Here is a 144,179-nt window from a genome sequence, read left to right as displayed (position 1 = left end):
ATCAGAGTACTTCGGAGTGCAGTATTACTGTGGTATCCTGACTTTTACTAAGGACCTGAATACTTCTTCCATCAGTGAACTGTAAGGATAGTGAGTCCAGCAACTACGCACTGTCAGATACTGACAGACAAATAAGAACGAATGCTGCACTAATTGTCCGAGTCACACTGGAACGTTGTTTTTAAGGTTTTCGGTGTTTAGAAAAGGCTTTGATTTATCATATGATGGATGAATCAGCCAATAGAGGGAGACTAGTGACTGTGAGTTCAGACACTGACACACTTCTGCTGTGATTCATATTTTAATCCTGTAAGGAGGCAGAAAATGCATTGCAAAAACTGCAAATAAATAAATAAATTATAGCTATAATAAACACGGCAGGCAGACAGCAACAGCATGTGTATTATATTCTTGCCATTAGTTGCTTTTGGAGAGCAGCTAGAAGCTATACAAACCCATTCAATAATCTGCCATTACAGCTCTACCTTGATGTTGAGATCAAAGAGAATACATCTTCGGCAAAATTAATGCATCAACTTCAAGAGACTACTGACAATTTCTTTAACCATGCGTTCCAAAGACAAAACACTCCAGCAGAATGCAGAAAGTGAAGCCATTTCCATGACAATGAACGAATGACTTACTGGACACAAGCGTCGGTGGTCTTATGGCCTTAATGTTCCAGTTTCTGGACACAGAGAAGCAGCGATGATCATTCGTAAACCAAGCCAGCCTTGTAAATGTATAAATCTAGTGTGGTACCTGTTTACATAAAGCACGCAGCTTCACGGCGGCAAGGACAGCTACTGAGATTCCTCCTTTTTGATTTGATTTCAAGTAGCCGCTACCATGAGCATTATCTGTCCGACAAATGCGTTGTGTTTTTTTTTATCTGCACAGGAAACATCATGTGCAGCAGGCAGCAACAATCAGTTTCCACGCATCCGCAAGGTCATCATTCAGAAGCAGATCTTTTAATATTATTTGAAGGACAGTTCAGTGACATCACCTCTAGATACATACACACTCCATTCCCTAGTAAGTAACTACACACCAGACTCTGCCTACATTTTGTTCTGCCTCAAGTTGTAGGAGAGCACAAACCACACTAATGCATCTGACCTCCCGACCTTAAACCTACATACAGTACATGTTGTTCCACGTGTCACCCTGGTGCCTTGTCATTTCCATTTAGTTCACTTTAAAGATGGTTGGGGCTCCTGCAAAGTCATGAGTGAAGCCTGAATCCATAATGCTGGTGGTTTGTAGATCTGGGAGATTGTGATGAAGTCGGAGGCAGATGTGTGCAATAAGAAAAAGTGTCTTGTCTCTTGAGGGTGTAATCTTAGCTAAAGCATAGTTTCATTTCATTGCTTGATAATCTAATCTGTTTTGCGATTTGTGGCTTTACAAACAGTGACATTAAATGCAGTGCCACAAGAAATAATGTGTACATTTTAACTAGTGGTCAAATGTGCTTTCTTTTAGGAAGTATACAGTCTTCCTCTTATCCACCTGTTTGATGCCCATCCAGACCACATATATACATAATCCCATATACAGTATTTAAACAGAGCCTATATACGAAGGGTCTTCAGAATAATGTCAGTTTTCTTATCCCAGATCTGACTTTTGTTCCTTTCATGTCAACTAGAAGGCTGTCACCTCTGTCAAGGCTGCTTCTTCCGAACTAAATACTACTCAGATATTTCCCTCTGTCGGAACATGAAGTGATCCCGTGAGACGCTGTGAGACAAGGATTGCTGTCTTCTCTGAGAATTTAAGATGTGAATGAAAAGAAACCAGGAGGAGGTATAGATATATAGGTCATGTATTATTGCCATACAGCCTCCAAACCATGTGACACCATGTCTGGCTGATCTCCTCAGGCAGTGATCGAGACTTATCTCCATTTAGTGGAAGGATTGTAAAATCAGTCCTTTGTTCTGTGTTAGTGGATGTCATCGATTTGATGAATAAAGCTAAAACTGTATATATCAAGTCTTCTCAGCTGCTGCTGCTGGGGAGGTGGTGGTGGATCATTTTTAATTTCTATGTTAAACAAGGACACGCAATCATCCAAATGAATAGCTGCAACACCAGGACTCTCACCAGCAGGTCTGGATCGTCTGTTCTAGTCCAACCTGGGCCTCTACCTACCTATACCTATAGGTACCGAAAGTAATGTGAGATGTAGTTTTCCTTTTTTCTAGCTGCTGTTTGTCTGTCTGTCACATTTCATATCTTAAACCACCAAATAAGTTTAACTGGTTCACATGTTCTGCTCAATGATGGGAAGAAAACAATTTATTCTGTTTGTGTGCCCTCTGTTGTTTTTGCCTTTGGCACTATTCGTATAAACTTGTGTTTGTGTCGTTAATGAAATATACATGCATCTGTTGTTTGTTGTTGGAATAACTTAACTTATAACTATTGATCCAGAGAGAAAATCTTAGTGTTAAGCCTTGTTCTTAGGGAAATAAATGATACATTACTTTACAAAATCTTGATAAAATCAGTAAATTGTAGTTGCTACACCAACTGTCTGCAGGTGGCATGAGGCAAAAAAAAATGCAACTCTTAATTTCTTTGCCTGAACATGGCAATACTGACATCTCTATCTCTGCAGGTATTAATCTGCTGCTTTTACTTTCTTTTTCTCTAGTATGTGGCAGGATGCCAATTGGTCTGATTGAACAGCACCCTCTAGAAAGAAGTGAGTGAGTTACCACACGGTTCCACGAGTCGCTCTGCATTTAAAATATTGTGTTTTAGATGAACTAGACACCACCAACTGTTACATATACAAATGTGATTATAATTATTGTAATATAATGTTTTTAACTGATCTGTCAGGCTGATAAACACTTGATAAAGTAGAAACTGACTTGTGACTAATTTGCTGTCCAGTAGAATCCGGCTGTTATGTTTAACTTGTGAGTCTGGGCTTTTACTAACCAGAAGACTTTGTGTTGCTCAGCCTAGGGGGGCGTAAGTCTTGCCCCCCCCCCCAACCTTCATAAAGTCTGTTGAGTTCTTTACTCTGCAGCCTTATTAGCAAGATTTCCGGCACTGGGGATAGGCCTCCGTCACGTATCCTTGCAGCTCTGCAGCGCCTGACTCAGTCCACGGCCCTAGAGCCCATACATTTGTGTTCAGGATTTCACCAAGTTTCTTTAATCCTTGGCTGAGCAGCGGAGTTGGATCCACACAGTTTGTAATTAGCCAATTAAAGAGCACGGTGGGGCCACTGTTTGCAATCTTAAAGCAGCCCACTGGCCTCCGTTTGACACTCGGAGAAGAAAACCCTCTTCTTCCTGAAGGTGTGTCATTCTGAGCTCAACCTGCATCCACTGGATTTGAAGTGGGGAAAAAGTCAAGATGAATGAAACGAGTATTGCTGTGAAAGCTCTGCATTTGATTTCAAAGTGTGAGGACAAATTCAATTTTTGAATGTTTGAATTTTGAAGTTCATGCAACATAAATGCAATCCTTGCTGGAAACAATCTCATGTGCAACATAGTCGCCCCTCCCCTTCCATTTGGGAAACCCGGCACAAAGTAATCGGACAAATCATAACACAAATAATGGTTGTGGTGTCTCAGCAAACACAGACGTTCTTCATGCTGGGCTGAAACCCACAACAGATTCGCTGATTGATCTGATCATCAAGGAACACTAATTCATTAAGAGGCAGTGGGAAATTTTTCTGTGGTTCTCCATGTCAGCCTCCAGATAGAGCTGTTAGTCCTGCTGGCAGGACTGCAATTGATTTTATTGATGCATTCTGCATAGCGAACTAACTGTCAAAGGCATCCATTCAGTAGCAGGTGACGTCACATCTGCGTAAGCTAACTTGGAGAAACAGACATCACATGACAGCACTCAACTCCTCGCCTTTTCTTGTTGTGTGTTAAAGGCTGTCTTTCAGAGCAGCTAGGGCAGAGACGGACACGTCAGGACGGAGGCATCAAAGGGGAGTTATTGACACATACAGAAGTTGCATGAATACGCTTGATCTTTGAGGTGGTCTGCTCCTTATCCCTTACCACTGAGTATTTGATCCCCCACATGATCCGCAACATATTTGCAGGCAATGGACGGATGGACACAGACATCAAGGGATGTCATGATGTCTGAGCTTCGTGCCGTTTGTTGTGGTCTAACGGACCTGATTGGTTGATGGCGTAATCGAATGAGTTTTCTGCAATTACCCGAAAAACAGTGATTGAATCAGAGCCCAATTTAATTAATGGCAAGAAGGATTATGGCATCACGGCACTGCTGGCACCTCAGTCACAAGAGCGTGCCACGGGGTTAAGTTGAAGGAGAGAACTTCTCAGACCAGCCATAACTCACCCAAGTGGCTCTGCTTTAAAGACAGAATCAAGAGCTAATTGCATGTCACCCATTTTTAGCTGGAATATTTATCTGCGCTATATATATTTATAGTGCTTTCAAGGTGCTCGACAAGAAGAGCAGGATGTGTGTGTGTGTGTGTGTGTGTGTGCGTGCGTGTGTGTGTGTCTGAACTAGGCCACTTATGGGAACAAATTTTACATTTAAACCAGTTAATGGGGGTTGTTTGTCTAACTAAGGACAAATTGGTGTTTCCAAATTGGTTTCGGCACAGTTGCATTTATTACAATGTAACCTGGTTTAGAGCTATGGTTAAGGCTGGGGGAATGGTTAAAGTTAGACATGTATTCAATATGGTTAAGATTAGCCTCCAGCGAACTGGTGTTCTGAAAGTTGGTACAGATCAAACTAATTCGATATATAATGTGTTAATTAGGGAGCTTTAATATGACGAAAGAAAGCAAATAAGTGTACTTCCAAAAAAGTGAAATTATTCCTTTAAAAGTAACTGGATACTAACCTTAATAAGCAGATCGGGTACCAGCCAGATCTGATCTACATTAAATACGGTTTCTTCATCAGTGTCATTGGAACATACTATGTTTCTGCTATTCACTTCAGGTCACCGACACAATTGTTAGTGCCACAGCAATCCCTGATACATAATATTGCCTTCTATATGCAACTATATGCAAAGTGTCATAATTTATATCAGGAACAAAAAGTCAGATCGATGCATCCCTAAAAGTACAATAATCCAATGTGTGTGTGAGGTACTGTATGTAGATGACCTGCATATGATCTTAGAGCTGGAGGAAGTTGTATACACCTGGTGAACAAACACATACTGTATCTCCTTCATTCAGACCTCTTACTGTGGGTCTCTGTGAGGCCTAAACACACAAATTAAGATGTTCCCTCTGAGCGCCTAAAAGTCTTATATCTCTTCAGAAATACTTAAGAATTAAAGTGCAGAAGCAAAGCTTTTTAAAGGCCTTGAATTGTGTTAATTAACAAGTTAATGGCCGTCTTTCGATAATATTAATCATGTCAAACTCCACCATGAAGGGATCAACTAATGGCACCCTGAAAATGTTAGCTAAAAGTGAAGTGCAATAAGTGTTCCTTACACACTTCATGTACCAGAGAGTTTAAGCTTTATTTAGCATGAAATATGGAATCCTATCTGCACAGCCGTATGCTCATAATCACATCATTCCCCTTTATCATCAAGGCAAGCTTACATAACATATGCCGCTGCCAACAAGTCCTACTTAATCATATTAGTGAGAAACAGGTTCTTCAATACCTCCGACTTCTTCCTCACCCTCTTTAGTGCTGCAGATTTGTTTATCTCCCACCTTAATATATGTTACTACAAGGCAATTTAATCACACTTCCTTTGAGTTTAGTTTAAATGACGTCACAGGCTGGTAACTACTGTAGCTGAGGGCTACATGAACTGAGTCACTTTGTTTTGTGTGGGGCAGACGCCCAAATACTGTGGCATCCTAGTTGAAAGTGACCATTGTAGTTGTCAGGAAAGGTAGAGGGGGATGAAGAAGCACATGAAGCTCTGCAAAAAAGACATTCACATGAACACGTACTCTGCTACTCATCCAGGCAACAGTCCTGCTCCTGACTTTGTACGTTACTGAAGAAAATCCACCTAAATTCACCTCACTTACTTGTTAAATTGTAGCACAATTAAAGTCTCATTTGAGAAAACAATGTCACCACAGGGTCCATTTAGTGGTTGTTCTGGAGCTTTCAGCCATAGTACTTAATCTTCACCAGCAGAATTAGCACGGCCAAGATGGACGGGAAGTTCTTAAATTGCTCAGGAATAAAATGGACATTTGAACATATTATATTTCCATGGCAACTGAGCAAATCTACTGATTAAGTCGTGATATGGTCGAAAGCTCTAGAACAGCTACTAAATGGAGTCGTATAATGTTTTTCTCAACTGCTGTTTCCAATGTCAAGATTATCCATCATGATACATTTTACAATTTTACATACTAAAGAATTTTCACAGCCCGCCTACACACCAGGCCAAAATACAAATAATACAGTACTTATTTAACATATATTTATCATTTTTTAATCTTTGAATTTATTTATATCCTTTATATTTATTCCTCTAATTTCTATTTTTTGTATCCTAATAATTATCTTTAATTGAACCTTTTCGTATCCCTGAACCTTTTACATATCTCTGCTGTCCTGTGTGAACTTTATAACAATATCATAAGTTTTGGCAGAGAAACCTCTGACTGCCTTAAAATCCAATCGATAACATCACAAATGCACCAGCCGGGCTAGAAACAAGACAATTTAATAATAATTCTCTGAAAAAGTTGACATTTCAGAGGTATAAAGTTCAACCGTGCATTCCTCTCAGTCACAAAAACTTCACAGGAGTGATGCACCTGCTGAACCCACACACAGACTCTCCGAGGCTGTTTGAATGATGTGTGGTTAACAATCTGTATACTAAGCGATGTACTGTGCTCCTACATGAGCACACCAGCCTTGGCCTTGTCATTACTGCGGGCCGTATTTATTCTTTAAACTTCAGAGCAGATTTGTGCGTCTGCACCTATTAAACTGGTCTACTGGTCTTTGCTGCCAGAACTCTCGTCTTCTGGCCTTTTATTGCCTCCTGATCTCTGAGCCAACAGCTTAAACCATATTTCCCCCCCATGACGCTAACAGTACACTTCAACCACGACTACTTGGGGATCCTTATGTCTTAAGTGAAATGAAAAATGCTAATGCTGGGACTGCTGCGGACAGACAGAAGTTGACCTTTTCATTGTTGCACTCTGAAAGACCTCTTGCTTTAAATCTATGTATGACTTTGTGTGGTGGTCAGACAATATAGAGTTTATTAGAAAATAGCATGAAAAACAACAGCAAGAAACTTTTACAAACATGTATTTATTGGCAGTACGGGCCTGGGCTTCCAGCCCACACTGTGTAAGGCCTCAGCAGGAGTCCCTCTCAGCAAGACAAACACCCCACCGTCTGGCTGTGCGTATGAAAGCGGAAAAGTGTTTTTCAGTGCTGAAATTGAATGTCGAAATCGATGTCCAGATTTAGTTTTGATATGGCTGAGGGTTGTCATATCACATTAAGATGGATGCCCTGTGGGAGGTGTTGCAAGGAAGTGTGATGAGGAGGATCCTTTCCTCCAGGAGCAGCTAATCAATATGCCTCTCAGACACTCTCTTTTTCAGCCTGAGCACCACTTTTTTTTTAACACTGCTGACACAGTTCAATTAAACTTGTGCTGCAAAAAAAAAAATCAGTGGATGGAACTGAGGCTAAATCATTTCAATTTCAGTGCACTCAAGCAGTTCCCCCGCTATTTAATCTACATCTCACACCTTCTTTAGAGTAGATGATCAAAACAATTAAGTTATGATGCATCTGAATCAGCACTTGAATGTAACCTAATCTCACTCTCATAACTGGTTTCTGTGTGTGTGTGTGTGTGTGTGTGTGTGTGTGTGTGTGTGTGTGTGTGTGTGTGTGTGTGTGTGTGTGTGTGTGTGTGCGTGCGTGTGCATTGAATTATGACAAATCACACCTCGCGCAGCGTGGTTGCATCCTCTGTCATCACTCCATCAGACGCGCTCAGAAGGAGACAGAACAAAGTGTGGAAGTGATTATATTGAGGTGCCTCGAGGCTGTACACAGGCACCTGATCAATATTCAATCTCAGTTATTTCACCCCACATTACCATCCCACACAGGGCTGCTTGATGACTGGAAGGCCCGCCGCGCTCATTGAGACTGGGAATCACTTAATCAGAGAAAGTAACTGGATTCAGTGGCGTCAATAAGTGCATGTTAGCTAATGTGTTTAAGACAGGTGCAGATATTCTGGTGAGCCTTTGATGCAGGATGACAAATTGAGGAGGATTCTTCCAACACCTTCAGGGTGATGAGACAAATCATTTTCAGAAGTTGTGCCAGAGTGTGTTTATGGGGGTAGATGTGTGATATATCAGTTACCTATTAGCTGTTGGATGGATGGATAACAGACACAGAAACATTTGCATGGAAAGTTGTTGCCATTCTTTTCTTTTTCATATTTATAGACACAAACAGTTTTGAGTTGAAGTTTCCTGGTTCTTGACCTTGGAAAAAAGGAGATTGACAAAACAATTCAAAGTCTACTTACTACATTCTTTCCGGACGCTCAAAAGACAGATTAAGGGCAGAGAATCACTTTAAATTGATATAAAAATCAGATGAGGAGACTTCTAATAAAGTTAGAAATTAAAATTCATTGTTAGTATTAGAGTTAGTATTTTTAACACATTATTCCTGAATAACTGTTTACATTTAGAAACTTCAGCTCTGTTCATCTTCACTCCACGACATTACATGTTCTCTGTTGTTTACTGGAAGTGCAGCATCAGGCCAGGGCTATGTAAGGGATGATATATATATCATATATATAGATATATATACATATATCTCAAAACTAAGTAAATGCTTAAAGATTAAAGATCTGTTACACTAAATCACCAAGCACAGGAAGCACTCTGGGTCACAGAGAAAATTCCTAAGACTTTATAAAGTGATGAATGTAGTTCACATACACGATACCACCATGTTGCATTTACTCTTTGTTTATGTTGTTGGGCCGTGATGTATCTGACAACCTTGTTTACTTGACCTTTCCTGGAAACACTGCTGAGCAGCTTGCTGTTGATTTTTGGCTGACTCCTCGCTGTGTGTGCTCTGTAAGAAGCAGACCGACACCACTGAGTAGGATTTTTCTAAAAGCTTCCTTGAGACCACAGTACACTTCATCGATCCTCGATCGTCATGCAGGAGTTGAACAAAACATTCTTTCAACACTGAGTGCATGAAGACTGGATATGCAGGCTTTGTCCCGTAACTGCAGATTCATTTGGGGCAAGGTCTGCACTACAAGGCCGGTCATTATGTCTAAATGAACGGAGGGTATGACTTACGCTTTCAAGTTTATGAGCCAAGTTCAACGCACATTCAACTTCCAGTGAGGATCAGTGATGCGCACAATTGACGACATACCAGCAGCTTTGTCGGTTTACTCTTCTGATCCCAGAATAATGTTTTCTGTCAACTACGCAGAGACGATCACACATTTTCTCTGAGGGTGTTTTTAATTCAGGACACAATGAAAGAGGGTATTATCACTTTAATGGTCACGCTTTGCTTTTATTTGTCATTCCAACTTTAAAATGAAATAATTACTGTAACTGAAAATCATGTTCTCATAATCTGCTGGGCTGTTTTGTTTGAGTGTTACTGTTAGTACTGTAGTATCACTAGGTCCTTCATGTGTCTTTTGTCATTCATCACTGTGCACGGACGACTAGTGTCACCCCTGAGGCTTAATAAGGTTATCTAATTGAATATAATGGATAGATGCAAATAGAAGAATTGAATAACTGAAGGTAAGAGAGTCAGGGAAAGCATGGGAGAAGATTGGAGATTGTGAGATCCATGCCTTGGTGAACCACTGCTATCTGTAAATTGAAAAGTGAACTTAGAAGAGCAGAGCACAAATAGAGAAAACATAAACTGACTGCCCACCATGACATACACAAAGAACTTACTACTAAACACAATAAAGCAGAGTGAGACGAGAGATGAACCCATTTTTCCAACATTATCACAGCCGACTCAAACAATCCCAGGGTGCTATTTTCAACAGTAAATAGCTTTTTAAATCTACTTTCAACCTAGACCTCCTCCACTAAATGCAAATCATTTGCCTCTTTCTTTAAAGAAAAAAAATGATAGGCACAATCATCCCAGGAATCAAACTATCCCTCCCCCACTAAGTATCATGACTAGCTTTGACACAATCACAGAGGATGAACTTAAGTATGAAACCCTCTACCTGCTGCCTCGACCCTATTCACTTATGATAAACTGTCCTTAAATACACTGCTCATTATACAATCCTCCCTAGAATCATTTACCCAAACCTTGAAGATTGCAGCTGTAAAACCTTTACTCAAAAACCTAACTTAGAGCCTTCCTCTCTTAGTAATTACTGCCCCATTTCAAATCTACCTCTCATAAGCAGTTTTAGAGAAGGAAGTCTTTAAACAATTAAACAAACACTTTTCTGAGAAAATTTGAAAAAAAAGTGGCTTCAGAGCGAACAGAGACAGCTCTTGTCAAAGTTTTAAATGATCTCAGATTGAATGCTGAGAGTGGAAATACATCTGTCCTCATTCTCCTTGACCTTAGCGCTCCCTTCGACACTATTGACCTCGATCTTTTACTTTGTCGTCTTGAGAAATGGGTTGGTCTGTGTGGAACAGTTCTTAGCTGGTTCCAGTCAGATATTACTGGAAGGAAATTCCTTGTCATAATCGGGGAACACATATTGGAAACAGCAAATACTGACTATGGTGTGGCCCAAGGCAGTGTCCTCGTACCTCTGCTGTTCTCTACATCCTGCCACTGGGATCCATAATCCTTCAGCGTGGCGTGAATTTTCCACAGCTGACGACACACCGGACCCGGACAAGCTAAATGAAGATAAGACTGAGATCCTCCGAGTTGGCCCACAAGTAAGAAACCTCTAAGTCATTTTAGATTCTGACCTCAATTTTACAGCCCATTTTAATTTGCTGACCAAAACTGCCTTTTATCATTTGTGCAATATAGTCATTGCAAAACTACAGGCCATTCAGGATGCTGCTGTAGGGTTTTAGCAAAAACTAAAACGACTGTTTTACGCAATCTACACTGGCTCCCTGTATTTTTTAGAACTGATCTAAAGTCTTTCTCTAAAAGGCCTCGCCCCCTTTTATATCACAGACTCCCTATCGTTTTATGATCCTCCACGAACCCTAAGCTCCTCCACAGCTGCTCTTTTATCTATTCCCAAGGTCGCCACAAAAACCTTTGGGGATGTTATACTTTTAGCCATCACGCCCTAAAAAAATGGAACACTTTAAGCCTTTGAATATTAGCCTTGCTGTGTCAGTGGACTTAAAATGACAACTCGAAATATATCTTTTTAATATAGCAGCTGTCTATTTTAATCTTTCCAAAGAAACTGTGTTATAGTATAGTCATTTTCTCCCTCCTTCCCTGTTTTTCCTGCTTTATTGTGAAGCGCTTTGAGCTGCATTTTGTATATGAAAGGTGCTAATAAAGTTCATTCATTGCATGTTGTGTTTTGATCACAAAAAACTCTAACGTGTTGGTTTTATTCGTTATCGACACATTGATCCTTGTTATTGTTGCTGCCGATAGTATTTTAATTTGATTTCCATTGAAAATATACTGTTGTTTGTAACATTTTCATTGGAGCCAAGTTGTTCTCCCGACTGCCAAAAAATCATCTCAGTGCCACATTCAGAATTTTTAAGGGGGCTTTACATGACACACCAGGATTTTTTTATTTTTTTATTTTTTTGTTTTTTTTACAAGCGTTCATGAGCTGGAACAGCATCGGCATCCAAGATACAAAGTGACTCAAAGCCAGCTGACTGAAGAATACCCTGTCCCTTTTAGTGCGGTCAAAAGATGACAGGATTTAATGGACGACCAGCATTTTCCAAAAAACAAAACAAAAACAAAAAACAAAACAAACTTAACTGCTTTAAAGAAGAACAAAGTTTGAACCTTATCGGCTAATGCAACATCACTGGGAGAAGGATGTTTAGCATATTCAGAGTCGGTGACATGCAAAGAATCATCTCCACACCGACCAAAGAGAAGTGCCGCTTTGTAGTAGTAAGTAGCAGTAAAATTACTCCTGACTGAAAATAGTGTTGCATTTGTTCTCCAGCAAGACAAAAGTCTAAACATGCATCAGAGCTCTCTGACGGGCCTATTTAAAGTCCAAGGAATACCAGTAAGTGTACAATCGCATGGTTTTCTGTCAGCAGTCACAAGACTCTCAACCCCAATGAATGTCTTTGGGAACATTTGAGAAGGAAAAGAATCCAAACAACATCACAAGACAGTCTCTGCAATGCCCCAAAAGAGAGCTGGAATGTGGGTTTTCAAATTCTGAAGAACTGGTAGAACAAATGTCTGAGTGTGCTCTCTGATTAGAAGAAAAAGACAATATAGATTTCTGAGAGGTTTGTTTAAGGACCCAGAACAGAGGACAAATCTGATTAATGACCAATTGTATGTAATCTAGGTTTTCAGGCCGTGGTGGAGATGAAAAAACATCTTTTTCTGTCCTTGTCCTCTGTCCTCACCACACCAAACTGCAGTTTTTAAGAACAGAGCTTTTTGAAGACAGATGTATGGCTGTTCAGTGTGCACTTTTGTGTAGCAGCAACGTGAAGAAGCCTCCAGCTCTGTCTGTGGTTACTCATTTTTTCTTCTTCACAATAGAGGTGTTGACATACTGTGTCTTTATGGTGGCAGATGACTCCATGAGTATGAAGCAGTGATTTGACTGAGGATCAATGCAACTGTTGTCCTTGGTGAGATAGCACTATAACATTATAACAGGTTCACTATTTTACAGCACTGCAGTCGTCTAACAACAAAACCATAAAGATCTGTCAAAAGGAAAAAACCTGTATTGTGTTTGGCTCTACTGAACACCAAAACATAAGTGATCGCAGAGCGTCGGAGGTGACAGAACACACATTTAACCTGCTGAGAACAAGCACAAAGTGTCCCGACAAAATGTTTTTCAAAATTGTCTTTTGATTTGATTCCACTCCTCACCAGATGATGCCTGCAATGCACAATTTTGTTGTTGCCAACTGAAAGAGGAGAAGGCAGGAGACATTTAATCATTATCCCTGTTTTTTTTTTTTTTTTAATATGCAAAGTAGCAAAGTGACATTTGGATTAGTATTTACATAATAAGTAAGAGAGTAATAAGACTTTTGGAGTTAATGTAAAAGCATATTCCAAGTTTTTAAACCTCATTTCATGCAGTAATCAGTCTTAAGAAGCACCTCAGTCACAGATTGCATCCGTGTGCTGTTAGTCTGTTGGTTCATTACATTTTTGCAGTGTGTGGTGCTTAAGGGTATTAAGTCCATGCTCTTACAGCCACTGAGTGCCCTCATGTTTGATTTGTACTTGAGAGGAAACAGTTTGAAGATCGGCATCAAGTCACACCAGGGCAGTCTCCCCCTTGCACCTCCAGAATATTTAAAATTTGTACCTGCGCCCACAGACACAACAGGTCTGGTTTATATTCACAAACTGTACCAGACAGGATGCGATGCCTGTGAGCTGGTCCAGCCAGCTCAAGTCTGCTGCAATACTGTAATACTGGCATGGCAGCTGGAAGTAAGTATTGCTGCTCGTGGGGAGACGGCAAACATCAACACTGTACTTATTCTATATTCACCTAGTAATCTACTCTAATTAGGCATTTGCTGACAATAAGAAAAATGTAGAACACAACCAGTGCTATCCTTTACCTTTGTTATCAAAACTCATCCCATAATGCTTGTTATAACCTGTGAGTCTTCTTTGGCGACACAGTTGGACAGCATAGAAATAGCAGCGCTGCGGGTGAGAGTGTGTGATGTTTGGGTGTGGCCGGTTGATGAGCAGCTCTCTCCGAAATGAAGTAGAGGCCACCCTACTTCCTCTTCCACAGGGCAATATTTTCAAGCGTAATATCAATGTTATTGCGACAGCACTGTGCTAGCGCAGCATTTCAGCATTGACAAGTGAGGTTTTTATAGCCAGCGTGGCTTCACCAGCCATAACTCTCCACCTGAGCACCTGAGAAGTGCTGTAAAAACCAGCCCACTTACTCATACATGCAGGGAACCTCTTTAATGTTTCAGCAGCAGAGCGGGGAATTTGGCAGATGTGCATCTTTTATGATCTCATGATGATAGCTCTTCCTGTAATGCTGAAAGTGTGGCTTCTTTTCTCCAGGCCTGAGACATGAGTGTAAAGAATCCATAATTTGATTTATGTTGTCCCCAGTGGGACTCGGAGGGATCTGCTTCACTAAGATAAGAAGGAGAAGTCAGTGAAAAGTTGAGGAGAAAATCATGTGATTTATGTGTTTGTCCAGATCATAAAAGGACTGCTGTCAAACCCTTTATTGAATCAGAGCTGCAATGTGTTTTTGGTGCAGAACAGGTGCTAAGATGATGTGTTTTACTCTTTTACCTTTAATAATGTACTGTCAACACACAACTCCACACAAGACCTTTATTTTGGAATGAAAGTTTCCATTCAAAATGAAAATTTACATTTTCCTCAGGAATGTACACATTTAACTATATACAGTGAATGGACTTTCTACTCCCTGCCTTCTTTCTCAGCTGCTGTTGTACTGTATGTGTGTATGTAGATGTGCACCTTTAAATCTCACCCTAAATTAACATGTTATATCGTGCTTGTTTAAACACAAACTTAGTGCTGTTTCTGGCTGAATTTGTAGCAACGAGCCCATCAGGCTCTGCAACTTCCTGGAGTCTCTGCTTGTTGCCTGGCAACCTCAAGGTGATGCCAAGACTATGGATTAAATAAACAACATACAAATTGTTAATTAGTGAGCATTAGAGGTGTTGGAAGGCATATTTTTAAAGAGTTCATGCCTGTTGCCAGGGCCATTAAACCACAATAGCAACAGCTCTCTTGCTGTAACTCAAGAATGTTCTGTATTTATATCTGCATGTGTTTTGTTTTCCTCAAAGGGAAGGTTACACATTAACATATATTTGCTGTGTCAGTCTCATCCAGTCTGAAAAGCGAGGATTGTCAAAGGTTTTCTCTAAGGCAATCTCCTTAAATGGGAAAAAATTGAAAAGCTACAGTTTGGGCTACCATGATAACTTTGTTCAACTGTGTCCATAACTTTCAAATCAAATTTCACGGACGATCCATAATTCCCAAAAGCACTTTGGCCTTATGACGGGAAGAAAGAAAAAAAAATCATAAATCTGCTGTGACGACACATTGATGCTTCAGAGGGAATTTAATGCAGCTTATAAAATCCTCTGCAGTTGCTAAAATGAGAATAAAACAAGGACCGACGTCGAGGTTGAGGTCTCATCAAGGGTCACTTAAGTGGATGATTATGACTCTGAAACTCTATCTGCTGTCAAACCTCTGACTTCCAAAAGGTCACACAGACCCACAGTATGTCCCACAACGTCGGACAAACCTTGGGCGAATAGACTTCCACAACACCGTGAATGACAGTACTTCTTATTTCTCATGCAGGCCTTTCTACTGCTTCACTTGGCATCACCTAGCAGCCCGCTACAGTCGTAAATAACAGCTCATGAAAAACACTATAAATAGCAACGTCAAGTGTTTTTGTTTGGGTGAGGACAATCAAACATAAATCTCGAATATTGCCACGGCATCAATCAATGATTAAAAGCCTGAATCTCCTCCGGCTGTTAAAATAAGAAATAAGAGCACTGGTGAATTAGATGAAAATGAAACAGTTTGTGTGACACTGCTAAAATTGGTGACTATCAAAGTACAGTACAGGCTGCAGTTTCTTCACTGACAACACTTTGGGAGACAATTCAAAGTATAGAAGTATTCTACACAAAATCTGTCTGAGTCTTTACAAACCATGTTTACATTCAGTTATAACTCACATACTAAGTTGTGTAAGTTTAGACTACAACAACCACATAAGCTGTAAAGTGTTTCATTGTCCGGTGGATACAGAAACCTTCACTTCAACATCAAAAAAGAGTGACAACTACTCAACAATACCAAACACTGAGAAGGACAATATCGAAGTCAGGGTCGGATTAAACCACTGTGAGGCAAAAACAACTGTCCCCACGTTAGCTTGTGATCATCTGATTACACTCACATATTACATTTATTAATATGCAGCTGTTTAATGTGTTCCGCGGCTCTGGGGGAGCTTTGTCAAGTCCCATGTCAGGATATCTTGACCTCCTCATTCATTTGTCTCTTGTGAGTCTTTATGGAAGTGTAACACTGAATTCACTGGAGAGCCCCTTTATTAAAATAGAGGTATTACACCTCTATTTTGACACAGGGCCATAATTCCAAAACAAGGCCTCAAGATGAGGTAAAAATTGCGGGAGCCATTTTAAGGCCTGTAACAGTTCAGGTAAATATTGTGCGTTAGTGGTGACTATTACCAAACAATTTTAAATATTATGAAATGACCATAAATTAATTTCCACAGAGTGAACCTTCAGCCCAGCTGGTAATCCAGCCTTGATCAAAGTAAAACGATACCAACGATATAACAATATTTGCACACAGCACAGAGAGGAACCATATATGACAGTGTGATGCACCTCTGCTTGAACATACAGATGAGTGATTTGTGTACAGGACACACAGTATATCACATTTACTGCTCCAGTGCCATTGTGAACACACTTAATAACTCTGATGACAAAAGATAATGCAAATATAATTTTCCTGTACATTGCCTCTCGCCTTTCATTATGCAAATGCACAACCACGCAAATGACATGATGCCGATGCGAGAGCGTTACCTTTCCTTCACACTGTCTTTGTCCTCTGAGTCCATTGTGAAAACAACGCTCCGTGTCACAAAAATACCTTTGGAAAGCCCAGAGTTCAAAGCTGCTCCTGAGCAGTTTGAGTGAATACAGATTGGTCTGGCATTGAAAATAAAAATGGCAAACAACAGCAGTCACAATCTGAAGGACATTGTACGCCACAGTATTCTACAAATTAAAACAACCAACAGCATGTAAAGCAATGCATAGTATCAATATATAGTATCAGCTTCACCCGTTTCACCAAATCTCCTCCCAAACAAGTATTGAGTTGTCCATAGCTGTGTATTCATGCCTGTCTTTTAGTTGACCCCCACCTGACAACAGGACGGTGGTGGTAACTGTAGCTCAGGCAGCAGTCCATACACATTGTAATACATCCACGGCCCCACCGTAGGCCTCTCCTGACAATCTGAAAGACACTTGTTTGTCTTCATTTTGGCGAGACATTGGGTGAGAAACAGTCACTGGTGTTTTATGTTGCATTTGTCCGGCGATTACAATCTAAAACAAACAGAAATGGGCTGTTCTGCTGAGCCTAGAATAACGAAATAACAGACTTTGAATCTGTGCTCATGATGAGCGACCAGTTAAATACTGTATTTATAACAAACAGGTCTCATCCCTCTGTGTGCTAACCGTACAGCATGTGTCATCCATTCTGTAGAGAATACTCATGAGATGCAGTGCTTACACCGGCAGCAGTCAGCAACATGTAATTATGTTAGTAACAGACTTTAACGTGCTGCCTGAGCTGTCATGAGACTCACAAACCAAAATGAATCTGACACGTTTGCTTTTGTTTGGATCAGCTGTCAAGTGTTTTTCTAATGTTTGACTTAAATTGCCTCATGTTTTTCCATAAGTGCTTTCGGTTTTTTCACCTACCACACAATTACCCATTTAATAATATAACTGGGATAAAACGTTTTTTTTTAAAGTTGTAACTAATGGCTTTATTATTGGTTAATAAATAAATCACTATTGTTTTTACAGATCAGTTAAAGCACAATCTGGACCAAAATCAATTTATTAACATTTACCTGATTATTAAAACCCTTTAATAACAACTTATTATCATTAATAAATGCAGACTTGTTGGCTTATTAGAAAGTGAGAAACACTTTATTACTACCTCATTATTTATTTACTACCTCATTTTTTATTCTATATTTATATTTATACTTGAACTGTGCACTACTGACCGTTACTGACTTAAAATTACAATTATCTGTGCAATAATTCACCAGTGCAATACATATATATACATACATACACATTGTTATTGTATATATTTTTACTTTTCACTTAAATACTGCAAATTTATATATTTTTTATATTTTTCTAAAATATTTTTTGTTTTTTTATTTCTTATATTTTTCATACTTCTCATTTCTAGCTCTATGCTACTTCTTCTATTCTTGAATGGGAGCACCTGTAACATGTCTAATTCCCCCCGGGGATCAATAAAGTATTTCTGATTCTGATTCTGATTCTGATTAATGGATTACCAATGTTTATAACTGCATTATTACAAAATACAAATTTTAAACTAGCCAATGAGATTATTTTATAACCTGAAATTACAAAACATGTTCATATCAAAGGCTAATAACGGATCTATAAACGATTCATCAGCCATCAATAAAGCCATTGGTTACAACTTGCCCTTTATAAAGGGTTCCTTATTAGAAAGTATTCCGGCTGAAGACGCCACAATGTGTGGAGCTAAACATCCAGCTGGCTGATAATAAGACAGTGAGTATAAAACATGAGTCTCTAAACATTTCACACTTGAACATGTTAATGTTTGCCAGGGACAGATCTCACAAGCTGCACGTCAGTGTTGTCACACACCAGCATGACACTGGACGTAGCCCGTGGGTGATAAACGTTAATGAAAGGCCCAAAATAAAAAAAAGAGCCACACCCGAGTCGCTCCTCATCTGTGCACCTCTGACAGTCGGTGCTGATGTTCCCTCCAGGTTTTGGCTCAGAGACTGTTGCTTTCCTTTTTAAGCTGCTCGCCTTCCTCTGAGCAGCAGATCTGTCTCTTTTTCCTCGGATTTTCTGTTTTGTTGGGGTGTTTTGTGGTGCAAAGGGACCGTACATGAACACAGACAGGGGTAGAGACATAAAATACAGATGGAGGAAAAAGGTTTACAAGCAGCACACACCATAATGTGTACATTCAAACAAAACAACCCCTTCCCCAAAACAAAAAGTATGAATAAAATCAAATCACCTGGAATCAAATAAGAAAATAAATAATGGAAGCCAGTTACCGTGTGTGTGTGTGTGTGTGTGTGTGTGTGTGTGTGTGTGTGTGTGTGTGTGTGTACGTGTGTGAGAGAGAGAGTGTGTGTGAGTGTGCGTATCTATAACTGAAAGAGAAAAGATGGAAAACAGAAAAGAGAAGGAAGATTGAGCAAATACACTAAAAACAGATGTAGAAAAAAATAAAAAAAAGAATTTAAACTAAACTAAACTTTGATAGCCATAACTGGCAGGGGGAAGGAGAATGAGTCAGAATAAGAATAATAAACAAACAATTTTGTCAATAAATGAGGACGGGAGAAATTGGGATGGATAAATAAATAAACAAATAAATAGAGATGAAAACAAATGAAAGAGTGAGCAAGTGGGTTGATCTTAAGCGCTTGTGTGATATCTAAGGTGTGTGCATGTATATGTATGTGTTTGGCTGTGCCCAAGTTGTGAGAGGAGAAAAAAAAGTAGTAATAAATAATAATAATAATAATAATAATAATAATAATAATAATAGTAATTGTCATCTCATTACAATAATACAATAATAACAATAACAAAAGGGGGAAAGTGCTGGGTAGATGAATACGTCATATAATAATAACAACAGTGACAATATTACCATGAATAACATGGAATGATACGTAATTATCATTATCATAATGAGCGCAGGTCACCAGGGTGGATGTGTGAAACATGTGGTTCATCCTACAGCAAAGGGAGGTGGTTGCTATTTTTGTACATGATTATATGTGACTGTGAGTGAGTACTGTGCTGTATAGCTATGTGGAAAACCTTTGACATTACCTGTAATTTACTTTTTTCAGTCATATTGCTGCTCAAGCTTCATACCCAGATTTTTGTACGCCATGAATTTCCGACTTACTTCACAGGAAAAACCTTTTCCTCAAGCGACCGCCTTTCGAGGCGAGCAGCAAAACATGTATATACAAGAGGACATCTTTGTGATTAGATGACAGTACAGCGGTAGTTGGGATCGTTCATCGTACTGGATCCATCTGTTTTGACCACCGTGATCTTGGATGAGTGCTGGGAGCTGTGCAGCGCATTTCTGTGGCAAAGGCGCTCGCGGTAATTCTGGGCGAAGATGAGCAACATGAGCGGGTTGATGCAGCTGTGGGAGTAGCTGAGGCAGATGCTGATGTTGTAGGCATAGATGAAGGCAATAGTCGGGGTGTTGTTGCTCAGGTTGATCACCTGGATGACGTGGTAGGGCGACCAGCAGATCAGGAACAGGGCGATGACCATCAGGACCATCTTGGTGGCCCTTTTGGCCCAAACAGACTGCTTGCGTTTGACGCGACGGATTGAGCTGAAAACGTGGTAGAGGGTGAGTGAGTAGAAGGTGCTGATGATGATGAGAGGGATGATGAAGCCCAGGATAGACTGGTAGAGAGTGTACCAGTACATGTCCTCGGGCCCGTCCAGGTCCATCATGCACACCTCCAAATGCTGTCTGCGCACGACCTTGGCGTACATCATGACGGGGACGGTGAGGAGCAAGCTGCCCAGCCACACCAGCAGGTTGATGATGATGGTCCACTGGATGGTCCTCTTCTCTGAGGTGGGGTGGACAATAGCTATGTACCTAGGAGGAAGAAGACACTTTCTTAGAGCGGCACAGCGCTCGAAAAATGCAAATGATGTGTACAAATTTGCTGAAGTGCATGCAAAGAACATTAGTTTTGCTCTAAGAGGTCATTTTCATCCCTGACAAGCTCAGAGAATCAAAGCAGGCGGTGGGGAATGATGAAACCAAGTGTCAGAGATACACTCTCAATATATTACATGCTCAGCAAAGTGATGAATTCTGTGACAAATTAGTGTATTTTAGACAGGGTGACTTACCGCAAGAAAATGAACACATTTCCATTTGGATTTTGCTTTTGATTGTGTTTCAATTTGAGGAGAGCTGCTCGGCTACTTTAGTCAAAATTGACCTCAGTCTTTAGGACATCTGCTGGAAATTAATGACCACTTTGTCATTACTTACACCAAGTGTCATTTCAGTGGAGCACATTCAACATTTCCAGGCGCTGTCTACATGTTAGATGTCACTCTGTGGGCGTGCTCGACCTGTCTGGTGAGATTATCTCCAGGACATCCTGCTAAATTGCTATTATCTTACACCATAAATCCATAGTGTAGCATTCTGATCCTCAACAGAAGCTGGCGTCCTTTGTTAAAGTTAAGTAAATATACTTTTAGTGTGATGGTTGAATCAATACTGGCCTACTGATGTGCTGCCCCAGATCGGTCAAGTTAGATATTGGTATGATCAAAAACTCACACTTCGGACTGCCAGAACTCCAGCACTGAATGTTTAATGCTCTGTAGTTGTAGACATACCTTTAGGTTTACAGAGAGGAAGAATCAGTTGCAATAAAGGGAATAAATTGTACCAACCATGTGTTTTAGATTGTTGATCTCACTGTTGTGTAAGGAAAAACAGCGTTAGAGCAAAAAAGGTTTCTTTTGACGGTATCCTCACCGTAGGCATCTCTCTGTAATGTTTATATTTCTTGTGACCCTGAACTAACCCTGTGTAGACTTTATTTTAACACACCTAACATGTAAAGTTGGTCTTCAACTAATGTTTTATACCTGTATTTAACTCTGCTGTGATTTAGAAAACAGCATCATGGTGACATCCACAAAACTGCCATAAAATGAAATGCCACGGCGCCCTGACATAAAGTGGGACAAGCAAGAAATAACTTTTTCCCTGCGTCGACTGAAACAACCCCGTCTTTGTTGGAATTACCAGGGGAACGCAAACATTTACAACGTCAGTTTGGGATGTGCTAAACTCAGATAAGCAACTACAAATGCAATCAGACATTTAATCAACCCTGTGAAAGGTCGTAAACACTAAAATAATGTTTTCTAACCTACTGAGGTGGCACACAAGCTAGCTTTTTCTGTTTCTTTGTTTATTAAAGGTTATCATTCGTTTTATCTATTTTCAAGAGATTACAGCCTATAATTACTTGTTTTGAACGTATTGGCGTTTAGTTATTCAAAGGGATGTTTGATCTTTGTTCTCAGTATTTACTGCAGCGAAACTTTGGAACCTTTTTTAAAAAATATATCTAAGTAATTTGAAAGGATAGAGTTGAATTATAGTGAAGTGGAGGCTGGATACTCAGAGCAGGTGGTGCTGCTCTTCGAACACAATTACTGGTCTAGTGGCCCTACAGAAAGGCATTATGTATATTACACTGAGGCTGTGTGACATTATGGCTCTGAGAGCACCTCCTGCACAGGTGATTGCTCTCAAATGAAGATGTTTATCAGCCTTAACACTTGGCATAAAGACTCATTTAAATGTCCTCAGTGTGTCCAGATCATAAACATGACACATGCATCATTTATGCAGGGAACATTGTGTCTTCACGGGCTGTTGCACAGGTGATTACACCACGGCATTGGTGTATTTTATGTTGAGTGATTACCTCTTTTTAAAAGATGGCACCTGTAAAAACACTGGGTGACAGGAAAACTATACTTTCTTTATTCTCAGAGGAATTATTATTATTATTATTATTTAATTATATATAGATAAATATTGGACTTTTGTTGTCAAAGTGCGGTTCTGTGGCGCTTTAAAGAATAGATCTTACTTTCTAAAAGGATAATAATAAAACATGGACAAGAATTGGCATCAGCCCTGTGATGTGGATGCGTGTAACGCTTACCGATCAATGCACAGCACAGTAACAATCCCCACTGTGGTAAACTGGTTGCTGACATCCACCACCACAACCGCTTTGCACATAAAGTTTCCGAAGACCCACTGTCTGTCTCGGACCAGCTGGTGAATGTTGAAGGGCATCACGAGCAGGAACAGCATGTCGGCTATTGCCAAGTTCAGCACGTAGATGTCTGATACCATTTTCTTCTTGCACGCTTTCACGGCGTAGATGACCAGTCCATTGGCTATAACTCCAACTGAACACAGGATGCCGTAAATGGACGGGAATATGTGCATGAAAGTGGTGATGTTGATGTGGCTGTAAGGCGAGGGCGCTGAGTTCAGACATGACGGGTCAGTCAAGTTGTCTGTTTGGTTTTTTTTGCAAAATATCCCCGTGTCGTTCATCTTCAGATCCTCTTGATAGTCGCCTCGGTGTGGTTGTAATGAAAGCAGCCGGGCGGCTGGTCTCCAAACTTGGGCAGCAAACTCGCGCACTCTCCAAGAGCGCGTATCCTCTCCCTGAGTTCTTCTCGGCGTGGATTCCCTTGACAAAGATGATATTATCAAGACAGGAGAGCGTGGAATCTAATCACGTCTGACTACATGAGCAATGGTGCTCGTTGGAACATGTTTATCTCTGGAAGAAAACTATGATCTGACCATTTACCGTGCGCTTCCGCTGTGCGCTATACCAAACCCAGTGCGCGCCTCAGGGGACACTAGTTCCCTCCCTCCAAAGACCATTCGCTGTGTCAAGTAATAATATAGCAAATGAAAAGTAGTCACTTTAAACTGAGCCTGAATGCTGTAAATCTTGGTCTCCTTTACGCCTCGATCACAAGTTTAAGTCAAGGAGGAGAGTAAGCGAACATGCAGCTTGCGATGTAAAGCAAAGCCATGTCCATTCTGTAGTGGTATGAATACAGAGATGACAAAGGCTTTCATGTTTAAACTTTAAGATAGCAGAATGGAAGAATCAATAATACTAAAGATAACAATTACCTCTTTAAGGTTACTTTAAAAGGTTGAAGGCACTGCCAGGGTGAAACAAGGAGGAACCTAACTACTGAACATGTCTGAACCATTAAGCCACATGGCTCAGTTACTTTTACACAAATGAGATTTGTGTTCCTTTGCATTTCAATTAAACACTAATTCCTGGAGGGCTTTTAAACATCCATCTTTTTGTTTTCTCCAAATTATGATTAGTTTCAGCTTCACAAAATGGAAGTGATTCGGGCTATCACTGGCAATTATGTTTTTTAATGATGAATGTGCCCTAAAGGCTGCTGTGTAGCCCTCATACCAAAGATGTGATGTGAATTCGTTGGGAAGCTTTAAGGGAGAGAAGTTGATCCAGGGGTTGAAGCAGCTCAGCAGAGAGGGCTCTGCTGGGATCTGACCACAGGTCAGCGGGAATGTATGTGAGCTTTCCTCCGTGCTGGCTTCAGGTACCATTTGTTCATCCCCTATGATGTTCCAACTACTGGTCTAAGCACACAATGATATAATTATTTTCACACCGGCCTTCATATAAAAAACACTTTCGGGACTTTTGGTCATTCTCACTGGTCCAGAGCTCAGAGCAGATCTGCTTGAATGAGCTCGTTAAACTCAGCGCTGATAGCACAAGAAAAATCCACACAGAATAAAATTCCCATTATTAATTCACATCTTATCATTTTGATCTCTTCAATTTAAGATGTGTGAGTATGAACCCTTCTTTACCAGAGACAGAAACAAGAGGCATGAAGTGAGGCTATGAAGACTGTATAAGTCAAAAACATGTTGAGTGCAAGTCCAGTTGGTATTGACTGAGTGCTCTCAGATACAGTGAAATCAAGCACAAGAGAGGGATAAAGTGACCATCTTTCAAATTGAGGGCCTGCCTTCAGTCCCCCATGACGGATGTCGTCTGCTTTGCTGAAGTGTTCTTGAGCGAAACCTTGAGGCCCAGGACTAATCCTTCTTTTGCATGTATTTATTAAGTGGTGGATGAAATTCTGAGCAACTATTAAATGGATTGTCATGAAACTTTGTCCAGACATTCATGTTCCCCTCAAGACAAATCCAAATGTTCCTCCAGTGCCACTAGCAGGTCAGAGTTTTCAGATATTCTGTGAAATATCTCAACATCTACTGGCTGGATGTTCACAAAGTTTTGTTTTCATGGTTCCCAGACAGCATATTCCAATGACTCTTTTTTGTTTTTTTTTGCTATAGTGCTACCATGAGGTGAACATTTGTGGTTTTGAGTGAAATGTCTCAACAGCTTTTGGATGGATTGCCATCATATTTGGCACAAGCATTCATGTTCTACTCAGGATGAATTTCAGACACTTTGTTGATTCCTTAACTTTTCGCCTATAACACCACCATCAGGTCAACATTTTATTTGTCCAATACTTTGGTTTATGACCAAATATCTGCAAAACTAATGACATTCCCATCAGCCTCAGCTGTACTTTGTGTTCAGCGCTAATTTACCAATGTTAGCATGCTAACACGCTTAACTAAAATCGTGAACATCGTACACATTATACCTGCTAAACATCACTGTGTCATCAGCATTGTCATTGTGAGAATGTTAGCATGCTGATATTAGCATTTAGCTCAAAGCACTGCTGTGCCTCAGTATAGCCTCACAGAGCATTAGTCTTGTTACTGTGATTTGTAATATGACACATAATTTGTGTTAATATTTCTCGAACACAAGAAAATATATTATTTGTCAGCTGCTGCTTGAAGCTTGTACCATCATCAAACTATTGTGAATCTGGTTTAGATGATGTGTGGGAAAAAAAGGAACAGATTTCAATGAACATATTAAGGAGGAAGAAATACTTTTCCAAAGCATCCGTGTCTTATCAGTATGAAAGTCAGAACCAATGACAGCCCAGCGAGTGATGTGTTCACGCAGTCATGTCTGGGAAAGGTTCACGCTGTTTCCTCTGTGAAAGTATAGCAATGAGGGTGAAGGAATAATTATCAAAACTGGAAAGGGACTTAGAGGGTTGCCAAAGTCATGAAATGTTGAATTCTATTGACAGCAAATTGAACCTTCTCTGGAGCACATTACATTCAGACAGATTCACATATATCAAAAGCTTACATCCTCAACAGCCAGTTGTCTGGAAAATGTGGCATAATTGCAGAAGGACGCTAAAGTCAAGATTTAGCTCATACAGACTTTTGAAACATTTTCTACATAATGGAGATGTCTTTCTATCTGCTTTCAATAATTAGCTTTAAAAATCCCCCTTTTGCCCCCATATTTCCTACTGACGTCATCATTTGTAATATATAAATATAAATCTTAGTTGTTTCTTAGAAGGCGCTCAGATATAAAGCTACGGTGGGTAGACAAAGCAAGTTTATGGGGAATTACTGCCCATAAATGTCATTGTCTGCTACTGCAAAGACAAAGTTGAACTTTCTTGTTGTCATCAGTACGAGCTGTCACCCAAAGCTTTAAGAATTGGCTGCTACAAATCTCCACACCTCAGCAGTGCATCTTTTCTTTGCTTCAACAACTGCCACTGTGATACAGTGCAAGACGGGGTTAGCAGGGTCGTACCTCCCATCTGCTCAGTGGCCGACAGAGGAGGACAGTGCTTGCCCTGGTCAGCTCCCGGTGTGCACCTGTGTGAATGTGAAGCAGGGCATTGCTGAAAAAGAGCATGTTGCACTCAATAAAACTCCAACCTGGATCAAGAACAAACATGGCACAGTAAATGACAGCTTGTTAAAGCTTTTATGGTCAGTTTCAGGGTTTGATTAAACTGAAAGTAGGTCTTAGTCGCAAATCCTAGCTTAAAAGTTAGCTTTTTAAAAGACACCTTACATATGGATTAGTTAGTTCTTGACAATGAAGTCCTGGACTACTTAATTGTAACAACCTACAACATGGTTAGTCCTCATTAATGAGATAATGTGCACGTAGCATTTGCCTGAGGTGGCTGATGAAAGCTGGAACAGAGCACATAAAGCCCACAATGAGGTGGCATCAGAGGACTAGAAACAGACGCAAACAACAGGAGCACAAAAAAATCAACACAGTCACAAACACAAAACCCTTAAACTGATCGGCACGTGGAGAGGAAATATTGGCTCGAGCGGTGAATTCATGTTCACGTGCATGTGGAAATAATTTCAGCAAATTGATTGTTTGGGTCATTCCTGTCAATAACAACTTGTGTGGCGTGTTCACTGAAATATAAAAGAGTCATTCACATGTGACAAACAGCATTATTCTGGAGTTAAACCTGCCTCTTTGGAGGTTTAATTTAAGTCTTTCATTTTTGATTTTGGATCCCCACCACAGGGTCAAAATGCTCGTCTTATTCTGCTGTAACTGCGGCAGCTGAACACCCTGTTCTGCTCACATTTCTCCCTTCAGCCCTGATGAGCACTAATTATTGTGAAGAGTATGATTGCCTGTGCCATTAAGCTATTTGACAGGAGCATTAAGGAGTTTGCACTGATTTCTTGTGGGATGAACCTGCTGCTGCTCAGCTCAGGTAGAGATGGAGAAGGTAGCTGAGAGCTGTTTCATGCATTATACGTGCGCTTGTTCTATCTGCGGATGTAGCATCTACTTAAAGGTGTGTGTGTATGTGTGTTTTTCATTGACTTGAAAGCTCTTGGTCTACAGGGTGTTTTTCACTTGATTGACTGCTAGAATCACATGCTGTGTGCTGTGTGTAAATGCACACCACTGCCAACTACACCTCACCGCAAAATAGCATTCATTTGTATATATAGAGAACCATACACACTAATATTCACATACACATGTAAATATAGTACATATATGCACACATACATTGTGTTTTAATGTCCCACACCACATTTCATTTGGATGATTTAACTCAACATCTAATCAGACGCCTTTAACAGACAGACACTAATACTGATCGGTGACTTGCCACAGCAAATCCTTTTCTATCACATCAAGGAGCACTGACCTGAGAATGTCCCGTGCTCCGTGTCCATAAATACGCTCTACAGACATGGGATTGAAAACAGCGAGTGATAAGTGCTGCCTGCAAATGAGTAGTAGAATGAGGACATAACGGAGCGCTTAACTAACTTTTCTAAGACCATCTTTAATTGAATAGATGCTGGTATGCCTGAGGCCTGTAATTAAATTATGAAAATGTGAACTGAAATGCCACAGTTGCCACTGTGTCCAGATGCATTATAGAAATGAAAATGAGTACATAGTTATTATTTGTCTGGTTTCCCACAGATGTCAGAGCAGACATGTTGTAATTTACTGGGCCGATATGGTCACTTGTGGGTAGCAGATATACATTTGCTGGATGCTCCCCTTTCAACTGAGCCAGTCTAAAAGAATCTGTTGTTGCCACAGCCGAGCACAAATCCAGAGAGAAAACACGAAGCAACAAAAAAGACGAAACAGTAGCCTGCCCTGTCTGGTTCACAGTTAATAATATCACATGCCTTAGATGTCATATGATTTTTTACCAATATAAGATACACATCTCAATAAATCCCCCGGGCTTTTGCTAATGTTAATTGCATGCTCTGGTCAGTGTTTAGTTTATATTTAATGCAAGGAAAGACAATGTAAAAGATTGTGTTCAGATGTTTAAGACATGTGATGAATGCAATGGGAAAGGTCAAGATGAGCTGAGTAGGGTTCAGTGTCATGATACACTGTCTGTGAGGGATTCAAATTGGTGTGCAGCCTAATTTACATTCTCCCCTGGCTACAAGTGTCAGTATGGAGTTGTGTTTTTTTCTTTTGGTCCGTTTCATTTGTAAATAAGTCTGTTTAGCCCTTCACATGTACAGTACATGCTCTGTGTGAGCTGTGCGACACTACCGGCTGTGAGGAAGATTTCAGATTCTTCTCAAATTGAACCTAATGAAATATTCATGAACATTTCACAAACAAGAAGAAAAGATGTGAATAGAAATAAAATGTAATCCTGCAGCTCTGAAGGAACATTAGTTCTAAACAGCAGCATGGCTTTGAGGTTGTTTTTATTCTGTCATAACATATAGAAACAACATCCCCTTGTATGTGCCTTCCCACGCAAGCTGTCGTTACAGTGCACAGTTTATTCTGATTAAATCGTTGATCAGTTTAAGTCTCACTCGCAGCTGGACAGTTCTGTCAATATGAACTGGCAGTAGGTGAACAAATGTCAGAGAAACTCTTCATCCAATCATGGCTATCATCAGGTTGTAGAGCTCAAGTTAGATTACTGTATGTTTGTTTGAGTCAAAAAGCCTAACGAGATTTGACAGGCGCTCCCGTGAAGTGAGTCTGACCTTAGCGTTTGCCCCAATGAGCTTGTTTTGTCACAGATCTTGTGGAGGATCTTTGGACAATCATATGATCTCCTTCTGCATGTCCTCGGGGGGATCGAGCGAGACGAATTCACATAATGTGGTGAGGCCGTTCCTTTATGAAGTAACCACACATCTACTCTGATGTTACGAATACTTCACTTTACTAGAGACTCATTTTCTAAGAATTAACAGTCACAACATTTTATTCTCTTAGAGGTGGTTGCTGCTGTTGGATCTGCTGACATTTTATTTAGTACTCCCATTTCTTTAATGTAATTAGCCTGTTCATTCAGACTAGAATTGTTTGTATGAAATATGTCCTTTATGGTACACACACAAAGAACATAGAGCAAAACATAACAAAAAAACATTAATTTTGATGGCAAGAGGGGGATGAATTTAAAATTCTGGGTAAATGGTGAATAGGGGTGGGTATTGAATATTGTTATCAAACTACTGTCAGAAAACTGTATAGCGTCTCTGTTTCATTACACGCAGGAGAGAAAATGAGAGACTGGATGGCATGCAACAAAGTTGTGCAAAAAAAACAAAAGATTGCAGCTAACTGTTGTCTGCCTTAACCTGCTTTGACTCACAAAATGTATGGTTTTTGAAGTTGAAGCCTGGTTCTGCTGGAAATGGTCAAGAATATAGATATTTAGTGAGTCTCTGCTTTCCCTTAAAGTGCACAGATTTGACAGCGAACTGATGCTGATCTTGTTTGATATGTAATGCCTTTTAAAGCAGTGCTTTAGGAAGATGAAAGCACAGAGTTCTCTCTGTGAGGATTATTTAGAGATTTGATATAAAACAAGAATCAATTATATTTGCCCTATTAAAATTTGTGAGAAATCAGTGTCTCTTAACAATCCTCAGAATGCCTTCTAATCTTTTATAGAAATCAGGAACATACTTCAGATTATTAAATGTATTTCTGACACAATACAAGCACTGGTGACATGCAGGATGTGATGGTGGTATGGGATGAAGATATTGCAAAGAAAAAGCCTTTCAGCCTCTTATTCTTCATGACACGACCAGTAAAACATAACTTGTATGAGCCTAAAAACTGTTTTGTGACAATGAGAATCAATAGTGGTGTTTTCATTGCCACAAGGGCACTTTGAGACAAGCTGAGGGGAAAGTGATGCATTTTATTGTACAAGATATAAAAAGAAAAACAGAAATATTGTCGGACTTTTCATTTGTATTCCTCCTCGTGTCAACAGTCATTTTAAGCAGTTTAACCTGACTTGATGATAAAGTGTCTATAAGACAGAAGAAACCTGTGTGGAGTTTGATCTTCTTTTATTTTGCAATACTCCCACATGATTTAACACATGGGGTTTAATAATGTTGCATTTTATGAACAGGCTCAGATTACAGTGATTGAGCTACATTACATAACAGAAACAACATACACTTGAAAATGAGTCTGTAATGAAACCAACAAGCCTCCTCTGTCTGAGCTGTTTTTGACTCTTATCAGTGACACATGAGATGATTTATATTTTTTCTTGATTTGTTTTAAGAATCTTATCAGATGTTTTCCTTGACCAAGGTTTTAAGTACTTATAGGAAAACAATGTTCTTCAACCTTGTGCCCCATGCTGCTATTTCTGTACCGACCATGGACCTCACTCTAAAAGCATGAGAAATAGATTTCATTTAGATGTGCTTTGTGCAGCATTTTCAAAAATCAGTGTGTCATTATTGAATTATTTGTGATGCTTTTTGTACCATTACTGTAAACAAATTAGACTGTTGTTAGGATGATTGCTAACCTCCAAATGGTGTATAGAAAAAGGGACTATGAAAGACTACAAAACAGTACTAGCAGGCATCAGCACTGAAATACTGGTTTTAGTTTGATTGTTTGTTTGTTTTTGATATATCCATCCATTAACTGTATTCACATATCCTTGAGGGTCGTAGCAGGGGACTGGATTCAATCCCAGCTGACACTGAGGTACATCCTGGACAGGTCGCCAGTCAATCACAGGGCTGACACATAGAGACGGACAACGATTCACGCTCACATTCACACCTACGGGCAATTTAGAGTCACCAGTTCACCTAACCCCCATGTCTTTGGACTCTGGGAGGAAGCTATTTAGTCTGATGTGAAAAACTGTTCAGAGCAGGAAATCGTTGGGTTGTCTGAGCTAACATGCCTTTTCAGTTTCACATGGTGATCATAGACTGTTCCTGTGGACTTGCAGACTCCCATTTTTGTTGTCCCATTTTGTCTGAAGAGCTCAGAGTAGGACCTCTGCCTCTTTTGTGCCAGTCGAGGTGTGGTTGGGTTGCCTCCTGGTTACCCTTCAGTAGACATATTTTGGACGTACCTAACTAGGAGACCCTTTGGTAGTCTTAGAACACTCTGGGGGGATTATCAATCAGAAACAAGAACACCTCAGGAAGCCTCGAGAGGAGCTGGAGGATGTTGCTGGAGATTGGGAAAGAAACACAGTCTGTTTAAGCCTTTACACATTAGCATGGACTGACTCATCTCCATAATGCTGCTCTTTATTATTCACAAAATTATTTTAATCCAGCAAACCCACTTTTTTTTTCTTCTTATCTGAAGTGTTTTTATTTTATTTCTTTGATAAATACAGTATGTGAAGTTCAATTGTGAAAACCATGACGAACTGTTTCATTGTTTAATTTAATTATTACTAATTATTGTTATATTTGTATGTGTGAAATAGATGCAAAATTCCAAAAAAAATATTGTCATAAAAAAGAATACTGAGTCATAACCAACCAGTTTTATGTGCAGATGAGCATAAGGCATTGTGCTCAAGATTTAGTCAAGGAGCCACAGTGGATCTGACATGTATAATCATGCTTTGATAATGTGTGTCACACAAATCCAAACACATACCCTCCATCCTCATATGACTGTATAGAGAGCTAATCAACTGAAAAGTAAAGCCTTCATCATTATTTTTGTTGTGCATTTACGGATGTTCCCTAAACGCCTCCAAGCAGGCTATTGGTGGGTGCTAATGCTATTTCCATGGTATGGGTGGGCTGGAGATCTTACTGCTCTTATGTAGCTTATGATGGAAGAAGTTCTGAGATCCTTTAGTTAAGCAAAAGTACTAATACCCCACTGTGAAAATACTCCACTACAAGTAAAGGTCCTGCTTTCCAAACTTTACGTAAGTAAAAGTATGTAAGTATTATCAGCAAAATGTACTTAAAGTATTAAATGTAAATGTCATCGCGCAGTAAAAAAAAATTATTATGTATTATGTATTTTGCATTTTACTGCTGTCGATGTTTAAATTTTAACTACTTTATATACTGTTGGGTAGTTTAATGTACAGCAATGCATCATATTTTATAAGATCATCATATGTTTGTAGAATTGCTGTCCTGTGAGGACCTTGTATCTCTAAAAAGTCAACTTTTCAGAAAAACAGCCCTTTTTCAGCTTTGTGACGATGCACTTTCAAGCTAATCCAAGAGGGGGGTTTAAATAATTCATTTAGTTTAACAAGTAGGAGAAATTTCTCAACCCATAAAAGAACACTTCACCCAAATTTGGAGATACATGCTTTTCACTGGACAGGAAGGGTAGTAGTAACTAAAGCTGTCAGATAAATGTGGTAAATGAACAATATTTGCCTCTGAGATGTTGTGGAGTAGAAGCATAAAGTTGCATAAAATGGAAATTTGTACTTAAGTACAGAACTTAGTGCCACATTCCATTAGCGAGTGCCAATCTCTTTACAGAATCAAGGAAATTTAGTGAGCCTAGAGAACCAAGTGAGCCCGCAACCAAACCAAACTGTATGTTAAGATCTTGGGTTTAAGAACTTTTGGAGAACCCAATTGATCCCTTAGATATTAAAGCCAGGATCAGCAGCAGAGATTCACCGCCCAGGGAAAGGTCACATGTCAGACACGTTACAACATCACTTCTCTGTGCCTTTCAAAACCATTACAAATCATTGTTGGAAAAACAACAGTTTTATGATGTTTTGGGTTTAGGCACAAAAACAAGTCAGTTAGGTTAAGGAAAACACTGTGGTTTGGGTTAAAATTATTACTTCCTTAAGGTTAGGGGAGCTTCGCTGTCATGGTTAAATTAATAACAAATTGGCTGGAATTTTTTATTCTACTGAGCACAACATCAGAAATACTCAGCATTTACAACCCGTCACTGCACAGTAAAGGCCACAGTAAACTTTGTTATCCATAATTAGATTCAACTAAGCATATTCATTTACAGAATATGTGTTGTGTGTGGGATGACAATTATATCAGCTGCCTCTATAGGTGGATTCATTCCAGTAAAAGAAAAGGGCAAAATAAAGTGAAGTGAAAAGAGCAGCCAGTGGTAATCAGCCAAACTGATTACTGAAACAAATGATTTAACTCCTGTCTGACTCTTTTTGTGGCACTACTCTGAAATGACATTTGTGTCAAAAAGGCCACCGATGGAGAACTTTGATCTCTTTAATCACAGCTTCTGAACAAATCCCTTTCATCCCTTTATTTTTATTCTTCCTGTCAGAACTCCTGTTAATGTCCTGGCTCCTGAGGACCCATTGATGCACCAGGCAGTGACTAATTGCCTTCCCATATTTTCAAAAAGTATATCTATTAAAATGCTTTGCCAAATCAGTTATTCTGCAGAGTTGGGGGTGCAACAGTTGCTTACAGATTTTTAAGATAGATTTTTCTTGCAACTACAATCAAAGTGCAAAATCACAATTTGTCTTCCTGCCATGCCCATAGCCGTTTCACCACGTGGAGTGCCAAACGCAGCATTGTTGAATTGACACATTTCTAGTGCTGTTATTTTTGTCTCATAATTACTCTATTATTCAGGCTTTGTGGAGGGCACCAATGTTTTTGCCTGACAGTCATCAAAGTGTTTTATTCGAAAGTATAAAATGCCTCCATGCAGTTTATCCTTAGCAGGTCTTTTGATGGTTGTGGAAAGAGTTTAAGTGCACATCAGTCAGCTCTCCAGAAATAAAGGAAACTCAAACAGCTTATTTTCACCTCGAAGATGTAAAATAAATCTGTATGCTGTATTGATCCTGCTGGGCCTTTATGAATTAGTGCTCACCATCGCCGCAGCGAGAGCTCCCACCTCTCCGTAGCATCTGAGGATTCACGCAGTGTCTGTGGGGTTTCAGCATTATCAGTATGCAGCACACATGCCTGCAGGTCTGCAAATAACCCCCCCCCCCCCCGCCCATTTGTTGATCTATACTTTATTGCTGTGTTTATGAGTAATACACAGGCTCCAACACAGTCGTTCCAATCAACCAGGGGTTGAGCACATTTTTTCCCCACTAGCCATAAAATGTAATGAATAATTTGAATAGGTGCTGATGCAGACGGAGCTGGTGGTCAAGTGGGTTTATTTGATTAGTTTGTGAATATACTGTGCTAAAGTTGCATGCTAACAGAGGATCAAACTTTCTTTATCTGCAACTACCCCAGTCACCTCTTAAGATCAAAAATGAACATGTCAAACAAAGTTGGATTCAAGATAACATCTCTTTCTTTACAGAAGTACATGCTGCAACAGTGCAACTGGTCACAAGCAAATCGGCCTGCAGCCAACCTTGAACATAATCCTCTGTGGACTTCGGTGATTTCACCGTGGAGATACATCCAAGCACTAAGCCTGTAGAACAGTGGGGATCAATAATAGATTTTTTCTTTTCACGCCAGAGGGGAACGGTTCATATCTGACCATCTTTGTTCTATTAGACAGTCTTCCACCTCAAAATGTGACTCAGGCCAAATTTTAGTCATTTGAGGCATAGCAGACAGGAACAAAGGATCTCTTCTCTGCCACCAAGTCCACTGGATATAACATGATTAGAACATGGTCCTGTGGATCAAAAATCCATCAGATGTGGTTGTGTCTTTATCAGTCTGTGTGAAAGTCACCTGTTCATGGTTGCCATTCAAGTGTTCTTGTGTTGTTCTCTGTGGAGCAAAGTGCAACGCTGTCCATCTTTGAAGTTTCCACATCATATTTATCCCAAAAGTGCATATTTTATGTTTGGGTTCGATTTAGAGCACAAGCTTTTACAGGTGCTTACATCATGGAAGGTTTTAACATTTACATTGAACAAACTCAACCTACTGGTGAGGAGGATCATGTGACCTTGAGATGAGATTGTTTTGTCAGTTGTTAAGATTTATTTCTTACTACTTACAAAATAATGATACAATTACCCAAAAACTTACAGCAAGATCCCAGAGTGTCTAACAGAAACAGCACTGCAGTGTTTTCAGTGGCGTAGTGGATATATTTTGTGTATTAATAGCACATAAATATTATACCATTTTAAAGTCAATACCTGTTTTCCATAATAAATATCTATTTTCCTCACAGTTTTAAGGGTTCTTCTTCCTGCTCCTGGCACTGCAGTAAAACCTCTCTGGCACTGACTCAGCCACTTAATATGCATGTATTTCCACCTACTGGTCAAATGATAACACTGCACATCTATCTTGTCCCTTCTATTTTGCAGTTTATGATACAAATCTAAATTACTGCTGCAAAATAGAGATTTGGGGCGGATAGCAGACATGCATGTAAAGTTTTTAGCATATTTATACAATAGATTGCAGTCAGTGCAGAGCATATCACTGGCAGCCTCTGTGGTTTATAGCCGTTATCAAAACAGGCCCAGCTTGATTTGTGCCTCTGTTCTCAGGTGTTCCTGCATGTAATTTGTCCAGCACATCCCTTTTTGATCCATGCTGCAAATTTCCTCTCCAACAGGACGACACAGCATGCAAGCCATTATTGTACTGCCTTTTGCATTAAGCCTGTCATCTAAACCTACTCTGATGTTCAGCTATTGGGAATAAAATAGGTGGTGCCTCCCCCTCTTGTGGTTTGATGCAATATTACATTGGTTTGCAGCTGTAGCTCTTAACTGTGCACCAGTTATTAAAGCTCTTGATAACCATATTGAGGCCCGAAACTGAGCTCGAGCCTGTGCTTCAGAATCTGCAATTCATGAGAAAAAATGTAAGTGCACAGATAGCACGGCATGGTTCATCTGAGCAAGATATCATAGACACTCATTTCCGTGAGCATAATGTGGAGTTATGTGACTGTCTGTGATCATGAAGACAATGTTTGAGAGGACAGAGAAAGAAATCAATGTCAGGATTGAAGTGGTTGCCTTATTTCCTTTGGAGCGCGGTGTATTGCTGATTGAGCGTTCAGACCCATTCTGAACCAAGATTGCCTCTCCTCTTTATAGGCAGCTCCAGCTTGGATTGACTCTCAGTCTCATGATGCTGGTAAAAATAGCTTTATTCTCAACAGGCTGGATTTAATTTAGCAGGCCCGTGTCTCCACAGTGAACGCTGATGGGAAGAAGTGCATTCATAACAGAGGAGAGGACGGATCAGAGTTTTTATAGGAAAAAAGTTTTAGATGATTTTTCACAAAAAAACAGCAGTTTGCAACCTCTGTAGCAGAAAACAACACACAACAGCTAGCGTGTGACTTTGCAATAGTTGCATTTGTGCGCATGTGAACGATTTCCTCCATCTCCATGTGTTATTGTGCATGCGCTTTCCTTTGACAGCGAAGACGAGTGTTCAGAGTAGCGAATGTCTCTCCATGCGTTCAGAATTTCCTTCTTTAATCTCCTCCAAGGAAGCTCCTGGGCTCGGCTGCAAAGCTCGGGTGGCTGTGTGAGTTATGGCATGCGAGCTCTTCAGGAGGGTTTTAGAAGAATGGGTAAAAGATTTCACCCAAGAAAACGCTAATAGGGAAAACTTATCACATCACTGTGCAGTCCTCCCAGATACCTACCAGATATGAAAAAGCTTTAATGTGGGACAGACAGTATCGTGCACAAGGGAGCACTGGTCCCCGGGGGTGACAGTAAAAAAGCAACAGGGAAGTGTGTTTTCTCTGGCAATGAAATGGTGAGCAAGGAAGCCTGGATTCATTCTCCTTCACCTTCCTAAAGGCACTGAATTCATGCCCCTCTTTCCCTTTTCTCTCCCTTCTCTTGTGTGTTTATGTGACCGTGCATGCTACACTCTCGTGTGTGTTTGTGTATGCGCCGGGGCATCATTGGGTTGAAGCTATGTGGAATGAAATTTATCAAAGTCAGTGGAGCATTGTGATGAAAGCTTTGTGAGGGAATTTCAACCATAGCCAGGGTCCATGCAAAGTGGTTAGTTTTCTCTTGCTTTTTAATGAAAATTCTCCCCAGCTATTTTGGTTCACAGGGTCTTGATATAGCTTTAACCTTTGCTGTTTGTACTGTCAGCTGAATTGGCCGGTGCAATCCGCTGGGTGGGCTGTGGGAATAAGAATCATCCAAAAAGTTGTTTAGCATACTGAGAATTTGACCAGACGTCCATCTAGCCTATCTGCTGTGTCCCCGGAGACAGATTCTCCATATTCAATTTGTATTTGTTCCATCCAGTTTCCATTCGGAAACTGATTGACTCAGTGCTTCCTCACCCACCATAATCACCAAATAATTCACCTTGTTGTTATCAAGAGGCAGATAATGGAAAAAGAAAATAAATCCCAATCTCACCTTTGTTAGTCCAGAACATTACAATCAAATGCTGGAGTTGTTTGTTAGGGAACAAGGAAGGAAAAAGGAAGAAAAATAGTCTCTAATGTTTTTTCGTGTGATTGCTTTTGCGGTTTCTTACCTGTGTTCTGTGTCTTTGTTTCCAAATGGCTTCACACACCTAATGCCAGTCATTTATTTACAATAACCCAGCACATTACTGTAAATGGCACGGCTGAGACCAGCTATGATGTCCTCTGCTACTCGCAGAATGAGCACAGCCCATTGCCTATGCATTTACAACCTTCAGGTAGAGCACATGATATACAGTTGACATGAACTCCCCACCACTGTAAATGGACCATGGTAAACACATTCATGATTGCGGCACAATAGCCATGCGTCAGAGCATGATGGATGATTCGCCATCGAAAATCTTTTTGATGACAGATTTGCTCTCAAAGTTTTTATCCTGCAGGTTTGACAGTGTTGGGAGGAAGACAGCAGCTAAAGTAAAAAAACAAATTAGGCATCAGTAGTGCACTATGAGCCGTCATGTGTCAGTTAACATAATTTAGATTCATCTTTTAAGCAATGGACGATACACTGCTGCTCTAGGGCAGCATCTTATATACGCTGATGTGGAATTTCATTTTCAATTGTGAAAAGTTTCAACAATTATTTTCAGACCAGATAATGAAATTCACACCATCGCTTGCTGCAGGTATAATACAATTTGGTGTGATATAAGTTCAGTTTCATTAGGTGCGCAGGTGAGCATGTGGAGACAGGAAAAGCAGCTTTAAGTCATGTATGACCAGAAATCCTCCTTTCTTCAACACACGCGCACAAACAAATCAGAACAGCAGCTTGTCACTTTCTTAGGTTTAATATAGCACACTCATACCAGGCTCCAGACAGATTTCACAACACATCATTGACTGTTGACAGTCAATGCTGAAAACCCAGTGATATATTTTCACGTTTATATAAGACTTGCATAACGTGATGGATTACATTATTAAAAAATAGACAATGTGCCAATCACTTACCGATCACCTCATACATAGTCATCGACTTTCTCCTCCACATATGAAACTTATTTCAATCCATTAGCAGAAGTACTTACACCATTAACTAACAAGCACTGGCGATGGTATTGCTTCCTCCCACTAATACCTCTGGCTGTTGTATCTGTATGTGAACTCTGGTCCTCGGCTGCTCAACATTCCTGACCACTCTGCCATTGACAACTTTGCGTTTCAGTGCAGTGTAGGGAGGAAGGTCAGAGGAAGATCATACTGTAAGCCTATCAATGAGCAAACCAGTGATGGATTTGGACAGGTTTTCTGCAAGATTCAAAGTGTAAAATGCAAAAAAACAGATCAGAAATGCCAAAATGTAAACTCTGATTACAATGCTTAAACACAGCAGGACTATTTTTAGATGGAGTAACATTTTACACCGTTAAGAAAACACATATATAATGTTCCAAGCCTGAATGCTTATTACCTCAGTTTACTCAATCATTACAACATGTATTTTTAATTATGCCCTGTATCCAACAACACTGGCCAAATAAATAGCACTGCAATATAATTAATACATGATGAGCTTGTAGGCAGCCACACACACAGAAGGTGCATTTCGCCTTATGCTTCACTCTCTCATTCACACTAAAAGACATGTCTACATTTTAATCAGCAGAAACACACAGAACTGGAAAACGGGCAAAATCAATTCCCATCAGCAGAAACCTGACCTAATGCTAACTATGAGGTACTGAGTCACTTGCGGTAACTGTGTAAAGCTGAGGCTGACCTCATTAGAGTGAAAATAAATAACAATTTCAGTGTGGCTTTAAAGAGATCTACAGAGTTAGCTCCCAATCTCAGCAGACAGGCCATTCTAATGCAAGGGAATATCATCAAGGCTACCTGGTGGCACTGATTGATAGCAATCACCTTGCATAGCAGTGGATATCAATAAGATCTGATGAACAGAATGATGTTAATCCTAGTAAATGTCACCTCCCAGCAAGGATTGTGCATATGGACTAGACTAGTCTGGACTAGTCGCCAGTGTCCTATCAAACTAACCTGAAAGTCTTCAGACTGTGAGAGAGAATCAAAGCAAAACTCAATACAGATATTGTGAGAACATGCAAACTCTGTACTGAAAGGACCAGTTTCCAAAATTGAAACCTTCCTGAGGCCTTCCTGTGAGATGCTAGTGCTAACAACTGAGAGGCTGCTGATTGTCAGAATTTGTTCCAGTAAGCAAAATGTCTGGAGCAGCACAATATCATCTAATATTAGGAGTTGCAAAGAACTTATTCTGTTATATAATGTTTAGATAAAGTTGACAGTCATCAGCATAACAGTGTGAAAAAAATGAAAGCACAGAACAAGAAGTTTATTGTGCTTTAAGGCAGCATTAAAGCATTCTCATTTGAAAAACATTCCTCTACTGTAGCTCAAAATACATGCCTTCTTTATGCCCTTTTTTTAAGTACAGCCACTATGTCATTTGTCTTTAATTGAATGGCTTGTATAGGAACATAATCCTTCTTACCTTCATGTATCCATACTTAACTTGTACATTTCAAGATGGTAAAAGACATCAATTAATCAATGACAAACAGAGATCATAAAACTTGCTGTTGTTGGCAACGCTTCATTTTCAGAGAGTGGGTGGGACATGTCCCCCCTGTCCCCAGTGGATGTTACACCCAGATGGGTAGTTGTCAAAATATGGATACTGTCCCTTACTGTGACGTAGAGTTGGCCCTACAGTTCAGAGTTGCTTTTAGTTTTAGTGATCAAAGAGTTAAAACTAATTGTAAAGGAAGAGTAAACAAGTGCTGGAGACTGTATATGAGTTAATGGAAAGTTTTTACATTTCTAACTCAGTTTAGAGCAGTTCATCTTAAAGTCTCCACCTTGTGTTTGTCATGAATTCTCTAGAAGTACACCTACAGCACTAATTCTGTGAGTTTCTGGAACAATTCCAATGCTTTTTGTTATGTTTAAAAGTTTAGACAGTGCGGAAGGACAAAAATGCTGAAATAATTAAATAACACTGGAATCTGTCAAGAGTATTAACTGTCCTTCTACTTTTTTCATTAAGAGATTAGGAAGTGGCTCATCTTTCTATATAGAATGGCATCTGCTGACGAGTGAAGGGCACTTATTATGAAAAATGTGTTGACTCAATCTACCAGCTCATAAGACACCCACACACACACACACACACATGCTACCAGCGTCGTCATTGAAGTTGGTCATCTTCTTCAAACAATAAGTGAGGACATATCAGTATTTTGTACACGTACTCCATATGGAATGTCACAGTATGCAACCCACAAAATGAATTGAAGGGACGCAATGCCATAAATCCATTTAAGCTGCGTTCATGCTGAATTTTGTCCAGTAGGGGGCAGAATATCAGTGACAGCCTCACAGTCACTACCATTTTGCAGCGTTTTAAAGTTGTAAAGGCTAACATATTAAAAAGTGCTACTTACACATTAAGCAGACATAGGGCACCGTTGGCAGTCATTCTGAGACATTTTTCCAGATAACTGATGCATTTAAGTCCCATATTCACTCTCCTTTCAGCTGCTGTTTTTGACAACCTCATAGGAAAAATTATCTTGGTGTTCAGTTTTCTTCACCAGCAAGTAGCTAATCCTTGCAGTATATATGTGGGCCGTAAAATCAAAACAATGAGTTAAAACAGCCTGAAAAGATCTGCTGAGCTGAGCAGTTGAGTATTAATTCTCCATGATTTTGGCACCATGAGCATATATCTCATATCACACCTTTTTTATTGAATGTTAATTTCAGAAACATTGATTTATTCAGGTTTAGGACATTTTAAAAAAGATCTACATTCCACAATATTTAAGATGGCATATATGCATTATTCCAGCCCAATTTGCAATTTTGCAACTTAGGGGCTCAATAACTTTGATATTAATGACTTTTAACTACGGCAGAAATCGTTTTGTGAGAGTCACTGTTATATTCTTCAAATGCAGCTCAATGCAAGGCAGCATTTGAAGAATTTGTCCTCACAGTGAGTATAGATAGCTTTCTAATCAATTCTCTGTTGGCTTAGATGAGCGTTACGTGGCAGGGGAGGCAGACCTCGACATCTGTCGGGATACATTTTTCATAAGGAAGCCCTCCTTGTGGGCATACCCCCTCCAATCGCGTATGAAACATTTACCACAATCAGTGAAATGAAGCTGAGCAATCAGCAAGAAATGAGCTGGAGGTGCAGACTGCGGTCCTACATGTGAGAAAAGCTCTTTGACATACATGCAATGAGCAACCTGATGCTGCAACGCCCTGGCTGGCTGCAGATTTCTTACATATTCCTGTGCTTTGATCATGGGGCTCTTCTTAACTAGGTCCATTCCTCACTTTGTGTCTTCCTTTTATTCTGCCCCTCCAAACCCATTTCCTCTCTCCGATTCTGTTAAAACACAGCTGGTCATTCGCCTCATCTTTTCATGCTTCATGCTTAATGGTTTCATTAGACTTAAGAGAAGACAAATTTTTTGGATAAGCTGCATTATATTTGTCACAGGCTGGTTGTATTTCTTCAGGCTTGTCTCCTGTCACTAGATAACCTTGGTATGTTAAATGGAGCAACAATAGTTCTTGCCCAGATGAAATTGCAATGTGACAGTATCTTTTATTATCACTTTGTCTTGTCTTTGTCCGTCTTCAAAGACATGTCAGCGTCACAGTCAACTGTTTAACCCTGGGATTAGTTTTCGCTGCCATGTTCTTTATCCTACTGCGGATGTGCTGCTCTGGCGTGGATGTCAGCTGTGTCACACAAAATGTAAACTGACAGGGTGTGATCAGTTTTTTCCGGACATTAATCCTTGCCTTTCAGTTTAGCTCGTTTGTACACATCCAAGTGTAATTACAGGACTTTTCAATGAAAGGTCACTAAATTGAATGTCATTTTGCAACACCCCTCATTAGTGGACAAATGATTACAGTTTATCAGTGGTAGAACCTTTGCATTCAACCTATGTCAGACATCTGAATTGTGTTCAAATTTGCAAACTGAGAACAATATTAGAGATGTGACATTATCACAGATGGTGCCTATCTTTTCTTTTTGTGTTTTGCATATTATAACAAGTATGGTGTCGAGAAGTATCTATTTGTAAAAATTCAGTTACAAGTTGTGAACATAACACTGACACATGATCACCTTTTAAGTTACCTTTTAACAGCCAGCAGTTGCTTATCTACACATCCAGCCGTCATTCATTCATTTGGAGTCATGATTCTACCTTGCGAATGTAAGTCCAGTATTAACTCTTAGCTCTGTTTTTGGTCTCTACCAACTCCAGAGGGAAATGCTAGCTTTTTAGCCGCTAAACACTCCACTATGTTCACCAGCTCGTTGCTAACTGTGTCTGTGATCCTGAGCAGGTAGTACACAGTGTTTTTTAGTTTGAAAACAGCTGCCTTCTGTGGTAGAAATGAGTGCGGTGAGAGTGAAAAAAATAGCAATTTATCAAAATAGTAGAAGTGGCGGGCCGGGCAGTTAAACAATGAGCTGGAACTGCTTAAGAAACTCTGCAGATTCACAGATTTCCCTGTGGGTTCATTACTACGAGCGACGCCTTTCACATTGTCGCATTGTTTTCACTTTGTAGCCGCTTTAAAGCGTCTCAGTAAATCACTGAACCTATCGTGACTCCATAGCTGTGTACTGTGTACAGTATGCAGTAGAGCTGAATCAAATAGTCGATCAACTGTATGTATGTAATGTATCTGCAACTTTGACAATCGATTAATCATTTCTAAATTTTAATGAAAACAAAATTTCTGGGAACTTGTGATGGGCATTTTTTGCTTTTAACTGCATAGATCAAAGATAAGATAAGTAGATTAATCGATAATGAAAATAATTGTTAGTTGCAGTACAAAGTAACAAACTTGTATTTACTTGTGGGGTTGGATAAAGCAATGTGCCGTTCAAAAAGTGAATTAAAAATGTCCAGTCTAAGAAATCCATTGATTTTATGCTACAACAGAATTTATCTCTTCTTATGAAATATCGTGAAACTTTGATAATAGACGCATGGGATTCCCTGTTATTGGCAACATTGACGTGTCAAAATAGAAATCCATAAACCTCTCTTGACAGTGCATTAAAGTGGACACATTCCCATGATTGATTAGACATCCAGCTGACAGATACCCAGCGATTGTTTACTGTGGTGGACCCAGGCAACGACTGGGCGTTTATTGCTGTCTGGTCCAGCAGTATTTCAACATTGTGTCTCACTCCTCAGAGCCATCAGCGAGCTGGTTCACAGCAACCACACACTTCTAAGTAAGTATTGCTGGTTTTCTTACTAATCTGAAGCACATCCCTGCTGTGTTTGCCTGTGCTGTTACCTCTTCAAACTGATGTTTTCACTTGCAGGTATACTGCTTTTACAGAGAGTGAGGAATGTCACTCTGGATAATTTATGGGTAGTTATCCATCTCACTTTGACGATCAACATTTTCACTGAATTCCCTTCAGGTTTATAAGTACTCTTATATATGAATAAAAACTGCTGTTTATCATGTTGGTATTGGGAAATGGATAATCACTTCAGTAGCATGTTTAGTCTGTGTATTTTTTATTTCGCATAAGATTTTTGCATATCAGAGGATCAGCTTTTCTTCAATCTCCTATTCATTATTCAAAACACAGCTATTTTTGCAAGAAATGCGTCTTGAATTTTAAAGCCCTGAAGGGGGAAGATGCCTTTTGCTGCTATCAGGTGCTGCTAAAAACTTTTCACTCACTTCTACACCTCATTATCCATTCAAATCACAGCAGCACACCAGGTGAAAGTGACTGACAACAGCTCAGGATGGAAACCACAAATAAAAGCTGATACTGGTGACATCCTCCCCACCAGGAGTCCTTACATCGGAAAGAATCAATGTCAGACCGACGGCGCATCGCTTTCCATCGCTACGATTTCTGTGATGTGTGAGAATTTTATGCTTTCAATGACCCATGTTTTGCAATGTATCAAAAACAAGGCACAGCTGGGGTACTCAGAAAGAACAGCATTACTCCCCTTCCTTTTCCAGCTGTTTCATCGCCGGAAGAAGACTTGGGTGGTTCTGCGGAGGTGATTCCATTTGTTATGTTTGGAGAAAATGTGATTTTACAATACATTGTATGAGCTACTTTCCAGGCAGGCCAGCAAACAAATGTTTGGGAGTATCAGTTCTGCTTGAGCTAGAGAAAAAAACTGCATTTCAACAAGCCATCATCAGCTGTGTCGAGAGTGGGAGGATGTGCTCATTGAATTACTACACTTCTGCTGCTGCATTCAATAAAGAGTGACTCAAGCGTAGAGTGTGGTAGTTGGTTTGATACATTTTTATTAAAGTAAATATGACGTAAAGGGGGGTGTGGGGGAGCTGGTATTCTCGTACAGTCACATCTATTCATTTCCTATGGATCACATGGGCCCAAACAGGTCCTGATGATGTCATGGCTCTCCGCATCATTAATATTGAAAGGTCATTTCCCCTACTTGGAAGTCATGTCTATCACATGCTGGCTTCAATTTCCAATTTGCCACAAGACTGCCTGGGTCATTCTTACTATCTATCTGAGAAAAGACTAAATAACACTGTTATAAAATTCCTCTGGAAATTAGCTGACTACTTCTTTTATTGTTTCCTATGGAGCCCTTGACTTGGATGGGCAGCATAATGTACCATCTACTGTTTGCCTGCTGTAGTCAGACTCAAGACCGTTTTTTCAGTGGATAGAATATATTTAAGAACTGACCAAAAGAGATTTTGAAGCTCAAAATACTGATAATGTTACACATATTATAAAGAAAATAAACTGAAGTAGAACTATACTTTTAAATTTCCTGCATTATGTATCAAATCCTGCTTTGATTTAGTGTCTAGTGTATAGCTGTAAAAACAACACCATACTAACTTTGTACATTTGTACTGTAAAAGTTTCAGGCTTCGTCATGAACACAGACTTAATGCCAGTCTTAAGATCAGGTTTCTATTGTTTTATTTCTTATATAGGTGACACTGTCTGCTTCAGCTATTTTGGCACATTAGAACAACATACTCTGAGGCTGCTTTGTAGTGTTCTAATTATGAACCTTAGGCTACAGTGGTACTTTCATAGGCATAATTAGTTTTGGAACCTCAAAGAAGTCTTACTCTTACTCCATGCATTCGATTTCATTCTATTTTCATACCAGTTTCACTTAAAAATGTGTCCTGGTTATATGACATTCTGTCTGAGGACATTTGCTCAATAAATACATTCATATCTGCATATGTACACTCTATGTATAAAACATTACACAGATTAAAACATTTTTAAAAAGCCTGTGACACACAGATATCCTCAGAGCTCCTTATTAAGAAATTAAATCCATACAGTAATGTGCAATCTGATGTTATGTAAGTTGTCTTCAGCTCCTCAGTGCTGGTAATATTGTGACCTTGTGCATATGTACTGCTTATGCCAACAAAGTGTACACTGTATAGTGTATTTATGGAGCACACAGGCATCTTTATAACAAGTTTGGTTTCAAAGCTTTGGAGGGTGCCTGAACCTGAGACTCATTACAGCTTTGAATTGCATTATGGCTTCCTCCACATTCTTCACCTTCCTTTTAGTCAGAATCCCACTTGGAAAGCAAGAAATTAGGGCAGCAGCTCTCAGGAGAATTTCAGAATAAAACAAGGTTTCTGGAATAGCGCGTGCACTGTGAGTGACAAGTGTGTTTGCAGTCGGCTGATAATTGCATTTCAGTCAGTAATCATTGATTGTGTAAAAATGATTATGAAAATGCTATTGTCTCCCCATCTGTGAAACATATCCGGTGTAATATGATAGCAAAAAGCAAATCACACTCACTTGTTTTAATAACGTCGACAGCACTGTTTCCCAGAAATGTCAACAGCACCTCTTCAAGTGCTGCAACAAACACTGCTTTGAAGACCCCTCTCAGACTAAATACCAAGCTTGAGATGGGCACTTACAGATCTAAGTTTCATAAAAACAGACCAAATTATTCTCTATCAAAGGTTACTCAGCGGTCCAGCGACAGACACAGAAGCACGACATTCAGTTACTTCCTGCTTCTTCTAAAGCCGAGGAGAGATACTACACAGACTAACCACACCAGAACAAAAGGCCACAGTCTGATACAATAGTCTGAACCAGCAGGTGGAGCTCAACAGACTGCCAACAATGGCTTAGCATCAGTTGAGTCATGAAATCTGCAACCTTCTCAATGGTCCAATCAGATGGCAAGGCTACTTCCTGATACCATGACATCATTGTCACAGCACCTTGCTGAGAACATGTCTGATGTGTCCTCCCAAGGGACTTTTTGTTAATTCACTGCGATAATGTATGTTTCCTTTCACCTCTGCAAGAAAGTCACAGTGAACGACTGCTATCGAGGATAATCATTAGTGTTACTAGCCTGTTGACTTTCCTCTCCACCCCTTGGGTATTGCTGTGGGGGTGTGACGCCTACATTGCACCACGCTCATGCCTAATCATGGAGGTACAAGGTCTTACTCGGGAAGGGAGAGCCGGCAGATGACATCATGCAGCTCCATGGACAGCTGTCAGGATGAGTCAGGTGAATGTGGGCAGACTGAAAGTCGCTGTGTTCCTTATGTCAGAGAACAAAATCCTCCTGCAGTGAAGGAGCTTCCACTTCAGTCAACGTCAAAGTATGAGTAACTACTTTGACGGGAAGCTATAACGTACAGTAACTTCCATGTCTGCGTAACAATGATAACACAATGGTGAAAGAAGCTCACCTGTGGCTGCAACCATGAGTGTTTCTCTTATCAGCATGGAGCAGTGCTGAGACTGCCGTTCCATAAGACATTGGTTCCTGAAAAGAAATGTAAAACTAATCTATTGTATCACTGAGTGGACAGCTCAGGAAAACACATTTAATAACATAAATGTAATTTTTTAGACATTATGATTACAAATGCAAAAATAACATATTCACCATCTTGTCTATTCTTTTTTGATCCGCCATAGTGCCACACACTACAGATTTGCATGTGCTCAATTATACATTCAGTGTGTGACAAACATGTGCACCTCCTCATAATGAGAAGGAATTATTTATAGCATGCTGTGCTCTTATCATTTGTCGGGCCCAACAGGTACAAAAAGATTGAAGGTCAAGGACACCCAAACTTGTCCCTCCAACAAGCTGTTACTTGAACAAACATTCATCATTCAAGCACACAATTAAGATGAGATAAAATAAGATAATCCTTTATTTATCCCACAGAGGGGAAATGTGCCGTGTTACAGCAGCAAAGGGGATAGTGCATCAGTAAAAGCAAGATATAATGAATTATAACGGTTGAATCTACAGTATTGCACATAGGAAATATTAATACTGCAGTTTAGTGTACAGTGATATTGCACATGAGTGAATTGTCAGTTTTGGTGTGTGTGTGGTCTACTGGGAGCAGTGTTGATTGTAAAGTCTGACAGCAGCAGGAAGGACCTGCGATATCTCTCCTTCGCACACCGCGGTTGAAGCAACCCTGTCACTGAAGGAGCTGCCCAGCTCTGTCAGAGTGTCCTGCATGGGGTGGGACATGTTCTCCATCAGGGATGATAGCTTAGCCATCGTTCTAATTTCCACTACCACCTCCACTGGATCGAGGGGGCATCCCAGGACAGAGCTGGCCAATTGCACCACTTCCAATCCCTCTTCACCACTGAGTCATAATTAGATAAACAAATCTCTGCTACACTGTGTAAGTGGCAGGTCCTCCTGTTCTTGACTGAAATTAATATTACACACAAGATAGTTCACTGGTATATCTCCGTTTGCGGGAATTCAATATGCCTATTTAATACGCGACCCTTCAGTTTTGGCATGGTCAAAACTCTATGGAGAAAACAATTACTTTGCAATTTATTATTGCACACAAAAAATATTCAGGAGTGTCTTTCCAGAAGATAATTATATTCTGAGGCCTTCATTAAGAGCTTCGTAAGTACATTTGTAAGCTCATTCTCTTCAGGACTGTAATTCATGCTGCACTGGTGGAGCTTCTTAATTAACACCTACTCCAGCCAACAAATAGAAGTGTGTTAGTTGTACTTGCCTGCAGAACAAAACACCATTGTTGTTTGTAATGTTCTCTGAGGCCGCCTCCTTGAATTGCAGATGTCTGCTCTTTTCTTTTTTAGCATTTTTCTATCTATATATAATTGGAATTATGACCTATCTCCTTGCGCTGCTTTGTCAAATTTGATTATATTTTCTCTTTTGTAAATAGACCCAATGAGGTTTACTGAGCACACACACCAAAGGAAAACATGATCACCAAATGACTGTCAGTTACTTTATGCGACCATGAAGTCAAATTTATCAGCATGATACCACTGTTTAAAGAGGCAGTGTATCCATTGTGTGTGTGTGTGTGTGTGTGTGTGTGCGCGCTTGCATGTGCGTGTGTGTGTAAGGTGGAAGAGTGAGGCGGGAGGGGTGGCACCTGGCCTCTTCAGATAATCTATTTATGGCTTTCACACTTCATTAGGCCCAAACTAAAATACTTGGCTCTTGAATATGTTTATCAAATGTCTCAATGTTATCAGTCACAGCTGCAACAAACCATAAAAGAGTGTCTACTGCATACCGATCATAGCTCATATAGTTTTTCTTGACCTTGAAATTGTAAAATTTGTGACATCTCCAGCTATTTGAATAGAAGTCTCATCTGAAATGTCAGTGCTGCTGTAGTAGGATGTGTATTATATATTAATAAAATATGAGAAACCAAAGCTACAACCTGCTCATTATGTGTGTGCACCTGATGCTGCACCAGTTGACTCTGGAGCATTGTCCTCCTCTGGTGTCTTCTGTTGAATTTGTTAATACAACATTTGAACCCAATGATTTATAAAACAACAACATATAATCTTAGTTAATGATAGGCATGTGATGAATGCAATAGTATACAATTTCTGAGGTTTGAAACCAAGCTGTTCTAAATTGCAATAACACACTAAAAGGAAATAAACAGATGCAACAGAATGGGTCATATGGTAGCAATGAAGATAGAAACACTGAGATAACGTCTGACACTCTGACGTTGACAAAAGCTGGTTACAGTTTGAAAAGGCTTTGTTTTGCATCTTGTGAGCTCAGACTTTAAATGGACCAACAAGAAAATAACTTCCAAAATGATACATCTACCATTTACAAAATATGATTCTGCCAAATAACTGTATGTGAAGGAAAAAAAAGATTATAGACACATGTGATTTGAAAACATTTACAATTTTGAATTTAAATTTTTAATGAAAGATAAGATTTTCCCCAAGTGGATATATATTCGCATTCATACTACTGTCCACACCCACTGTAACTGCTGTACATGCTGTATATATAGTGCATTCATTTCACTCGGTTCATACTGCGCTTACTGTTCATACTGTATATATCTAAGTATTCATATCTACCCCTGTCATTTATATATTACCTCTACACATAGCACGTTATTCTGCACTTTTGGTTAGTCTCAGTACTTGTTCAATGACATTAAAGCTTAACTCTAATATAATATTGCTTGAAATCCTTAACCTACATTTTTGTATTGTGGTGAACAAAACATGCTGTATTATGGGAGTTAAAATTTGCAAAGTATGTAGGCTTCGTAACTATGGTTCCACATGACTGTCTCACTCCAAGGTTTATCATTCCTGGTAACTGTTTCCTTCTTCAGACTAAATGTTAAGAAGGTAAAACTGCTATCCCACACGCTTGGCCTGCCCGTACACTAGTTTCATGGAAGCAATAATTAATCCATATATGGACACGTACAGTGAGTGCCACGCCCAAAACACCTCCTCGTTTTACGGACTTGCTGTGTCTTGTGGTCGCCCTGCCCCGCTGCCAGGAAGTTCAGGAACTCGGTCACCGCCCCAGCCCCCCCCCCACGCCTCATCCATTGTTGGGCAATAGTCTGCGACATCGAAACAATCTTAACCGAAACTTTTCAGGTAACTAACTGCTGACGTTCTTTTTTAAGCTGCTGTTGTATTTACTTTTCGATATCTTTTTTGTGAGGAAGTACCTTGTCAGGTCGCCAGTTAGGAGGACTTCTAAACTGAGTCAGCGAGGGGAGGAAAAGGGAGGAAAACTTTTGAGGCAAGGAACTCCGTAATTCTCATTCCTCCATTTTGAACTTTTAAACTCCAGCTTTTCTAGTGGATTGTTTTCGGTAAGTTTACAACGCTTCTTTACTAGTTACTCAATTCAAGTGAAATATTTAAACAGTTATTACGTGGACTGGTTAATTGGATAGCCTATTAACACGACAGTTGAAGGTTTTCGCAGTATTACAGCAGGCTAACGGAGCTAACGTTTATGTTTGTTGTGTCGGCTAGCATTAGCGCTAGCAAGGTGCCGTGTTTGGCGCACTGTACGTTAGCAGGTAACGTACCGTACGTTAAGCTAAGTTGGCTCAAATGTTAACTGTGACCTGTATATAAGAAAATGCCTCAGTTAAAAATCAGTTAACTTTTGTCAACACCGATTTTAACGTCTGCATAACCGCATCATTTACTTGTTATGCTGTCAAATAACGTTACTTGAACTGGGTAAAACCATCGTTAATGTAGGTAAAGTTAGCTTCAACAGGTGCAACTTTAGCGTTAGCTACTTAACGATAGTGTTAGCACCTAGTTAGCTTAGTTAGTGGACCAGGTGTTCGACCCACCCTGTCGCTCCTCCACCAGTAATTGGTGTTACGTGTGTTGTTATTCAATTTTGGATTGTTCTCAGTTGGATACAGTATGTAAATTATCGTAAAATACACCGTCTTGCTGGCATCTCTTTGGCCAAATGGTTTGACGTTAGTTTGCTAAGGGTTGTAAAACATTACTTCGCCCAAACCACTTGCAAGTAACCCCAGTGGTATCTAGCTGTGCAGACAGTTTGGGTTTCATTTGACCACAGTTTGAAATATTTGTCTCTGGGACTTCTCCTGCCACACCCATACAGTGGAGGTGAACGGAATTTCTCATCCGCTGACCCAATAAATAATAAAAATCCATGTTAAATGCAACTATTTCTTAGTTAGATGTAGTTTGAATGGAAAATGGCCCAGACTGAGGTGTGTGGATTAACTCAAGTAACTGGACGTTTCTGTGAAGAGCTCTTCCTGCTGACCTCTTCAAATGTAGTTTTTCAGTTTGAATAGTATGAAGGTGGCCACAGATGTTTCAGCAGTGGAGATCTCAAACCTCAGCAAATCTGCATCAAAACTATCTGCATGGTTAGATGCTGCTAAGGAACATATTGTTTGGTGATTTGTGTGAAGTGACCTTTTGGTGTTGTAGTGGATGAGAAACCTTGCAGTGGTTGATAAGTAATTGTAGATTAAAGCCTGTGTGAGTAGTAAGGAAGTGCCTAAGTGATTTTTGTCCATGATAAAATGAGTTACAACTGTGCCAGACTGCATCCATCCATACTGTCTGCCTTTTTTTCTTTTGATTAAAAGTTAAAAGGGGCCATAGATCATAACAAGCACAGCCTATCCAAATGCAAACATTAGTCAGGATTTTTTAAGGCAGAGTTGAAAGCACATCCACCCAATAAATAACAGTTCAATATACTATTATACTATTAGTCATCACTCAAATGTTCTTCTGGTGTTTTTAATATTTTAGCCTCTTTGTTGATAATGTAGGCTAATGGGTATCTCCGATATTGTTCTCACAATACAGCTGACCAACTTTTCAGTTGAAGCCCCTCAGCCCTCAGGGCTTGCAGATTGTCCCTGCCCATCCATGTTAGATAGCTAATCAATGGAGTTGCAGTTGCTGCCTGAAAAGAGAAATTGGGCCACAGTGTTTCTGTGAGGGATGGAGCATTGCTGATTCAAACAAGGACCGTAATGCTGTAGCTATTGTGCAAACTTTTAGAGAGTAACTACTTGGGAAATCAGAAAGGAAGCTTCATTTAGTAAGCACACTTCCAGTTTTTTTACTCACTGCATCTTATATAACTATGATTTTTTTCTTGGCAAGAGCAAAATGCTGTCCTCTATAATATACAGCCACAGTAATCTCATTTGACAACAGATATTCAGTGTTTAGGAAGACAAAGATGTTCCTGTTTGATGCAGTCTAAATTGTGTTTCATCATTGCATTTGAACAATGAAATTGACTTAGCCCTGGTCATTTGTTTCAACTTTTAATCTTTGACTTTCTCTATTTTTTACCCTCAGAATTCCAGACACCATGACAAGCATCAACACAGCTAGCATCAACACAGCTAACATCAACTTTAAATGGGACCCAAAGAGTCTAGAGATCCGTACTCTGGCAGTGGAGAGGCTGCTGGAGCCCCTTGTCACCCAGGTAATGTAAACACGGTGTGCATTTTTATTTAGAATAATAGGACACTGTCAGATAGCTCATAGCTGGAATGAGCATAGGGTGTTGGTTACAAAAAATGCTTGAAAATACAATCATTTAAATGTGATATGTAATAATAGTATAAAAAAAAGGAGCTCCTCACCAGCATTTTTTTTTTAAATAATAGCAAGTGATATATTATGTGAGGTGTAGTAAATATTCGTATGTATAGTAAAATTCCTTGCATCACCTATTCAGGATTTTCATATTTTGTGTCAATACATTCTAAATGAAAACATAATTGGTGGATGCCAGTCCTATGAAGAGAAGAAATTACTTGCATTTGCTGGAAAGCTAATACAGCAATGTCATAGGTTCAAAGTGTGAAAGTAACTGTTGACATAACTGTAGTCTGCCAAATACATATATGGTCCCAAAGCAGCTGTTTCTGTTGTTAAACCATTTTGTATCCCTGCCATAGGTCACCACTTTGGTAAACTCCAGCAACAAAGGCCCATCTAACAAAAAGAAAGGGCGCTCCAAGAAGGCTCATGTTTTGGCAGCATCGGTGGAGACTGCTACCCAAAACTTCCTGGAGAAAGGAGAAAAGATTGCAAAGGAAAGTCAGCTCCTTAAGGATGAGCTGACTGCTGCTGTGGAAGATGTCCGCAAGCAAGGTATATTGAAAATACATATTGCAACAGTATGTGGTTTCTAGCTTGTACAGAGTGCTTCTTAAGATAGGAGGAATGATAAATAAATCATAAGCTATGTACATATCATCTGCCCCAGTGGAAGACCTTGAAATAAGAATATGTTTTGAGCCCGATAGTTTTCTTTTTGCTATGGGGTTTTCAAAGAGCCCATAAATAGCGACTTTTTATTTAAGCTCGCAGACAGTTCACATCCATATCAAGCCATACATTGCCATTTCCTTGACTTCTACCAGGATCCAGTTGAACCACGTTTCCCCTCAGAAGTGCGTGTGTTCTTATAGCCCAGTGTAAGGTCGCTCAGGAGGTATTTGGACATGAGCATCACTCACCTCACTCTTTTTAGTCTCGACGGTTATGTAGTAGTCCCCTCTTCTTGTCTGTCGTGTTCTTGACAAAAGTGAGAGATGGTTAATTGAAGACTTGCTTTTAGACCATTAGAGAGAGAAATAAGACAGTTATGGTGAATATTGATTTATCCTATGTGTTCACTCTTTTTGTTTTTGTATAGTATTTATTATGACTTGACAAAGTGCTGTATTTAGCTATCTACCACAATGTGGGACTGAAGGACGCTTTATGTCTATCAACTAAGTTATTATGATAGGATTGTGTAATCGTTTTACACAAATCTGTTAAATTAAGGATTCCTAAGGTTTTTAGGTCAGGTTTTTGCTTTACATATGTGAAGAATTTCTTTCTGATGTAATAACATCATAACATTAACATCAAAAAGATCAACTGTGATTCACATAAGAAATACGAACATTCTTATTAATATTGTGATATTAATTTCAATCATATTGTGCACCCCTACCCTATATCACTCTACCCTGCAATACAATTTCACCAGTCATCCTGTTATTATAGAAACCTGCCTTCACCCTTTTGTTTGAATGGTATCAGACCTTTTAATTAACCCTTGTCAGGAGCATATAGTCAGCTTGATTTACTTGTATTATCTTGTTCACCAGTGGCAAAAATGAATCCTTACTGGATCTTTGTGTCAGCCTGTAAGACATATTAGTTTGTAACCTCAGAAGCTAAAGTTGATGATGATAAAATCAGTGAAGTGAACCATCACACACCAGGGGCTTGTCTTGTCTATGTACATTATTGGGGGAGTGTGGTAGTGGGATTTGTCTGGCATTCTGTGGAAAAGGTTACCTGCTGGTTTGGTTGGTGGAGTAACTGTACCCATTGTGTGACAGCACTGACACGTGCTATCCAACAACTTGCTATCCAACCGGAATCTACCATCAAATCACCACATACTTAAATGACCATTTGACTTGTGACAACAGATCCCATCATCTAACAACCACACTTACAGCTCTTATTCCTTCGTTTTTGCTCTGGATGTCAGACTTCCTTTTGACACACTAGCAGACCATTGAGACCAGGGAGCTATGACTTGAGGGGAGCTGTTATCACCTTGTGAAGCGACATCTGTGTCACTGTGTCTTTTCTCCCCAGATGCCCAGCGAGTTAGATGTCCCCTGCTCAAGCTCTGCTCTGAGTAGTTGGGAGGTAAATGACATGTCGCTAGATAGCCTGTGCTGTGCTCAGTGCCCAGGAATGTTACTGTAGTTGTGGTAAGCTGTCACTGGGCTGGAATTCAGTGACTGTTGTTAGCTGGTGCCTAGGCCTGGCTGTCAGCTATGCCATGCTGCTCGGTGGAGCGTGCCGAGACTGATAATACAGCTATTGAGTAGGGTAACACCCCCCACCCCCCTGGATTCAGAAAGCATTTTCCATCCAGCTGTGGCTTACCAGCTGTTTTAAAAATGGGGGGTGGGGTGGGGGGGTTCTCACTTCATCATTAAAAAGGACAGTGAATACAATGCATGTTGAAGTAGCTAGTGGACCAAGTTTTGTTTTTCTCAAATGATTTGAAATTTAGTGGATGTTGCCCCGGTTAATGTATTCTCTTAATATTTTAAATCATATTTTATTTACCATAGGCATCACTAAAATCAGTAGACATGTCTTACCCTGTTTTAAAGACTTTTTCTTTACTTAGCCATTTCTGTCTGCTCTTGTCCTTGTACTCTTTGTCTTGCCCTTCCCTTCCAGTCTGTGTTGTCCTGCTGTGTGAGGGTCTTACTGTGTGATATACATTTTAATCATTTTTTCATTCACTTGGTGGGCTGCAGGTGAGTGTTAGATGGATGGAAGTTTATTAAAGGAGCACTGATCACTATCTGCCCCTTGAAAATGGCCTTATTGATTTTGTTCACAGGAGGGAATAACAGCCTGAAAGTGCAGGCTGTGTTTGAGGTCTGTGTTGTCGATCATTTGCACTAACTGCTTTAGCACTCTGTCAGGTTAAAACAGTCAGAATCTATGTGAGATCTCTGTTCTACAGGTTTGATAGTTTCTGTCTTTTTTTTCTCTTCAAAACATTGTTTTGCTGAAGTACAAAACAGAACATTTGAATCTTGTCTCAATGGGAGGCTTTGGTGCTTTACTCTTTTTCATCTAACTCTAAATCATATACCATTGTGTCTTTTGACTGTTTTTAGTATAATGCTATTTTGGAGCTGAAAGTCCAAGTATATTAGTTGATCAACAAAAAATGATCTGCAACTATTTTGATTATTGATTAATTGGTTCAGTCATTTTCAGGAAAACATTTGCGGGTTCAAGCGTTTCAAATGTGAGGATTTGATGCATTTCTTTGTCATAATATGATAATAACCTCCATGTCTTTGGGTTTTGGACTGTTTGTTGGATAACTCAAGGTATCTCAATATGTTACATTGGGCTCATGGAAAAATGTAATGGGAATGTCTCATGATTTTCTGACATTTTATAGACAAAACGATTGAGAAAATAGGTTGCAGATTAATCAATGATTAAAATAGAAGTTTGTTGCAGCCCTAGTTTGTTTGAAGATATCACATTGTACATTGTGATGGACAATATTCAATGTTCATTCAGATTATTTAAATCATTTTAAGTTCATTCAGATCATTTTAAAAACAAATACAAAAATAAATAATAGAATAAATTGCTAGATTGGTTGGTAATGAAGATAATTTCTAGCTTTTATATCTGCAACATGACAGTTGCTGATGATGTGGTACTGCTAAAGCCACAGTCACCTCTGCCTCACACCCATTTTACAACAGGGTTTTTTCCAGTTTGTCTGTCTGATGCACTAGATACAGTACAGTGTTCTCTTTAAACTTGCACAGCTAACTACATTGATTTTGTAAAATTCTTCTGAACATGCTGCACAGCAGTATTGTGGCTGGACAGATCTACTGTAGATGCTGGCAGAGAACTGTGGCAGCTGCTGACGTATTGCTTAGTCTACACGGCTGTGTAGACAAGGTGTCTCATGGTTGGCCTGCAGCAACCGGTTACGTGGCTGGGAGGAACACATTCCATTCACTGAAAATATCCTATCAATCTTTGTTTGCTTATTTGTTCTCTTGTGTGAGCATTTCAGTTGGAGTGTCTACAAAATACTTGAGATGCTTGGATGTGCTGACGGACTAGAAAAAAAACATCATTCCAGTCATACCATAGGGAAAGATTATTATACAGTGGCATTAATGAGGAATCAGTATGGGGATATGGTACAGAAAAGTGGGAGTTTCCTATCAAACTTGTTTTAAAACAAATATGAAAATTAAATTTTTGAGTGGATTGTTTTCCACAATCAACATTGTGATGTCCCCTGAGTTTCAAAAGCTTGTCATCCATAGATGATTGGAAGTGCAACACTGCAACTAAAGATGTTTTTCTCTGTGGTAGCAGTGCTCGCATACATCTAAACCTCTGATTGTTGGTGGTTTAAAATCAGGAATCTTGTGATGGGCATTGTGTGTGTGTGTGTTCTATATAAAATATATGCACTTAAAGCAGTACTTACAGAAATATCGTTTTTGAGAGTTTGATGAGGACATTAACACCACTCTGACTGTCTGTCTGCCACTCAGAGCTGGAGGCAAATATCTTAGCATAAAGATTGGAAACAGGGGCAAATGACAAGCTTGGCTAGATCGGGATGTTCTCCTGAAGATTAAGAGAAAATGTATGAACTTAGGTGGACTGCTATTATCGAAGCACATCAATTGGACACAAACCCAGATTTCGAATGCGGCAAATGCTGACGTTCAATTAGATTTTACATTGTTAAGTCTTATTTAGAGGTGACATGGATTCAAACACATAGAAGAACAGAAGCAGATTTGCTCGAGACGCTGCAAATGACATCTGCTCAAGTTGAAAATATTTCCCTCAAGTTGAAATGAAAATATTCTGAGTTGCATGACTCAATGAATGTAAAGAGACAGTGACAAAAAGGAGAAGGTTTAGAGGAAAATAAGAGAAATTGGAGTTCCTGATAAATTTGGAAATCAGTCTGTCTAAGCTGTCGCACATACAGTTGTCTTTTGTTCTCAGAGTTAACATCAGTTGGGGACCTCATCTGTTGATTGCTTGTGACCAGAACATGCAGAAAACATTCCAGTGGCCAAAGCCAAGACGTCACTTAACTTTGTATCTAAATACAGCTTGCTCATTATCTTGGAGCGAGAGAGTACACCGATGCTACAAAAAGAACACTCCACGGCTCTCAGCTCTTACTCTGCACCACTCACATAGCCAGTTTATAAGATTTAGTTGATATTGCCATTTTTCAGTGTTTCCTTTTATGTTCCATGAAATACCATGCCACAACATTTTTGTTACATTCCTGCTTACATCCTATTGTTGTCTTTGAAAGCATCCATAACTGTCAAAACTGCTTACCCTGTTTAGTTTCGTGGTGTCTGGAGTCAATGCCACATTGGGTAAAAGGGGAAGTACACCCTCTATCATAGCATGTCTTTGTAAGCAGAGTTGTTGCTCTCTGTACACAATTGTCATAGAAAAAATATTTGGCATGATGGTAACAACTGATGAGTGCGAACTGTTGCTAAATTAGTTTTTACTTGTCTTTTTACCAAAGCACACCTCACTGCTGTAAGAAAATAATTCATGTTGCTGCTTGTCATTTGTTTTTGCTTCAGTCTCTATAGAGCTCTACCACATCATAGGAAAGTGGACGAGATAAGTACTTGTCTTTTTGTTGGTTTTGGATCTGTAATGACAGATATGGCTGTTATAAGGCATTTATTAGACTCTAAATTTGGCTGTGCCTCCACTGAAGTAAACCATTTACGGATTTACTGTCTTGTTCACAATGTGAGCCTACAAAGTCTATTTGTGTGCCCAGTCAACTGTGCAGGCCCATACAATGTAGGACAAAGCATGGTGCAAACCAGACAGAGGGCCTTTGTCGTGGCTTTGACCTTCTTTTTTTTTTTTTTTTTTTCTATGTGTGCATGTTAGTGTGCAAGTGGAAATTATCACTGGATATTGAAGAGTGTGTCTTTGTCACCCTGTGTGACACATGCTGACCCTAAGCAGGCAGTGGAAATGCGTCAGACTGCTGCCTCTCTCCTGCACACTTCTCTGTCTCAAATGAAGACTTCTGACACAATTAACTAAGTAGCCTGGAACAGACTATGACTTCTCTCAGACATCTGCTGACGGTGGTAGTAGTCGTAGTAGACGACTACGACTACTACCACCACCACCATAGGCTAATACTACTACTAATAATAATAAAAAAAACTGGTTTTGCACTTGATGAAGTTTGTCTGATTTAATGGATAACAAAGGAAGGCAATTCATTGCATTGAAAAATTATTTTATGTTATTTTGGTGTACATCGATATGTAGTTTTCATATCTTATATTTCCATATCATATTGCAACCTGAGGCATATGCTTAGGTTATCGAAATGTTAACGTTAATGTTGTATAGTTGGATATTTGTTCTTTCATGATTGTAAAAGATGGGAAAACTGTTTCCTGGTCACAGACAACAAGGAATTAAGTACACATTTTAGCACTATGAAAGTAGTTCAAAACAATTGGGGTTTGTGGTGTCGCTGGTTCAAAAGTCTTCATTTGAAGTTTCAGTTTAAAGATGTTTTGTTTTGTCACTCATTCTCAGGTGACTCAATGCGGCAGGCTTCTGGAGAATTTGCAGAAGACCCCTGCTCATCTGTGAAGAGGGGCAATATGGTTCGTGCTGCCAGAGCCCTCCTGTCGGCAGTCACACATCTGTTGGTGCTGGCAGACATGTCTGATGTCTACAAACTTCTACTGCAGCTTAGACTGGTGAGATATTATACATTACAAACAAGCTTAATTATAACTTTTATTTATTAATATATTCCATTCAATAAAAAAAGCCATACTTTTGTATTCTCTATCAAGAACAGTGTTACCAACTGATAACTTATTTTCAGCGCTGAAATTGGTTATCTATTTGCATATACTGTACTACAACATGATACTATGGATGACCATGTTAAAGTACTCATTTGATAAATGTATTTACATGGACTGGAGTAATTGAATTCACAGAGTCGTGAAATTTACACGAGTTGCCTAATAATGTCCAGAAAGACTGATATATTAGTTGTAGACATACTTTTTGCCACAATGTGATCAGGAAATGCTTGCTCTCACTCCGTCAGTCTCACACTCAGGGACACCACAGGGCAAGGAGAGGCTGGGCCCTATGGGAGTGTAAATAATGAAGTAAAACCAAATGGGCCAGAGTTTTGGGCACAGCAATTAGCCCAAACACAGCCACTTCCATGCTTATTTTGGCTGGAAGAAGGGAGCTGGTATCAGCTTGAATGTCATTGTCAGTAACTCCTTTTTTAATAAGTTAATTCATAAACTACAAGTAAATGTATCAAAACAAAATGAAATTGTCCTTGTTTGGGTCTATTTCATTTTTGATTTCATTCCAAAATATCATTTCAGCCAACTGGAACTTTTCACCTCTTAAAATGTAAGAGGACAAGCTACAGCTAATTAAAATCACAGCTTGATTGATTGGCTTGTTTTGATTGCAATTTTGAAAATTGCTGTTTGAAATCTCGTTATTCAGCCGTAGCTCACACCTGGACATTATAAAACAAAGCAAACATTTTCCTAATTAGTTATATTTTAGAGTATTATTGTCCAAAATTATCATTGAGTTTGTTTAAATTTACTAACTTGCAATAAAGAACTGTACTTTTTTTAAATACTGTAACTGTATCTACCTGGCTCAGGTGGAGGACAATCTGGTGAAAGTGCGCAATGCAGGAACAGAGCAGGACCTTGGGATCCAATATAAGGCCTTGAAACCAGAAGTGGACAAGCTGAATGTCATGGCTGCCAAGAGACAGCAGGTAATGTACAGTTAAAAAAAGAGGGACAAGGTCAGATCGTGGGAGCAGAGGAGTCTGGGTATTTAATTGGGTTGGGAGGTTATCAGGTTGTGATCTCGCCACTCATAACAAAACATGCTCTCCAACCCACATAGCAAATGGTCAAACAATGGCAGGAAGTAAGCAAGAAGAAGTGTGCCTCATGCTTTAGCTGGATGATTAGATACAGTAAGCGTGAACAATCTTCTTATTACCAATTGCAGTGAAGTGGACTGATAGTGCCAGGAAAGAGCGTAAAGGATCAACTCTAAATGTGACAAAACCAATTTCCTTGTAATGAGACATGGCGCATTGTTTTTCTCCACTGTGGTGTAAGTGGTAGTCAACAGTGAAGTGCATTTCATGATGCATTTTCCAGATGAAACAACGTCATGAGGTTACAGATCCAGGAGATGCACAAACCTGCTAAATACGGGAAATGAAGAAAGCCCAGTGAATGGTGTTTTTATTTTGAGATTATATACCTTTTTATTTTCACCCTCATTTGTCTAGATAATCATCCAGGTAACTACAAAGGACGTAGTACACAGTTCAGTAATTGTTTTAAGATGTCCTTCATGTTGGCCTGAGGAATACATCATGTATGGATGTTTAAGTTTTCCTGGCCTACTGAATGACAACCACAGTGAAGAGCTGTAGGACTTAAATGTTTGACTACTAGTTTTACAGAATACTTGCCACCAACACCATGAATTTAGACTCTAAAACATTTTGGCATTTCTCTGTGATGTGCACATTGAAACTGGAATCTTGTTTGGACATGAGAGTTAAAAATGTCCATTGCACAGCATTGTCTTGGCCAAACTCTGACACATGCGCAAGCTGTGTTTAATGCAACTTTTGTGGTGGAAATTTGTCCGACCACACCTCGGTAGTGCACTGACATGCAAATTGCAACTAAGAACAATAGAAAGATTTGTTATTTAGTTCCCAGATTTTCACACAAACATTCATTCATTCTTAATTAATATAATAAGGTTTTTCCTGTTTTCCTGAATGATGTTTCAAAAAGTTTGCAGCAGTGATGAGTACCAGCATCATGCTTCAAAAGCTCTTGAACATCACCTCTAACTGCTAAATCCACTGAGACTTGACAATTCTTGTTCTCCATATTATCCATGCTTTAAATGGAAAACTTGCCAAAATGATCACTGCTGATTTTGTGAAGAAATTACTTTTACTTGTAATTGCACTTTTTTATGGATAGCAAAATGTGTTTAATCAAAGTGAATGCAGGAAGTAATGGAGCTTTAAGACTGTTTTTTTTCTTAGAGCATGTCTTAAGAAATAGTGGAGAAAAAATCCCTGGGAGTGTTCCATTTCAGAGGGGAGGCTTTCCTTTTGTGTATGCAAGCTGGTTTTTTCATGCCATAAATCTATGCCAGCGATCACTATCTCCCCTCCTCCCTCCTATGAAGATGTAATTGCAATATAATGCTGAGGTCTGAATAGCAACACATTAAATTGCAAAGGCATATTATAATGGCCTGATTATGACTGTGTTGTGTTACCGCAGGGGACAGAAATAAATCTGGGTCATCCAGAACAAACTCTGTCACACTTAGTGTCTCCATAAGGGCATGACGGGCCCATTTTGAATGTAAAGTACATTACCACCCTGTCCCCCTGTAAGTATTCCATATTCCAGTTTAACCCTTTTTATTATTTCTTTCTTTCATCCTTTTCATCTCATTCTGCCAGGAGCTAAAGGACGTCCACCACAAGGACCAAATGGCTGCTGCTCGTGGGGTGCTACAGAGGAACATCCCCATGCTGTACACAGCGTCCCGTGCCTGCCTGCAGCACCCTGACGTGGCAGCCTACAAGGCTAACCGTGACCTGATCTACAAGCAGCTGCAACACGCAGTCTCTGGCATCTCCAACGCCGCCCAGGCCACTGCCACCGAAGACTCAGCACTCAGCCAGCCAGCAGGAGGTGGAGAGCTCGCCTACGCCCTCAACAATTTTGATGTAAGTCAAATGAGTCTGCAAGTCACAGCCCATTTGCCCTTTTTCATGTGTTCAGCCAGACATTCAGGTATCTGCCAGATTAGTTTTTTTAACAGTAAGAATTAGTCCCAGTGTTATACTAAAAAACATTTAAACATTTATTAACAACATATAAGATGGGGCTTTTTGAGAAAGGTCACAGTTTGGTCAAATTATTTCATAAAACTAACCCAACTGAATCATAAAATGACCAAAACCCTTGAAGGGCTTGGGGTCGAGGTGGAAATTAGGACGAGATATGTGGACAAATTGGGACATGGCTTTGGGGTACACTGAATATTTTCTTGAGTCACTACTACTTCATTCCTTGATTTGCTTTTATTTCTGTGTCAAATGAAGGAAACTGAATCTTTAAGACTTATCTTAGTCTTATCCAATAAGATATTGTTTGATATTGATTGAAAATATGAAACTAAAAAGGTATATGAAACATGACATGTCAAGTCATAATATTGACATGAAACAACATCAAGATAACAGCTGGATAAAACTTTGAGCTAATCATGTTAATGCTGCCTGGGGTGATAAATGCAAAGATGATTAACCTGATGTTTTTTTTTGCTGCCACTGACTTCCGTCAGACTTGCAAAGCACCTTTTTATTTACAGGAGATTTGTTCATATACAGACAGCTTCCAAAGACATTGAACAGATCCACAGTGACAAATGACATCTTGTTCAAAGAGCTCTATAGACGTAAAGGTTTCTATTGTGTCCTCTATTTCGCTAGACGCATCAATTATGTTGTGTTGATCAGTTATTTAGTCATTTAGCAACCAAGAGGAGAAACAACTTTTTTAGTAAATAGATGTATTTAATTTGATAAAATAATTACTTAATGATGTAATGCACTTACATGTGTAATTCCTCTGTGGACATTGACAACATGACTGCGGTGATAGATTCTATGTGACTGTCACTTCCCGGGCAATATTACTCCTGAATTGAGCACATATGCAATCACAAAATATATTTGGTTAATTTAAAATACACTTTTTAAGTCATAATATTAATAGTTTGCTGAAAAATCCTTGAAGTGAAGTGTGTAACCAATTGACATCACCAGATGCTTGGTATTTTCCCTAATGATAGCCTGCCAGGCCTGTACTGTAGCTAGATTCAAGTTTTGCTTGTCTCTGGGCTTTTTGGGACACACAGGCTCACTTGGATTGAAGTCAGGTGACTGGCTTGGCCAGTCAAGAACACTGAGCTGTTTGGCCCTAAAATGCTCCTTGTTGCTTTGTCTGACTGCACTGTGGAGGTTTGTTAGTTATTTATCAGTAACAGTGACTCATGACGCCTCAAAAGTTAACTTCTGCATGCCAGATAAACCCTGCACCACCAGCAGTAATCTTAAAGTCCATGAGGCACAGTAGTTGTTAGAGGCAATGTGGCAGTAGTCAACAGTGTTGCCTTGCAGTTATGGAATAATGTTATCACAAACTCCATATCAACCAGAATCTGCCCATACTGGTGCTTCTTAAATCTGTACAGTTTACCTACAAGGATTTAAAAATTACTACTATTTTATTTTATTCTTGCCTCTGACTTTAAGGTGTTGTAGCCTATATGATTGGAAAAAATATGTTAGCAAAAATGCTTAGGCCCACCTTTACATTCTCCATTGGATTCAGTAGCTCTTAGAGAGACTCATCAAAAATGAGCTACTGACTCCAATGGAGCCAGTAGCTAATGAAAAATTTACTGAAGCTAAGCTTTTTAAGTAGTAAATGTGGTACTTAGGTATTACTCTTGAAGCATCCTTCATCAAGTGAGTATTGCTGTACAAAGTAGCTTCAGGCACTGAGTATATAAAACCATGCCATTTCTGCTTTCAGCAAATTTGTGTTTTTAGGGTAATGGTATCCTGATGGCTAGAGGAAGAAAGACTTTGTGTACTTGGTATCACAGTTCGCTTCACTCACTAGATTTTCCTGTTCCAAGTGTTGAAACTCCGATTTGCAAGTTATTTTATTCAGAAATACACTGATGGCTGGCCACCGGGGCTGAGTGGATTACAGTTATGGTTAAATTGTTATAGACTATAAAAACATTTATCTCTGAAGACAGATGGTATGCCAAATGATTAATCTACATAAAACAAGTGTCAACAATACAGTCTCTCAGATCTGTTGCATCAGTGATTATTTTACAGGTAGCCATGCAGAAAGTCACTCCACAAAAAACTCGTATGTGGCCCTTCTCCAGACCAGCTCCTTTATGATGCCCAATTTCAAGTGCAAGGCAAAATTAGCAAATGAGTCAACCCCCCCAATTCTGTGTTTCTCTCTCTCTCTCTCTTTCCTCCTCCGTGTCTCTCTCATGTGCCTGTTGCCATGGTGATATGACACGCAAGCAGAGGAGGTCAGATGAGACGGAATGGAGGGGGCTGGAGGTGGCTGTGATAGAGGGCGGGCTGCCTAATAAACCACAATTCTAACAGCTGAATTGTTGAATATTTTGTAGAAATAAAGCATCTGTGGATGCGCGGAGTTCGTTTGTCATTGAGGAAGTTGGCTTTCTTTCTTTAGCTGCCACAAGCATCATGGTGATACCTTAACCCTCTGCAGTGCCTCTCCAGCATGTCAACTAGTTGCCTCTCTCAGCAGGCTTGCCCCTGTGAAATCAGACATTTAAGTGTTCTCTCTCATCCTGCAGATATGAAAGAGAGGACAGTGGGTTACTATAGCAAGTCTGTGACTCCAGTTGTAGCAAAGGCTATAAAACCAAACCCTTCCTCAAAAGGGATGTATATGTATATATTCTTATTCATATTCATAGGCTCATCTGTTGTCTGAAATGGATCCTGTAGTCCACATTGCAGACATGGTACTAATGCTTTCTTTTTTTGACTCATTGTTGATTAATTCATCAGGTCCGTAGAGGATTTCTTTTTTCTGTTGCTATGTTTTTACCATTCCAGATGATTTGGTACATTTTGTGACTTGTTTTCTCTAGTCAGGGCACTGAGAACGTGCCTTTTGAAGCTGTATTCATCTTCAATAATTAAAAAAAACTGTATCAGCAGAGCAGAGAAGCAGGCCTAAAAATTGTCCTCACCAGTGCTAACTTTGTAAAATGGACAATACATTTTCTTTTTCTGTGTGTGACACAGATAAGAAGAGGACAGTCTTGAGTCCAATTTAGAAAGGCCCATTATGTTTTTTGCAGAAGCCAATCAGTTTTTCAGTTGAGTATGTACATGATACAAGGTATTGCATTAAAACAGTGGGCTAAAGTACTTCTCAGAGCTGCTCTATCCACGCTTTTCTGACTATAGAATTTAGATTCAGAAAAGTTCAAAAGTTCATATTTCCTATTTTCATGCTTTTGTTCATCTGGTTAGAACTTTTGGTTGAATAAAGACATGTTGTCCTGGTTATGAATTGTTTTGAAATGAATTGAGCACATTTTCAGATTTTAATTTTTCCAACATTTTGATGTATAACAATGAAAATATTGTTATTCCTCTACCTGTTTTCTAAGACATGTTTTAAAAATGAGAGAGGCAGATTGTCTATTACCCTTTTCTCTTTATAATTACTTTTTACTTTTTTCACTTTTGAGCGCTTAATGACAAACTCCTAAAATCTTTTAAATGTCTGAATTACCGCCGCTGGATTGGTGACATTTGTCAAGTGCTGAGTGTGGGGGAATGTCATTGAATTAAAGGAAAAAGTTACTGTATCGTAATTCCCTAGTCACGTATCATTAATTAGTCAAGAAACGGCAGGTTATTTCGTGTTACTCTTAGTCAAATACTTTTTATTTTGTTAAAGATGTGGCCACTTTGATACTGGAACTGTTGACCAAGTTATTGTCTATTTGCCACACAAAAAAAGACAGCTTGGCTCATTCTTCCCTTTAGGTTTTCCAGCCGGCCTGTCAGTCTGTCAGATCAGCCCTTCCCTTGCCTGCCAGATTTCTCTCTTTGGGCTTGGAGTGGGAGAGATCAGTGTACCATGATGACTTTCAGCATTATTCTCCCTGTGTAATTTCCCCTCTGACCCTTTCCTTACAGAAACAAATCATCGTGGACCCCCTGGCGTTTAGTGAGGAACGCTTCCGTCCCTCCCTGGAGGAGCGCCTTGAGAGCATTATCAGTGGTGCTGCCCTCATGGCCGACTCTTCTTGCACACGTGATGACCGCAGGGAGCGCATTGTGGCTGAATGCAATTCTGTGCGCCAGGCTCTTCAGGACCTTCTGTCTGAGTATATGGGAAATGTAAGTATCATACCTTTCCATTTCCTTCCTGTTGCCACACCACATTTTTTTATTTGCATTTTGCCTTTATTGGAGAGTTGGACAGCAAAATTCGTAAGGTCAAAATTCTAAAACCTTTAATTCACAAGTCATTAATTTCAGCCTACATAAACTTAGAGGTAATCATTAAGTTGTGGTTTCTATGTTTCTACTTTTACACAAATACTGGCATACTTCTGCATAGAGAAATCCAAGGTGACCCTAGCACTTACTCATACAAATCCCTGTGGGAAATCACAATGGTTCGATTTGTCATCTGCCTAATCACTTACCTTTCTTTATGTCCTAAAGAACAATATGACGAGTCAACTAATTATAAACAAATTCCTACCTAATATTTACTTTTGTGCTGAACAACAGTTACACTTCCATCTAGCTACTTACTTACCTTTACTTCACCTGTGTGAAGAGAGTTAATGTTGTGTTTGAAAACAAATTTAAGTCCCTTCCTCAGGCCATTGTCTTGATAATAGCACCATCCTGCCTATTGAATGATTAATCTATGGAAATCAACACTGTCACTGTGCCTATGAATAAATGGAATATACAGGGCTGCAATCAACAGTGTCGCTTGTTAATCAGGTCTTTGTAGTTAACATAAAAAAAAAAAATTGCCAATGATGTAAGATTTATGGAGCTGAGTATAGAGAACAAGTACTTACTGTATGTCAGGCCATAAGCTGGCCCCAACCAAATGTGGTGGGCTCTCTGGGGTACCCCATTGTGTTTGAGACAATTTTTCAATCGAGGGAAATGGCTGCAGCTCCATCTGGATGCACAATGTGGATGCAGGTCAGGATGTGGCTTAGATATACACATTTGCTTTTAAGATAAGTATTGCTATTAAGCTATTTGTTTATCAGAATTGAGAATTGAATTAATTGATTAGAGCACATACTGATCCTTTTTTAATATTCTTGCTTCCGCTTACAGACAAAAAACACTCAGCCCCCAACAAGCTCTACCTATCAAATGCTTTAGGCTATAGATTGTTCAGTTAGGGCCATAGCTGGGGTTACGCTCTGCAAATTCCAGAAAAAAGGAGATGGGGTTTGAACACAGAAGAATGCAGAAGAGGGTCTGCCTGGGAGGCTCAACCCAGGGCCCAAAATGCCCCTGGGGAACCTCTTAAGGGAAAAAAGAAGCCATAGGCCCACTTCTTAATTGCCTCTGTGACTGGAAGGCTATCTGACGTGCTTTGGGATTGTGTTTGTAACTGGAGAAGGAGTTTGATGGTTTTGATGTGGTCTGGTAGATTGTTCGATCTGGTTGGATTCTAAGATGCTACGTGGTGGTACTTCTTTAATTGGATGACTGTTCCTGCTGTGTTTTCAGTCAGTCAGTGAATACTTCTCCTCTAAAACGACATGGCTAGCAGGATACAGCATTTTCATTGGCAAGCCAGTGGGCCCCATTTACACATGTCACTTCAAACATTTCGCATCACATCACTCACATATACATGTCTCAGATGAAGCTGTTTGGTAACTAGAAGAATAATTCTGCACTTTAGTTACAACTGTCCATAACTAACACAAACATGAATGAATCACATTTATGAACTGCGATTAAGACAAAACTTATCGTCTTCACAGGCTCTAACTTGCACCGCTCCCTCACCCACACAGATCATTAAGTTGCTCAACTGATCAGGGATCGGATAAGTGCTACAGCAGCTCAGTGGGCCTTGCATTTGATCATATGTAGAGAAATTGCCGGAGCCGTTTTTTCATTGTTGCTTTAATGAGACGGAGAACAATGGCTAATTTTAGTGTAATTGTAGTGTAACTTTAGCGGCCGTTTTCACAAGGACAGAGAAAACAGGAGACAGATCATGAATGTATTAAGATAATCAGATGATGAGTGGCTGATGATTTCTACTGCTTACTGACAAAGTTACACCATGGGAGGATAAAAGATCTTGTGTCTTGGAGAGATGTACGCATTTACACTATGTCAAAATCTGCCTAGAATGTGTCTGTAGTCCCATTCTATTACTTTTTGTTAAACAAATGATAAGCTTTTATGTCACTGAAATCGACATCACTTTTCAAGGGTGAGAGTAGTGATTGAGCAACTGTCCAATAACATGAAAAGCTTTATTTTTAGCACCAAAATATGAACTTGGCTGTTGTCTTAACTTGCATTCAGCCAAAGAAGATACAGTAGATATCATGGGTATCACAGTTTCCATAGTACAATACTAAAAAATGGTATACTCCTTGTAGCACAACAAATTATGCACAAACTCAAAGTGAAATTAAATTACTATTTTATGTTCTTTACTTACTATTTTACATATACACTACATCACAGTTAAAAATAAAGTATATGGTTGTTTTAGGAAGTAGATTGTTGGCTCCACTTGTGTAAATTGTGTGACTAATATTTGATCCAAAATTCACAAATAATGCAGAGTCTGATTTCCTCCCACAATGTCAAATCCACTTAGATTCCATCTACATTTGTTATCAACTGTTGCTGGCTGTGAAGCAGTGCATAAGTAAAGTATTTTATTCAAATGATAAATTTACAAAATCATTGAGGATCACTGATGTATCTGAATATATTATTGTCATATCTCTTCAAAAATACGGATGATCTCTTTAAAAAAACTTTTAACCACACGAGGTAACAACAGAAAGCACTGCAGTTAGTTCAGTATTAGACTTTTTGTTTTCCGCCACCACAGTTGCCCATGCAATAACTGAAGGAAAAAAATATTGTTTAATGTAAATAAATTGGATATTCAAGGGTAGTGAAAGGCAGTGCATCATACCATCAATATTTTAATAACAACTGTTTGCCCTGTCGGTTACTAGAACTTCCCCAAGAGTTACTTTTCAGTAGAACACATCTTGCTGTCTGTGGTGAGGACTTGTATTAAGGAAGGAGCAATGAAACTGAAAAACTCTTGTCATTTTTCCATTCTGTCCTTCGACTGTTCTAATTTTCTTTTACGTCATGTTCCCCCTCAGCCCATTTCTTAGTCAGATTGTTCTTTTCTCTGTTTTGGAAGTAGCTCTATTTAACCCCCGGACATTATCCCTTTAACAGCAGTGTTTCAATGTGAGCCAGTCACCCAGAGAAATTTCATTGCTGTGGTAATGCCTTGTTTATTACAATCTATGAGTTTGAACTTTATCCGTTTTCTGGCTGACTTTTAAACTGCACAGCTTGCTCATTTCATTTGTCAAGTGTTACATTAGTCCTGTGGCTGTAATGGATGTCTGGTCAGGCAGGGTGTGATGGTAGTATAGATTCTGACTGTGTCCAATGCAAGTACCTGCTGTAGGCTTAAAAGGTAGCTGCTAATTTTAGCATGCCTGGCTAACTAGCTTACTACCTATAGTAATAATCTTCCTAAGCCAAGAGGTGACATAACATTATCTAAATACAGTATTTTGTGGGTCTGTAGGTTACATTATAAATAGGCCAATTTAGGACCGGCACATCTGCTGCATGGCTGCTAGGCTCAGGGTATTTACTATAGCAGATAATTGGGTAAGGGCCTTAGCCTGCCTGCTTAATAAGAGGGCAAATAGGTGTTCTATCTGCATCCAAAAGTAATCTGTGTCTTCTTGGTCCTTAGCCTAACTCTCCATGAAATAATCACTGAAATATTTTTTTAAGTAGTCTTTGAGGGATTCTGCAAAGTAATAGTCCAACTTAAAACACAACCTCTTTCTGTGACCTCTTTGTTGTTTTTAAACAATTTAGGAACTGGTGGATATTATGTTAGTAACCAGATAATTGTTACGAAGTTGTGACTGTTTGATGTGATAGCGTCTCAGTTACAAAATCCTTTTTATGTGTGTTTAAATATGTTTTCATTGAACAATGACAGACAAAATGATAAGCAGTGTGATGTCAACTAAGTTTACATGTCATCTTCTCTCAATCTGTCCTGTCCATGCTCCGGCATGCTTTGCTCTCATTGCTCATCCAGAACACTGCCAGTTTATTTTAAGGTTCAGGCCATTCATGCAGCATCTCTGGTTTGCTTCAAAACAAGTTTTCTACTTCACTGGACTCCTCCATGCCACTCATGCAGCCCTGTATGACTCTAGAACTCAGATTTACAGAGGAACACATGTCATTGCCACAGAGATGATGAGTTGACATGACAGGGATTTGGCTACTCATTTGGCCAGATGAATGGAAACACGACTAATGACATATTATGCTTCTCATCAGTTTCCTTCAATTGTGAAGCAAATTTTAAGCGAACTTTTGAAATTGCAAATTAGACGCGTTTCCATCAACTGGTATGGTGCGAATTAACAAGGCTCGATGCAAAGTGTAGTTTTGTCAGAAGTTAGCGGTATAGGCTACACTTTATGCATGGCTGTAATCTGCCAGAAAACAGAGAAGAAGAAGTAGAGGTTGCGAACTGGAAACAAAAGAAGTCGCTGGTGCCTTAAGCAAATGGTAGACAGTGGGACTGATAACATGACTGTGTCTGTGATTAAGCTTGACATACTAAACCAACCTCGCATTGGCTTGATGAGGATATGTGTGCTGTCGTTCTCAGGCAGACCTGTAGAGGTGTGACGATATATGTACTTGCAGGAAAGGAAATACCCACTATAGGCCCATACTTAATGCTGATTTTGCTGGGGAATGTTCTGTATTTGGCTCAATGGCCATGATTTTCTCCACATATTGTTCTGATTGTAGATGGGGCAGTGCAAGTCATTTAACAGTATGTTGCCATTACAGCATATGGGTTTACACTCACAGCTGAGGCTGTTGGACGGACTCCTAACTCATTCTCTTTCTCTCTCCCATCCCTTCTGCTTCTTCATTCCCTCTAGCTACAAGTTGTGTTTACCCCCTTTCTCAAATTTTCTTCCTCTCCATCAGACTCTTTGACAAAAATTATGTTGGAGAACCTTACTAAAATTTCAAGAATTGAAATATAAGCTGTGTTCAAAATCATTCACTAACTACTGTATAGTCTTTTACAGACATGATTATGGAATCAGCTATTAGTTCTAATTTGCGTTCTAATTCTTGGTGACACTCCACAAAGGATGCCCACAATATGTTTATTGACATTATGGGGGCACTTGAAGACTCAGAAAGCCAAGCATTCTGTGACATCACAAGAAGCCCTTTGGAACATTGTCAAATCATGCTGGGACAACATGGGTTCAGGTTTTAAACAAACTTGTGGAGTCCATGCCAGCTGGAGTGGTGCATGCTGTCATTAAAGCAAAAGGGGGACGTACCAAACTTTTCACTCAAGTTGTTAAGCTGATATTATCTTTTGTAATGAAAGAAATAGTATTACATTCAAAACAAATTCAAAATAGAAGTATCTTGACAAATGGTGTCTTTTGTACCCACTGTGTGTGTGTGTGTGTGTGTGTGTGTGTATATATATATATATATATATATATAAAAGACCTGATTCACATGAAAGGACAACGTTAAATAGTTTTACCCTGATAACATCATGTTAAAGGCATGGTTTGGTTACTGTGTTTGTATACTGAATACATGTTCTCAAGTGAGCTCAGACAAGGGAGTTAAGAACAACATTTTCATGTCATGCATGTCTTGTGTAGGTTTGTTTTATTAGGCCTACTACAAATGCTACAATCCTAGTACCAGTGTACAAGTGACCCATCAAGGAATAAGCAGGTCTATAGGCATGAAACAGTATTTCATCTGAAATACATGTCTCTGTGATTTTTTTTTTATATAGAACAGGGATTAGAATAGAATAAAAGCAATTAATATAGTGGCTAAAATTTCAGTCTAATAGACTGTGGTAGCTTCTCCTATTTTGTTTCAGAGCTAATGAATGTCATGAATGTCCAAGCTGTGTGTTAATGCATTTCCCAGCAGCTAATTTACTGCACTGTCAGTTTGTGTCAGCGCAGCCATAACAGCTGTTTAAGCAGAAGTGGAATGTATTAGTTAATGTAAAAATCAATAAATTGCATAATATATACACCATACAAAAGCAAAAGTGTTATGGACTTACAATTTATGTCCACACAAAGTACAGTTAACAACATCACTGGGTGAACCGTAAATACCCTTCTGGAAAATGTACACAACATATTCGATTCATTGTCATGAGAACAGTTAAAACTTTTATACAGCACATTGATTGGAAAAGCTGTTATCAGGGAAAGGAAGGCTGACTTTGAGATTTGGGAAACAGAAATGTGGCAAATGTCTGAACAGGATACTTTATGTTGTTGGTTTACAGAGTAAGGACTAAGTGTTTTTTTTCCTCCGTTCTTGGAGTGGAAATTGTGTACAGTGTTGTGATGATCATTTAACAAGACTAGAGCTTGTCTACTCAGCCAGTGAAGGGGAAAGACGGGTGGGGGTAATGTTGCCCCAGCACTGCCACATAGTGTGGCCTCAATTATTCCATATTGTCATGACAGTTTGGCATGGCACGTGTTGTGTGTCTGTTTCTGCCACTTTTTATTAATAATGCATCTCTAGTTGCCAACATCTGTCAGGGTTTTGTTTCACATAAGAGAGTGATGCTAGGTTGCTTTGACATATTAAGCTACTGACATTTAAATTCCTTCTACTTGAAGTGGTACATTATCATTTGGACCTGCATGAAAAGAACATGCGTGGCGACTGCAGTGGGACCCCTGCCTCTCACTTCACTTGTCTTTTTTCTGTATATCTCAATATAGTCTTCCCACTCTGCACTCTTTATCATTTCTCTCACACTTTGCTTTCACCTTGCTGAATCCTCTTTTCTGTTTCTCCATCTTTGCAATCTTTTGCTTCGCCGTTTGTGTCCCTTTCTCTCTCGACAGCTCGCTCTTTCCCCAACTCTCGCTGTCTTTTTGCCTTGGGCATGTACAGTGAGTGGCAGAATTTTGCTTTATCCCTATTCCTCTGTGCCTGCATAGTTGCCTCTTATTTTAAACTAATTTTAGGTCTTGTGGATCTTGGACCATCTACTCTGCCTACCTTATCCTATTATGAGCTATGTGTAACCTAGAGAAAATGACAATTGGTTTCGATTTAAAAACAACTGCACTGCATGATGTCATGCCCAGAGAGTAAGATTATAGTGTAAGTCCAGGGCCGGTGAACTAACAGACAATGTAGTGGAATCCAAAAAGAGGCTTTTTTTTTTTTAACCCATTATTTTTGAAAAACGTGGAAGAAGGTTCAAAGGGGCAAGACCAGTGTGAAAGCAGTTCAGTTTATCTAGTTGTAATCTCATCTAAATGCATAATTAAAACAAATTACACTCCATACAATGTAACACGGAAAAGATTTAGTGTCCCCAAGGCTTTTCATATATTTACAGCCTCCATAAAACACTGATCTGTCAGTAACAGCCCGTCACGCAACGTTTCCAAGACCTGGTCTGTGATCTTTTGCTGGTGAATTCTAGGCCTTTTGATTGGCTTTGCTGGCAGGTAGATGAGATGCAGCCTTTTTTCTGCAAGAGTTGAACAGGATAAAGAATGCCACGGCCTCCCAACATTATTTTGCTCTTGATGCTATGACTGAAGTCCAACTTTCCCCTCTTTCACGGTTGTATGGGTGAATGAACTTAACCCATAGGAAACATACTTGCTGTTTGCGGTTTTTGGTTAATTTCAGTCGCAAATATGGCAACCTTTGTCTCTGCAGGTTAATACATATGTATTTCTTCAGATCAATATTTAATTGTTTGCCGGTCTCATATTTTCCCCATTTGTTGTACAGTCTGAGGCCCAATATGTTGTCACCATGTAAAGCTGCAGTACTGATTTAAGTATGCAATTTGCCTTCCACCCTGAAAAACTCTCTGTTTTGGCCCTTGGGATTACTTCATTCCTCCAAATATCCCTTGTGTGCACACATGGCAGATGTGATGCTGCAGAACAGTCTAATTCATCTCACAATCTTGTTTTGAGTTGGAGTTTTGTTGCTCCTACAGAGTGAGAAAAAGTAGTTAAGAAGTCCAGGTTAAAAAGAAACCCTTTGAATACTATAAATATTTTTAAAGGTTTTAGTTATATATCTTAACTGTATTTTACAATACTATACAATAAAGTTAATTCAACAATAAATTAAGAAAACACACAAGGCTCTACTTCAACCGACGTTAAACTCCAGAAACATTCCCACAATTTGTGATATAAAATTATGTGATTCTCATATTTCATACGTGTGCAAAGTTTTTGAATTTCAATCTATGCTCATCAGCTTTTGCTGGTTCAAAGGTAAAATTACAATTATGAATTCCAGTTTATGTTCAAAATTTTGAACAAATATTTGTCATTGAGACAATAAAGCATGGAGACACAGGTTTATATAAAATTTAGCACACCATCTTTTGTATTTATTTGCAATTTAGCATTTCCATAGCTGTAGGGCTGTAGCAGTACAGGAAAGCCCATAATCTTATGTGTTTTGAAAAAACATTCTGATATGATATAATGCTAATTGAAAGCTTATTGGATGGGTCAATACTCAGAAAAAAGATGCAGAAAAGTATACCCTATAATTTGCAATTGTAAATCTTGTAATTTGTGACATTAATTACTTACCGTTAGTCATCTTAGTATGGACCTATGGTTGGAAATTCCCCAACAACCGGCAGCTCATCAGACAGGAATGAACCTTGAGATGCAGTGTACACCATGGAGAGGTCACCACTCTGTCACAAGGCTAACAAACATGTACACAGTCAAACACTTTTGCACCCGTGTTCTCACCTGCGGGCAGTAGGTGTTTTCAGTTTACCTGAACTGCATGTCTTTGAATTATGGTAGGACTGAAGCACCTGGAGGAAACCCCAACAGACATGGGGAGAACAGACTCCACACCAAAAGGTCTCAGCCTTGATTCATATTAATTACCTTCTAGATGTCAGAAAACAGTGCTAACCACTAGTGTTTGCAGTTAGGCAGCAATCAAGCAAAAGCCTTCAGAAATGTATTTTATATAATAATGTTTCACATTTTGAACCTTTTGCCTATAACTTTAGAGCATTGCTTTCTGGGTAGGAGGCAGCAATGGAGGACCTGCCATCTGGAGTGCCTGGATAGTTCTTTTTTGGCTGCTTTTTCACTCCACAAATGCGTCAGAAAGAGGGAAACAAACAAGAGCAAATCTAAATAACTGGTGTCTGTGGCTCTGACAGCTGACCTGAGTGAGCCACTGGCTGATCCCATCAGTCATGGATGCCGTCAGGTTGGACACATAATCTTTATAGGTGATAGCAATCCTCTTCTATAATTGGCTCAGTAGTTTTTGCTTTCAAATGTGTTTGGTCAGATGTTTGGTAGCTTAATATCTACTATATTGCCATTTGTAGCATGAATCTTAAAAGCTGCGTCAATATGCTGTTGCTTGGAGTTTGCAAATGTCTCTTCCTGGTCTTAACAGTAGTTGCATCAACACCTTTTGCATTGCTTGGTAGAATAATATCAGCTGTATCTGTTGAATCCAACTTTAATCATCATCTTTAATACCTTTTTAATTCTGTATAATGGTGTTCAATAATTCTGTGTCTACGTCTGTTGCTGATTTTGCTCTTATTCTTGTTATGAGGAAAGGTGAATTTTTTAAGACTGTAAAGAACATAATGAAGATAAAGATGGCTAAAATTCTCTAAACTTTTTCTTGTGTGCGAGGTGAAGTTGCCATCTTCTCCAAAAAGACACTGAAAGGGCTTTTGGTTTGCTCATCTCTCTGTTGTGTGCACTTGGATCCCCCTATGATATGATTAAGGACTTATTTTAAATGTGTTAAGCAATAAATATATTAGGGAGGTATTTGCTGATTAGTGTCCAGAACAATATGACCTTCCTAGTAAGCATTTTCTAGATTTATTGGAGGCTTAATAATGAATACCTGAAGCATACATGGGCTCTGAGTCCTTGAACCCTGCAGAGTACTGAAGCCATGCAGTCAGACTCATCCCTCCCCCACCTGGGTACACTCTGCAGGTTAATTACTGAAGCTTGCTTTCTGTAGACCTCATCAAAAAAGAGCAGGTAAAATTGAAGTGGTTCTTACAGTTGGATAGCCATGTCAGCCTATATTCCCCAAACTGCTTCACATACAATACATTGCCTTCAGATAAAATATACATCTCAGCAAACGTGTCTAACTGAAACTGGCTATCTGAAGCCTTAAATGGATTTACAATTTTACTCTCTCTCTCTTGAGCACATTAGGCTTGCTATGTGAACTTTCGGAGAAATTGGAAAAGCTTGGATTAGTAATTTGCTGACAGAGTTATTGTGTTTTGGTCCCCAAACTGATCATAGTTATAAAATATGAAATATCTGTCTGTACCTGATCTGTAAGTACTGACCTGATATAATTCCTACATTATACAGCTGCGCATTATACAGTAAAATTAGTAAAGCCAGTTCAATTGAACAGTGTTGGACAGAAGAATGGCTCTGCAGTAAGAAGATATAGGCTGGATCACAACTTTTGAAGGTTTCTTATTCACTATGCAGTGGGGTGGTAAAATAAATATTTCAGCATGATATTTCTCAATACAACATTGTGACTCCACCGATATTAATTGTTATCAGTTGGCTATAGAAGTGGTGTAGTGATTGTGAACATGGCATCCATTCAACCATTCTACATGCCTTACTTCTAACTTCTGCATATAGCTTTGTTATTTTGGAATAGAGACTCTGATAGTCTCTGCCGTGTATTTTTTTCATTAAAAACAAATCATAACAAAAACAAATAAAATTTTCTAAAAATTTCTTCTGATTTACAGTGAACTCAAATTTTAACCCGTTTTACAACGTTTGTCTCCTGGCAAAAAATAGTGTGAGGAGTTACTTTGACTTACCAGATAACGTGGCTATTTTTTGTTTTCTCGTAATGCATCTATGTAAACATAAAAGGTGAAAGTCATTTTTCGCCACAAGTGGGTGATGGATTTTTTACTTCGTCTCTTTCATCGGTATATGGACAGATGACTTTGATCTTTACATTGTAACAAACAATTCACATTGTGTGTGTGTGTGTGTGTGTGTGTGTGTGTGTGTGTGATAAAATGAATGTTGTGGTCATGAATGTATCCACACCCATATTGCAAAATACTGGACTTCTATGATATTCCTGGTGGACATCATGCAGCTTCAGTTCAGCTACAAAATAGAATTCATAGACTGGTCTTTATTACCATCTTTACAATGTGCTGAGTTTGAAAACCCAAAGTTGCATCTGTGCAGGTAGTTTCGGCCATGTCCTCTTTGCAAAATGTCAGAGTATAAAGAGCTTTTAAAACATGCTTTTATGGGTTGTTATCTGTGTTATCTGTTGCTCTTGCTCGCTGAGATTATTTGCTGATTATTTCAAGTCAGTTTAACAACTAAAAACATTTATAAATTCCCAGTGTTAATGTCAAATGGTCAATTTGAAAAAATATATTATTAATAATATTTAATTATAAAGAAAATTCTTCAACACAGATCTTATACAAGGGAGGAAATACAGGTTTCATTATCATTGTTAATCTTTGTTCCCAAATTTATATAAAAAAAACAATGTGTTGCTACATTGCAATACACCAGAAAAATAATTACTTGAGTGTGGTATTTACTGACAACACCCTGATGACTAATAGGCACCAAATTCATAATCTTAGATCTTATATGAAGGTTGATGTGTCTGGCTTTACTCAGAATATTGTTTTTTTTCATTGCATGACAAACTTAATGAAGTAGTGCTGATGAGTTGTTTATCTAGCAAAAATGCTTAAAACATTTACTGCTTCCATCTTCTCAAATGTGAGGATTTAATCTGTTTAAAAGTATTTCAATACCTTTTGAGTTTTGGACTGTTTGAAGTTTGAAGACGTTACCATGGGTTCTTGGAACTTGTGATGGCCATTTGTCACAATTTTCTGAAACTTAAAACAGTTGTTAACCTATTAATTTAAACAAATAATTAAGAAAGTAATTGATAATTTAAATCCATAGTTGCAGTCTTCTATTAAGGCTTATTAGACCCCTTTCTGCATAGATGTTTCTGCATTACCCATTATTTTGTTTAAATGGCCACATTCAGGACAGTAAAAATGCTGCATCACTCTGCCTTTTAAAGCAGGGCATTTCAAGGTTCTTTGCATTATGGACCCCAGAAACATGAGTTCTACTTAACAACATTATTAGAGTTTTTATCTAATCGACCTGACTAGATGATCTAATCATTATGTTGACATGCATTGATGGAAGGGAATTGGAATCAAATTAACCCCTCAACCTTTAGTGCTTTAAACTGTGCCTACCAAAAATTCCATCCGAAATTGAAATTGTGTTATAATTTACACATACCTTCAGAAATGTCACAATATACTGATGCATATCAACTTCATCAAGGGTTGGGTTGGATTTGGTTTGCTTAAGAATTTTTATAAGCTACAGATTTACACATTAAACCAAAATGTAATGAAAGACCAAACCAAGCTGAAAGCATCCATCAGTTAGCAATCACTCTGTAAATTATAACCATTTTATTTAAAAAATATATGTTTTGAGGGGAAAATGTTTTTTTTTTCAGTTTGGCACATCTTATCCACTATACAGATATGAAATTGTACATATTACAATACAAAAGGAAAATGGGAAGAGAAAAGCATTCATTTTGCACAAAGAGGTTGGGTAAGAGAGAGGGGATTGGTTCACTTGTTTTTTCTCTTTTTTTATTTTTAGGCAGGGTGGGGACCAGGGCTAGAGGATGACAAGAGGAAACAAAAACAGTTTACAAAGAGCCAGAGTGCAAAGGGATGCATATTTCTACAAATTTTGTGGATTTTCAGTCACTTAGTACAACCGTAGTCTTAAACAGTGAAATGTCAAATGATTGACAGAACTTTATAGGAATTCCACATACATCCCCATTCTTGGTGCTATCAAAAATGAGGTCTCTCCTTAATGTTGGCTGAATGACAAAAAGAAATATTCAACTCAAATTTGACTTTTGAACATGCAAGACAGATTAGAAGGGCAATAGTAAAAGCAGTGTGAAGCTGGAAGAAAACAAATTTAGAACAATGTGGAGGTGCTTGGCTTTGGAAAACAGTATGAGCAGTGTATGCGATGTTGTTCATTGAATTCAAATGTGAAGTGTAACAATTTTTGGTTCACACAAACACTTTCTTAGAAGTTGTTGTAGGCATCCTATGAGCATGTGCAGAGAGACATTGACACAAGCATTCATTTAGAAGTTTGAAGCCTAATCTTGACAGGCTCAATAAAGAGACAAAGCCACAAATGGTAGGTCCTGGTTGCCTCTAGGGGGCACCAGCCAACAAACTGCATCCTATTTGCTCAAAACCGGATATCTTGCTTCAAGGTGCTATCGGAAGCATGTTGCTGTCTTAATCACTGACTTCGTTAAGCATAGCCAAAAGTTGAACTGTCGAGAAAATGCCATATTCTGATTTCCAGGGTTAAGAGGTTTACTTGAATTTTTCACTGTTAGGCAACATTTTCACCACAAGTCAACTCATGATCCAATGCTTGCTCTGTGGTCACTGTGCATTTCTACTCCTAGGTACTGTCAGTCAGTGTTTATCATTCCATTCTCTACTACCTTTACTTGGCCAGAAAGATTGGTTGGTTGGTTTGAAGAAACTAAGACATTACCCCGTAGTTGCCCCTCTCCATCGTCCCATCAATTCCTCTCAATCCCTCTCTCTTTCACCCTGCCCCCACCACCAAACTGAACACAAAGAAGTGCGGAGCTGCGGCAGCAGCTTTAGTCTGATGCTAATGCACATCCTCTCCCTGCTGCATACAAATGTGTCTTGACCCAGGCTTGCTGTTTTCTTATCACTGGATCTCCATTTGCTTTCAGGGTATTGGTCGCAGTTTAACTTGACACTTGCGACTGCTAATCAAGGAGCTGATATAATATTTATTATTCACAATAACCCCATTTTTAAAACTGTAAATGACAACTCTGGATCCCTAACAAGAACAATACTTTAAATTAAAATGTTCAAAGATGTGTTTGTGTGGTACAGAGGATGATAATACTAGAACTATTTCTGAGTGACTGAACAAGCTAAATGTTGCTGGATCACTGGTGTGGGTGACAGAATATTAGATTCTTTTTGCCTTGCCTTAATTGGTTCAATCTTGAGCCTGTCAGTCCTGATTAGTGTGGAAGCAGTAAAGAGCCTGGGCTACTGGGAAAGGTTTTATTTTCAGAGTGAAATGCTCTCCTGTCTGGCATTTGCGCTGTTCATTGCCCTTTCACTTGCTACCTTCACATCTCACACTAGCTCGTCTATATATTGATCCTTGTATATAATAGCAAATCAGCTAACTGTACTTACTAGGTTAAGCTGTTGGAAATATCATGGTCACAGTGTGTATGGTATTTGGGAGCTAGAGAATCCATGTACAGGCCATTGTACATTTAAAGTTCTAATAATTTTGTTCTTGATGTCCAAGGTAAGGAAGACATCCATGTGTTTCTGCTAAGCGGTGTAGTATGCTGATTAACCACAGATGAACAATGCTTAGTGTTTCCCACAGGTTGAGAATTTATTTGTGGTGGTTGGCCCTTGTGGGTGGGAGCTCCAATTTCTTGAGTGAGCTGCAAAACAGCATTGCATTTACGAGCTAATGTCTGATTAAGGAGGTCTTTTTCCAATATATATATAACTGAACATAAATTGACCATTTCGGCAGTCAATCAGTACAAACCTTTAGTTGCATTTCCTCACAAAAGAAATTTTGGAAGAAATCCAAAAACAAAAGAAAATCCCCTTTTGGCCAAGGACAGCTGTTTTTTGGGGGTGGCCTGTCCAAATAAGTTCTGTAAACAGGAAACACTAAGAGCCTTTTGATCTGATGAAAGGTTATAGACTTGTCTGATTTGGTAAATGTGGCATCATTAGTGTATACTGAATAGACGTTCAGGCTTCTTCTTTCCTCAAGAGAGGATTTATTTTTATTTGTGACATAATAATGACATGTATTTTTCAGTTCTAAGTCAGAATTTAATTTTGGTCTTAGTGGCCTTTAATGTGTCATAGCTCTCCAAAAACAATGAAACTATAAAACAAAAACCTTCTGATTAGTGATCCAATTAATTTGCTCCAGTGATTGAGTGAGTGGCTTACACTGCCTGTGGTGCAGTTAGAAACATGATTTCAAATATTTACTTTTTAAGAAATAAGACATAAATCACATTTCTCCACTTAATGTATTCTGTTAGCAGAGGGCCATTTGGCTAAGTATTTTCTCTGTGCTCCAGAATATAGAGACAATGTGGAGACAAATCTCACAGTTTACAATTTTCTTGTTTAAAATGATTGCCCCTGCCTGATATGAACAACCTTGCATTCATAGAAAAATAAATTTGTGACTATCTCTACATCATCCCTAAACTGTCGTGTTCAGCCTCTGTCATTGTAGCATTCAACATTTCTCACATATTCTCAAATCTTACTTGTAGAAATTATGCTTTTTACATAAACTGGGAAAAAAAATCCAAAAAACAAACCCTGTATCATCTGAAATGGTCAAATGGCAAACCATATGCTCTAGGAATAAATAAGAGTTCATACTTCACACTCTTTGTAAGGCAGTTGCTGACACTTGCACTGCCCATAGCCATTGATGATCACGAGTGCCCCTTCTTCATGGCTGGGCTCATACTCATTATAGGGTACCTGTGTAGCTAGATCTGCCATAGGCTGCCGCTGCTGGGTCCTCATCTGTCTGCGGTTCTGAATAGCCGAACAGTGACGTATCCGGCGCAGGGTGGGAGGGCAGCACTTCCGTGAGATATACACAACGAAAATGATGAAAAAGAATGAAAATAGAAGGGCCATAGTTCCAATGATAACCCTATGAGTCATAACAGTGTTGTCCATTGCAGGGAAGTCCTCCGTTACAGCTGCCTCTTCCAATGTAGCAGTAGTTGCTTGAGCAGTGCGTGGTGTTTGTGTTGTGGTTGTTGTGGTAGTGACTGTGGTAAAGCTCCCAAAATCCTCTGCATAGTCCTGCGTGGGGGTCGGCTGCATAATTCCAAACAAGGAGCTTGTGATCTCTGCAGCTATAGTAGCGTCTGTGGTTGTACTAATGGTCTGAACAACCGGCGCTGAAAAATTCTGGCAAAGCTGGAATCCATAAACAGCATCAAGTATCTCCTCACCTTGGGCATATTCAGGACTATGGCAGAGAATGGAATGTTCCCACCTTCCCTTAAAGGTGCTTAGCCACGTGGCCAGAGAGCAAATCCTTTTGGTACATTCCCAAAGATTGCTAGACAGCCCAACGGTACCCAGAGACTGCCACATATCCATGACTTGGGGATCCAGACTGCTTAGTTTGTTGTTATCCAGCAGCAAAATCTTTAAATTTGGCAGCGTTTGAAACACATCAGGTGTCAGGACACGAATTTCATTTCCTGTGAGGTCCAGCTTCTCTAAAGTGGTCCAAGTCCACTCCATGCCACATGTTAGGTTGCTGATCTTATTCCATTGCAGATACAGAAACTGGAGAGCCACAAGGCGGGGGAAATGGGCCAAGTTGATCTTGGTCAGCTGATTGTGCTCCAAGTGGAGCTCTTTAAGCTTAATGAGCCCAGCAAATCCATTCCGTGCCAGACTCCGTAGACGGTTGCTGCTTAGGCCCAGATATTCCAGGCTGCGGCAGTCCCAGAATGCCCGAACAGGAGTGGTGCGAAGTAAATTGGAGCGGAGGTGGAGTATCTGGAGCTTCCTCAGTCCATGAAACAGCTCTGGTTCCAATGCAGTCATCTGATTGAAGGACAGGTCCAGTATCTGAAGATTGATGAGGTGGATGAAGGTTGTGTTGGGCAACTTGGTGATACGATTGGAACTCAGATTGAGGTCCTTCAGCTTGTAGAGCCCTTGAAAGGCATCCTCTTGTACTGTGGTAATCTGGTTGTGGTCTAGATGTAGCCATGTGAGCTGGCTGAAGCCATAGAATTGATCAGGGCTGAGCTCAGTGATGCTATTGTGGCGTAGTGACAACCCCAGGGCCCCCTTGTCCACACCATCTGGGGGTGCCTGAAGCCCCTGGGTGTCGCAGTAGAACTGCAGGTCCTCACAGCGGCATTTTTGAGGGCAGGTTGTGCACGATGCAGGAGGGAGCAGGCACACTAGAAGCATGCTGATCACACACAGATACAAAGCCACTGGTGCAGGTCCCACCAATGGCCACCTTGAATGGAAACCTGGGTGGGTTCAAAGATAAGAAAATGAACTGTGGGGCGGGAAACCTTATCTCTGCATAGCACTTATTACTAATTCATGGTGATGATTGTGCTTTTGGTGTGTGCTCTCGTTCTTTCCCATACATACACCAGTTTAGATATTTTACATCGACAACTTTCACAATTCATGTAAACATGATTTCTTTGAGCTCAGGTTTAATGAAAATGTAATTTACTTAATCTACTGATCATTTACATACATGAGCTGGACTTTGTTTCCACTCCCTTGCTATTTATATTAAGCCTATTTTGTTCTCATTTTGTGCTCTGTAATTTGGTTTTAATTCTAATTTTATGCCGATTACAGATTACATTTATTTATTAATTATTCCTGTATGTTCTTTCATTTTTGAGCTGCTCAAATATGCTGTTGTCCTTAGTTATTTTGATAGATTGAGTCGTCTTCATCACAGAAGAAGTCTGCTATACAATACAAATTTAAAATGTATACATTCCCGACTCGTGTCTCTGTGAGGAAGGAAGAATCAAGGACAAGTGCAGTAAATAGACTAGGCTGAAGAGCTTTTAGTCTTTACCCTCCCTTGCTCTTACTTGTATTCCCTATTCATGTCCAGACCTGCCATATAAAGGGGCTAACTTACCCATTCTTTTGTGCACATCGGAGGCTGCATTCAACTGTCCTTTTCCGCAGACTCTTGGAGCAACCAGATGGAAGAAAAATCCAAAGGGAAAAAACCCTTTTGAGTAAGCACAAAAGGAATCAGCCTCTTTGGAAATAAAGCAATTCTGAGCCCACCCAATTGAAACAAAATATGAAATTCCATGTCCCAAGATGATGTTTACTCCTGTTATTTTGCTTAGAGTCCTTTAAAATCCAAGCTCAAAGAAAGGGTTGAATCTTTTCCTTCATCCCACGAATCCGTGAAATAAATATTTATATATTTTTTTAAGTTGATCAGTTGCATCCAGAGCGACTCCGGTGAACAGACCCCCCCCTCCTCTCCTTTTTTTTCTTTTTCTTTTTTTTACCCTTTTGTTTCCCTTCCACCGCAATGATGTCAGCTCAGATGGTTAATTGAAGATCAAGCGTTCCTCTTTCATGGCTGTGGTCTTCCAACCCTAACTTGTTGATGGCAGCCAGAGATCCTGCTTCCGACGCCGGCTCAGTCTCAGCATAGCCTCTGCAGAGCTGTGAGCGGAGCCCTCGTCTGCTAGCTGAGACGCAGGGAGAGAGAAAAAAAGCAGAGCAGAGAGTCGGGGATGTTATTCTGTGCTTTTTGTTGCAGCCACTCACTGCTACAGAGTGGTGGCAGCCTGGCGTCGATCATCACTACTGTTTCTCTCTCTCTTTTTCTCTCCCACACTCACAAACACCCTCTCACTCTCTTGCTCAGTCACTTGCTCTCTGCCTCATACACACTGCTTGTGCACCTCAGTCTTCCTCCACCTCCCTCTTGCATCCCCCCTTCCCTCCCACTGGCTCGTCACCATCAGAATATTGATATCTTGAACGTGTTGCGGCAGCTTGCTGTTGAAATTAACCACAGCTGTAAATCTCAGCCTCGCCTTGCTGTTGTTCTGCATACGCTATGTATGAATGTATACATAAACAAAATAACATCACAAAGCAAAATATAGGTTGTAGCATGTGGCTCTAGACAACATAAACATGAGCAAGACTGAGCAAAGATGTGCTGCGTTGCCATGTCTCTGTACAGGAGCAAGTATGCTATAGCAATGCTAACATAGGATGTCTAGCTTATATTCATAATTTACATATCCAGTGCAGTGCTTTAATTTTTGAGCACTGGCATGTGATGTATGGCCAGCTGCTCTGAAGTTAGACTAGCTTTGAACTTGTAATTGACAAGGCAGAATACTTGCTTGATGGTGTGAACCACAAGGTGATATCAAAGTAACTGAAATTCTGTTAACATAATTTTTATTTTATTTTTTACATTGCACAAGTGGATTTGATTTGTGGTTTTGTTAAAAGGTGATATTTCAGCACTAAAAGTGTTGTCTGTAGTTCAATGCATGAAAATGCAGTCTTTTTCTTAATTATTTAATGTCAGTGTGAGGGTAATTGCAATGAATTAGATTTGAAGCAGCCCATGACTAGATAAAAGACAGTATGAAGCACAGATACTGTTGCCTTTTAACTTTGACCCTCTACCACTTGTCAACCTTTTATTTCACTCTGGCGTCTTTTTAAACATGAACTCAGATTGCTGCAGCTCGCCACACCCCTCCCTGCTTTATACTTGCGTATTACTTTGATTACCTTATTGTGATGTTATTTGATATGGATTTTAACTTTTGTTGCACCTGTTATAGACGATAAATTATACTAAATGGAAGTAAATAACAAAATTTCCGCTGTGTGCTTTGGCAGTAGATGATAATGAAAGAGTAACTGAAAAACCTTTTTTGTAATTTGAAATTGTACAGACAGGTTGAAAATGATTATTATTACTAAATGTACACTCCCTAATTAATTGTATTACATAATTTTGAGGTCTTACGACAAAATGTGCATCTGGCTGTGACTTTCCAGGTCACTTGACCAGCATGCTGCTGTCATTCTTCACTTTTATTGTTGTAGACTACATCTCCCGCTGGGACTCTTCTGCAGAATTTGAGAGTGGAAAACATGGGGGAAAAACGCTTAAATCTCACAAGGGCATGATGGATATTTCCTCGATTTGACGTGTGCTAACTTTGCTTTTGGAATTCAAGATGTTTAAAAAGCATTCTTAAAAGACAAAACGTGAAATTATATATAGGCATCCAAGTAAGTGGGCTTGCCTAAATATCAAAAAAACAATATCATAGAACTCTGTGATCATTTGCCACTTGGAGCATACTTTATTTCCTTTGGATTTTTCCCTAATCCAGCAGACTAGTGGTTTTGAAGAAAAGGGATGTTCCTAAATCTGTCCTAAAGGAGATGGATAGAGACTCACTTGAGTATCATAAAAGATGCCGCAGAGAAACTGCCTCCATAATAAGCACCTGAAGAAGTGCTTTAGAACCCTCTGGCGTGGAAATGAAATATAGGCTAGGCATGAATGAAATAGGATTGAGAGAGTAGGGGCAGAGCAGACTAAAGTCCTACCACAGCACTGCATCCAACCGGCACAAAATCGCATGGGATTAGTGCCGTTGGAGCTCCCTGGCCCCTAACTATGTACACAACCCCCCAATGGGCAAAGGGCAGTGGGGGATGGGGCAGGTCAATGACACCACCATCCATGGTGTTATGTCGCAGTTGATTTGAGCATTAGAAGGGGGGTGAACAGCCCAGAGTCCAACTGGTTCTTTGCCTTTTCTCTGTTGCCCTTTCCTGTTCATCTAATTTTGCTCTAATTTTATTATTCTCCAGTATCTGTCTGTCTGTCTGTCTGTCTATCTGTCTGTCTCTCACTCTCTATTTCATCCTCTCCATCTCTCCATCCCTCCTAAAAGTTTTAGATTTTCCACATTTTCGCTTGAGCAGTTTGCATAATGTGACTGAACATCTCTCTGCTCTCAGTGGCAACCAGTGGTTAGTGCTTTGACTTCTGCATAGCGCTTAGCTGTGTGACTACTGCCAATGGTGTTGCAACATCACTGTACATCATTTACACAGCTAGTCATGAGTAGTAAATTGTAACCTTTTAATCAACACACATTTCTCATTGAAGATGAGGAAAAAATAGATTACAAGATTCTGCCCGAATTAAATGGTATGTGTCCCTATCTGAGTCGTTGCTGCCAATACCAATACCATGTCTATCTGTCTGTCTCTCTCTGACATAAAAATGAGTAATTCAAATAAAGGAATTTCTACACGTATGACAGCTCAATAGCTCTGCATTAAGAAAGTAAAGCCTGCATCACAGGTTGCCTTTAATGGTTTACTGTAATATATTGTACAGTGTTTTGTACGTATCCATGAAGAGAGCTGTGGTGGCAGGAAGGCTTGGACAGGATTTGGATAGCCTCTCTTGATGCTGCATGAATGAAAATTCGGATTTAACTGCAGTTTGCGACAGTAGCACTTAAGAGGGTGTGGTGCCCATGAATTATAGCACTGATATGGATGCAAATCAGCTGTTTTTTAACCCAAAGCAGCTTTTTACTGATGCATGCTTTCATTTTGTGTATATTATTAATTGAAACGATTGGCCATTGTTTGCCTGTGTGCTCTGTGGTTCGCTCGCAATGTTAGAAGTTAGGGAATGATTCCAGTGTTTTTAACTGAGGGCAATAGAGTGCTTTTGACAGCTGGTCTACCCAGAGCACAATGGTTTACAATAAATAAAAGGATCAGAAATGGATCCGGCTGGGTATCAGCAGAACGCTAGCTGCACTAATATTTAAATGTCACTTTTACTCTCACTGGAACTTATTACATACAAATGAATGGATGCAAAATAGCACGCAATTGATCAGAAATTGTAATTCTTTCAAGAGAAACTACTGCAAATTCTGTCATTTTAGGCAGTAAACACAAAAAGAACTCAGATCAGGGAGTGACTAGTTACTGATGTTAAAACAACATTTTTAGGTTGTCCAATTTCCCTATTAATCTAAAAAAGTTAAAGAATGAAAGAGGAAACAAATACAAATTGGATAAAGTGAGAGAGATATGTGACTTGAAACTTTGAATATACCTATTAACGGTAAATTCTGAAGTTACAGTATGTCTGCAGAATTGTTCCTGCAGACAAATTAAATTCTGATCCATAGGCTCATCAGAATGTATGTTATATGAGCATCCACAACAAATATGTTGGAAACATGGTTTTCACTGCATCATACTACTCAGTAATTCCTCTCCCATGTTCATGTTTCAGGCTGGAAGGAAGGACAGGAGTGATGCTCTGAACACAGCCATCGATAGGATGACAAAGAAGACCAGAGACCTTCGTAGACAGGTTTGTCTTTTTTCCATCTTGAATTTTATTCCATTGTGTCTTCATCTTGCACATAATTGCTGTGTTTGTGCTCACTGAGCAGGGAAAAAAAATTATATATATATATTTTTTCACCAAAAGTTTTCATCTGTAGTTCGGTTAACATTGTTGATGAGCTGTCCTCTTAGGAGGCTGGTATCTGTCTTGAATACTGGGGTGAATGTGTACTATGTAGTCAAATCAACAAGCTGTATTGGAGATGTCAGTGCATATGCACCTGGTAAAATATTATTTTAACAGTGTCTTTTCCTTTTTTTAAATTTCTTACTTCACAGCTGCGTAAAGCTGTAATGGACCATGTCTCTGACTCTTTCCTGGAGACCAATGTTCCCCTCCTGGTCCTGATTGAAGCTGCCAAGAACGGCAACGAGAAAGAAGTCAAGGAATATGCACAGGTGTTTCGTGAGCACGCCAACAAGCTGATAGAGGTAATGTAGGATTTTGAATGCTTTCACAGTCAAAACCTGATGTGACCCAAATACAGAACATTTATATTTTTCCTTTCCATCCTATCGGTTATGGACATTTTAGCTGAGCTTATAGTAAACATCTGTTTTCATCCAGCTTCTCTGTTCTCTCTCTTTGGCTCTGTTCTCAGAGATTCCCTCATGATACAACTTTAGGATTACAGTGCCTCAGAAAACAACAATCTGGGATCTTTTTTCCCTAATGAAAACAAAGCCGTAAACAGTGAAATTCTGTGGTCGCTGTCTGTCTTTCACACTGTGTATGTGTGTCTCTTGCACACACACACACACACACACTTTCTAACAGCGTTTTGTAAATAAAGGCGATGCTGATTCTAATCTGATGCTGTGATGCTATACTGAGCAGACAAACAGAACATTGTGTGGTTATAGCAACAGATCAAATTTTTAAGCAGAACCAAAGGAGTGAAACAACCACAACTCAAGGATAAGTGTTACCTCTGGAAAAATGTTGTCCTTGCCACAACAGATTGATGTAATACGTCATGTTGGCCAACTCAACATGTGTGCTATAGTGATACTTACCAAGATAAATATCTTAAAAGGGGCTCTGTGGCTGGTCTCATGTCTTAACAGAGGAGCTTGTTTTGGGAATTATTGAGATTTTATGTCTCCAGTGCTGTAAACAAGAATACAGATGCAAGAGGCAAGGCAAAGTAATGGATTTGGATGGGCAACAAGCTAACAGAAATATCAGCTGTCCTCATTAGTGGATTTTCCTTCAATTTCTTGAATGCTTGTGTCAGAGCATCATATGCTGACATTTGAAAGTGACTTCTCCCCATGGGCAGATGACCATGAGTGTAGCTGCATCAGTTAGCACAAACGTTCACCGGGGAAACCGCTGAAGCATCAGAGGGAAAAGGGAAACCACACTGGGGACTAGACCCCTAAGTAGCTCCTGAAGGCCTGAGTGTCAGAAGTGCCATTAGAGCATAACATTGGTGGACTCCCCTAATGCTCGGGTACTACATCAGCTTATAACACTTACGTGAAGAAGCACATCTTTGATGAATGGCATTAAATAGTTAATTAATTTAGTTGTTAAACTCAGTTGGATGTGATGGAGTTCCTCTCACAATGAACTTGAAGCATTTAAATAGGCAGTGTTGTGTAGTGTCCATCTAAGCATAGTAGATAAAGGCTGTATGAGTGTAGAATATAACAAACTGTCCTCATAAACCAATGAAATGTCAACAATGAAAGTGAAGAAAATATTTACTGCAAGAAAATCTAATACAATTGTACTTAATGGGTAATAGCGATGGTTTTCACTGTCATGTCTTTTAGCCAAAATATTTTATTACCTGCCCAATCTCCATGTCTGTAAAGTGGAACTAAACTGCTAGCTTGGTCTTACTAAAATATTCATCAGCAAAAGTATCTTTTGTCACACATAAATTAAGAATGGTAGTTACATACCCGAGGAGCACCGCTGAATAGCATATGAGCGCTGTGCTGCGTCATTTGAATAAGCCAAACTTGAATTCTGATATCTGAATATGATACATAAGTAAAGTAACTTGTAGAGAAAAAATATTTTGTCATACACTGATTTAAGAAAAATTTCAGACATGGTGGTGTAAAGACCAGTCAACTGAAAACAGTCAAGTCAAGATAACAGAACACAGAATGGACACAAGTTTACAGACATTGTAAAACTTCCCCACATAATGCTGATAGCTGTAAGCATCGGGAAAACTTTGCTAAGTCCAAATCTGCCTGGTAGCTCAGTTTAGTTTTGACTACAGTGTTGTAACTAATGAAACTCCTATTTGTATCTTTTATTGCACATTGCAAATGCAGTAACACACATTGTACTGCAGATAGTTTAAAAACCCTACAGGAATATGCAGTGTTTATTTATATTTGAAAGCATGTGTTTCTCTTAGATAAAAAATCTTCAGTGCAACACAGAAATATGGGATTTAAGGCACCACTAAAATATATGAAATTCATGAAATAATTCTAATAAAATTTCAAGCTAATCACAGTACACACACAAGAAAGGACATGAATGTAGACAGCTGAATTAATCTTATGGTATGTTCAGATGCTAAGTGAATTCTAAATGCATTGTGATTGCATCCAAAGACAATGTAGGGACGGGAGCAGATCCAACCAGGCGGCCGCTCATCTGTAAATTGACAAATGCATCTTTTTTTTTTTATAAAATCCTGTTTTAGGGTTTCAGTTATGAATTTAAAGTTCACCACCTGTTCAGTAACTGATACATTAGTAAGAATTACTTGGAAATTATATTTTATTGTTTGTAGTGAAATATGCAGAAGTTAAATGCCATCATGCCTTCATTGTGGCTAAGAATAGCAACCTTTTTTGGAGCAGCCAGTGTTGCATTTTATTATTTTCGATTAACTTGCTTCATTTTTCAGTGAAAACATTCCTGTAGAGGAAGGCAACATTAATGCAGTTGACTGAGTAGTAGGTAAGTCACAGTAGGACTTTTAGCTTTCACCTCTGACTGAAAATGGTTGATATTTCCCTGCAAATGCATCATGCAAAGTGGGTATTGAACAGTACTGTAAGTTGCTCTGGAAAAGAGCCTCTGCCAAACACTATAGATGTACATGAATGGAGTTGCAATGTTCAGAGTGTGAAGTTATGGTGTTTGGTTTCATAAGGAATGAGTATGTTGTAAATGCAATATGTCCCCCATTCAGAGGTAGGAACAGCAAAGTGCTGCCAATTGCAGGCTCTGTTTGTATGACATCATGAGTTGTGCAAGTGTAGGCTGCCTTAAGGCAAATGGTGCATTAGTTCACACACATTTATTTGAAAGCAACATTATGACTGACCCACATTCATTTGTAGCCCCCCTTTTAAGCAGCTCCTCTACCCTTGTGTGTCAGAACATTCCTTTGAAACCTAGTATTTATATCATTTAAGCATAGCAAAATTAGAGGTTTTGCTTTTATTGGTTTAAGTTACTTGAAGTGTCAAATCCTGCTGGTAGACTTTGCGCAAGTTATCAAACAACAGCCTTTAATTGTATGATGACAAAATTCACTTAATCTCTTAATGGATGAAATCAAGGTTATTTGAACTGACAACAAATATTGCCACCATTGAAGCCCTGTGCTCTTGGGACTCTGGCTGAAATATTCCACATTGCATTCATAATCTATGTACTTCACTAATGTTATTAGACTGTGTTCAAATGTAGTCATATCTGAAAGGAAACTAGAGCAATGAATGTTCATATTGATATTTGTTGATATTCAAGACCATGTTCTTCAAGGTTCCAGGGTATTCAGGATGATCTAGCATGATGAGGAAGAATGTAGCCTAGAAAAACAGCTGAATGTACCGCATCTGTAACGTCCTCATCAGATGCTGTGATTCCATTCAAATTATTTTCCTGATGACAAAAAATAAGCGTCTGTTCGTCCTGAGAAGATAAGATAGAAAGATTGACAGCTGAAGAATGGAGGGAATGGAGAAATGGATTCAATTTGATGCGCACCAAGCTTTGAGGCTCACAACCAGGCAATGGGATGGCAGTAACAATAAATAGGGGGGGTAGTTTAATTTATATAAGTTGATGTTTGGTTTGAGTGCACATTCTGTGTATGTTATGAGCTTTGGAAAGAAAAGCCACTATACATCAGAGAGATTTGCAACATGACAAGTGAAGATGCAGAGATGGCTCCATTGAGATGTGACCAGTGATCCAATGAAATAGTGTAATAAGTGGTAGAAATTGCTGGAATTTACTGGGGGAACACTCTGGATTTTTTTTATGCCTCCAAGCTGGCGATAGCCGTGGCCATTTTTGGGTCGTCCATCCCATTCTCATGAATGCATTATCTCCGGAGCGCCTGGAAGGAATATCTTCAGAACGTCCACTCAGAGATTAATCGATTAGAATTTTGTGGTCAAAGGTCACTGTGACCTCCCAAAACATGTTTTTGGCCACAGCTCAAGAATATGGGTTATGGGATACAATGATGATGATGTGATGATATTTTTTACGCAAAAAGTCAAAGGTCAACTTCACTGGGATGTCATAATGTTTGTGTTTGGCCATTATTCAACACCATAACTCAGGAACAGAAGGGGAGATTGTGACCATATTTCAGTTAGTGAATAGGTGACACCTTTGACTCAAAGGTCATTGTGACCTCAAAAGGTCTTTAGCCATAATTTAAGAATGAATTGGGCTGTTGGAGATTTCACAAACATGTTGACTGGGACGACACAATGAGTAAACAATAACAGTTAATAGGTGTCCCCTCTAAGTACACCACACAGTGTGTTCTTCTGGCGGTAGTAAGGCACTACTAATAAGAGTGCTCGCACTGGACACTGCACTTCCTTGGGTTCTCAGCAATACACCCGCAAAGTGTAGAGTCGATGGGATGAACTGTTAAAAATAATTGAAAGACAGACAGAGACTCCTTCCATTTTAGTTAGATAATGGAAGAGATTTTTTCTGTTACAAATAAGATAAGGAATCAGGATAAACTGAATACATATCAGTTTTTAAGCATGACTTACCTTTTATCAAGTTTCCAACCTTTTAGTGCTACTAAAAAAGAAATACAGCTACAGGTTTTTACCTCTGATTTTGTTTAATACACCGATGACTTTGGCTGTACTTCCTTCAGTTTTCTGTCTGCATTCATTTAGCATTTAAAAGTTGGGTCATTAAGATGGATACATGTTATTTTGCATGATATTTGTGACAGTGTGATTCATTGAACATACTGCTATTGCATAATGTTGGAATAACAGTAGGGGTACACCTTTCTGATCACAAAAAGCTCTGTTCTCTATCATCTCCTATTTAAATCTACATAATATCCATCATGTTATACATAGACTCACACACCTAGCGTTTCTACTGAGCCAGCGTGCACTAGATGATAGTTAAAAGAGATGATGCGGTAAAAATGGTACACCGGGATCAAGCCATAAGCTCATTTCAAGTGATTTGACATGTTCATTTGCCCTGTTTACACCTGGCATTAACATGCGTCTCCACATGAATGACCGCTTGTGATTGGATCTCACTTCCCCGCTCTATATGCAGATAAACATGTACATCCTTTCCGTTTACAAAGACCAAATGCGTTGTTTTTAAGCGGCAGGAGGCAGCAGTGCACTTCCTGTGCCTGGTCTTCTGGAAATTAAAAGAACAAGAAGTAGTTTGCAAAGACCTTGGTGCGAGGGCAAAATCTAAACAGTGCAGACTGGGTCTATTCCTCTGCGTGTTCCAGGAAAACCAAGTTGCCCAAGATGTTTGACTCACTTGTAATGTATCTTGCGCGAATGATCACTTACTTCTGCTTAAGCAGAGGACATCAGTTGAGTAGGCGGTCCTTCACTGTTGTGCGTACACACAGCTTAAAGAATTTGGCCAAACCCCCTCTGAATGTGGTCTGAGCGATCAGATCTCAATGCGTCCTCAATGGGTCTTGCACTTGGAGCTGGGGAAGCTGTTAATGTCAGGTATTAACAGAACCATTGTCACTGAATGATATGCATATTGTTGGACCATTATAGGTTTGCATAACTGTTTAAAACAGGTGCATTTTGGTATATATTTGCACAGACTTAGTCATCTGACTCCCCTAACACTTTAAATGGTGTGGTATAGCATGGCAAGTGTAATAGTGTTAGTTGACTTGAGGGTAGAATTTCCTTGTTTGGCTTCCTCCACAGTCTCTTTATGCTGAAATGTCTGCTTTCCCCAGTGGTATCATGGTGAGCGTGAAAAAAAGCTTATGTGAAAGATGATGAAAGTAAAAACACAGGTCTCTTCAGAAAGTTCCCGTTTTTCTTTATGTACCTGCTCTCTCACCCCTTGGGTTACTGAATGTTGTCCCTGTGGTCCCAGCATGTGTTTGCATAGTGATGTAGGATATGTTTATATCAATGTTTGAGTGCTTCACTAGTGCAGTGGAATAAGTGCTTCTCATCAGCAAAATTGCTCAGGAATTTCGAGGCGGGGGTGGGCATCTTCTTGTAGAATTGGGGAGACTTGTTTATTCTGCCACTCTTGCAGCCAGTGATGCATCCCACCACTGATGCTTTTAATGGATTTGTTTTGTTTTGTTTTTTTACAACCACCGTCTTATTTTCATAAATTTGCCCCACATTTCTATGCTTTTATAATAGCATTTTATTTACCAGCTTGAATTTTGAGATCCAGAGTTCATTAGTGAAAACTTAAGTAATCAGATCACACAGGTTGAAAATAAACAAATTTTCAGAACAAACAATTACAAATATTGAAATTAATACCAAAGCTGTCCATTATAAACATTTATTTATTTAAGTTATTTATTCAAACACAATTTTCTCCTTTGGTTTGTCCAATCCGACTGACACAGTTGTGAATGTGTTTAAATGTTGTGTATGATCATAACTGACAGTTCTGTTTCACTCAGTTTTAGATATTATGGTAAAACTAGGATTTTGTTTGCAATACATGTGATAGTCTCACTGCTTATGTTGCTGTGTGACCCAGATCTCAGCAATTCAGTTAGTGAGTTAAATATAACAGATTGATGGCTGACACTACGAAAATGAAACCCAGGTTGTTAAAAAATACCTTCAGTCCTTGTTCCTGCAATAGTACAATCAAGAGTTGTTTTTTTGCCTTTGTAATGATTATGTTTCAGCATATTTTCTGTCCATTGGATAATCCCACTTTGGCACAGTTCCTCATATCCCAGGCATTCTGTTTCAGCATTGTTGCCAGCACATCCAAAATGGGAATCTTCAAAGTCTCTGACCTAAATTTTTATGAATATGAGTACATGCATAATGTTACTCTGGAAGATGCAGGAATATTTAGAAATAATTGTGGGAGAGCTTGATTTGTTGGTCAATACAAGAAAATATACTCACAAACCATAAATGTTGGCAGCTGCAAGCAAGACTTGCTTAGCTCAGCAGTCCGGTTCTCACTCGATTTTGAAAGTGTCAGGAATATTTGCCTCTCTGATTCCAGGAGCGTAATGGCAATCTGGCAGCTTTGTGATATGTTCACTGAGAACAACCACGTCCTTGAGTTGCCAGCTGCAACTTAGATTCGCATTTGGAGAAACAAGTACAAAACTTTTATTTTATCTATTCATTCAACAGCTTAGCCTTTGTTTTCCCTCCTAGTTCTCCTTTTTTCCCCTCTGTGCCATCATATTGTATCATTTTAGCAGCTTTATAAATTAATCCTCAGCAGTGGGTTTGTATTCCACAGGGATTAGTTGTATTGCAGAGCTGCTCCATTTCTGATAGAGAAGAATCTCTAACCCAGGCTACCATAATTAAGTTTAATTATGTATCTATATATTCCTCTTTCTTTGTTTTCCTCAAAATAAGACTGTGTCAGAGTCCCCGTTTGTGGCTTAATAGTAGATGTGTGTGTGTGTGTTTTCTGTTTAGGTGGCCAACCTGGCATGTTCCATCTCCAACAATGAAGAGGGAGTGAAGCTGGTCCGCATGGCAGCATCTCAACTGGAAAGTCTTTGCCCCCAGGTACCTGGCTGTTTTGCCCCCCAACTTCCACCCAGCTCACTGATTGTGCACCTCTTTGAGAGGCTGCCACATTGTGTTTTAATACTAGCACTAAGAGTTGCCAATATAAAATGCTGGTTATGATTTTGATATAGATACTTTGCAGTTGACATTTACACACCTTAAATTGGGTTCTCAAATTAGCATAGACCTGGCTTACTTTTCAGTCTTTTGAATTAGGGTGGTATGGATACACAAGTCTTAATTTCTTTCTGTGTTGTGATCCTGTATTTGTGCCAGAAAGGTGGTGGAGTGAACTGGACACAACACTGTGTGTGGGTGTTGTTTTTCTTCCCACAGTCTATTCATTTTAAGAATAATGAAATGAAATAAAATATGGAAAATAGTTACAAACATGCCACACAAAAGTGGTATAGCTAGTGGTAATGATAAGGGGTGAAGCAAACAAAGAAAATAGCTTCTTGGAGTTTCCAGAGCAACAAGGACATGATCCCCCACTGGTTTCCCACCTGTAAGCAATGTTTTCTCTTTTTCTTTGTTGGAACATACAACCATGCCAGGTCTCTGTGCTGCCAGGTAGAAATTTGCCCCTGTGGAAAACACCCCAAGGAGCAACACACTTTGTTAAACCGTGAAACACATACATTGGATTTAAAAAATGGAGAAAATGAAACAAAGCATCAAAAGTACAGTGGAAAGACTGTTTTTTATTATTATTTTCTATTTTCTAAATGTGGTCATTTGCTGTGACAATGTTTTTGTGTGCATGTGTGTATTGATTCATCCACTTTCTGTGCTCTCACTTCTCTCACCTGTGCAGGACTCTCTGTACACCATAGGTTCTGTAATTGCACATCCCCACCCCCATTTCGAAAACTTCCTCTTGGGTTTAATTTTACATAGTATAGTGGATATTGCAGGCAAGTTGGGTTAGACTGGTTGAGTAGGGGAAAAATATAAAAACATCAATCTTATTGTGTCCACAACTGAGCCCATCTTTTCATACCCCTTACCATGCTAACTATCAGTCCCTCATCTGTACCTCTGAGCGTTGCCAGCTCTCTGCTCTATGCTGCCACTGCTCCTTTTAATCTCATCTAATGACTCTCATTCACCCGCAGCTTTGATATCCACAGATGTTTCTTCCCCAAAAACAAGCAGCCATTAGTTTTATTTCATTCAATCCTTCAAAACACTCCGTGTCTATAATCACTCTCAGGAATGAATTGGCTTCATGTTGCAGTCCCAACATTGGGATGGGAGAGTGGGGGGCTTCGTGCAATCAACCTATGCTAATGTTGTGGCTGAGGGCTATGCTGTAATGGAGCTTTAATGGCTGTAATTGGGTGATTACAGGTGATTAATGCAGCGTTGGCCCTTGCTGCCAAACCCAACAGTAAGGTGGCCCAGGACAATATGGATTTGTTCAAGGAGCAGTGGGAGAAGCAGGTCCGCGTCCTCACTGATGCTGTTGATGACATAACATCCATTGATGACTTCCTTTGTGTGTCCGGTGAGTTCTACTCATTTGCATGTCATAGCCATGCAGGGGCAAAAGAAATGTTTCATACCGGTTGAATGGTCATTGGCAATTTGCGTTGTTTTTATTTATTTATTTATTTTTTAATATGTGAGACAATGCACTGTTTGATTGATCATCTGATTGATGGACATCACTTTTGGTCAGTATTAAGATAGATTTACACAAAGCACTTAAAACCATTCTTAAAAGAAGGTACAACAGCTGAAAAGGATCTGTGGTATTCTTTTCTGATGAGAGCCATACATACCAAGGCTGATAAGGCTCTACAGAGGAAAGCACTGAAGCATCAGCAGCACTACGTCTAAAATTGACATCCTGTCACGTGTGTTAAAGCGCACAAATGGTTTGTCAGGCATAGCCTTAAAGAGTTCTCGTTAAGCATTAAGCAGAGTGACTTCTCTCACCTCCAGCCAAGGACAGACTGTAATTTACACAGTGGGCATTTGCATTTTACAGGCTTCCCATTAATAAGCAGTCTGAGAATTTGTCTTCAGCCCTCTCCATCCTATACTTGCGCTTCCCAGTGGTCCTTAATTTCGGGACTATGCAAACACAGAATGAAGACTGAGAATTTGCTGACTATATCTATTTGCTCATTATTACTCATATAAACATGTTACATCTTTGATTAAAGCACGTCTTGGATGAAAAACTTTAAGCCCCATTTTAAGTTATACTTGCACACTAACCTCTTTGCATCCAGACAGGCTGATGGCATGTTTAGAGCAAAGCGTTTGAGTAATACAAAGTATACACGACTAATTGCAACATTGTTTTATGTCCCCAGAGAACCACATCTTGGAGGATGTGAATAAGTGTGTCATCGCTCTGCAGGAGAAAGATGTTGATGGTTTGGATCGCACTGCTGGGGCTATTCGAGGACGTGCTGCCAGAGTCGTCCATGTGGTCACTTCTGAAATGGACAATTACGAACCTGGAGTCTACACAGAGAAGGTCTTGGAGGCCACCAAGCTCCTCACTGACACAGGTAGAAACATAGCTGTGTAGTCAGCCAAATAATAACCTGCCAACAGACGGCATTTCCATACACTTTAATAATTTGACTATATATGAGTATTCAGATGAAGATAACAGTCATTTCTCTCGACACACCAGGATTATTTCTCTAGTTTTTGAATCATTGTAGCATGTTTTGTTTAGTCTAAATTCTATTATTTTTGTAATACTGCATATGAACATTAAAGTTCATGGATACATTCATAAAGGAAAAGCTATGCTTCATATTCATGTAACTCAACACATGAAACTAGAAGACAATAGGCCCTCCAGGGATACCATGTTTGGGCCCAGAGTGATGAGATAGAGGGTCTTACAGTCCTTATCTTATTTCCTTCTAGGTTCTCTGTCAGTAAGGCAGGCATAGTGAACGTACCCAACCCTCCTTTAGTTTTTTGCTCATTATGAATTCAGTATTCAGTATTAAATTATCCAAACCCATCTGTCTTTGTATAGATGTGGTACTGTGTCCACTTTATGTCTATTTTGTGTCACAGCCGAAGCCACTCCCAGATCTGTGTGCTCAGTTGTTTCTCAGAAGTTTAATCTCAAAGAGCTTTTCGAATGTCTTTTACTGTGGATGCTGTTTCGAGTTTGAACATTGGAACATATTTATTATGAATGCTGCATTTTATGATCTAACCACCTCAGACTCAACTGACACTACTAATCTGCACAGCAGGCACTTTTCCGTTGTCAGAAGGCCTTGAATATCTTCACAGAAGTTATATCATAGAAATTGTTTTGTCCATATGCTGTGCCATATCATTATGATGCAGAATGTGTGAGCTTCCGTCACTATCAACCGACAGAACAATTTGTCAGTTGTCAGTCTTAGAAACATCTTGGTCCTCCTGATTTGGGGCCCATTAAAAGTCAGGAAATAGTGTAGTGTAGTTCAAGCAGGATTTCTGCTGTGGCTAAGAGAGGTGGTGAGTTCTGGAGACATAGACTATTGTTAGTTTTCTACAATAAAGTAATGGGATTCAGGTTAAAACTCAACAGAATTGCTCTTTAATTGTAGAACCTCTTCTCTGACATGCACTGCCATCAGCATGTATTAGTGCATTAAACCAGCAAGAATTTAGTATTTCATTGGTATACTTGGAGTTCCTCACACTTGCAGGTTATTAAAAGAATTTGGATTTCATCAGTCAGTATGTCATTCCATAGGTTTGAATGCTTTCTGAGCCAGAGTCAAAATATTTTTTTCCCTTTCAAATAACTGATAATTGTATGTAAATGTCTCAATATGTATTGTGCATTTATTAAGGATCCTAGTTACAAAAAGGTAATTGCATTGACATGACTATTTCACGATGCAATCGGGGGAAAAAAAGGTGACTCTTTGTGGCTGACTGAATACAAAATATTGAACGCAATAAAAAAATGAAACAAGGTCCCTACATCGCCACCTATTTGAAAACCATTATGTGTTTTAATGTTGTACTCTGTATTTTGTGGTGGGTTTGGTGGTAGGGTTTTGCCATTGAGAAAGAAGATGTGACTGAAAGCTTATTGCAGCCCTAAAGTTCATTAGCTGTCCATTAGACGTGATTGACAATGCATTGTTGCTGCTATTTGTAGTTTTAATGGAAAAATGTTTGAAAGGCTCATCAGTAATAGGTTGAGGGAAGTGATTGCTATGACTATAAATTACAATACAACCAGATTTTCAATTTTCTTTTTAACATAATTTTCATACAGAAGCCTTCAGGTTATGAGCGGTCTGTAAGTACAAAACCATGTCCTTTTTCACATCTGCCTCATGGCATCCATGCCTCGCCCATGAAGGCCTAGCTGAATCTTAAATACTGAATTTGAAATACTATTAATGCAAATGTGCTGGAGAGCCTTCCGGAGCTGTTATTATATTGTCAATGGGGCAAATACATGCCTGCTGGGACAGCTTTGTGAAGCCTACTATTGGAAAACTCTTTTATGCCATATCTGGGATCTATTCCCTTTAGAGTTGTGTTCCCTATTTCTCATGCAGCCATAGAAGGCAGTGCAGTAAGTAAGTAGACCAATAGTGAAAAATTCCATCTGTGAATGTTGCATGTAATTAATTTCTGATGAATCATCCAAAGGTCTTATGTTTCCAACAGAACAGAATTAGGCCTTCCTTGTATCTTTGAGGGGATCATTTATAATGACCTCAGATATCATTTCCTCAGTAGACTGACTGTGTCGATGTTTTATGTCAAGTAGCTTTTGATAACCTGCAATATAAGGAGGATTGTCATAGATGTGCAATAGTAAGGCTCTGGTAAATTCTCACCTCAGTGCTAATGCCTCCACAAACACATTGCCTCTGTGTTGGTTTTGTGTCAGAGGTTGTGACTAGGCACTTGGTTTTTGCAACATGTAGCTCTGTCAGTGTTCATTATTTGTATTCATATTCTTGTGGTATAACACATGCCATCCATCACTCAAGGTATGTGTTTGTTGCTGTGCTTACTTTGGTTGTGTACCTATGTCCTTCTCTGTGTTTTTTGGAGTGAATCTTCATTTTGTTTTTCTCTTTTTCTTTCACCCTTCTTCCTCCCGCACTTCCTCCTACCTTTTTCAGTCATGCCACGGTTCACAGAGCAGGTGGAGTCTGCAGTGGAGGCCTTGAGTGCAAACCCCTCACAGCCCGTGGATGAGAATGAGTTCATTGATGCATCCCGCCTGGTATATGATGGCATTCGCGACATTCGCAAGGCTGTCCTCATGATCAGAGTAAGTCGCAATATTTTTTTTCCCACTTCTGCAACATAAGACTTGATTTTCAACCTGCCATAAGCTTAAAACAAATATTTTTTTTTATCTGAAATGACAGAGCATATTCTCTTCTCTGTTTTGTATTAAATCTGAACAGTGCGAATTACCTCTTCTACCTTTTCCCCCATAGAGCAGGGTTGAAACTGTCAGGAGTAAAAAAAATGCTGTTTCACTTCAGGATGTTTTCACATTTATAGAAAGGTTTGCCTGTAGCCACCCCTTGAAAACCACACATCCCCATGTAAAGGTTAAAATGAACTTACTATGGACAGCATTAATTTGATGTGGTTTAATTTTAAACATTTCAAAAAAAGTTGTAGTGTACTGTAATTATATAAATATGGCCCTTGGTCTGTGCACCAGATGCTGTTTTTAATAGTATGTGAGAAACTGTATATGCGTGCGGTCTTAGAAGCCAATGATTAACTTGTCTCATGCAAGAGCTGACCTAATTGACCAGACTTGCAATCTAGTGTAACAACAGCCTCAGTGGTCTGTGGGTTAATGGCCTTTGCTTGAGTAGAACTATAACTGAGACAGATGGTAGTTGGGTGCCTAATTGACTGACAATGAGCCGACAACAAAACCCACTCCAGCTGTGAAGAGAAATGGACAGTTCTTAAGGCTTTATAGTATAACTAGTTTTGCTACTTAACACTACAGGCCAAATTTGATTTTTTGTATATTAAGAAGTAAGTGGATTTCTTTAAACAGCCTCTCATGTGTTGCAGTACCTAATTATGTATTTGCTACATTGAGTTGCAATGTGCTGGTTGGTTGTATTATGCCATCTTCCATTATTTTCAACACTTTAATCTTTTGAATTGGAATCATTAGTCTTGACAGCACATTTTGTATTGACAGTGGTGCTCCAAAACGGTGCCTGGGCCTCCATGAATAATGCTGCTCAGTCATAGACAAAAAACAAATGAGAGAGGGACCATTATGCAGTATTTGCATTATAATAAGCAATTGATTTAAGATGGAGGTTTTAATTAGCATTCTTTAGTTGGACTGTGAGCCAGAGAACTACATTCAATTTCCATCTGCCCCGACTCCACTCTTGTTATCCGGATTGATTAAGCTGTTAACATTGGGCCTGTGGCGCGGGCTGAACACTACCTGGTGGGTGCGTGTGCATGTGTGTTAAAAATAACAGGATTTATGAAAAATCTTGCTTACTTATAATTAATCCGTCAGATACATTCTGCCTTTCTTAACTGCTAGCAGCAGATAGTGATGAGACTTAACTCAAACTCAACATCCATTATCCTAAAAGGAAAATTATGCAGTTCCCCACAGGTTTGCTAGGATTTCTTGATCAGGTGTGTGAGCTAATCATTGCAGGTTTTGTGCTGATTATTCAGCAGGAAATTACTCAGCTGCTTAGCTGGGTAGTTATGGAATTTCTAGCAGCATCTATTAGCAGTTTCCTTAAGCTTACTGTTGTTTGTAATGAGATTGGTAGTGTTGTGAAGTGTATCAAAAACATGAAATTCTATCTAGAAGAACCCTTAGTTTTGCTGAACTGTCTGTCAGTGACACAGTTAACATGTGAAACTAGGCACGTTCAGCTCCTCAGCTGATTTGCAGTATTTCATATTTCTTCGGACTGAGTTGAGCACTATGAGACAACTTCTCTAGAGGGCATGTCCACAGACACACACACACACACACACACACACACACACACACACGCTTACACACTCGCTCACCAGCCATCTTTCTGTGAACCCTCACATGCTTGCGCTACACAGTGACCTACTCTTAAATCAGAACAGACAAGTGTGTGGTTGAGGCTACTTAAGATAGACAAGTCTTTAACCTCTGTAAGTGGTGCTCAGGCAGCCTATGTTGGACATCTCTTGGATATTTGACAGGCAGACAGAACCCTCTCCACACCTACAGCGACATCAGAGAATATGCCTCCCAGACATCAAACTGTCTCAAAGTCAGGGAGCTGCTGACAGTAAGATACAGGGGGCAGCTGTCGTTACCTTCTGATTTGTGCAGTGCGCCACGACCCTAGGTGATTTTTGCTGGCTCTGTCCTTAAAAAAAAAAAATCTGCTCTCCTCACAGAGGCTATGAGCAGAATGTCAGAAAAAGAATAACAATGGGGGATTTTACTGTTGGACTGCTCTGTCCCTATCTTCAGCAGCAGACAAACTACATTCTAGCATTGTACTGTCATTTCAGCTCTCTGTGTCTTCTCATAACTATAGCACTTCAGATACCATCTGGTCATATGTGCCATATAGAGGTGATACAGCTGGAACGGAATATTTCAGCTTTCAGACACACAGTGGACATTACAAAATTAAATATTGATTAACGTGTTTTGCCACGGCATGAAAAAGTATTAAAATCTCATTTACTGTGACAACAGTGCTGTCGTGACACCTACCTACCCTTTTAATTAAACTGCAGGCTATTGTTGTCACTGCTCTACAGTACTTTCCCATCGGGTGCCCACCATGAGCTATCATTTCTGAGCTTCCCACATTCACAGGTTATCTGTTGCACAGGCCACAGTGGGTGATATCTCTGCCCCACTGAACAGCATTGTCTGGGTTGAAAGAGATGCCTGTGAGTCACTACAGCTTTGTATCTGAAACCATACCCCTATTCCCTTGGGAACAAGAGCATCTCTACATTTCACAAAGCAGTGTAAGGTTGTTCAGAGACCTTCAGCTATTTTTAGATTTGAGGGCTCCAAATCCATTACAGAAGGGAGGTATTGAGACAGCTGGATAAGCACAAGTAGCGGCACAGATGTGATAATGCACCTTTATCTGTCCACATCATCTTCCCTGTGCCAAAATCACAACCAAATACATTTCCTGTCAGTGAGTATTGTATATTGCCTTAAGCATGACCTGCTGAGATTCTTTTGAATATTAATATTTATGGAAAAATACTGCTCATAGCTTGTTTTGCATTCAAAGCTAGGCAAGAGATGAAGTAGAAGCTCTATAGGAGAACACAACTCATGCCTCACCTGCGTTTCTACAGATACCAGCGACAGATGGGACTCTGAAGCATTTTGCTCCCAGTATTTTTCATACCAGCTTGTACCTTAATTTTCCCTCTCAAAATGCACAGGCAGCACATTACACTTGATTTACAAATTCATTTAGAGTTTACAGTTTCTTGAACCATGCTATGGGGAAGGAGACATTTATCTGACGCTGCCCTGGCTGGCAGCGCCAAGGCATTTCTCACAGATAGTAAGCAGGTTGGTTATTTAATAGTGCCCAAAAGGCTGTAGTATGCCAATATTATTTTATGCTCTCCACTTACAACTAACTGCATTTTCTTACCCTTTCCTCCTTTTCTACCCTTTCTCTTTCTTCTCCCAACCCTGGCTGTTTTCATCTGTCTCTCCTCCTTTGTCCCTTTCTCCCTCTCTGTTGTCCCTTTACAGACTCCAGAGGAGTTGGACGACTCTGACTTTGAGACCGAAGACTTTGATGTTCGCAGCAGGACCAGTGTGCAGACAGAGGATGACCAGCTTATTGCTGGCCAGAGTGCACGGGTAAGTTGTCCATCGCTTCTCATAGTATTTACAGACATTCTTGAGTCTGATCTCTTAAAAATCTTTAGTTTTCCAATGTCATCAATAATGCCTTGTAAGATAATCTGGTGAAATGTACGAAGGGAAAAAAAACACACACACATATTGAAAGTATACACATTTATATTCTTAATATTTTCCATATAGGAGATTGCTTTCACTAGTGCCCAACAGAACAGGCATACTTGAAGATGGTTAAATATATTACAAGCCTGTCAATATGCTTCAGTTGTTGAGTTGAAAATTGCTATCCAAACTTGAGTAAACTTAACAATGCATTAGAGACAAATTGAATCACTTTCCTGCTACAATTAAATATATTTTAGAATACTACAAAATCAGATGAGCAATTTGATAACTCAGTCACAAGGCTGTAGTTTCAGAAAATAGGAGTGCAGTTTGTATTTTTTTTATTGTATCGATGCAGATTTATTTATGGCCCTTTGTAACAGTATGCTCATGTTAATGTTGTCTGAGCCACTGTAGTTCTTTCAAACACTCCATAAAATGTTTTTCCTCACTCTTGTTTACAGCTGGGTCTTATTTGTTGTGTTGAAAATAGTTGTTACCCACAATTCATGCACATGAGTTTTAAGACCAAAGGAGACTTGAGGCAGAAGTATACTTCAGCCTCTAGTCCTGTAACAGACTGTTCATCTTTCCATAATGTCTACTGTCCTTCTGTCTAATTCATGCTGTGACAGCCTTCAGGCCTTATGCCATAAGAGGGTAAACACAATTAAGTAATATTTTGCGTCTAGTCAATTTTCAAAATTTCAATTATCCATGTCATCTGTTTTTAGCCTGAACCAGTGAATTTGTGTTGATGGATGACATGTTGAATGTTCATGTTAGACTTTTCAAGCTCTCTGAAGGCTACCTGAAAAGACTCAGCAGATAATGCGTCTTCTGTTGTTCCTCTTCTATGAAGAGGTGAAATACATTGTGAATCTCTTCCAAGCTCTTGTGAGCTTGGATTGCTGCACTGTCTGTCCTTTTGTCTTGAATGGTTGTGCTATACAATAGTCAACTTGATAAGCCAGTATTGCCTTTGTGTCTGTGTACGCATCTGCCCCTTTACTGAACAGCTTTTGTCTGTTTTAAGCTCACACCTAAGTGTGACTTTAGAGGCTAACTGCATTAATGATTTAGAGAATACAGAGTCATAAATTAATCTTAAAAATCCCTAAAGGCAGAGTGATCCATCAGTACATTTACATGCTGTTTGTTATGTTCACCAAAGATTACCTGACTGTTTTGTTAGGTAGGGGCTTCTCATCTGTGCACCGCCCTGAACAGCTTTGTTCAAGCTTAGGTGACTCTAGAGAGAGAGTCCTATTTACCAGTAATGGAATGAACGCTCTTGCGATGATATTCGATTTCCTGCTCTTAAGTGTCTGCCCACTTCGGCCTCACAAACTCATTCATAGAATGTCTGATTGCCTGTTTAGAAGCTGCCCTTTAACCGTACAGCCCAAGAAGATAGATGGAAATGGTGCTAAACACATTTGCACATGATATTAAGTACCGCTAAACAAATGCCTTTATATTAATGATTACGTAGTGGCTGTGAACCCCTTTTTGAACCCAGCTTTTGTTATATATAAAAAAAGATGACAGTCCCCACGTAACCTAGGCCAATCAGCAAAATTCTTAGAGTACTGGAGTTGATGCCATTTATTTACAGAAAAGACGTGGCAATTCATGTAAACATTTTTCAGTCTTGAGACTTCACTCCAACATGCCTATTATGCATTTTGATGACTTAAATTCAGCACAACACAAGAGTCAAGAAAACAAGTGACCTGTCCTAATAAATATGCTCTCAGTGGACACTTTCTTAGGTACACATGTAAAATCTAATGCAATCCAATACAACAGCTCAGCCATGAATTAATTCTACCTTTACAAGGTTAATCATTTTCAGTTTTGGTATTATGATGTATTACTTTAACTGTATGGGTTGCATTAGATTGTATAGGTGTACCTAATAAAATGGCCAGAGAGTATAGCTATCATTTAAGCATGTGTGGGGAAAAAAAAAAAAGAAGAATGAAAGAAGTTAAACTAGGAACACAGTAGTGTAATGCATCATAGTACCACAGTGGTTCTCTGCTTTGATGTCAAACAACACCATGCTTTTGCCTGGCAAGAAAACTCACATGCATCCATGGAAACCATAGGAGATGATGTAAAATGAAATGCCCTGGAGACGGAAATGGCCTCAGTGACAGTATGTTGAGGTCTAGTGTGCTAACCCTCTATGCTTTCCATAATTCCTCCTTCAGGCTATCATGGCCCAGTTGCCCCAGGAGCAGAAGGCGAAGATTGCAGAACAGGTGGCTAGCTTCCAGGAAGAGAAGAGCAAGCTGGATGCTGAGGTATCCAAGTGGGATGACAGCGGCAATGACATCATTGTGTTGGCTAAGCAGATGTGCATGATCATGATGGAGATGACAGACTTCACCAGGTGAGTTTGGACTAACAGCTTGGCTCACACCCAGAGCCATTTTTCTTCCCTTGCAAATGAGGGCCCATTCTGTAATTGTAGATATTTTTCTGGCTTCAGAACATAACTGAATGAATGGTTTATAGTAGAGCTGCACATTTTAACTTTTGTAGTCTGTTTTTGTCTTTGTAGTGCGTTCTTCATTCACAGGGCCAATAAGCATGTGTCATCTCACCTTCCTCACGTTAATATTACATTAGTTGTGCAATTCAAGCAAAATGCCTCCAAAACGGAATGCATGTTTCAGTTGAGCCAAATATAATCACCCAATAAGCCTACATTTGTTTCCCAACATTTGCCCATATCTGCACAATACTATGCACTCAGTTTAACACTACTGTTCATGCATCAATGCTCTTCATTTTCCTTAAGCAGCACTGTTGGTAGGATTTTCTTTTTGATTATTTTCCATCCTCCTCTAATCTTAGTATGCACAACCATAAGCAGTGCGTCAAATCTCCCTCTCTCTGGTACATGAATAAAGCCGGGTGTGCACTGTAAATCTTAAATGGATAGTCTCACTCAGCAGAGCTGCTACAGGGTGGCCATATTCACCCTTGTCAGTGGTTTGTTGAGACAAGAAAGATGGTAGAGAAATGGTTGAAAAAAAATCTTTGCAGTAAATATGCCTCTACTGAAAAACAGTAAGTGGTTTGAAAGTTTATGTGGTTACAAGCAGGGTATTTGCTGAAAACTTACAAACTTGGTTCATACTTCACAAGTATTGATTTCTGCAGAAAAGCTAATTTTGCCAATGTAACCAACTACTTGAGAGATTTGAATTTAATCAACCTCACATAGGTTTTCTAACATCAGTGATCCAAATCTAAACAAAAGGGTAGCACCACCACCAAACTAAAAAGAAAGGAGTGAAACCTATTTGTAACACCCAAATTAACCCTTTAACACCGAGTGTGTCGTCGGTGACACGTTTGCGCAAGCGCACTTTGGATTACCATAATTACGTCACGGTTTGCGCTTCTAAAAGCTGAGGCGTTGCACTTTACAGCCAGGTTTAGGTTTGAAATAAGCCTCAAAATGTCCACCTGGACTTTTTTTGCATATTTTGACTGAGAGGCGCGAGTGAAATTACCGTAATGACACCATATTGGCCGTAAAGCGCAACGTCTCAGCTTTTAGAAGCCATTGACGTAATTATGGTAATCCAAAGAGCGCTCGTGCAAACGTGTCGCCGATGACACACTCCGTGTTAAAGGGTGAACTAATACTTTAACTAAAGCTTTTAGTGATGCACAGTGCTTGGACTCTCAAGATCTCACAGACCATTGCATAATGCAAAAACAGTGTTCGCTTGTCCACCAGGCAGTACACTGGTTACACAAGCCAGGTCTAGGTTAGTGCACTGTATGTTCGAATACCACAATACTTGAAATTGTCATGTTTTTATTCACCATAGTTACCCCATGCCTCTAGCTGAGCAGCAATAAAATCTTAATATTATTGTTTCCTCTGTTAGCCCTTTGCCAAGGTATGTGACATTGATAAACAAGACGTTTAGGGACTTTTAAGGAACTTCATCCAGAAAAGAATGACAGTAATGGAGATTGTTTTTGGTAAAGCACTCTAGAAAGCTTTTGTATTTGGATGTGACAGAAGCTACTGTAATCTCCCTGGCAGATCATCTGAGAATTCCTGCCATATTTTGTGTGTATGTTAGTGTGCATGCATGTGTGTACATGCCATTGGGATTTATGGCTGGGTGTGGTAATATTGACACTTTCTGATTAGGGTTGGGCAGCATTTCTATCTCTGCGTGATTGTCTAGCTCACGCGGGGTGAGTGCGTATGTGTGTGTGTGGAGGATGTGAGGAGACCTTTTGACTGGCTGACTGTATTTGCGCCTGACTGTATTTGTATGACTGTGCCTTTTTAATTTTTCAAGTGAATTACTCAGAGGACATTTTGTGCCTAACTCTGAGTCACATCCGTAATGACGATGAAATGCTGCCTTTCTGTCTTCATCTTCTGAATGGGTCAAACATCCCGTCTCCTTGGCCAGTGAAGTACAATACTGGAAAGCTATAGCAGAGTACATAATACTAACAAAGCCAGTAATCTGACTGAGGTTACACTGAACCCTGCACGTTTGTATCTGCTTCTTATTCATCCAAAGGACCAAAAAAAAAAAACTGCTGCCTTTTGCATTACATCCACTGTAGGAACACATGTAAACTGAATGCAAATGATGTTTCCATCGCAGAGTGCCATCCGTGTTTCTTTATCAGATGGTGTCAGATGTGTATATATATTTTAAGAGGTTATTGATTGCAGTGAGATCTCTATATCAACATGAAGGCTGCTTCTCTCAGTTTTACAATATAAAGCAGGCCCAAGGAATTCAAATTAAAAAAAAATCTCTCTAATAAAGAAAACAGCCCATTGAAGCTTTTTCGATACTGCATTTACTGGAAAACATTTTCTCCATTTACATCATTACAGGCTTACCACTACTGGCTGAGTATTTCTCCAAGTACATATGTATTCATTTTGTATATTTCCAAATGTGGTTTAAAATGGGTTTTGTTGGACATTTCCAATCAAACACAGCAAAGCTAGACAGGCAGAAAAAAGCAAACAAACAAAAAACAATTATGAATACATTTTTGTGAATTACATAGATTCTCAACACTTTTTGAGTACTGACATGTCCGTATCAAACTGTCAACAACTGAATGCAAGATGTGAATGTTTGGTCAGATTTTTGCTGTTTATACGAAGGTATCAAAAAGGTATTGTGTTGGAAATGAGGTACTGGTTTTGCTAAATGTAACTGCTCTCCTCTCACCCTGTAAGCAGAATCACACTAACCCACAAAGTTCATTAATAGCCAGTTAGGATTAAGAGGTAACTTGTGGACTACTTTACTGTCGCTTAAGTTTGAGTCATTTAAGAAGAGAAATGCTGTGTTGTATTGGATGCCTGACTGTGGCTGGATTTTAAACCATAAAAAAAGATGTTTTTTAACTTGGAATGTCATTCCATAGTTGGATCTCACCAACAGCTAAGTGTTTGCAAATTAAATGTGTATTGGAAGTTATGCACTGCACTGCAAACGTGTGAAGTCCTGAGCGCATGTGCATCATCCATCATGTGCACGTAAAAGCCAGTGTAGCATCTGGGTTAGCACATTGGAAACCTAACTAAGATGGCAATTCATAACAATTACTTTTTTGCATAATTTATTATGTTTTTGAATATAGAATTCTGAAGAAAGCGTAATTTTTAGCTCAGGTCAGAATATTGTTTTAAAAACGATATTTCTTTGTAATATTTATCCTGGGTAGCCAAGGTACACAACTGTGCTACTTTTGAACTCAGAGCTTTAATGTCTTTGACCTTGGTGATGGTCAATATGGCTAGAATGCAGTGTTGAGAAGTACATTATATTCTCTATATTCCTATTTCATGCGACTCGAAATAGAGTGTATAATATAAAACTGTGGGAATGGCCTTTGTGCCTGTGATGTTAATAGTGCAGTTACTGAGACTTTGTTAATTTAAGGGCCATTACCGCTTCTTAAACTTTGTATTGTGACTTTTCTTATTTGGCACGCTGAGACTTTGGATATGCACACTGTGCATGCCAGTGTGTGTGTGTGTGTGTCTGACAGAACACACACGGATGTTTGTAAGGCTGAATATATATCTTCACATTACAGCTTGACTCTCGCATGCAGCAGTAGCGCATGGAAGGTCAGTAGCTGGCTAATTCAGCTTGCGCCCAGATTATTGCCCCCTCAACCTTGAGCTGGCACAAAGCCCTGCCAAGGTTAATGCTGTATGAGGTAATTGTTCTAGACCTCTCTCCTGACAAATCTGCAGAGAGTGAGAGAGATTCTTGTTGACTCCTGCATCGCTTATGGCTGCATGGCGGCTCTCATGAATAAGGCATGTGTGGCTTGGAAACATGCAACATATTTGGGAGCCACCTGTCTTAGAGCATTCTGTGCTGTGGAGTGCTCGGTCCGATTTGGCTTACACCCATCTGGAGGCCTGCAGCTGTCACCAGACCTGAAGTCCCAGTCCCTTTTACATGTATAAATCCACTGTGAAAATCTTAAGGGTGTCTTCCTGTCAGGATCTTTGTGGACTCTTTGTGCTTTTCCTGATTGTTGCTTGGACACCTAGGCAGAGCTGGAGATGCTGAGGAAAGTTAGCAGCTGGCCCTTTCTTTCTTAGGGCGAAAGCAGGGGATGTTTTGCATTGTGATGTGTTTTTTATTTGGGCGAACTTACAACATTATACTGGCAACACTATTAAAAACACTGCATGCAGGCTTTCACAATGCCTCCAGCTCTCCAGGGGTTGACTTGTCCCCGGAGAGCTGCCAGTCTGTGCTCTGACGCGTGGCCTCTTCTACTAGGACCCTGACTTGCTTTACAGCAGAGCAGCAGAGGGAGAGCAAGAGAGGGGAAGGGTTGGAGATGGGAGGGGAGGAAAGAGGAAGTGAGAGAACAGAACACAAAATTCCATCTGTTCTGGGTTGGATGGCTCATTTTTTAGCCTGGAGAGAGCAGCTTTGAATCCAATTTGTGCCTCTTGCCAACTGTGTCCCAGAGTCCCTTGTGGGGGCAGAAAAAAAAAACGTCAAATGGCTGACAAGCTCAACAGTGGGTCAGGTCAGGACTGGACTGACCTGTGTTGGGACAGGCTTCGTTTGGCTCAAAAAGGGGTCATGAATGGATGTTTAACATTAGGACAATGACCAAAGACTTTGAATTGTCTTCACCTTGAATCTTTGGCTCTTTGTCCCATACCTGGATGACCATACAAATGAAGTGTGTGTGTGTGTGTGTGTGTGGCGTTTTTGAGGACAACCAATATATTTCTTCTCCAACAGACATGAAACCAGTCCAATTTGCTTCTTAGCTTTCTAATAAACCCTTCAAAGCAGCTTGAATAAAAGGGGCCAAATAGATTGAACTGAGAATTTCTCTTGTGATAGAAAGCATATGGCACTGGTGACCACTATAATAGGATGGCATTGAATCAGGATTTCCTCAGAGTATGATAGTGCTGCCAGTTTCTTAAAAGCATATTACCTATATATTTTGTCTATCATGTGCTTAAATTACAGGAAAATTGTTTAACACCCTATTTTGTAAGTGGGGTGATGGTGCTACAAAAGAGTGTGTTAGTACAGTGCCGTGGTCCCATTCTTTAAGGACAGCCCCTCTGCATTTAATGGGTTATAAAACGTTCTGAGCTCTGACTGAACAATACGGTGCCAGTGTGAATGTGTGTGTGTATAATCATCTGTGCACCAGCATACACATGTTTTTCTGTGACTTTTCCCTGAACTATTCCCATAAGTCATGCTTCTCTATCCATACTTGCCTCTGACCGAAAAAACAACCTTCCAAAACAAACAGCCGCCCTGTGACTGAGATGCTGCTCCTGCATATGGAATGAGGCTGCAGTAGATCAGAAACAGTGACTGATCTTTCCACTTTCTCTCCCCAGGGGGAAAGGGCCACTGAAGAATACGTCTGATGTCATCAGTGCCGCCAAGAAAATTGCAGAGGCAGGATCAAGAATGGACAAGCTGGGCCGCACCATCGCTGATAATGTAAGTCATTAATGAACCTCCACCCCAAAGGGTTTGACGGAGACTACACCTTTATGCTAGCAATCCCAATATATAATTAGCATTGTATCGATGTGCCACATCAACACTCTCAGGGCCCAATAAATTACCAACAGGTGCAGCAACACAAAAGACAAATACAGGAAAATGACTCGCTTGCTTATGTAGAAAAACTACAGAACGGCATGAATGGCATGTCTATTGCAAAAGACATGTTTCAAGCAGAGGGACTACATGAAAGATGGTGTTAAATGAGACGCTACAAATTACCATGTGTGTTAGAAGACAAGGGCACATACGTCACTAATTTACCTCACAAGTTAAATTTACTATCTACTAAGTCACAGACAGTACAGTACACAAGTTGACACCATGTTGTTAAGAGTTGAGTAAAGTTTTTCATTATCCAAATGCACAACTTGTTCTCAGCTCCAGTGTTGCTGAAAGAACTGACATTGCTGCTTGCGGTCGTGCTCACACTGAGTTTGAAAAAGCAAAGCTTTCATACTGACTGCTTCTTGACACCCCTTCCTTTTGTTTTTAAATGTTGTACTTAACAGCGCCAGATTTTAAAGACTTAAGACTAAAGAATAGGAGGCAAACTTTTCTTTTGGAATATTCTGTGCTCTTATTACTTTAAGTCATGTCTACAACAAAATAGTAACAAAACAGCATTCAGTCATTTCTTTTTGCACAAATGCTTTTCATTTATTTATTTATTTATTTATTTTTTCTCATTTGCTCATTTAGGAGCAAATCCAAGTAAAAGGCTCGCACAGCAGAGCCCTTCAGATGTTAACAACCGCTATGATTTGTGTTATTCATGAGACGGCCCTTACCAGTCTTCACCAATTTCTTTCAGGATCAAACACTCCGTCTCTTTGCCCCTCTTCCATCTCCCACTCCCCAATCCCCGATTCCATCATCTCTTCACATCTATTCCATACCCGAGAGACTATGGTCCTTGACATAGGGAAACACACATTCAATTATCCATGGCCTCATATTTCACTTAAATACTTGCACTGTGCCACACCTCAGGGAGACACTGTACATGATTTATCCCCCAACTTATTCATGTGCCATCTCTTAGGCCAAGACGTATTGCCTCTGTGTCTGCAATATGTATACATTTTGTTGCTAAATCATGGACGAGTGTAGTTGTGATGTTTGCAACAAGACATGGTTGTCAGATTGAGGTCTACTCCCATAAAAGACATTTCTTGCTTCTGTGGTTTAGATGTACCAGCTGTGGGTTTCTTCCAGTTCTATCCAAGAACACGCGCTCAGGAAGACACACACTGGCTTTAGATGTTTGCTGTAAGATTTCAATTTCGATAACATTGGAGGCGTCAGTCTCTCTTTTACTCTGGTTTTGTTGACATTTCTGCTGATATGTGGGCAAAACGTTATAACAGCACAAAGCCTCTTTGTTCAGTAATGAGTTCATTCAGGACTGACGACAACACATGGATTGTAATGGTATGCATTGGTCATTAGTAAATCTGTTTGAATCTATTTTGCACCATAAGTAAATATTTGTCAGTGGTTAATACTTTATTTAAGGATTATGCAGTTTTATGTTGTAGCTTTTTTCTACTGGTTGTGTAATGAGAAGAGATGTGTTGGGGCAGGTGAGGCACTTGTGAAGTAAATTCTGCATGTACTGATATTGGGGGGAAAAAAGAAATAGCCCATGCTAGGCACAATTAGTTGAATATTAATCGTGATCATGATTTTGCCTTCCCACAATTAAATTAACATGATCGACTGCGATATTGACGTTTAAAATGTGTGCTCTGCTTATAGAAAACGCAGCTGCATATCAAATCAAGCGCTTCCTAAACTAACAGCCAGCCACCTGGGAGTGATCGAGATGTTTTGGTTTCACTTTTGGGGTAGTCTCGCATAGCCAGGCCTATCTCCACACTTTGTTTTAGCGCTGTAAAAAAAGTACAGGCTTTGCTTTTGGAGAGTTGTCATAACGCTGTGCGCGATAATCGTGCAGCCCTAGCCCATGCTTATAAGATATTGGCGCATTTTCGAATATATATGAGGTATATCAATTACCTTTGTTGTAGTAGTGCTCAACCAAGTGTTTCAATTATGCCAACACATAGTGGACACATCGGCATTTAGTTTTCAACAGATAGCTCTCCCTCATAGTCTGACATAATGAGCTGCTGGCCTCCAAGAGCCCTGCACATGTGATATATTATTTAAGGTGCCCTCAGATCCTTAATCTTATAGGCCCACTTCTATCACAAAGTAAACGTCTGATCTGTTCTGACCTTGCATCCAAATCATCTGAATAGGGAATAAGCCGTTCTGGAAAGTGACTTTTTTATGCCTCACTGCCGTCTTTGAAGATGCTTATTCACTTTAATGAAAACAGTGTTATCCCCCAAAGAAAACAGATGGGCAACTGTGCAGGTGTGTGAGCATGCGTATGTGTGTGTGTGTGTGTGTGTCTGTATGTATGCCTCCATACGAACACGTCTGTTGACTGGCCTGTCTCTCTGCAAGCACATGTGTATGGATGTGTTAGATTTGGGTGACTATTTTATTCTCCTGTCCTCAACTATTTGTAGGTACTCGTTTCTCTATCTTTTCTTCTGTGTGTGTATGTATATGTTTGTCTGTGTGTATACACTATTAGGGGATTTTGGGGTTTGAAGCACTCAAAGTATGAATAAATGAAGAGCTTTGGCTGTTGGAACAGACGTCTTTGCCAAGAGTGAGGACCCCTCCAGCCTCTGAACCCATCCAGCTGTCCCTCTTAGCCTTTCTTTCTCAGCAGAGACCAAAACACTAGCAGACCAGGCGACACTCACCCGTAACACATCAGCCAGGGCTCCCAGGGATGGACATGGGGTAGAGGAGAGAGGGATGATGGAGAGATAGGAGAGGTAGGAAGAGGGGGGAATGCATTTGTGTGGAGAGAGGAACATCCCTCCTGAGAGATGAATCCATTAAGAGTGCTTCGCCTTTTAATTAGCAGTATAATTGCCAGGTGGCAGTTTTTTTTTATTTATTTATTTGCACAGGCTGTTTATATTTAGGGCCATATCTCTTAACAAAGCAGGAGATGCCACAGGCCCACTTACGGCAAAGGCATGGCATGTTTGGATGGTCTACATACTCTAGCAGCAATCGTTAAGTGAATCACCACCTAGATGCACACATACTGACAGAGAGTCAGAGGAGCAAAGGCAATGCTGGGACTGCTCATTAACCTAGGCATATTAATCACTTGTGCTCTGTGCCTCTGGCCTGGAGGGCCTATGAGGGTTTAGTCTTCATATAAAACACATCGGCAGATGGTCCCTGATTGATAGCACAGCATCTCACCCTACATTTTCCTTCGCAAGACTGTGCCATGGCGTGTTGTGGTATGTGCATATTGTGTTCAACAGAAATGCGCAGGTGGACATGGTCTAGTTCGGGGTTTGTGAAAAACGGTTAAATATGTGTAATAGAGCCTTATTAAAGTTTAAAGAAATGAGTGTAGTGCAGAGATGAGCTGCAGGATTTAGGTCAGTGCCGTACAAAGGTCTGCACTGCAGTTTATTAAGAATTTATGAGCCTCCTCTGCAGGGCACCTTATGAGAATTCCATCTGAGCCGGCTGGTAAACAAATAATGCTATGTAATTGAGATTTATAATGCAAATGTGTTAGCCACTATGTAGACCATAAATTTCTGCTGCTTGCCTGCTTACCACATAAACACTTGCATGTACACATACAAACACATGCACATAAAATAAGGCTTGCATATTTAGAGAATGGGCATGTGCTAGCTGTGTGTGTTGTGCAAGCTTTATTCTCATGATGTATACTGACATACATAGTGTACTTTTCCAATTTGCATTCAATCAGTGGAGATTTATGGTGATCCATGGGCTCTGTTGCTGGTCACAGTCTAATCCCAGCTCTGGCCCTGGACGCTTTACAGCAGACAGGGTTGTAAATTACCTACTGCAGTGGAGAAGCAAAAATCACCAGGAGAGCCCACAAATTCTCAGCTCAGCAGTTCAAGGGTCAGCTGCAGTTCAGCTCAACCAAATGAAGCTCACCTTATTTGCTGGTTGAGAAAATGTATCAACTCCCAATTGATTGTTCTGAAAGGCATTTACCCATGATAATTCAATGTTTTAGTGTTTTGGCCCAATACAAGGAGTTTGACCTTGAAAGAGCCACCTCTGGTAACCAGAGAATCCGGTAGAAGCAGCATAGAAAGAACAGCCAAACATTGTATTCAGATGGTTGTGTAAAGTTGTTGGTTCCTCACCTGTGGACAGACGCTCGATACTTCAGGAGAGGAATGGATGGCTATGATTTGGGAAGGCTAAATGGTGTGTAGCAATTGAATGCATTTTTTGAAAGCTTTGAAGGCCTTAGGTTTAGTAAATCTGAGGTATTGGAGCAGTCGGGTATCAAGTGACCCAAAAATGAGTAAGGAGTCAGGCCAAATAAAAGTCAAAGTCTGAATGTCAAAAAGTTAGAAGTATAAATGTTTTAACATGCCTGTTTGTACTTACCTATTCTGTAGCAGCCGTGTTAAGTTATCCGTTTAGCTTACAAGTACTACAGTGAGAAATGCCTGACTGACAGGTGCAGCATGAACATTAAAAATTGATGAGGGCCATTTAATTGGTCCCTGTGGTTACCTCTAAAATCTGCCTTTTTGGCTTGCCCCCAGCTTGATTTTCTCCTGTCATACCCAGACTCTCTGTCTGCTTCAATGTCACATTAACATTCCCAAGTGCTGCTGTGATTGAATTGCCCACACGCAAATGTGGAGCGTCTTTTTAGCAGATGCAGTTAGGAGAGGAGATCTAGCTATCATCATTCTGTTTGAAATGGATCTTGATTGATATTGGTAGACCATGGCAGATTTATATTTAGCCACTGACAGTAACAGAATCAGCACCAGACGGACGAAATCTAATGTACAGCACGTTAACTGTAAAGCTCATTAACCAGGCTGTGCACAGAAAACACTAGTGTACTCAACTTCATTAGAGGTCTAAAACTCTTTTGAAGCGCTCACATCTGTCGCCATTTCACCATTGTATTCACGGCTGCTGTTTTCAAGTTTAATATATTTAACATTTTTTATGTTACAGTGTATTCATCTTGAAGTGTCTACGGACTATCCTATCCCTTTGTAGCCCTATCCTCTACTTCAGTTTCTGGCTAAAGTAACAAAATGGTCTTTCCAGTGCTTCGTTCCTGGTATCTCCTTAAACTTTGCCATGAATCTCAGTTACACTGTTTTTCCCAATGTAAGTCAGCACACTGTAACATATATATCTCTGCCTCCCTGCAACCCTGCTGGCAGTTTTGAGGTGTAATGGCAGATAAAGGTTCCCGCTGGCTTCTTGTCCTGAAGGTCCTTTCTCAGATTAGGCACAGTTAATTATGCGCGCACACTCACAAAAACTGATTTTTTTTTTGTGGCTTCCCCTGGTAGATGTTTTATATATCCGAGCAATAAAGCTGCATGGTGAAACGTGCTGGCTGGTCTAAGGTTCTGGATTTGTTTTCTTCCCTTTGAGCTATGAAAATCCAACCACAACACCATACAGTGAAGCTCGCCTGAATGAAGGTTTTTGTGTTTGTTTGAGCTTGGCTTTTAACTGTGGCAGGAGAACAAATTGGGCTGTCAGTATGTTATGATATGGGGTGATTTATAGGGTTGAGCCATAGTTATCAGTATACTTTGGAAAATAAAGATGTATTCTTTTTAGCTGTTAAGCTGTACTTTCTCTGGCTCTCAAATAACCAGACCAGAGGCCAGAGAATAAAGCAACAGGCTAAATCTCTCCAATGAAAACACTAAGAATAAACCCTCAAAATCACTTCACTAAGATCTGAGAACAGTGGGAGTATCACTTTTCTCACGACCGGAAGTGACTGAAAAACTAACCATATCAGAAAACCCCTGTGGCACTTCCCAACAGGTTGCTGGCAGTGGCACATTAGAATGCTGCCGTGTCAGTAAATATTGGAAATTGGCATTTCCTCTGGGTGATGTGTCCTGAAAGGTCGGAGCTGGGCGGCAGCACAGTGGGTCTGCCTCGGTCTCTGCTCGGTATAATGGAATTCAGAGAAACTGCATGGCATTTCCAATGATGGGACCTGACCTTCCTGATCATCATTTATATCATGGACATTACCCAACATGTGGCACAGTGAAATCCTTTTGTTCAACATCTCGCTTTGTCATTCTTATTGCCTCATTTCCTTTTTCTTTCTTTCCATGTGTTGTTAAGGGAAAAAAGATTTTTGCTTTTGTTTAGACTGTGCTCTGAACCTTCTCTAGAGTAACGGCTTAAATGCTAAGGAATGCAAAACAAAGGAAGAGCTACCCACACACTTATAAAGTGAGATCCTCATGAATATGGAATATACTAAAAGTAATCTTGGGCATTGTTACTTAAAAAATTCAATCAGCAAATTAGAATAATGATCTGCTGCCCTCTGACCCAACTTTGATGCTCACCTTTTATTTTTCTGAAAAGAAATAGCCAGAAGGGAAGAGACAAGACCAACTCTACAAGAATCATTGACATTTCTACCTGTACTGCTGGCTACGGTTTTCTATTAGTTTGCTTTGAAAAATATATACAGAGTTGTGTGATGAAGTCTCCAGTGCCCCTCTTCCTGCTTTGCCATCTCTCAGCAGCAGCTGACCGAGCAAGGTTAACAGTCCCAGTCCATAACTGGCCACTCAGCAGAGGCTATATCACCAGGCTTGAGGAACATTTTACAGCAGCAATCAGACAAGATAACAGTTTTTGCTTTGTTTTTTACAATGATGGGCTCTAATGGTTGAAAAGAGAGCATCACTCAGTGGGGAAAAAGAGTGATGACCCCTTTCTTTGTGAAATGGAAATTGAATTGTTTAAGTAGTGAGGCTAGATGTGACTTTCAACATGACTGCTGGGTAATGATGTTTGCACATGCAGACACAGCAACATATAAGTTGAACAAATACACCTACATTATATGCCCCATTTATTTCTTATTTGTACTATCAACTATGCATACCATTGAGTGTACAAGCAGAGGCCTCAGGTTTCTTGGTGACATGTGAGTTACCTCCTGATACATCTGGTTTCTGGGAACGCTAACATAGCACAGTGAAGGTAGTCAGCGAGGTACTTTGGTTTCTGAAACGATGATCAGCTAGTGAATACCACCCGAGCTAATCACACACAGTACTTCTGTTTGCGTTGCCAAAACAATCCAAGGTGTTCTTGTCTCTTCTCTGTACAAGTTATGTATTCACATGTCACAGTCAGAGCACCCTTGCAGAGTTTCCTGAGTGCTGAGTGAAGCCAGCAGCTGAGCTGAGTATGAGCACAAGTGATGCTTTCACAGTGCCCTGCTCTCAGCCGTCTGAATACTTCCCCAAGCCCTCATTAGCATGGCTGCTGCATTCAGCCTCATCCCAGGTCTTTGCTACTGCATGTGTGAGTCTGTGCACACACACACACACACACACACACACACACACACACACACACACACGCGCGCTCTTACTTACTTATACCCTCCTCCCAACTACAGTTGAATCCTCCTGTCTACGTCCCGTTTCCCCTGTTGGATTTCTTCCCCTTATTTACTCCTCCATACAGTTCCTCCTCTGGCTCACTCTTCATCCTCGTCTTTCCTCCAACTACTTATTTTTCTCTGTTTTTTCCTCTTTTTTTTTTTTTTTAACCTTCCTCTCCCTCCCATTTTCTCCAGTCTCTCAGCCATGTATTAGTCCTCTCCTGTATGATGATCACCCCCTCCAGCTCTCTTTCCTCTCATCTCCTTTTGCATACCTTTCTTTAATAGAATGTCAACTCTCACATTTCCCTCCTCTCTACTTAGCCCATCCATCTATTAATCAGGAGTGGATGGTTGTGGAGATGGTTTCATTTTTATTAATATTGTCACAGGACATCTATAGAGCTCTCACTAAGTAAAGATGTCCTTGTGGTAGGTTTAGTTGTTTGTGTTGGTTACCGTTTGATTTGTGTTAATTTCATTTGTGTACTATAATAGCACCCCATCACTCTGATGTATGCTGTGTATGAATGAGCACAGTTGTGCTGGTCGGGGTGGCTGTATGTCTGGGGGTGAGTGCACTATATTCAGTGGAGCGCACTACACTCACACCATGGATACTGACACGCTCAGCAGGATTAGACGCATCATAAGTCCTAGTCTGTTTGAAGTGTCCAAAAACCTTCTGCATACAGAAAAACATTTCCTCACCCCCTGTGGATTAGTGCACATTAATAGTGGTAATGGCCATTATTGAGAGATGTCCACGCTTTGTTTCACATGCTCACTTATAGCCAGACAAAGTGCCCCTTCGTTTTGTCTAGACACATGCAAACAGTCTGGCACACTTAAGTTCTTCAGCACTGACCCCACCATCTCCGTCCTGCAGAGATTCCATCAATTAAAAGATTGGCTGCTATTACCTCCCTTTCACCTTTCCCTGTACTCAGAATTAACAGCTGCCAAAGGACTCCTCCTTCACACAGCCAAGCACCTGCAAATACTGGTGTTTTAGCCAGTATTTTCTCTTGGCTTGCTCACTCACTTGGTCACCCTGGTGATTTTCACAGGTATAGTTTGTTTAGTGGGTGAGGTTAAAAGCAGCCAGTCTGATTATCTGTAACCGAGTCAGTCTCACCACGTCATGATCATTGCTGACATACCTTTTGTGTGTCAGGTCACTCTGCGGAGATCTACGGTCTGATGTAAAGTGTCAGAGCCCCATCAGGGTGTTTACATCTCTCACTTGATGAGCAGCTGAGTAGCGTGGCCTAATTACTATGCTGGCTGGGGGGCTTGTTTAGCAAACCAGAAAGGGGATTGGAAATGGTGTTGCAAGGTACAACCCAAGTCTAATTATGATGAGATGGAATAATTCAAAAAGCTTGCCAATGCTAAATGACATGCATTTGTGGAGCTCTTCACATACTGCCACTTTTAAGTGGGTGTTATGATAATTTATTGGGTTTCTTGAAGTTGGTGATTTTTTTATGGCTCCAATGTATTTTGTTTAGTGTTCCTCGCTGACTTCTGACAATATTGTTAATGCCTTGTTGGAAACAAGAATAAGAGCCTTTTTACAACTTAGTATTGAACTCATGGTAGCATAATAGTTTTGCCAACATTTTAAGCTTTTTAAGTCCATTGCATGTTTCCTCTGATAATTGATTTAATTTATTGAAGCCTGTTTGAGTGCTTTTCCAACTCTGAGCAGTTTATTTGCACCTTCAGACCCAAAGTCGTTGTTTTAGTTGTTGTAATGGAGCGTTCTCAAACTTTATTCTCGTAAGACAACAAATTAATGACAGGTGGGATGATGGCTTTTTTAAATTTTGAAAGCGTATCCACGAACATCAAATCTTTTTCTTTCCAAAAAGACTTCACACCAGATTATTACCACCACCTATAAGTAACTGATTGACAGCTGTGTTTTCCTCCTAATAGAATTTGCATTCTGTGTGACTTGATCGTGCTTAACCCTGTGAAGATGAGTTATCAATCTACCAGGTTGTGGGCGTGCGTTTGTCATTTTGGCTCCGAGCATGTCCCTAATGTGGGTGTCTACCTTACCTGTCATCCTGCTACTAACTCATTTTGATAAAGTGTGAGATCACTGGTTCTGTAGAATCACATCAATATTCGGATTGAGTCGTGCCAGCAAGTGACAAAAATTGATTAATTGTACAAGCTGCAAGCAGCTAGTAGCATAACCACAAACCTGTTTGTGCTTATATACGAACTGATGTGCACATTAGTTAACACATGTTGTCTTTCTCTCTCGCAGTGCCCCGACTCCACCTGTAAGCAGGATCTGCTCGCCTACTTACAGCGTATTGCCTTATATTGCCACCAGCTCAACATCTGCAGCAAAGTCAAGGCTGAGGTGCAGAACCTGGGAGGAGAGCTGGTTGTCTCTGGGGTAAGTTCAACATCGTTTTAACCATGGACACATTGTCGACGGTTTACAATCTCCATTGTGCGAAATGTCCCACAGTTGCACAAAGGTAACAACGTGCCAATGAATGAGGACAGCAAGAAGACTGAAAGCTGATGCAAACAGTGCACATTTCTAAACATTCACAGAAAGGGTAAAAATGTAAAGTGTGGCAGGAAATGCCATCTTCCTCTGAAGCATCAAGGACACACACAATGTGTTTTAGTAAGAAACAATTAATGTAAACAGAACTGTTTGTTTACAATGAAATCTCCGCAGGGTACCTGTAATTCCTAGCTACAGTAGAAAGATCATTAAATCAATAGAACGCATTGGATACTTTCTAAAGTTTTATTATCTGGTGCTGCCCAAATAAATTCAAAATATTAAGAGTTAATGGCATCGGCTGTTGGATGTGATTAGTTTGTGATTCATTCTCTGCACTGTAATTTGTAGCGTATGTTTTATATCGAATAAGCAGATAACAGAAATAATGACTCTCTCTCTGCTAGAAAGGATTAATGTTGCCCAAATGTTTCCTAACCTTTTACGACTCAAGATAACACCGTACAAGGCCAATGTTTACAGAGCCTTTTAAGCATTTATTAACCAGTTACTTGCCAGTCCAATTAATTAAAACAGGATGCCTCTGTGTGCCTGAAGTAATGAATTCCTCCCTCCTTTATGTAGGGCTGAAATGAGCTTCCAACACTTCCAGTCAAGTGTCACCAGTGTCTCTGAGGCCATTAAATTGTGGAGATTAAATTAGTGTGACCTTTTTCCATATTCTCAAATTCCTCACATCTGTTTGTACGCCAGACAAACTCAGAAAGGTCGCTAATTCTCACGTACAAACACTTGAGTCTCCTGAAAACTTGCAGTACAAAAATGGAAGACACTAGAAAGACAGGAACAGTTTACTTTCACTCCACATGAATTCAGGCTTTGCTTTCACTGTTCTACAATGCTAACCGTTTCTCTGGTGTTCTCTCCTGTCTCTTCCATGTACTCAGTTGGACAGCGCCATGTCCCTGATTCAGGCCGCCAAGAACCTGATGAACACCGTGGTGTCCACCGTCAAGGCCTCCTACGTTGCATCCACTAAGTACCAGAAGAGCAAAGGCATGGAGGCCCTCAATATGCCAGCTATCTCCTGGAGGATGAAAGCTCCTGAGAAGAAGCCCCTGGTGAAGAGAGAGAAGCAGGATGACGGCCAAACCAACAAAGTCAAGAGATCGTCTCAAAAGAAGCATATCAACCCTGTGCAGGCTCTGAGCGAGTTTAAAGCCATGGATAGCATCTAAACTCCCCTGTTTTTGATTCAAGAGAACACAAATTATTGACCAATGAGTTTATATATAGATAGAGCTTGTCATTCTATCAAAAAGAAAAGGTTTTATCGTATTTGTTCCACCTTTGCATTGATGGCTTGTCTGTTTGACCCATTATATTCCTACACTGCCTAATTTCTATTCCATGAATTCAGATTTGCTCTAGTCTGTAGCATTAACTGTCTCTTCTCTGGAAAATGCAGTTTAGAGGGAAATCAACTGGACAAAGGTGTTTCTTTTTTTCTTTTTCTTTTACAGTTCCCATTTTTCTTTCATGTTTATGGGAGAAAGGGAAGTGGATATTATAAGAACTCATTCCCAGAGGCTTTTGATTATTTTGTATTCTAACCAGTTTTATAGTAATACTGTGGGGTGGGGTGCCCTAGTGTTTTCCACTATAATGTTTGATCATAGCAAAATATCTTCTGTACTGCAAATATCAACTATGCAAAATCTCAACTGCCTTGTTTTAACTTGAGCAATAACTGTAGTTCATCTGGATGTGCTGGGCTAACTGGTAAGATTTTAAATGTTTTGGTTCAGCTATAAAGAACCAAAGTCATTATATTTTCCATGTGTGCCTGCATTTTTATAACTTTATACATACTTTGTTATGCCACTATAAACAGTTAAGTTTAAACTGATCTTTAACACTATTTTCAGTGCTGAATGACTAATGATTTGTACCCCCTTTAACATTTGGACTGATAAATGTCATTTCTTTATCATTTAAGCATCTCAAGTTTTATTTTCTTTGTTTTTTTCATGTTCACATGATGCAGCAAAACAAAGGTGACGGAGTATTCTTGCCAGCCTTCTCTTTTGCTGTATTACTGGTACATGTGCTTGATCCTACACTTGAGGCACGGAGATCCACCTAATTCAGTCAGTTTGTAAATAAGCCTCGAGTCTAGGAGAACCCAGTGGGCTAAACAATAAGTAGACCCTGTGTCGGTACTCTCCAAAAGCGACAAGCTTCATTAACTGTCAATGAGACCAAACGCCTCCACAATCTGAGAATGGGTCCAAATGGAGGGATCAATAAGTTTTCTCTCCACGGCTTAGAGGTGGGCGAGGAAAGGAGAGGATTTCACTGACTTTAAACACTTACTTATTGTTTGTATTCCTTGTCCTTAAGCTTGAACACTAATCAAGATTTTATGTCATGCACAATCTTTATTAAAAAAAAAAGATGGCAGGTGGCAGGCTTTAAAATTAAACTTTTTTATTTTACTTCAGGTAACAACTGTGGGCTGTAGTTGCTCTGTGCAGCTTGTTTTCCAGTCATACATAGTACCCTGCTGCATCGTGGTGCATTGGTGTACAGCGAGGCTTTGAAATCCTGCTGCTTTGGTCTTGGGACTGAATCTTTGTTTTGCTCGTTTGACATCTGTGAACTACGGCAGGATGGGCACGTATGGTTATTTGACAGGTGGATTCTTTTTTTACTGTAGAACCAAGCATTTCACTACATTTTCCCTCACACTTTGTCTTTTGCTGTATTTGAGTTTGGATTTGAATCTTGAGTGATATCAAACTACTTTGCTGTGGATTTTTTGTTATTGAGAGCTGACTTATTAGTGCACACGTTTCTTATATTCATGTGCCTGCTTTATATCTTAATAAACAATTGAAATGAAACCACTGCTTTTGATTTCGTATCTCAGACTGAAGTAATGTTTTCTCCCCTCCCTTGAACCCTTTCTTCCCTTTGTTTTGCCATTATACCAGATTCTTGCTGTAGTAACAAGTTTAGTACTTTGAAATTGCGAGCCCTAAAGAACAAGTTTTGTTCTCAAAGGTAAAATGATTTTTAGCACACCCCCAAATCTGCTGCTGTGCATAATTAAGGCATTATATTATGCATACATACTACATCCCATATAGTCTGCATTGCTGACTTGAGGGCTATATACAGTATGCTCTTGTAACTTGGGTAATTGGGTTGCTCTACTGTTGTGGGTTATTTTCACTTCAAAAAATAATAAGTGCAGCTTTTAACATCAAACATTTTTCAGTCTTCTGGTGGTGTTTCTTAAACAATAGCCTGTGAAGAAAATTCAGTGCGAGACCAAAGAAAGTGCACAAGATAATTAATTGTCTATTTTTCCCAATGTGCTGTAGTAATCGCACATCAGAGTCAGTCTGAGTCATCTCTGAGGAGACAAATCCACTTCTTCATATTCTGACACATGCATGTCCGTCATCGCTGTGTTTTGGGGGGTTTGTGAGGATTGTTACTTATTGGGTTGGTTAGGTAGACCCCTTACCCTACCTCGGCTACATCCACTTTAGATTCCTCAAGTTCTTAAATTTCCCAGAATAACTTTGAACAACCCACAGAAAATGGATATGAAATAGGGCAGAACCATAGTGGCAGTAGAATGAGAGATTTCCTGATGTCTTAAGCAATCAATCTGGTCTTGAACACTGCCTTACTTTGGGATGTATTTTACACATTGTTTTATAAGATCAGATGTAAATACATAAACACAAAAAAATTAGGAGAAGTATTACAAAGCCAGAGGTGGAAAGTAACAAAAACCATTGACTCAAGCAATATGCTGGAGTGCAAGCTGAGATGTTTGGAAAATACAACAACAATACTGACACAGACTCAATTGAAAATGAAAACTGGTATGTAACGTTATAAAGAGAGTTTACAGGACAGTCACTGCTGTCAAATTGTATAAGATGGGTACTGTTGACTCGATCTTCGATGCCACCTTTTTCCACATGGTTTGGGATTGCGCAATAATAAAGATTTTTTGGGAAAATGTTGCAAAATCCCTAGGTAAGATTATAGATCATAACATCCCTTGTGATCCAGCGTTTAAACTACAAATAAGGCATTTTATCGAACTTCAACAAACAATAACAACTGGGTGTATAGCTGCAGAAAAACATCAACATGAGCAGTGCATTGGAAGGACTAAATAGTTGGTAGTGTTATCACAGATACACGTCATGAAAAGATGTTTTTGGTTATATATGAGACTATGCATTTAAATATGAAGATTTGATTTTTGGTATTAACAAGAGAACATACGAGTTTCTATACACATTTTTAGTTTTAAAAGGTGATACCATGCTTTATGTAATTTTCTAACTGTATGGAGTCCACATCACAGAACAGTGCAGACATATGGACCAGACTGTGTCATCAATATATTATCAGTGGTGGAACATTTACTGTATTTAAGTACACATTTATGCTACTTTATACTTCTACTCCATTACAGTGGAGGGAAATGTTGTTATTTTTTACTCCACTAGCTTTAGTGATTGGCCACGTTGCAGATTCAGATTAATATCAACTAATAAATATTGTTATGGACTTGTAGCACCCCGGAAACAGTCGAGGCAGAGGCGAGTGCAACAAAGTGCTGAGAATCAGTCGACTTTAATCACAGCGGCTAAGCTAACCTAGCTACATCATCAGTTTCAGTGGAGCTAACGCCTCGTTAGCTAGCGTTGGTCCAGCTTTCAAACAAACGCCGTCCCCTGCCCCCCCCCCCCCCCCCCCCCCTCCCCCGCTCCTCTGGAGCATTGGGACTGACAACCAAGTCTGGTTACACCTGGTGCATTTTCACAAAGGTAAATTGCGCTCCAGCGTGAGTGCATGAGGACAGAGACTGGCTGGGACAACCTTTTAATGTTGTGGCAGAGACGCTGCTGTGAAGAGTTGTCACTGCTCGGACATCAGTGGACCCAGCCGACCTTAAAATGTACACAGACCAAACATGCCCAGACTTTCGACACCTCCAATTCCTCCCATGAAATGTCGTTTTAAACTTTAAACGTTTTCGCTGAACATCACCAAGTCATGCTTTACACACTGAAGGACCAGTGTGTTGCATAACTGCATGTCCAGCTGACCTTTTGAGAGAAACATTACTTGCAAGTGCGCTAATGACTGGGAGGATGTTATCTGGAGATGGTTCAACGCCTACACTGGCTGCCCTCAGCAGTGTCAGTGGTAAGTGAGAGTTTATTTTTTTATATTATGCCACTGGTAGTATTGTGCTTTTGTTGTGTTGTAGATTACTTTGCACATTGCTCACACACTGTCTGCTTTTGTATGTCAACATGCTGTAGATGGACAGGCATAGATATTGGTAACACATGTATCACATCCTGTGGTGTGATGCTGGTGCTTGATGTGGTTGTGTACATGTATTTCTGATTCGGTGTCCACAGTCTGGTTGTTCCTCCTTGTTCAGCAGCCCTGAAGCCTATCTATAATCTCGTAATGCTCATGCAGTTGTGACACAGTGGGATGCTCATGTCTGACCCATGTGTGCATAGTATGCAGTTTTTAGCCATGGCAGCTTTGGCCAGTGGTATCTGAATGAGCGCTATGTTCCTGTGAGGTTGTAGTCTTCTGTCTAAATGCAGCTTCAAATGAAACTGTGAACGCAGGTCTTGCAATATGCAATTTTTACACTGCTGTTGCTTCTTTTCTATGTAAGGGAACACTACTTGCAGCACCACCATACCAAGTTGAAACTATCCTCCTCACTCCAGAAATGTCACTGACATCGGGCACTGACATCTTCGCAGAACTTTACTTTATAAAATAAATCAGTGTGTGGTACCATGCACTCACTGTGGAGACTGAAAAAAGAAAGAGGAAATAATAATAAAAAAAAAACTGCCTGGGAAGACCTAGTCAGCAGCATGGGCTGCACATTCCTCAGTGGTAGTTAGACTTGTACCCTGAATTCATTGTAACACTGGAGCTCCATAATGACCCATTCAATATTACCCATATTCATTATCATGATTATAATTTTAAAACATAAATCTTCCTCTTCATCTCTGTGTAAAGTGGGCCCTCACTGACTATTACGAGTGGCCACGTTAGGAGTAAATCTGCTCCCTACAGCGTGGTTTGAATGAGTCTGACTGTAGAAAGAAGCAGAACAGTTTGAAACTGAAGGCCTCACACATCATTTAATGGTAATGATAAATCTCCCATGGGTTTCGGTGAGCCCTGTGTGTTGATGTAGCCTTTGACATGGGTTGACAGAGTGTTGTTGTGCATGAAGAAAACAAAACAAACAAAAAAAAACAAGCAAGTAACCAGATCTGTCAAAAGTTGAAATTACTTTTACTCGACTATGAACAGGTAGACCCTTGGTAACAAGCTTCACAGGACGATGGAAATGGTGTGGAGTGAAAACTGTACACAGGTACCGACCACAACGCAGAATTTTCAGAGGGTAGCTTGAGGCAGAGGAACTTGTTTTCCTTCCTCAAAGTCGAATGTACAAATGGCTACCGCTGAAATGATCAGTATGTCCCTGACTTTCATGTTACAAGAGAAAAGGTCCGTGTTGCAGCCGTCCCCCTGATACTTTCGTCCAGGCCCTAACAACAAGGCGCGGCTCCTGACTGGAGTTTGAGGACGGCTGTTAGGGGGCAGCCCTAATGATTTACATATTGTCTTGTTAAACTGCAGCTTTGTAAGTATGTAAATCTAAGTGCACATGTTCACTGTAGGTGGACTTAAGGTTTGGCTATCTAACAATATATATCATGAGATTATATAAAATTGCCATACTGCACTCCCTTTAATATCTCTGGGTGTAATAGGCCATTGAGAACAATATTGCAGATCAATGAGCAGGATGTTATGTGATTTTTGTAAGGAATTTAATTCACTGGATACAACAGACATTTCTGTCTATCCATAAACAGTTTCCTAATTGATGTTCTATAAATTGTATTATATTACGATACATATTGATGTTGTAATATAAAATTACATGTACTGTGATAGAGGATTTGATCCATATGGCCCAACACCAGCTGATTTGTGCAGAATGATCCTGAATACTTTAATACAGCTGCAGCAAGCAGATGTCACCATGTAAACTGTAGTGAATGTTTAGAAGCCACTACATAAAGAACATCTCACTTTACTGACGCCATCGAGCAACCGTACATTACAATGCCCATCTAGTAGGACTGGGAATACATATTGGCAAGACCTGGTGTTACTGTCCATTATTGAAATCACTTTATAACAACAGGACACATTTTCAATGGTTTAGTGCTTTGTTTCTCTCATCACAGCTGTTCAGAAAAACTCATGCTCTATTAGGCAAGACTTCCAGTCATGATAGCAAAATAATAGCCATACAAAACACAATTAGCATTAAAGTTGTCTGAGGCATGTCAATATTGTATGCATAGTGGTATGTGGCTCAGCTTATATATTCTGGACCTGGTTTAGCGTTTCATTGCTTTCACCTCATGTTATAAGCTCGAGTCCACCGCAGTTGTCCCCAGAAGAACACATCCCTGTAAACATGGCAGCTCCCCAGAGACCAGTCGAGTCTTGACAGATAATAAGAGGATGGCTTCTCCTCTGATGCGAAACAGGAGACCTAAATCTTCCAAGGCCTTGTAGAGTAGAACAATACAGTGTGGCTGTATGAGGCATTTTGAATGCAGATATGATGCAAAGGTGACAGCACAGTGCAGCCCCTCATGTAACCCCCCCCCCCATACTGGTAGTTTCCTCCCATTTGTGTTTTGCTGTGTCACTCAAACGGCTGTCGTCGCATGACATGTTTGAATGAAGTTTTATCAATCACAGTGGCCGAGTGTGACAGCTCAATCAATAAGGTAGGTTTTCCCAGAGATTCCCATTATTTTAAAATTAGAGGACCTGGAGGGAGGAAGGGAGGGAGAGGAGGGAGAGCAGGTTGTTGAGGAAGGGGTGGGCTGGGCGTATAGCTGCCGAGCTGTGCTGTACATAAACACAGGAATAGAGAGGCTTCTGGAGTATTAGCCCTGAACCAAGCGAGAGAGAATTGGCAATAAACACAGGCTGCTGGTCTGACAATCTGTCAGTGCCATGGTGGAGGCCTCTGATAGATAGACTTGGCTCTCCTGGAGTATAAATGTTAAATATGACTGGTTGAAAGGACCAGTGAACCACACCATACAGATGCCAGAGTGCCATAATGCCAAATAAGGTAGGCCTCGCTAAAATGTCAAAAGCTTTACACACAGGATCCAAGAGCCCAGTGAGTCCAGCAGGACACCCAGGGAGTTTTAATGCTCTCCAGTGCCTCCAAACACACCAGAGCGGCTCTTTTACTTGTTGTGCCGAGCCTCATTGTAGTGGAGTCGTTTGACAGGTGAATGTTTCAGATGTACAATATCAAACCAAACGAGGTTTTGGATCATACTCTGTTTATTCAGATGAGTTACTTAACAGTCACAGCACAGACAATGAAATGCCTCTTCTCTGTTTAGCAAACACTAGAGGTAACTGAAAGAGTAAAAACCTAGAAGTAAATGGGATCTATTTAATCCAATTTGAAGGTCTTCCATCGGTTCCCCTGACCTTATGAGTTTAACCTTTGCAGGGCGTCATTAATAATGACATTTTCACAAAAATATATGTATTTTTTTGCCAGGAGCAGTCTGGAGGAAAAACGCTCCAGAAGTCCCCTAAAGCTGCAGCTGCAGGGTGAGATCTGGGAATTTGGGAGAACATTAATTACCTGAGGGCCAGTCGGAGAAATGGTAACTGTTGTAAGGTACTGAGTTGTATATTGGCCAGCCCATGTCAGGTTTATAGAAGCACAGTAACCCACTTCTCATGTTTAATGGAAGTATTGTCCTTTGGGGGATTTCATTTTGATTTTCTTCGTAGAGGTGTAATTAGTGATAAAGTACGGGGCTTTCAATCTCCTCCGCGTTCGTCTCATAAAGCGTAAAATTCCTCTCCTGTTGGCTGGTCAGAGGTTTTTATTGTGACTGCTGAGTCTTATGGCCAGCCTTTTTATAGGCATGAATCTGCCAATGGCGAGCCATGTTAGCCAAAGACGAGAAGGAGTTCAGCAACACATGCAGCACTGCCACTCAGCCTGTCAGGACTGGTTGTGGTGGTAAACCAGTGACTGAATGGTAGAGTCATTAAATGAAATTAAAATAAGAGTTTTAATGGTGCGTTTGAAAATTGATATTTGTGATGATTATGATAATGAAACACTGACTCCAGGTTGAAAATCATGACTCCAAAGTAAATAACTGAAATACCTAATCTAGCAATCCATATATAATCCATTGCTCTTCTCCTTTATATAGACCCCACACACATGGTTGTCTCACTGAACACAATTTCATACCTTTCCCTTTTCATGGCATGGCTTCTGAGACCAGTTACATCAAATCCTGAAATCACCTCTTTCTAATGTGGGTGCAGGCCCAGCGTACTTTTCCCTGGGGTTGTGAGTCTGAAAACATTGTAGAGTTGGATGCTATGTAATCCAGTGAAATGGTGCCAGCATTAAGAAGAGCACTATCTTTTCATTTAAAGTCACTTTTATAATCAGCTCCCAAGGAATCACATGAAAGGCAGTAAAAAGTAATAGAATCAGCAGTTGCACAGACATTGGTAATTATGTTAAAAACTCCTTTCACAATGCAAGCTTGGAAAAAAGGCTTAATACCGTAAGCCTTGCAGTGAGGGCTGCTGTCATTGTATTGTAAATAAATGGCCGTGGTGAACATGTGTGTGCTGTCGGGGACGATTTGTGTGATGTAATTAGATGTAAAATGCTTTTTAGCTGGCTCTTTAATTGACTTTTGGCTAGAGTGATTTGTGGCTATCAGGTTTTCCCCTCGTGGCACGGTGTTGTCTTCAGTCAAGGCCAGTGGATTATTTGCAAACACCTAAATCCAGTTTCTTGAGCTGGACTTTGTTCGATCGGCGCTGTCTTGTGAGGAAGTGATTTCTAGAAACCTGAGGAAGAACTGCTTTAAATATATATTCCTTATTCTAGGTGTGAAGATTCCCTCAATGATACTCTCTGGTGCTTTACTTGAAATACATCCTGACAGCTATTTAAACAGACCCCGATATTAAACATTCAGTTGAACACCTTTGCATAAGGTAATCCAGTAGTGTCATACAGCATTGCTGACTACCAATCATCTCATATGTATTCCGGGTACCCAGCCCTGTATTTTAATGGCTGACATCTCAGGGCTGCAATTCAAGTGTGATTTATATCTCCTCAAGTCATCAGTTACAATCAGATCCAAGGATCTGACTTTGTGCTCGCTGGACAAGCATAGCTAATACAGTGGGGAGGAAAAAGAAAAAGAGCTGTGTCACATTCCCCATTTTTTGTGAAAATCTGAATCAAAGGTGTCGCAGTAGGGGTGGAGAAGGTTAGATAGAGAGAGCAAGAGAGGGGTGACAGGGCTCTGCATTGGTACGCAAGCCTGTGTCTCATCCTTAAACCAATTTCCTTCCTCAATACTCTGGGGAGTGGTCTGATTTGCACCGTTTCCTTTCTCCGAGTAAGTGTTTATCCTGCTTTTACAATTAGATCTCGCTCCCAGCCACAGCATTAATCAAATAGCCAGACATATTCTCCGCATTTGAAGATTGAGGGAATGTGTCCTACATGTCTCCCTCTGTGGTAACAGGCTGTGAAGCAGCACAGTTATTTGTTTAGTAAGCGTCTCACACATACTGTACACAGATCTGACAGGTCAAGAGGATTTCAGAGAGCTCTGAAAGGGAGCCAGACTAAAGGTTCTTTAGATATATGGTGCTGGGAAACATGCTTGTGACTTATTGATTATATTAATATTGCTCTTATTTATCTTGGTTTGTACTTTACTCTGTGTTTCGACTGTACTGAACCTGGCATCGTTCAGAAACACATTATAAGAATATTATTTTGAGTTTTGAATGATATCTGGTCATTAAAGGAGAGATGTTTTTCTGGACCTTGAAAAGTGAAAAGGACGGTAAAAGAATCCTCTGATTGAGAGTTGTTTTAGAGAGGCACGGAGCCTAGCACTACATAATACAGTAATTTAGCAAAGAAAGCATGGACCTCATAGTTCATGGTTGCAGTATTGTGTGGGTGTGTGTGCGCGTTCCTCTCTCTTCATAGCATAATGTCAATAGAAATCCACTACAATCACTTAATGTACTCTACTGCCCCACTCTACATATGGGTTTTAAATGCTTTAATCGAAGACCTGCTCATTTTTATTGGTGTTCTTTATAGGTAAGGTTAGTGATGATTTTCAAATGCACTCAGTGATTTGTGGCTAATTAGGGCGAGAGTTAGTTAGACCACAAAAATGTATGTTTGCTCGTGGGGGCAGCGAGTTGGTCGGTGGTGAAACAAAGGCCACAAGACACAGCGGTACCAGATCTCCTTTGTAGACAGTGAACGAAGGCTCTCTAATATAGTACAGAGTGCAGATGAAAAGACCAGCATGTAGTGTAGTTATTACTATACCGGAGGGGAGAGCAGCATTGTGGGATTTCTCCGAAAGAAATGATATACCAATCGAGCAGTTGCCTCTGTCACCATGGTTACCTGTGGTTAAGTTGTGACATTCAGCCAGGAACATGCATGGCAACCAATTTATTAGTCCTGAATTATTCCTGATAGAGCCAGAATTAATCGTGATAGAGGGGGATAGTGAAGATATAAATCCTTAATTGGTCTTCTTTTTATGAGATGCTGTGTATTGCCGGTGTCACGTGTTAATTATCATAAGCGAGACCTGCAACAACAACAACTCCAGCAGTAAAGCACCCAGCTTATTATTCACTTATTAATCCCTCCTCAGTTCTCAACTTTATCTGCTGTGAAACCTGTCCCTCTGCACTGGTGGAATTGTTTATTCTGTATTTTTCCCCACTAAGACTGTTTTTTCTGGCAAATATATAAGCAGCTATTTTGCTGTGTTGGCCTAAATGATCCTCATCCAAATGCAAGTGGCTAATGCAGCCCTCAGGTGGGGAGTTAACACCTTGTGTGCATTTCAATATTTAATGAGCTAAATGCCAATGCTTCCAAAAAAGAGTCTCATAGAATTCTGTGAAGTGAGTACAAACTCTGTGATGCAAATTAGTTCTCGTGGACAGAAATCATGTGAAGATGATGTTTCTCCAAAACAAATTGGATCGTGGCAACAACAACAGAAATCGGTTTATTTCCATCTGTGCGTCACGTGGAAGCTTGTGGTTGAGTGTAGGCAAGCAGAACAACTGTGTTTATGGTGACTGTAGGTCTGTGCCACTGAACTTGCCTTTATTTTAAACTGATTTTCTTTATTTTATTAAAGTATAAGGCCAGTGATATTCTGCATTTTTCTTATTGTCAACACATCCCATAGAAAATACCAAAACCAACGATGTGTAAGTCCTAGTTCCATCTGAAGATGTACATCTTCAGTATATTGTGTCATTTAAAATGAAAAAGGCAAAATAATTCCCATGAACAGCTGGACTTTTTAGCAGATGTTTCAGACACAGATTTGGTACACTAGTGAGTATTTATGGCAGCAGGACGGTGTTTGTAGGATTGACTCAAAGTAAACTACAGTGCCCTTGTTCATCATAATGAAGGAACAGTGTGACTCACTGATGTTTTAATTATCTTTTGAACAATGGTGCTTTATGGCAACAACGTCAGGCTTGGGCTATGCAGGCAGTACTTCCGTAGGATCAATTCATTGTTGTTTTTTGTGTTTATACATTAACAACAAGAAAAATATTGAATGTCATCAGCTTTATACTTTATGCATATACATTATTACATAGAGGTCAATGGCAAACCTATGAAACGAAGGCTCAGGTTAACAATATTCAGCATGATCCTTTATGGTTTGGCATTTGCAACAGATTTTTTGGTCAGTATTAAATAAGTAAGTCAAAAAAATGTAGCCTTGGGCATAATAAAATACTTATGGCACAAGCTGGGATTTGAACCCAGGTTGAAGCTAAAGGCGTACAGTGATTCATATCTTCGACCACAACATCCTTGTTTTGCACTTCTCTCCCAGTGTCAAACTACAGCACTAATCCTTTCATGCTGAGAAAAGTTTCTCCCTCGTTGTGCATGGAGCATGTATCATCCTTACTCTACAACATTTTGGAGGGCCGGGCTGGTGCATTAAGAATGAATTAATTCCATGAAGGGTAAGTTTAACCTTCAGGAAAACAATGCATGCACAAGATGCCTGTGCTGCCTCTACTTGGTATCTCTTTGGAGTTCATTTAGACTAATGCATCACAAAGACCAGTGCTATTCCTATGTTGCTGTCAGTTCCCATGTTACTGCTGTCATGTATGTTGTAATGTTTGTAGGCCTGCAGTGACACCACTAAGCATGGGGGTGAGCCTGAGTGGACACAGACACGGCCATAAATGCCACTGAACTGAACTGAGCTCGAAATACATTGAGTAAATCAACCTTCCGTTGTAATGAGCTGCTGTGTAGGCTGACTTAATTAAAAGTGATGTTAAATAATTTCTCTGTGGTGATAGTGCCATGAACCCGGCTCAGCCTCACAGCGCGACCTGGTACTCTTCTCCACGCCTGATTTCAGTCATCATGCACACTTGAGAGGCTGTATTTATCAGAAAGGGAGTATTTATCTCGCCTGAGAAAAGCCACCCATAACATTAAATTTAAATGTGTACATTTACCCCCCCCACTCCCCCTCTAATAACCCTCTACAGGATGAGTGAATTAGGCTGATTGTCCGTCTGTATATCTGATGACTCAGGGTGCAGAACAACAGAAAAATTGAACTCTCCTTTGCAACTGTGCCTCAGGAGTGTCTGCTTTCTTGCCTTGATCGTGTTCCTCGAACGCTGTAATATGACGGCAGTTCAATATGAAAGTAGAGGGAGGGAGTACTATTAAATTCGTCTAAGGGTTGAGTGAACTTGTCATGGCATCACTCACTCACACACACAGACACACACCGGCAGTCCTATCCTGTTTTTCCTGGAGATTGATTCTGTCGCACAGGAATGGGCTCAGGATGAAGTCATATATTACAACATGATTCTGCCTCATTAGAACTACTTCACACCGGCTGCAGACTTATTTTCAATTTAAAAGCAACCAATGGGATTTTTTTAAGCATGACATGACAGATATCATGTCCGTCTGTCATACAAGAGGATCAGTAAATTCATGCAGGGCTTCCCTAGTAGCAACTCGGTCCTGTTGGAAATTTGGATCGTTTTTATTTTGGCCATCAACTGAAAAATATTGAAAACGCTCCCCAAAACATTTCACATTTAGAGATGTTGTAATTACCATGTCAAATATAGAGAAAAGAGAAGTTTAAGTTGTCCCAAGAGAATCATTAAGAATTATCCAATATCCCTTAATACGTAGATGCTTAATTTAAAATGTAATTATTGTTTGTAGTCTGTAATTTAATATTCTTTATCTTGTCACATCCTCAGTCAGCCCGTTCTCAAACAGCCCCCAGCCCCCATCAGCCAGCAGAACAGCAGAGTGCTGACAATGCAGCTGCCGTCACACTGCTTTTATAATAGCATACATCAAGCCTTAAACGCTTCGGAGAAACACTCAAACATCTGCGAGCGGGTAATTTTTGTTGCCCTATAGATTCTGCCCAGACAGACAGAGTGCAAAGTAATAGGTGTGCAGCAAAATGAAGAGCACACACTGTTTTCTAGTGGCAGCAGTGATTTTTGGACTTTGGTAATCAGCGAGTTGGTGGCATCTGCAGAGGCCTCCTGCTTCTGCTCTTGCCCCGGGCGGTGCAACTAACTCAAAGTGCTTCAGTATGTAGAATGCTTTGCAAAGGGTCTTAATGTAAATACTTCATAGCATGCTGAGTGGCCTTATGAATATATGATAAGGATACAGGCACTAATTTGAATTAAACGTTACAAGAAGCAACCATTTGCATAAATGTGTGCTTTATTTTAGACATAATATGATAGTATGTGAATAACAGCAAACAGCTGGTTTCATCTTTGAATGCATTTGCTTTTATGCCGTCTGGTTTTATCTATTTTATATTACCTTTTAGTGAGGTGTGATAGTGTTGTTTGTAAAATGTAATGTTTTGTAGCAGTCAGCCATGGCCAGCCAGTGGCCACGTGAACTGCACTGGTGTTCGGTGCGACAGCTGCACGGGCAGCCGTCACTGCACGTCATAACTGATGTTGTGCTGAACTCAGTGCCCATGACTGCAAAAATCACTGGTTAATTGACCTGCAGTAACTCCGGTCAGCGGCCCATCTTTGCCTCCCCGCATGGTCAAACAAGTCCAGATATTTTCAGAAATAGCTGGTGTTGTATCCATTTATAAATAGACACGCATGCTTTGTCCTGATCTTGTTTTTCCTCTCATCAGACTTGTTCTATTCAAGGCAAAAAAGCCTTAAAAGCAGGCATCTACAGGGGAACAGTAAATCAGTACATCCCCAAAGCTTATTAGTTTGTCCCTCAGTAAGTGTCGGCCTGAAAAGTGAAATGGATGAGTTCCTTTGAGTTTTGTTGGTTGACATGACAACCGTGCCCTGAAATAAGAACACAACATCTGTTCAGTCAATAATTGGACCTGAGCTCCTTGTTAAAATGTCTCACTATGCTGAAGGCTGGTTGTTCCATCTCTGCAATCAAACCTGCACATTTGAAAAATAACCTAATTCAAATTTCCCACAAGACTGGTCACTCAAAGTGTTATCTGTGCTTGTGCTTGTGTGTGGTATCAGGTAATACACTCCTTTTTAAAATGTACGAACACCCAACATCCTGCTCCAGCACACAATGCACTTCATCAGTATTTCATAAATGAGATCCATTGTGGGTAAATACATAATTTCATAATTTCCTTTTTAGTTTCTTGTGACTGCAGAGGTTATATACAAGCAAGCACCAATTAATGGAGGTGTTAAATCATGAGCAGACTAGACTTAAAACACTCTGCTGGCCAATTAGCTTCTCCACCAGGGTGTAATCCGAGACTTTGCATCACACCGCCTCCGGCAGTTCTCTCTCATCCTGAGTCCTGAGTTTTGTGAAGTCCAGTGCCACACCCCATGTGACCTGGAACTGGCTGAGTCTTTCTCTTCTTGTAGCCTTCCAGTTGCAGACTGACAGTGATGCATTGGTTGCTGCTGGCAGAATTAGATAGATAAATACAAAGAGATCCGTAACACCCCAACCTTAAGTCCGTGTCTCACTTATTGATCAGGTCATGCACCAGTAGATCTCCATTTGCCCCTACTAAAGTACATCATGCTTTTCTTGAGGATGACCCTGAGGATTTACCGATATGAACAAAACTACCTCAAACTTCAGAGGTTACATTGTTTACATGACAGGAACACAGAGGAAAGACTCAACAAAACGTTCAAACATCATCTCCTGGAAAGTCTTTCATGAAACGTTTATTTACAGTGCTTATTCAGATTCATCCCTCTTGAGCTGAGCGCTCACAGGGAGACTACTGTAGGCAGGGAATCATGTGACAATGTACAATGTCAAGTTGCTTTTATTGCAGCTTTGGTGCCAAAGCCCAGTAGTGTTTAAACTGGATCATAGCTGAGCAGGGAGTGATGGATGTTTGGAGCTGCTTTTTCACTGTGTGGTTATTACATACTGTAGCGCTAGCGTGAAAAATCCTTAGGGACATAAATTCTCACATACCATTAAGTGAAATGTAATGTTAAAGAGGATATCCATCCAAAAATGAAAAGGGTAAATTACAGACTGTGCAGCTCAGGAAATGGAGGTCTGGCTTCATATACATGACATGTATTATGAGACTGTAATGCTCATCCTGAAGTGTAGAATAGAAAAGCAGAGGGAAAAGGTAAGGGAGAACCTTGACGTAGAGAAGTGCTGAATGAGTCATCTTTTAATGTTACCTACCACTGTGTGGAATCGACTTGTCCTCTTTTTTAAATGAATTACACACTGAACCTTACAAAAATCACAAAACAGAAAAGTGCATCTTTCAACCATTTGTGTTGATATTGCGTCACATGGTTCTTTAATCTCTGCTAAATATATCAACGCTGTGAACAGATCACTGCATTCTCACAGCTCAAAGCACAAACCCCTGCATCTTATCTGGAGGGTGTGCTCACTTTTTCACAGATTTAAGGACTCTGGACTCCTCATCTGCATTTATATAAGCAGCCATAAAAGCTGGTTTCTGGTCTTTTTGCTTCCCTCTTCCTTGGACAGTCTTGAAGAACAGGAATAGAATTGAGATGCTGGCATGGGCTACTTACTCGACGGAAGCAGCAGCTGCATAAACAATGCTTTATTTCACATCCTCTTAATGTTTATTCACTGGCTCCCATTCGTACACTGATAGTGCTGAGTCACACCCTCATGTGCACGCTCTCTAATTATCCTGTACCATAGCAACCGTAACTTAGCAATTGCTAAACCTCTTCCATTTGAGAGGTTTTGAAAAATGTCATTATTTTTCTCTATTTATCCTTTCAAACTCAGGAAAGTATGAAGTAACACCAGCATTGGCTACATTATTCTGAATTTCTATCTAGCCATCTCTCTATGAACCCTAACCCACAAAATCCCCCTTTTGCGTTATGCTGATTTTAGAGAGGAAGTTAAGTCATTAAATTTGACTTGACTGACTTGTAAATTACTTGTAATCACATGTAAATTATAGAAAGAACATTGTTTCATTAAGGTGTAGGCTATTAAAATACAGTAGGTGACTTATATCTGATGTCCTCTCTGCACAACCATGCAGCACTGTCTGGAGGAGAGCCACTATGGATTCTGGGCTCTCTGACAACTAGTGACACTCTCTCTCAGCTGATGTGTTTTATACCACGCTGACACACAAAACTGTGAATCGCACAGGGTATTAGACGCTCATTCATACCAAAATTATAGTAATAGGTAAATACCAAGATGTCGCCATTCATACAAGATGCTAGTGTTTAACTGTATTTCATAAATGTCACTGTTATCATACGCAGCCCACATAGCTGTCATGTGAGGTGTGGACGATCTGTTATTTAATAAGTTATTTAATTATTCAGTCTGCTTTCAAAACTTTATGTACCAGGCAGCTGGAAGTTTCTAAAACTATTACAATAGTGTATTTAATATAGAGGTGGGAATTTGCTTTGATTTTAGTGATGTTTACACAACTGGTACATAACCGCAGCCCAACCGGAGACCCCATACAGATGTGGCTTTGTTTGTGTTTTTCCTGGTACTTAATATGCTTTAGTAAGTAGCTGCGACCCACTCTCAGTAGCACTGAAGTGTTGGGCTCACACAGATAACACCAGCCCAGCTGCCATAGCTGGGGTTATTGATGAGCTGTCGCTTCCACTGCACAAGCCAATCATTGCTAACCTGGACATGGCTCATTTACAAAGGGCTCTTTTTCCTTTTTGAAGTTGACTCTCACGATGCCAACATTTTTAAATGTCTTGGCAGTGGAAAGTTCCCATCTCTAATTTATAATCCCAGAGTTGCTATTACCACTATAACCCACGGTCATGCTTTTTTATTAGTAATCGGAGAATTGTCCTGTGATTTGTGTAAAACGCTAGATGTAGGGTGTAGGTTTGCATACTGTCTGTAGATCAGATAACCTGCGCTTACCCGTCCACATTAACAACCACAAGTTGTTTAGAACCAATCATAATGGAAAGGTGAAAGGTCAGCATTGTAGCATTTTTATTAGTAGTATAACCTGTAACCCAGTCAGTAATACTTGTGTGGCAATTTCCTGATTATGTTTTTGTCTTTTTGATCTGTGATCATGCAACTAGTGTCTTCACAATGGGCAAACATTAAAGCTTTGCTTTTTCTATAGCAGCCATGAGAGGAAGTCATTGTCTCTTTATAGCTTCTTTGCAGAAGAATAGTGTACAGTATAGAGTGGAAAGTGGAAAGTAGAGAGTGGATGTTTCCTTTGTTACAAGCAAAACGGGGCAAAGAGAAATTACACTGACTAATGTAAGGCTTCTTCTTTGGACTGACCTTTGGTGGTCTGTCCAGCCATGATGTTAGAAATGTATTTGATGGAGGTTAAACTTAACAATTCGGATTCAAGCTGTTCTACTTACAGCTTCAGCCTTCTGTGTGGTTCTTATCAATTAAAAACACACACAGAAATGAGTGAACATCAGTCTAGTATGTGTTTATTTTAGTATGCTCAGCTTTACCAGGTTTTAAAACTGGATGTCAAGGCAATGGCATTAGGTATTTTGCGGTTGTTTCTGTTTAGACTACATTCTGGCTGGAAATGAAATGCACCACAGGAGATGCAGATTTTCAGGCAAACCCAGTGCTGTTATTTGGTGCATACCAAATCATGGCATTTGACACACTTGCTCAAACCACCAATTAAAAGAAATAAACTCTCCCGAATTCAAGTAAACAGCCACAAAAGTGCTCGATGTGAACATGCCCT

General features: G+C 39.8%; 3 protein-coding genes across 3 annotated transcripts; 1 reads left to right on the top strand and 2 right to left on the bottom strand.

Moving 5' to 3' along the window:
- Window positions 1–20,102: 20,102 nt before the first annotated feature.
- mchr2b (melanin concentrating hormone receptor 2b) lies at window positions 20,103–23,256 on the bottom strand. The gene is made up of 2 exons (XM_070913725.1): window positions 22,853–23,256; window positions 20,103–20,742 (listed from the first exon to the last, which is right to left on the bottom strand). Exons 1-2 carry the CDS (start codon window positions 23,254–23,256, stop codon window positions 20,103–20,105), a joined length of 1,044 nt encoding a protein of 347 aa, XP_070769826.1.
- A 27,495-nt stretch (window positions 23,257–50,751) lies between these two features.
- On the top strand, window positions 50,752–127,571 carry ctnna1 (catenin (cadherin-associated protein), alpha 1). Its single transcript, XM_070912916.1, has 18 exons — window positions 50,752–51,028; window positions 53,040–53,172; window positions 53,651–53,846; window positions 59,898–60,064; window positions 61,015–61,134; window positions 62,875–63,144; window positions 67,204–67,407; window positions 89,472–89,552; window positions 89,867–90,019; window positions 97,490–97,582; window positions 98,939–99,095; window positions 99,913–100,113; window positions 102,715–102,866; window positions 106,335–106,445; window positions 108,773–108,954; window positions 114,478–114,583; window positions 124,450–124,584; window positions 125,613–127,571. Exons 2-18 carry the CDS (start codon window positions 53,053–53,055, stop codon window positions 125,901–125,903), a joined length of 2,739 nt encoding a protein of 912 aa, XP_070769017.1. The 5' UTR covers window positions 50,752–51,028; window positions 53,040–53,052; the 3' UTR covers window positions 125,904–127,571.
- On the bottom strand, window positions 82,988–84,565 carry lrrtm2 (leucine rich repeat transmembrane neuronal 2). Its single transcript, XM_070913163.1, has 2 exons — window positions 83,495–84,565; window positions 82,988–83,446 (listed from the first exon to the last, which is right to left on the bottom strand). The coding sequence occupies exons 1-2, from the start codon at window positions 84,563–84,565 to the stop codon at window positions 82,988–82,990; spliced, it is 1,530 nt and encodes a 509-aa protein (XP_070769264.1).
- Window positions 127,572–144,179: the final 16,608 nt, after the last annotated feature.

This window comes from Enoplosus armatus, chromosome 10 (genome assembly GCF_043641665.1).
Source record: "Enoplosus armatus isolate fEnoArm2 chromosome 10, fEnoArm2.hap1, whole genome shotgun sequence".
Taxonomy (NCBI): Eukaryota; Metazoa; Chordata; class Actinopteri; order Centrarchiformes; family Enoplosidae; genus Enoplosus; species Enoplosus armatus.
Note: the sequence above shows the minus strand (reverse complement) of the source record. Positions and strands in the feature narration are given on the sequence as shown.

What these genes read in the sequence shown, in the direction of transcription:
- mchr2b (XM_070913725.1), bottom strand. Translation starts at nt 23,256, where the DNA reads ATGAACGACACGGGGATATTTTGCAAAAAAAACCAAACAGACAACTTG. An exon ending in ACTGTGCTGTGCATTGATCG is followed by an intron (nt 20,743 to 22,852) that starts GTAAGCGTTACA and finishes TCTTCCTCCTAG; the next exon opens with GTACATAGCTATTGTCCACC.
- ctnna1 (XM_070912916.1), top strand. Translation starts at nt 53,053, where the DNA reads ATGACAAGCATCAACACAGCTAGCATCAACACAGCTAACATCAACTTT. An exon ending in GGAAGATGTCCGCAAGCAAG is followed by an intron (nt 53,847 to 59,897) that starts GTATATTGAAAA and finishes ACTCATTCTCAG; the next exon opens with GTGACTCAATGCGGCAGGCT. An exon ending in GCCGCACCATCGCTGATAAT is followed by an intron (nt 114,584 to 124,449) that starts GTAAGTCATTAA and finishes TCTCTCTCGCAG; the next exon opens with TGCCCCGACTCCACCTGTAA.
- lrrtm2 (XM_070913163.1), bottom strand. Translation starts at nt 84,565, where the DNA reads ATGCTTCTAGTGTGCCTGCTCCCTCCTGCATCGTGCACAACCTGCCCT. An exon ending in CCATTAGTACAACCACAGAC is followed by an intron (nt 83,447 to 83,494) that starts GCTACTATAGCT and finishes GGAATTATGCAG; the next exon opens with CCGACCCCCACGCAGGACTA.